Source organism: Globicephala melas, chromosome 9, assembly GCF_963455315.2.
Source record: "Globicephala melas chromosome 9, mGloMel1.2, whole genome shotgun sequence".
Taxonomy (NCBI): domain Eukaryota; kingdom Metazoa; phylum Chordata; class Mammalia; order Artiodactyla; family Delphinidae; genus Globicephala; species Globicephala melas.
The window spans coordinates 75,455,194-75,590,435 of record NC_083322.1 but is presented as its reverse complement, the minus strand read 5'-3'; the positions used below and the strand labels follow the sequence as shown (position 1 = coordinate 75,590,435).

The 135,242-nt window shown below is 41.3% G+C and overlaps 1 protein-coding gene and 1 pseudogene across 3 annotated transcripts; one reads left to right on the top strand and one right to left on the bottom strand.

The window, feature by feature from the left end:
- Positions 1-18,126: 18,126 nt before the first annotated feature.
- ABCB1 (ATP binding cassette subfamily B member 1) lies at positions 18,127-128,909 on the bottom strand. Of its 3 annotated transcripts, XM_030857023.2 has the most exons (28): positions 128,786-128,909; positions 128,151-128,224; positions 122,794-122,854; positions 116,411-116,582; positions 102,705-102,756; positions 99,664-99,855; positions 99,071-99,242; positions 88,203-88,327; positions 66,659-66,830; positions 65,262-65,375; positions 65,021-65,131; positions 64,488-64,613; positions 64,180-64,383; positions 63,318-63,488; positions 60,640-60,801; positions 59,421-59,597; positions 58,761-58,907; positions 56,154-56,261; positions 52,439-52,516; positions 48,804-48,887; positions 41,911-42,114; positions 35,880-35,980; positions 34,484-34,624; positions 31,665-31,821; positions 30,976-31,173; positions 23,109-23,315; positions 19,526-19,672; positions 18,127-18,736 (listed from the first exon to the last, which is right to left on the bottom strand). In XM_030857023.2, exons 2-28 carry the CDS (start codon positions 128,216-128,218, stop codon positions 18,533-18,535), a joined length of 3,855 nt encoding a protein of 1,284 aa, XP_030712883.1. In that variant the 5' UTR covers positions 128,219-128,224; positions 128,786-128,909; the 3' UTR covers positions 18,127-18,532. The 3 variants fall into 3 exon arrangements, with proteins under 3 accessions (XP_030712883.1, XP_060160706.1, XP_060160707.1); XM_060304723.1 differs by lacking the exon at positions 99,664-99,855; XM_060304724.1 differs by lacking the exons at positions 88,203-88,327; positions 99,071-99,242; positions 99,664-99,855; ... (3 more) ...; positions 128,151-128,224; positions 128,786-128,909 and adding an exon at positions 68,737-68,755.
- Positions 128,869-135,020, top strand: LOC115853919 (small ribosomal subunit protein uS5 pseudogene; annotated as a pseudogene).
- The last annotated feature ends 222 nt before the right edge of the window (positions 135,021-135,242 follow it).

Sequence of the window (135,242 nt, the reverse complement as noted above, 5' to 3'; positions counted from 1 at the left end):
GCGGAGCACAGGCTCCGGCCATGCTGGCTCAGCGGTCATGGCTCACGGGCCCAGCCGCTCCGCAGCATGTGGGACCTTCCCGGACCGGGGCACGAACCCGTGTCCGCTGCCATCGGCAGGCGGACTCCCAACCACTGCGCCACCAGGGAAGCCCTACTTGGATGTTTCATGTTCCCAACCTTGACTCCTGACCTTTCCCCCAAGCTGGCCCCTCCAGCAGGTTTTTCCCCTTCTCAGCTGGCACCTCCAACCGTCCAGTTGATCAGCAAAAATATTAGAGTCATGCTGCATTCTTCTCTTTCTTCTACAGCCCATAACTCTGTCAGGAAATCTTATTGGTTCTACCTTCAAAATAGATCCAGAATCAGGGACTTCCCCAGCGGACCAGTGGTTAGGACTTTGTCTTCCAACGCAGGGGGTGCAGGTTCGATCCCTGGTCGGGGGCACTAAGATCCCACATGCCTTGCAGCCAAAATACCAAAACATAAAACAGAAGCGATATCATAACAAATTCAATAAAGACTTTAAAAAAGATGGTCCACATTAAAAAAAAAGTTAAAAAAATATATATATATCCAGAATCTGACCACTTGTTTCTCTCCAGTTCTACCAGCATGGTGCAAGCCGTTCTCATCTGTCACCTGACTACAAGAGCTTCGTAACGGTCTCTCTGCTCCTGTCTTTACCTCCTCTCCTGCCTCTGTCCATTCTCAAAGCAGCAGCCAGAGTGATTCTTTTGAAAAGTGAGTCAGATCACGTGACGCCTCTGCTCAAAATTCCCCAGTGGCCCCCAGTTCATTTGGAGCCATGGCCTGCAGTGGCTCACCCTCTCCGTAACTTCTCTAACCTCGTTTTCTACTTCTCTCTCTGCCTCTCTCCCTGCCAGCCACGCTAGTTTCTTGAGGCGGGGTTCCACCTCAAGGTGTTTGTGCTGGTTGTTTCCCAAATTCTCTTCCTCCAAATATTCACACGGCTGAAACCTTCACATCCTACAAGTCTCTTCTTGATTACCATCTTGTCAATGAGACCAATCCTGACCTCTTTAAAAACACTTATCCCCAGGACTCCCAATTCCCCTTACTCTACTCCAATTTTTCTTCCCATACCATTTTACACCTCCTAGTATACTCTACAATTTATGAAATGATCATGCGTGCTGTTTACTGTCACCTCAGTAGTAATGTAAGACCCACAAGAATAAAGATATTTTCCTCTGTTTTGTTCAATGAGATATCCAACATTTGTTGCCCACACTTACCATGTACCAGACCCTGTGCAAGGGTTTGAGGATATAAAGAAAAACGGGGCTTAGCTCCTGCCTCAAAATGAACTGAGAATAAGCCAGTACAAAAATCAGATCTGTATAGCGTTTTATAAAGTTATAGAGCCCGTCACACATATATATCACCTCATTCAAATCTCAAAAGAAGAAGTATGTTTAAGAAAAACAAGTGAGGCGGTATCATTCTCGGTTTAAAGGTGTGGAAACTGGAATTCCTAAAAAGTAAGTGAATGGAATTAGGACACCCTGGGGAGGACTGCTGCCAGGACGAGGCCATGCCTATCTCTGGATCTAGTACCCACAGCACTAGAGGCTCATCAAATGTGTATTGAATAGATCAATAGTTTTAAGCTAGAGCATAAAAGATTTATATGTAAAAAAGAGTGTACTGTAAGTAAGGGCCAACTCTACCTACCAAAGTATTTTAAAATATTGAATATTTTCTATAGTGTAATAATATTACAATTGAATATGCTATATTATATATTTTATATTATATTTAAATATAAATTACTTTGCAACAGTTTTCTCTGAAGAGAGAATGATGGACTCAGTTCTCTGTCCAGTTGGTCTTTAGCTTGATGGTAATATGCTCTCTGGTCTTTCTCCCACTATATTTTATTTGTGGCTAACAATTCCCTGACTTTTCATCTCTGAAGAGAGACAGTTAGATGCTATCTTTGACTATTACATTTGCATGTTGCCACACTTTACTACATTCTGTTTCCAAATTTTCTGCCACCAATACCTCTGCTTAAATCTTCCATCTTCCTTTCAGAGTTGATAGATCTTGATTTCTCCTGTCTTCACTGCCTTCAAACCATGTTACATCTTGTAATTTTCTCCCCCAATTCTTTTCAAAACCCTCTTAACCTGCGTGAAAAACAAAACAAAAATCCCTCTCCACCTCTGACCTCTTATCTCCTAAAAAATCATTTCCTTTTGGTCTCACTTTTCTTTTCCTCATTATAAAACTCATCTAATTTGGCCCCAGCACATTGGAAGGCATTCATAAGATGTTGAAGATGAGGGTAATGCTGATTTCCAATGAAACTGGTTTTCACTGATAGTTCCAACGAACTTTTCCAACGAACTCTTCCTTATACCCTCTTAAACCAGGATAGGCTTGCAAAGGTACCACGACAAAATTTAAAGCAGCTGGGAAGAGCTTGTTATCAATCAGTGTCATATCATTTCTACCAGGATAAAGTAACGGCACATTGAGAGTTCCAAGGTCACATTGCCTAATGGAATTCTTGTGCTCTGTGAAAGTTATGGTAACTGTTGGGTGGACAGGAAGGGCTGCAGGGTGCCAAGGTCAGAGATTAAATGAATGAGCACCAGCTAGGGTCACTGTGCTTTAGGTCATTAATGTTGACTCTTAGGGTTATTCTAAAACCGTACCTTTTCAAACTATTGTACGTACTTTGCTACAGATTAAAATATTTGTTCATATCATACTAAAATATCTACAGATAATATAACAAAAAAGAACAGGAACGTTATGTTGGCATTTGATGTTAGTTCTCAGTTACTCACAGAACTATATCCTAGCCCTGAAACTGTGGCATCTTAAGGGCTCTTCAATCACTTTAAAGAGTGTTGTGAAATGTTCAGAAATCTACTGAAGCAAAATTAACTTGGGTGTGCAATCACCTGTGCATTATTTATGGAACCCTACTAATATTAGGTAGAATCTATAATTCTCTTTATCCTGCTCCCTTGCTGTCTTCTTTTTAATTAAATTTTTAATTTTGAGATGTTTATAGATTCACATACAGTTGTAAGAATAATACAGAGAGATCAGATGTACACTCTTCTTAGTTTCCCCAATGGTAATATATTGTATTTTTGTGTCCGAATTGATAAGGGATATTGGTCTGTTGAGTAATATTACCTTGAAACCTGGACATTTAAGGTATTATGTTGTGAGATTCTAGATCTTAGTTAAACCTTTTATTTTCCTTGATTTGGGAACACTGCTCCACCAGGGAAAGGGGTGTCATTACTGTAAGTGAGGGTAGAAGTCCAGATTCCTCACTTGGTCTCCACTGACCCCTGAGGTGGGAGGGGCTCCCTGATACTGCCGAGCAGAGGCGGGGGTTCTGACTCCCTAATAGCCTCCATTGATACCTTCCTAGCTGGGCAGAGTGCGAGTGCTTGTTACAGCTCTCCACATGGTCTCACTGACACCACAGGGGTGCGGAGGTGGCCTTGTTACTGCTGAATAGGGAAAGTCCTGAGCCTCTACTATGCCCCCTCTAATACCATCCCAGAGGAGAGGGGAGGTGGTACCTCATTCCTGTAGTGGGGATGAATAGTCAGCTCCCTGCCTGGCTTTCTCTGACACCACCGTGGTGGGGCTCAGATGGTGAGGTTAGGGTGCCTCGTTACAGCCTCGCAAGGGTAGAAGTCAAGGCCTGCCACTCAGCCTTTTCAGGCGTGGGCCTGGATGGTGCTATAGTTATTTTCCTATGATGTTTGGCTAGAGTAGAGAGGCTAGAAAATGTCTAAACATTTTCTATCTTGCTGGGCTGCTCCTTTCCTGGTCCTTTGGTTAGAGACAGCAGGCTTTTGTTGGGGCTCCTTTTTGTCTGTGCACATTGGCATTTCTGCGTTTTCACCTTCTTCAGCTCCAAGTATGGGATATACAAGGCAAGAATAAAGCAAACCAAGACAAAACATCAGACAAGAAAAAGAAATAAAAGGTATCGAAATTGGAAGGAAGAGGTAAAACTGTCATTATATGCAGATGATATGATACTCTATACAGAAAACCATAAAGACTCCACACAAAAACTATTTGAACTGATAAATGAACTCAGCAAGGTAGCAGAATACAAGATTAATATATAGAAATCAGTTGCATTTCTTTACACTAATAATGAAATATCAGAAATCAGAAAACAAAAAACAGGGCTTCCCTGGTGGTGCAGTGGTTGAGAGTCCGCCTGCTGATGCAGGGGACACGGGTTCATGACCCGGTCCAGGAAGATCCCACATGCCACGGAGCTGCTGGGCCCGTGAGCCATGGCCGCTGAGCCTGTGCGTCCGGAGCCTGTGCTCCACAACAGGAGAGGCCACAACAGTGAGAGGCCCGCGTAACGCAAAACAAAACAAAACAAAACAAAACAAAACAAAACAAAAAAAATCCCGTTTAAAAATCACATTAAAAAAATACCTAGGAATAAACCTAACCAAAGAGGTGAAAGACTTATACACTGAGAACTATAGAACACTGATAAAGGAAGTTGAGTATGATTCAAGGAAATGGAAAGATATCCCATGTTCTTGGATTGGAAGAATTAACATAGTTAAAATGGTCATACTACCCAAAGCAGTCTACAGATTTAATGTGATCCCTATCAAATTACCCATAATATTTTTCACAAAACTAGAACAATTTAATAATTCTAAAATTTATATGGAATCACAGAAGACCCAGAATTGCCAAAGCAATCCTGAGGAAAAATAACAAAGCTGGAGGCATAACCCTCCCAGACTTCAGACAACACTACAAAGCTACAGTAATCAAAACAGCATGGTACTGGCACAAAAATAGATACATAGATCAATGGAACAGAATAGAGAGCCCAGAAGTAAACCCACACACCTTCAACAAAGGAGGCAAAAATATACAATGGAGAAAAGACAGTCTCTTCAGCAGGTGGTGATGGGAAAGCTGGACTGCCATAATTAATTCAATGAAGTTAGAACACACCCTCATACCATACACAAAAATAAACTCAAAATAGCTTAAAGACTTTATATTTAAGACATGACACCATAAAACTCCTAGAAGAGAACATAGGCAAAACATTCTCTGACATAAATCGTAGCAATGCTTTCTTAGGTCAGTCTCCCAAGGCAAGAGTAATAAAAGCAAAAATAAACAAATGAGACCTCATCAAGCTTATAAGCTTTTGTACAGCAAAGGAAACCATAAACAAAACAAAAAGACAACCTACAGACTGGGAGAAAATCTTTGCAAACCATGCAACCAACAAGGGCTCAATTTCCAAAACATACAAACAGCTCATACAAATCAATAACAAAAAAACAAACAATCCAATCAGAAAATGGGCAGAAGACCTAAATAGACATTTCTCCAAAGAGGACATACAGATGGCCAATAGGCACTTGAAAAGATGCTCAATATCACTAATTATTAGAGAAATGCAATCAAAACTACAATGAGGTATCACCTCACACTGGTCAGAATGGCCATCATCAAAAAGTCTGCAAATAAGACAACACTGTAAATCAACTATACTCCAATAAAAATTTTTTTTAGAAAGTCCACAAACAATAAATGCTGGAGAGCGTAATGAGAAAAGGGAACCCTCCTACACTGTTGGTGGGAATGTAAATGGGTGCAGCCACTATGGAAAACAGTGTGGAGGTTCCTTAATAAAACTAAAAATAGAGTTACCATATGATCCAGAAATCCCACTCTTGGACATATATATGAAGAAAACCATGGTTCAAAAGTATACATGCAGGGACTTCCCCGGTGGCGCAGTGGTTAGGAATCTGCCTGCCAATGCAGGGGACACGGGTTCCAGCCCTGGTCCAGGAAGATCCCACATGCTGCAGAGCAACTAAGCCCGTGCACCACAACTACTGAGCCTGCACTCTAGAGCCCCACGAGCCACAACTACTGAGACTGCATGTCACAACTACTGAAGCCTGTGCGCCTAGAGCCCATGCTCCGCAACAAGAGAAGCCACTGCAACGAGAAGCGGCCCCCGCTTGCCACAGCTGGAGAAAGCCCACGTGCAGCAACGAAGACCCAATGCAGCCAAAAATAAATAAATAAATTAATTAATTAATTTTAAGAAAAGTATACATGCACCCCAATGTTCATTGCAGCACTATTTACAATAGCTAAGACAGGGAAGCAACCCAAATGTTCGCTGACAGATGAATGTATAAAGAATAAGTGGTATACATATACAATGCAATATTACTTAACCATAAAAAAGAAGGAAATAACATCATTTGCAGCAACATGGATGGATCTAGAAATTATCATACTAAGTGAAGTAAGTTAGACAGGGAAAGACAAATACTATATGATATCACTTATAGGTGGAATCTAAAAAACAGTACAAGTGAACTTATTTATAAAACAGAAACCAACTCACAGACATAGAAAACAAACCTATGGTTACCAAAGGGGAAAGGGTAGAGGGATAAATTTGGAATATGGGATTAACAGATGCACACTACTTTATATAAAATAGATAAAAAACAAGGATTCACTGTATAGCACAGGGAACTATACTCAATATCTTGTAATAAACTATAATAGAAAAAAGAATATAGATATATACATATATATGTATGACCAAATCACTTTGCTGTATACATCTGAAACTAACACAATATTATAAATCAACTATACTTCAATTAAAGGAAAAAAAACACAAAAAAACCACAGGCCAAAAACAAAAATGAAGAACTCACCACCATGTCATTCTTTGGATTCCAAGGTCCTTAGCTACTTTGTCTTCTCTTCACTTTTCGAAGTACTCTTATGATTGTTTTATAAATAACATTCTGTATTTCTGGTTGTACTTAGCAGGAGGAATAGGGAAAAATATGTCTACTCCATCTTCTTGGAAGTTGCTACCAGATTTTAAAAATCCATTTTCTCTAATAGGGTGCCGAGGCAAAGGAAGAAGATTCTAAAATCAAATTAGCCAATCTTTGTATTTGTTCATCAATAGAAAAAGGGATATGAAGTATTAGATAAAAAGATTTCTCTAACTTATCTACTCATTCCCCTCCTCCACACTCTCTCACAACCTTAGTAACCTCCAGTAGATCATGTCTACTTATAAAAATTTGTGTTGGGCTTCCCTGGTGGCGCAGTGGTTGAGAATCTGGCAGCCAATGCAGGGGACACGGGTTCGAGCCCTGGTCTGGGAAGATCCCACATGCCGCGGAGCAACTAGGCCCGTGAGCCACAACTACTGAGCCTGCGCGTCTGGAGCCTGTGCTCCTCAACAAGAGAGGCCACGATAGTGAGAGGCCCGTGCACCGCGATGAAGAGTGGCCCCCGCTCGCCGCAACTAGAGAAAGCCCGTGTGCAGCAATGAAGACCCAACACAGCCAAAAATAAATAAATTAAATAAATAAAATTTAAAAAGAAAATGTACTTGAAATTTAATTTCATCTATTAATAGCCAATAAAAAATTTAGCTTCTCCAAAAAGTCGCTTTCAGAATTGAAATATATGCAAAAGACTTATTCATGAATGCAAACTTTTATGAAACATCCAGTATTTTGTATTTAGCCTCTGACACTCCTTTAAGTATTTGTTCTCACAGAGGGAATCCATAAAATTGTTTTTTTCACTTTAACCCAACCACTTCCCTTTAGCATATTGCTCTCCAGGTTTTATCTATATGTACATGTTCCAGACCTGGGCTCCCTGATCCCGAAGAATTTTATACCATTTTTTTTTTTAGTCTAAGAAGGCAGATTACTATGGCCATAGTGTTTTCCAAATAATTCAGGTAGTCTCAGCCATAGCTTGGCTGGAACTGCCACTTTTCCAAGCAACATAAACAATCCATGGAAAAATGACTCATTGCCCGAGTCATCTAGTTAAACTCTAAAGAGTGGGAGTAATGGGGTCATTGCCCACACTGACAGACATGTTTTGCATAAGAGGGAGTTGAACAGGGACAATGAACTCTTTGGGAAATGCAAAAACTGTCATACTCAAATTCTGATAGAACAGGAAAGCCTCAAATGCCCACTGCTTAATGACAGAAATAAATATTAGAAGTATGACCTGATAACATCGTTTAGCTTTCTCTATCGCTTCACTAAAAAAACAAAAAAACCCAAAAAAAACCCTCTTTCCCTCACCTTGCCTTTTCCCCTCCTTCCCATAAAGAACAGTGTAATTTCTGGCCTGAGATGCTAGGATGTTGGGGCCCCTGATGCTTGTGGTTGAAATACTCCAGTCGCAGAAACTCTCTTGCAGGTTTCCCACATGTGAAAGGGTTACAAGGTAGGTTTCTAAAGTGGGTTCTTTTCTTCCTTTACTTAAGGAGTTTGTAAAAGGGTGGTATGTCCATCTGCATAACAGAAATCAAAGAAGTTAAATGTGATTTATTTTATAATATCTTACTGCACAGGTACCTTTGTAGGAACGTGGACACTCAGAAGTAGGGCAGGGCTTCCCTGGTGGCGCAGTGGTTGAGAGTCTGCCTGCCGATGCAGGGCACACGGGTTCGTGCTCCGGTCTGGGAGGATCCCACATGCCGCAGATCGGCTGGGCCCGTGAGCCATGGCCGCTGAGCCTGCGCGTCCGCAGCCTGTGCTCCGCAATGGGAGAGGCCACAACAGTGAGAGGCCCACGTACCGCAAAAAAAAAACAACAAAAAAAGTAGGGCATATCTCAACTCTCTCTCTATTTCAAATAAACCACAGCAAGAATAAAAATACACTTATTCTGGCACACCAGACCCTTCAGGCTTGGTTCCTACCTGACTTCCCAGACTCATCTCTGTGGTGGGCACCACCCACTCCTCCCAACACGCAACACCTGAAACTGAGCACTGTGAGTCACTTCTGATCCAGCCTTCCAGGCTGTTTACACTGCTCTCCACATGCACAGATTTTCTCTACTGTCCATCTGACAAGTAGATTCTCAGTTCTCTAGGACGTTTTTTTTAAACCCTCAAAGCACTCCCAGGAGAAGTGATGGCTCTCTTCTTAGTTTCCCAAGAAGTCTTGTGTTATGACACCTACACACATTACTAACCTTATTTCCTCTCTCCTTAAACCATGGCTCCTTGTCTTATCAGTGTGCTCCTAATATCTAGCCCATAGGCACTTAATTCTTAGGTGAATAAATATAAAACAGAACTTCCTTTTCATGAGGAACTTCCTTTTCATGAGAATTGGTGGCCTTGAAGAGCAAGAAACACACGGAGTGAAGGCAAATTTTCCTTTTGCTATATTCTATCTGTTGAGTATTGTCCTAAATACTTTATTATAATATTTAGTGCTCAAGTAATCCAATGAGGTAGCTATTGAAATTCCTTAAGTCCCAAAGAGGAAATAAAGGTTTAGAGAAAATAAGTAACTGGCCCAAAGAATCACATGCGTAACAAACAGGCAGCCAGAAGAGAAACCCAGGTTTTCTCGCTGGAGCGCCTTGGTGCCTCTCCACATAACAAGCCACAATCAATAAGAAGGGAAAACATTTCAATTTTGCTGCCCAGTGCCGAAAGCAAAAACGTTCAGTTTCCAATTCAAAGGTCACTTTTCCTTATGACCAAAACTGGCTCTTTTGAAAGAGTCCTGGTAAAAATATTTCATCATGTATCTTTGCCTCTTGCACGTATCTGTAAGCACTGCTGCTCTTCTCTTTGCTATTCTGATTTCTCCTGACGCCAAGGGCAGAGGTCTTTCATCTTAGTGTTAGAAGTTCCAAGTGGGACAAAGGACTACAGTTACAGACGGTGCTCCAGAAAATCTTTTGTCTAATCTTTTTTTAAGACTGACAAATCTTTTTTCGTTTTCATTTAACAAAGATTTTTATGGAGGACTTTCTACATCGATGGAGGCGTTGGATTACAATGATGAACCAGATGCCCACCAAGATATTACAGCCTACAGCATACTTTTGAGGACCAAGAGAGTTAAGGCAAGCGAAAATTCTTTATAGGCTCTGCAACTAGAAGGGTTATTACTCATTCTAGTTATCAATTGGTTTAAAATAATGTTTTTTTTTTTATCTCTTATGGTTCTTCAGATTGACTGGGATCAGCTGGGTGGTTCTCATCTCATGAGCATACAGTCAGAAACTGGCTGGGGCTGCAGTCATCTGAAGCCTTGACTGGGCTGGATGTCTGAGATACCCACTCACGTGCCTGGGACTTGATACTGGCTGTGGGCTGGGGGCTCTGCTGAGTCAAGTCATGTGGCCTTCCCATGTAACTCAGGCTGCTTCTTATGGCACAGTGGCTGGGTTCTGAGAGGGAGGGGTAAAACACTCCCAAACTCCACTTTGTCAGGCAGGGCTCCCAGAGGTAGCAGGCCAGTGTCTCATGCCACTCTCCGCCTTGATCAGCCAGCTCCAACCACAACATCCTTCCTTCTGTAGTTCAAATCCTTTGGGAACAGGCTGTTTCCTCCACCTGAAATGCTGTCCCTTCATCCCTATGTCCTGTCTTCCACACTCACACCATTTCCTGGGTAACTCCTTCTCATTTTTCAGATTTTAGCCCGAATTACTATCACTTCAAGAGCAGCAATTTTTTTTTTTCTTGGCCACGTCATGCGGCTTGCAGGATCTTAGTTCCCTGATCAGGGATCGAACCCGTACCCCCTGCAGTGGAAGTGCAGAGTCCTAACCACTGGACTGCCAGATAATTCCAAGAGCAGCAAGTCTCTAAGTAAAGTTTCACCATATGATTCTCCTATTTCTCTTTTAACTTTTTCTTGTCAAATAATCATAGACTCATAGGAAGTTGCAAAAATTGTAGAGTCCTGTGTACCCTTCATCGAGCTTCCCTGAATGACAGCAGGTAGTAACTATAATACAAAATCAAACGCAGGACGTTGGCATTGGTATAATACTGTTATCAGACTACTCTAATTTCTTAAAAACATTTTTTTCTTTTAAAAAATTATGGACACAATTCCCATACAGTTTTCCCTTTTATTTGGTAGAGTAGGTAAAGGTGGGTCACAGGTCTTATGGTAAAGATGAACTCCCCTCCCTATTTTTTATGCAAAACTGTATGGCCTTAGATAAGAATACTGTTAATATATCTTATATTAACAAATGACTTTTCAGATGTTAATTTTTGATAAAGCAAAACTGACCCAGAGGAAAGTACATACTAGATAAAAAAAAACAAAATTGGCAAAAGAGCAGACACTGAACCTCGAGACAAAAGAGCAAAGTGATGCAAAGACATAATCCTTTCCTCAAAAGGTTCACAAATTAGAAGCAGGCATCTGAAATGAAGATATGAGTAAGAAAAATGAATCAAAAAGACTTCTTATTATTGAGACCTGGTAACAAGTGGCTGCTTTTTATGTCATGAAACAGAAACACACTTCGGCCTGAATTCAGAAGTTCGTTCTGGTGAACAAAATCACCATCATTGTTTAGGGTTGGACAGAGCTGGAGAATCGTAGGATGGAACTAAGAAAATAAAAGTTGAATTCAAGCAAACAGCACACAGGGGACCCATCTGTGTTTAGTTACTACCCAAGGGCCACACTTTTCAAAATCTTCTACTATGATGTCACCTTCAAGCCATATGAACACATCATCTTCCTCCTAAGAGTTCCTCACCTCCATCAATGTCATAGCATTTTCCTAGCCAATTATTTTCCTCCCTCTACCTTTCACATCTATGGATATTTCTCACAGCCACCCGTCCTTCTCTCTTTTCGTTAGCCCAACTCACAGCCTCATTAGACTCCTTTTTAAAAAAATAACATAAAATAAAATATTATATTTAGCTTCCCTGATTTGAAGCCTGTATCAGTTTCCCAAGGCTACTGTAACCAATTACCACAAATTTGACGGCTTAACATGGAAAACAGTACGGAAGTTACCCAAAAAATTAAAAACAGAACTACCACATGATCCAGCAATTCTACTTCTGGGTATACATCTGAAGGAAATGAAATCAGCACTCCACGCTCATTGCCACATTATTCACAGTAGCCAAAATTTGGAAACAATCTAAGTATCCATCAAAGTATGACTGGATAAAGAAAATGTGGTATATACATACAACGGAATACTGTTCAGCCATAAAAAGAAGGAAATCCTGCATTGTGGCAACACGAATGAACCTGGAGGGCATTATGCTACGTGAAATAAGCCAGGCAGAGAAAGACACATTTTTTGGTAGAAACTTTAGGACATTCTGTATGTGTATATGATCTTATCATCTGCAAAGACAATTTTACTTCTTCCTTTCTGATTTGAATGCCATTTTTTTTTTCTTGCCTGATTACTCTGGCTAGAATGCCCAATACTAGGAGTCAGGAGTGGGGACTCTTATTTCATTCCTGATCTTAGAGGAAAAGCTTTCAACCTTTCACCAATGAGTATGCTGTTAGCTGTAGGCTTACAATATATGGCCTTTATTGTGTTAAGGTCTATTCCCTATATAATCAATTTGTTGAAAGTTTTTATCAAGAAAGGATGTTGTATTTTGTCAAATTCTTTTCTGCATCTATTGAGATGATCTCATTTTTATTTTTCATTTTATTTAATAAAATTAATTTATTAATTATTGATTTGCATGTGTTGAACCATCCTTGCATCCCAGGAATAAAGCCCCCTTGATCATGCTATACGATCCTTCTAATGTGCAGTTAAATCCAGTTTGCTAGCATTTTATCAAGAATTTTTGCATCAATATTCATCACAGATATTTGTCTGTTATTTCCATGTAATGTTCTTACTTGGCTTTTTAATCAGGACAATGCTGGCCTTGTAAAATGACTTTGGAAGTGGTCCCTCCTATTCAATTGTTTGGAAGAGTTTGAGAAAGATTGGTGTTATTCTTCTTTAAATGTTTGGTAGAATTCACCAGTGAAACCATCTGCCCTGGGTTTTTCTTTGTTGCGAGGTTTGGTTTACTGACTTAATCTCCTTACTCATTATTGGTCTATTCAGATTTTTGACTTCTTCATGATTCAGTCTTGGTATGGTATATGTTTCTAAGAATTTATCAGTTTGTTTTTATCCAATTTTTTGGTGTATAAGTGTTTATAGTAGTCTCTTATGAACCTTTCTATTTCTGTGCCATCAGTTGTAATTTCTCCTCTTTCATTTCCAATTTTATTTGATTTCTCTGTTTTTCTTTCTAGCTAGTTTTGTCAATATTGCTTATCTTTTCAAAAAAAGTTATTATTTTCATTGTTCTTTTCTTTTGTTTTTCTAGTCTTTATTTATTTCTGTTCTGATCTTATTTCCTTTCTGCTGATAACTTTGGTCTCAGTTTATTTTTCTTTTCCTAGTTTCTTGAAGTGTAAAGGTAGCTTTTCTGAGATCTTTCTCGTTTCTTAACGTAGGCATTTATCTCCATAAACTCCCCTCTTAAAACATCTTTTGCTGCATCCCATAGGTTTTGGTATGTTGTGTTTCTATCTTCATTTGCTTCAAGATATTTTTAAAAATTTCCCCTTTTTTTTTTCCTTAACCCATTGGTTGTTCAGGAGTGTTTAATTTCCATATTATTGTTAGTTTTCCAACTTTCCTCCTGTCATTGATTTTAGGTTTCTATCACTGTGGCTGAAAAAGATACTTGGTATCATTTTAATCTTCTTAAATTTACTAACACTTGCTTTGTGACTTATCATGTGACCTCTCCTGGAGAATTTTACATGTGTACTTGAGAAGCATGTGTATTCTGCTGCTGTTGGATGGAATGTTCCCTACATGTCTGCTAATCCATTTGGTCTAAAGTGTAGTCCAGATCCAACATTTCTTTGTTGATGATCCCTTTATTGTTGAAAGTAGGATACTGAAGTCCCCTACTATTATAGTATTGTTGTCTACTTCTCACTTCAGATCTCTTAGTATTTGCTGAATATATTTAGGTGCTTCAATGTTGGGCACATATATATTCACAACTGTGATATCTTCTTGATGAATTGACTCCTTTATCATTATATAATGACCTTCTTGGTCTCTTGTTATTGTTTTTGGCTTTAAGTCTATTTTCTCTGATATAAGTATAGCTAGCTCTGTTCTCTTTTGGTTTCTACTTGCATGGAGTATCTTTTTCATGCCTTCACTTTGAGCCTATGTGTGTCCTTAAAGTCGAAGCAAGTCTCTTGTAGTCAGCATATAGTTGGGTCTTATCCAGCCACTCTATGCCTTTTAATTGGAGAATTCAATCAACATACGTTTACAGTAATTATTGATAGGCAATGACTTCTTAGTGCTATCTTGTTAATTGCTTTCTGGCTATTTTGTAGTTCCCTTGTTCCTTTCTTCCTCTCTTGCTGCCTTCCTTTGTGAATTGATGACTTTCCATAGTGGTATGCTCTGATTCTCTTCTCTTTTGTGAATCTGCTACAGGGTTTTGCTTTGTGGTTACCATGAAGCTTACATAAAACATCTTACAGATATAATAGTTTATTTTACACTGCTAACAACTTTGCATACAAAAACTCTAAACTTTTACTCCCCCCTTTTATGTTTTTGATGTCACAATTTACCTCTTTTTTTAAAAGATTATTTTTGGCTGCGTTGGGTCTTTGTTGCTGCACGTGGGCTTTCTCTAGTTGCAGCAAGCGGGGGCTACTCTTCTTTGTGGTGCGCAGGCTTCTCATTGTGGTGTCTTCTCTTGTTGCGGAGCATGGGCTCTAGGCACGCAGGGCTTCAGTAGCTGTGGTACGCAGGCTTCAGTAGTTGTGGTGCACGGGCTCACTAGTTGTGGCACACGAGCTTTGTTGCTCCACAGCATGTGGGATCTTCCCAGACCCGGACTTGAACCCATGTCCCCTCCATTGGCAGGCAGGCAGATTCTTAACCACTGTGCCACCAGGGAAGTCCACAATTTACCTCTTTATATTGGGTATTTATTAATAAATTGTAGCTATAGCTATTATTAATACCCTTGTCCTTTAACCTTTATACTGTCCTATAACTTTTAATACAGCACCATATGACAGTATCAGAGTATTCTGAAGTTGGCTACGTGTTACTAATTAGCATCCTTTCATTACAGCTTGAAGAACTCCAGTCAGCATTTCTTGTAAGGCAGGTCTTGTGGTGGTGAATTCTGTCAGCTTCTGTTTGCCTGAGAAAGTCTCTCTCCTTCGTTTATGAAGGACAACTTTGCTGGACAGAGAATTCTTGACTGGCAGGGCTTTTTTTTTTTTTTTTCCTTTCAGCACTTTGAATGTATCATCCCACTCTCTCCTGGCCTGTCAAGTTTCTGCTGAGAAATCCACTGATAGCCTTATGCAGGTTCTTTTGAAAGTTATAAGCTTTTTTCCTCTCTTGATGCTTTTAAGATTCCTTGTTTTAGATTTTTAACAGTTTTATTATAATGTGTATTGGAGAGGATCTCTCTAGGTTGATTTTGTTGGGTGGCCTACCAGCTTCGTGAATTTGGAGATCTAAATCTCTGCCCAGGTCTGGAAAAAATTCTTAGCCACTATTTCTTTAAATAAGCTTTCCGTCCTCTCTTCTCCTTCCAGAACACCAATAATTCACAAATTGGTTCTTTGGATAGTACTGTATATATCATGTAGGCTTTCTCATTCTCTTCCATTCTTTTTTCTTTATTCTCTCCTCTGACTAGGTAACTTCAAAGTTCTTCTCTTCTGTCTTCTGACTGACCTATTCTGCTACTTTTTACATGTGTACTTGAGAAGCACGTGTATTCTGCTGCTGTTTGGATGGAGTGTTCCCTACATGTCTGCTAATCCATTTGGTCTAAAGTGTAGTCCAGATCCAACATTTCTTTGTTGATGATCCCTTTATTGTTGAAAGTAGGATATTGAAGTCCCCTCCTATTACAGTATTGTTGTCTATTTCTCACTTCAGATCTCTTAGTATTTGCTGAATATATTTAGGTGCTACTGATGCTCTTTATTATATTTTTCATTTCATTCACTGTATTCTTCAGCTTCAGAATTTGTTTGGTTCCTTTTAATATTTTCTATCCTTTGTCAAATTTCTCATTTTGTTTGTGTACTGTTTTTCTAATTTTGTTGACTTGTCTTTGTGTTTTCTTTGAACTCACAGAGTTTCCTTAGAACAGCATATTTGAATTCACTATGAGAAAAATCACAGATCTCCATGTCTTGGGTTGGTTACTGGAAGATTATTGTGACCCTTTGGTGGTGTCATGTTTCCTTGATTTTTCATATTCCTTGAAGCTCTGCATTGCTGTCTTCCCATTTGAAGTTAAAGTCACCTCCTCCTGTCTTTATTAACTGGCTTCAGGAGAGAAGTATCTTCCATCAGCCCTGCTAGTGATTGAGGCTTTCTCAGGCCTTCTCTGGTTACACCTGATCCACACTTCTTGCTCCCTCTTGTGGCAGAATCCTTAAGCTTATATGCCTCCCCTCGATCTGCAATGCACCAAACCATGTATTGGCTGCCTCCCTTTTTTCAAAGGTGGCCCTAAAGCTCATTTGTGGCTTCTCCCTGGCCTGCAGATTCAAGCCTGCATTCTTTGTGTGCTTGAATATCACCCACCATCTGCCAGACCCTGCTCTCACCACTGCTGCTGGGAGCACACACAGGGAGCCAGCCACAGGGTCAGGGGGTTTGTGTGCGTGAGGCATACTGAGCACTGGGGACACCCGTGCGCCTGTTGGAGGATCTGCAGGTGAGGCATTCCCAGCGGCTTCAGGGCAGGCTTCTTGAATGTGGTGAGCAGGCTCTGTGCCCCTTTAACACCCTCTGAGGGAGCTACGTGCCATTCTCCGTCTCTTCCTGCCTCTCAGTCATGCAGTTCATGTTTCAGTACTCTGGATGTGGGGAGAGAGAAAGGAGCTCCCTTGGCAGCCTCCCGTGAGCCACGTGTCACTCACAAGCTCTCACTTTCCCTGAGAGAAATCACAGGCTGAGATCTCTCTTGGCCCTAAGCTGTGTCCCCTTGGGGGGAGGGATGGTGCAAGTCAGGTCAAGCTGTTCCTCTCATCCTCTCAATGTTTCCAAACTCCGAGTTTTTCTGCTCCAAAGGTGCGCTGGAACTTCTCATCTGGAAACCAGGACTTGTACAAAGGCTCTATGGTCTGTGGGTGATTGTCTTAGACAGTGTCTTCCAGGGGCTCCTGGACCAAGGCCAAGGGGGGCTGGAGCCAGTTCACAGGCTACTGCAGGGTCCACAGCCAGGACCCAGGTCTTTATCCCTATTAGTTGACTCACGGGGAAGCAAGACTCCTCTTAGGTCCCTTGGCATATGATGCTGGATCCCACAACTCCCAAAAAGGTACTTTTGTCTGTGCTTGGATGCCAAATTATGTCCTTGAGGGAGAAACAAAGGATGTCTTATTCCGCCATGGGGCTCATGTTACCCCTCAAGGGTTTGTTGATCTAATCTACATTTCTTTGAGAGTGTGCACTTTCCTTCTCCTCAATTTCTTCTTTGGGATTTACTGGACCATGTCCTCTGCCAATTCTTCCTTGGAGGTGATGGCATTTTCTTCCTTTCAAAATTCTTTAGATAGTAACAATACCAATTATTTAAAATAAATATGGCAAATACTGCTCCCAGCTTGTGACTCTCAATCATGTTTATAGTGCTTTTTGGCTTCTCTTTTTATAGTCAGAGTATCATTTTCTGGTGATATTCTCCTTTTTCATCATGTTTTCATGATGATGTATTTAAACTTATGGCACATTTTAATCACCTGCCGCCAGAAGGATCAACTTTGGAAGAGACCAATTACTGGGAAAAGTGATGCATTATCAAAACAGAAAAAGAACTGTATTTTTAAAAATGCAAAAGTATTAAAATCCTATAAGAGCAATGCAAGATATTCAACGTACATCAGAGTTTACACTTCACAATTGTCCATCCTCTGCCCCATCTCAGCCCCTAAAATCCTGTATTGATCTATGTGGTTGGTTTGACAGCCAGCATAAAGTGGAAATGCAAGAATCAGCAGGATCAAGTCCAAGAAGAATGAAGCCAGATGGCTTTGTAGAACCCAACGTGAAAAGACATGTACAATAGGAATTATTACACTGTTTAACCATTCTTACAAAAATTAATGAGAGTTTTAAAGAAGTCCTTTTTTTAAAGTGCAGAAATGATCTTCAGTAGTCCAACTGGGAGACGACAGATTTACAGGCACTTTAGACAAGATGACTCCAGTCATATAAAAGTTTAGTTTTATTATAGGCACTTTACACAAACATTCAGTACTTTTTGCTACTTCTATAATCTTTTAGCAAGGTAGTCAGTTACAGTCTGAATAAGAAAATATAAACAAAAATTATACACTTTATTAACAAAATCTACTTTGAATGATTCTATAAATTTTATAATGCAATTAAAACCATTACTTTTCTCCAACTGATGCTGTTTCTTTCTGTTCCTTCAATTATAGTCTCTGAAAACTCTGAACTGGGTGGAATGATCTTCCACTGCAGCAGGAAATGTTAAATAAGTAACTCTACATCGTTTTCCCAGGAGGTGCTCACTTTTTCAATTTTGATTAAATGCCATATTTTAACACAAATATTAGGCAATATTTAATAGCTCATATGGTCATAGTTCGCTAGCGCTTTGCTCCAGCCTGGACACTGACCATGGAGAAATAGATGCCTTTCTGTGCCAGCAGCTGCTGGTGTGTGCCGTGCTCCTTGACTTTGCCGTTCTGAAACACCACTATCAAGTCTGCATTCTGAATGGTGGACAGGCGGTGAGCGATGACGATGCAGGTGCGCCCTTCTTGGGCTTTGTCCAGGGCTTCTTGGACAACCTGTTCAATAATCACACAAATTAACTCTGATCATAATAATCCACTCCCTTGAATTTCTCCTCCATAACAAGCCTCACAATTAATTTCTCCAACGATACGTGCCTCTTTAACAGTGGTGTCAATGGAATATAACATAGATTTTACAAAGCAAGGGATCTGTCGTATCAGAAGAATACTGAATCCTAATTTGGTTTATCTCAGAGTTATGACTATAAATACAGCCTATGCAATCATTTAGAAGCACTTAGTAGTGTGCCCAGCCTTGTGACATCCTTCTGGTCTAGCACTACAGTAAATACAGGAAGCCTGAGCACAGGCCAAACACAGCCTCCTTGAATTTTGGTATTTTTAAGATAAAAAAAAACTCAGAATGAGTTTATCTTTCAGACACCTGAACACTCCATTTCTTCTCAAACTGAAAACAATTGCTACTATTTACCTTCAAGTACAGTCAGCTTTTAACACTGTTCTGTGCTTCCACTTTTTTATATAGTTGTTGAGGAGATGCTGCCAGTAGAAATGGGACTATGGCTCCTGAATGCAGCTTTTTAGATCAATACAAAGTGATCCGGGGCTGACTTTTGGAGCACAAGCATAAGACTAATCTGCCTTGTTTCATCTTAGTTCTCTTGAATGACAGCTACCGAAAGTGTTTAAATTCCACTGAAAGTAACAAAACTCAGTATCTGGCTGAATTGTGTTCTCTACTGTAGAAGACAGAAGCATAAACTTAAAACCTTTTAAGGGACAACTGCTTCAAGTGTGAATGAGTCCACGTTAAATTCTTACCTTTTCACTTTCTGTATCCAGAGCTGATGTAGCTTCATCCAGAAGCAAAATACGAGGCTGTCTAACAAGGGCACGAGCTATCGCAATGCGCTGCTTCTGGCCACCAGAGAGCTGAGTTCCTTTGTCTCCTACTCTGGTGTTATATTTCTGTAAATAGGGTTTTGTTATGATGAAGAGTAGAACTGATAAAGTTCTGAAATAGAGTGTGCTTGCAGAAAATAGGATAACCACTTCCACATACACAAAAAAGTTTAGGTTCAGAAGCTAAGAATGGGTTGAAGGAGAGTTAAACAACAAAAACATAGCTCTCAATGGCAGGATTAACCTCTCTTCTTGAAGACAGACGTTTGGGTCTTAAAAGTTATGCTTTAGTGTAGACAAGTCAACATATTTACGAGGAAGATGACTGTTGCAATGTGAGGCTCTTCCAGCCTTCTGGTTTCATTGCATTTGGGACAAAGATTGGTAGGAGGAAGGAAATTTGATTTTAACAGGCTATGCATAATAAAATAATTGAAACTCATTTTATTTATAACCAGCAGGTGATGCTCTCTGCATTATTTTAAAGTGAGGAAGGACGCAAGAGGGAGGGGATATGGGATGTATGTATATGTATAGCTGATTCACTTTGTTATACAGCAGAAACTAACACACCTTTGTAAAGCAATTATATGCCAATAAAGATGTTAAAAAAATAAAATGTCGATTATGATAATATCCTTTTAAAAAAATAAAGTTAGGAAGGGAAGAAATTCTTGGGATGTTAGCCTTTTGTTGTCTGTTTTTATAAGACTATCTCCAAAGCTTCAACAATTTTAATGGATGCTAAGAAACTCTATTCGATATCTAACTTGAAAAGCTGAAATCTCCTGATTGACTTTTGTTTTCAGAGTTCTCCTGAAAATTTTCACATATTGTTTCCCAGAGCAGATAATGCTCACTAAGTATCCAATGTGACAATAGGACAGGAGTTAATAGGGTATGTAGGGGAGAGCAGAAATGTAATGTGTAACCTAAAAAAACCATATTATCTTTTTATTTTCAGGTCCTTGCCAGGCTGAAATGTTAGTCAAACTGTGGGCTCTGATTCTGACATCCAGAGTTTGACTTTAAAATTCATGTTCCACTTCCTACACTGTTGGTGGGAATGTTAAGCTGGCGCAGCCACTATGCAAAACAGTATGGCGGTTCTTCAGAAAACTAAAAATAGAATTATCGTATGATCCAGCAATCCCACTCCTGGGCATATATCCAGACAAAACTATAACTCAAAAAGATACATGCACCCCTATGTTCACAGCAGCACTATTCACAATAGCAAGACATGGAAGCAACCTAAACGTCCATCGACAGATGAATAGATAAAGAAGATGTGGTACATGTATACAATGGAATATTACTCAGCCATAAAAAAGAACAAAATAATGCCATTTGCAGCAACATGGATGCAACTAGAGATTATCATACTAAGTGAAGTTAAGTCAGAAAGAGAAAGACAAATACCATTATGATATCACTTATACATTTCTGGAATCTAAAATATGACACAAATGAACCTGTCTACGAAACAGAAACAGATTCATAGACATAGAGAATAGACTTGTGGTTGCCAAGGGGGAAGGGGGGAGGGGAGGGATGGAGTGGGAGGCTGGGGTTAGCAGATGTAAGCTATTATATATGGAATGGATACACAACAAGGTCCTACTGTATGGCACAGAGAACTATATTCAGTATCCTATGATAAAACATAATGAAAAAGAATATTAAAAAAAGAATGTGTGTGTGTGTGTGTATATATATATATATATATATATATATATATAGCTGAATCACTTTGCTGTACAGCACAAATTAACACAACATTATAAATCAACTATCCTTCAATTTTAAAAAAATTCATTCTATGTAGGGTTGCCCATTTTTACTTGCTATTTCTGGCAGCTATTTCTGGCACTCAACATAGAGCTCGCCACCTGCAGGTGGAGTAAGCGAGCCCAGGGGAGGTTCCGGCAGATGCTAGCGACTGGCCCAGCCCAGAGCTGCAGCCACCAGGGAGGCCAGAGCACTGGAGCAAGTCCCATGAGGGTGCAGAGGTTGCCAGGCTGCACTGCCACAGTATCGACCCTGTTGAGGCAGATAAAGGCAGGGCTGTACCCCTGAGAGGAGGAAACTAGACCAGCCCCCTGCAGGGTGAGGTAAATCCTAGTGCGAACCACTCAGGTGAAGAAGTAGATCCTTGGACAGAAAATAGGACTTAAGTGGTTTTGCCTTCTCTTTCCAGGTCTAGACATTGAGGAAGAGACTTATGATGTCTACAAGTGTGCTCCGTAGACAGAGCCCAGAGCCCAGAAAGGTAGGTCCCGGTGGTAGACAAAAGTGAGAGGGGCAAGGTATATTTCATAAGCTAGATAATAATTACTCTCTGTATTTGCCTTTGTTAACCCCTAGCCCAGTGGTTCTCACACTTTACCTGCATCAGCATCACCTGGGATATTAAAACACAGATTGCTAGACCCTACCTCCAAGTTTCTGATTCAGTAGGTCTGGGGTCAGGCCTGGAAATCTGCATTTCTTACAAGATCCCAGGTGACGCTGATGTTCTGGCCCACGCCCAGACTTTGAGAACACTGACCTCGCCGTGAGTAAAGGGAATTAAAGTTACATGCTTTGAATGTTCTAGCCTTGGGAAGGGCCAATTATCCACAGATGGGCTAGAAGGTTAAAGGAGGGGAGTGGACAACGCCTCTTCCCTGGGGCCTATGATGTGTGGTGACAGCAGTTATCCAAAGAAGAGCTTCCAGAAAAGGAAATCTTGGGAAAGGGTTGGGGCCGTAAGGCATTGCCATCTTTCCCCATGAGGAGAGGACCTTCTCCGCCAGTTTCAGGCTACTGAGCTTTATATTTTAGTTCTTCCTTAAAATAAAGAACATAACTTATGATAATGGGGGCGGGTGGGTTAGAGAAGATAGGTCTAGATTGCAATGCAAAATACAGGAGCTAAGAGGCTTAAGAGAGGGCAAGAGGTTCCATTTACCTAACTTCCTAGGAGGAATTCAGAAGGCATCTGTGGGACAACAGCCCAGGGAAGTTTTCAATAATCAGCCCTACAAGCAGAGGTTGGGGCGCATGGAATGTGCAATGGTGAGAGATGACACTCCAATGGCTCAGCCTTCCTCAGAGCCTTCTTTCTGGCACGGGGCCAGTTCCCTGGCCTGGCCTGACTCCACAGAGGGAGGTTTGAGGCTTGGGGGAGAGCGGCAAGGAGGCGGAAGGAAGGAAGGTTGAGAGAGAAATGGTGGGGGAGGGTCACTCTTGCTTCTGTGGGCCCTACACCCAGACTTGGAGGGAAAGGCCTCCCAGGCATATGTATTTTTCGGTAAGGTTGCTCACAGGGAGTGAGTCGGGTGATCAGGTAAACATCGCATCCACTGGGGATGGGAAGTGCAGGCAGATGCTTGTATACAGGTGGACGTGTGTTTTAGTTGCTCATTTCACCTTTGGGATCCAGCCCTTTTGAAGTCACAAGCATAGGCCAGGGGGGCTGCCACAGGCTCCCAGGTACCTTATTTGGAGAGAGACTTACATCAGGCAGCGTCTCGACGAAGGGGTGTATGTTGGCCTCCTTGGCTGCCTGCACGATCTCCTCCTGTGACACGACCCGGCTGTTGTCCCCGTAGGCGATGTTCTCGCCGATGCTGCAGTCAAACAGGACAGGCTCCTGGGACACGATGCCCATGTGTGCTCGGAGCCACTGGACATTCAGGTGCTTTATTTCCTTGCCGTCAATTAGCTGAAAACAAGAGATCACAGATCATCTTCAGAACCAGCACATTTTTTGAATTTAGCAAAATTAATATCGTTATTTCATACACTAAGACTGCCAAGTTATTATGAGACTTTTGTTGTTGTTTTCCGTTTGGATTGTCAAGGTTAACTGAATAAGGTCATAATTGTATGCTTTGAGGAACCATCATATTTCTTCTGTTTCAACCCTATGCATGTGGTAGGCAGAATAATGCACCTCTCCCCCATCCAAGACATCCATGTTCTCGTTCATGAAACCTGCGAATGTTATTCACAAGTGTAGATGGAATTACGATGTAAGGTTGCTCGTCAGCTGATCTCAAAATGTCGAGGTTACCTTAGATTATCCAGGTGGACCCAACATAATCATAAGGGTCCTCAACTGTGCAAGAGGGGGGCAGGAGAGTGTGTATCACAGTGGAGCAATATGAGAAAGACTCAACCGGTCACTGCCGGCTTTGAAGATGCAGGAAGAGGCCACGGGCTAGAAAAGGTAAGAAAGCAGACTCCCCTAGAGCCTTCAGAAGGCACAGAGCCCTGCTGACACCGTGACTTTAGCCCAGTGAGATCCACTTCAGACACATGACCTCCAGAATTTTTAAGATAAATTTGTGTTGTTTCATCCCACTAAATTTGCTGTCATTTGTTATAGCTGCCACAGGAAACTAATAAAATGCATTCTAATTCTGGGATGTATTCTGACATCCTTATTCTTATGCACTGATTTTTCACAGGAAAAGTAGCCACCATTAGATTGGAAATAACTAACTGCTATACCGTAGAATAGGTTTGTAGGTCACGTTTCTGATCTGACCTGTTAGTTAGGATCACATTTTTGAGGACTTAAATGAAACAGAAGTGAGCGTCGGAAGGTCGCTGTTATATCTCTAAATCGTTGTTGATCTTAGGAATGTGAATTAATGTCTCTTAGTTTCTTTGTAAACTGGGAATGATAATTCCTAAAGTCAAAGAATTGAGGATTAAATGAAGTCATGTATGAACCCTACTGAGCACAGTGCTGGGCACAGGGTATATGAAGGACTGTCTGCGATTTGGATCTGACCCAAAGGAGCTGGAGGGAGAGGCTGCCCTTTCTCTAGTGACCTGTCTCCCCTTGGATTATCCTGCAGAAGCCTGGGGCGTACCCATAAAGCCTGGTCGACAATAATCCTTGCTCTCTGATGCAGATGTGTCTGCCCCGAAGACCTACTTTGCAAGAGAACGCTGGCATTCAAGTGAGAGCTGTTCATCCTCCCTGAAGAAGACATCAGTGACTCAGCTTTGAGCGTTTATAATAGTGGTGATGAGTATGTCCTGAGCTATATATACACTTTGAATCCCGTGTACCTGGCTGGGTGCCTCTGGGAGACAGCTGGCCAGGGGTAGGGTACAGTCTTTGCTGCAGGAAGACAGCTTCTGTTTGTGAAGCTGGCAGGTGCAAGGATGGATGGAAAACACACGCATGACCTCATTAGTACCAAGCCCGGTTGCCATGGAGACTATTCCAAGCATCTATGCTCCAGGCTTCCTCACAGTGTTAAGTGAAGGTGGAAAGTAGAGAGTGAAGAGAGGCAGGAAAAACCATACAAGTATGTGGCAAAACAGCAGATCTTGTTAGATGGAACAGTGTGAAAAACGGAAATCTGAGGAAAGAAAGAGTAGTTTTTTTAAAAAACTTTTTCCCCAGGCTTATACCCCTGGGAGAAAAAATAGACACCATCAAACGAATACAGTCAGACAAATATGACTGATCCCAGCAAGTTTTAATGAGCTTCTCCATCACACTGCATACAAGAAGACGTTTGGGCCTCCTCAGCCCCATGCTACACACAGCAACTACAAACTATTTAAAACCTGTGTTTGCTAGGAATCCTTTCCTTAGGGGAAACACGTTTAGAAGACCAAATATAAAAAGATCAACGCAGAGCTTCTTTGGCTGCGGCAGATGGCCCTCTGAGGGAAGACCAAGGAAGTCCAGGGCGTCAGTGAACACTGCTCGGAAGATACTGGTCCTGGGACTTCCCTGGCGGTCCAGTGGTTAAGACTCTGCACTTCCAATGCAGGGGCTGTAGGTTTGATCCCTGGTTGGGGAACTAAGATCCCACATGCTGTGTGGCATGGCGGGATTAAAAAAAAAAAAAAGATACTGGCCTAAATAAAAACTTAAAGTAACACACTGACAATAACACACTGACAATAACAATGGAAGGCCAAAAAACAAATAAATGAACAAAAACAATGAAAGCCTAAATTCAAATGACGAGCTATCTCTATTCCAAACTTAAATCTACTACATGATTTCAGTAGCACAATCAAATGTTAAATATGTATTATCCTGCTGTATGTATTGACTCTGAAATGGTAATCATAGATAAAATATTGAGCATCGACTATATTATAGGTCCTGTTGTAAGCACACCTCATGCCTTCTCTCGTTTAATATTCACGACAACGCTCGCGAGGTAAATGCGAGTTTAATCCCCATTTTACCGATGAGGACATGAGCAGAGCTAAGTCACTTGTGCAAGGTCACACTCTTAGTGACTGAGGGAGCTCGGATCGGACCTACACACTACAGGTTGGATTTTAGCAACACAGTGTCTCAGAATTGAAAAATACTTTCTGTCTTCCCTCAAAAGAGCAATGTCTCCATCTTAGCCCCAGCACCCACTGGGTAATACCCAGACAACAGGCTGCTAACTGTGTCCTAAGGGGGAGAGAGGACTCTGGTGGCAGCGCATAGCATGGGCCAGCAAGGGAAGAAAGGATAGGTCGGGGGAAGACTCAAACCAGAGTGAGTCTCAGTGAAGCTAATGAACTTAAGATTCAAGGACGCCCATTTGCAGGCAAATGCTGGGAGCTGAACGGTGTTCTGGATGGAAGGGAGCCCAGTTCTTCTGGGTAAGCATTTAGGATAACCTGCCTAAAAAGGAGAGGGACCAGAATCTTTAAGGTTTCAATATTTTGTTGTGAATTTTTCTCATTTGAAGGAAATACTCACTTTCATATCTAATTGTGTGTTCATAACTTTGTATTCTTTCAAGTAGAGTCCCTGAAATTGTATAACTTTCAGGCCCCACCAAACTTGGAAACTCCACTCTCTGAACAATTCCATAGCTTGGTTTTGCAAGACTCACCACAATTTGATCTAAACCTTTTAAAGTTATCAGTTCAGAGGTTCTCCACCTCTGGTTTGCATCAGAATCACCTGGGAAAAATCATAAAAATGAAAAGGCTAGGTCCTGACCTTCATAAATGAGCCGGGGTGGCTGTGTTCTCTAGTAGCTCTCTAGGCCATTATGATCCACACCAACTTGAGAACCTCTGCTCAGGTCAATGTTTCTCAGAGTGTGATTCGAGGCTCGCTGATGGTCATGAGGATTTCCCGACCTCCTCAGGGTCAAGTCCTTGCTTCAAATGATCATTATGATCAAATGATGCTCAAATGCATAGACTCATTTTTTATGGCAACAAGAACAAATCATAGGACTTCCCTGGCGGTCCAGCAGTTAAGACTCCATGTGCTTTGGGACTTCCCTGGTGGCACAGTGGATGAGACCTCCAAGCTCCCAATGCAGGGGGCCTGGGTTCGATCCCTGGTCAGGGAACTAAATCCCACATGCATGCCACAACTAAGGAGCTGGCCTGCCACAACTCAGGACCCCACATGCCACAACTAAGAAGACTGCATGCTGCAACTAAGGAGCTGGCAAGCTGCAGTTAAGGAGCCCACCTGCCACAACTAAGACCCGGTGCAACCCACCAAATAAATAAATAAATAAATATTTTTAAAAAAAGACTCCAAGCTTCTACTGCAAGAGGTGTGGGTTCAATCCCTGGTGGGAGAACTAAGATCCTGCATGCCACGAGGTGTGGCAAAAAAAAAAAAAAGAAAAAAGAAAAAAAAAGAAAGAACTAATAACCTATTAACTGAGTTATTCAGGGTCACTAATTGACATTCATAAACAAAACCTGGCACATTTACTAATGTGTATCGAGGGCACTTCCACTAAGAGGTCTGCCTGCTGTGGAGCACTTGGCAGTATTTCGAAGCTCTAGTGCAAATGCACAGGAGCAGATCACCGTACTCCCTGCAATGGAGGAGGACACTTTGTTTTCAGGGCATGATCAGTGTTGTCTTGAGATGGTTACTGTCCTATACACTCAGCATTCACTTCCATATTCTTCTGCGTCTGTCCTTCCACATATCAAGGGAGTGGAGGACTAATAACTGTTTCCCAGGCTCGCTCCTGGTTCTAGAAGTAACTGCGGTTCTACCGGTGAGATGCAGTGTGCAAAATCTGGGAGACAGAGGCCGTGGTAAACTAACACCTGTGTTTTGGCAGACGGGAGTTTTTACAACACCCAGACACTGGTCTTGTGTCTTCAGGTTTGGAGCAGCTGTGACACTGGCATCATTTCCTACAACCTCCTGGCCACAGGACTCCAGCTGAGATGCTGTGATTTGAATGTTGGGAGTGCTGACTTTGACTTTTACTTCCACTCTTCCAGCCCTTCCGGTGATTCTGTAAGCACCGAATGCCCCTTACTGAATATGTATCTGCGTGAAATACCTAGAGCAGCTTCTGTTTCCTACACTGAACCATAACCGATACGGTCCATGTTTTAAATTTCGCTCCCCTTGTGCTTATGAACACGGAGAATAATCATTCATTTCTTGACTTTCTTCTTGTCTAATTACTGCACGTATGTTTACCATTGTTGTTTTCAACTCCAACACTATTAACGCCAAGTGTTTTTTCCCACTACAGTGACTGTGAGTGTAGTAAGGGTGGTGGTGGGGAATTCTTTTGGTCTTTCCTAGGTGGGTTATCATCAAAAAAGTTTGAGAACCATGACTCTAATTAAATCTGCTATTTCAGCCAAACTGGCCTATATGCTGCATTGGGAACAAATCAGTCATCAGCCACAGCTCACGTCATCTCTTTCATCGAACGATGCCTTGATTGCTCACCCTTACAGCTTTAAGCAACCAGCTCTAATTATCCCTTAAGAACTAGCTCTAGGCCTATCTTCTTTAATGAACTCATGGAAGGATATGTCCCATCTCTTCAGTTGAAATCTTTGAGGACAGACACCATCCCCTGTAACTCATTAGAGCTCAACATTTAACACACTGCTTAAGAAATGTCTCTTAAGGACCACGATCAGTGTCTGAGAGCTAAAATTTCCTCCTCTGATTGCTTCCTGTGTCAGCAAGGTTTTCATTGAGAGTTCTCTGCCCAAACTTTAACCACGAAATTGAAGCATGAAGTCAGAATTCACAGAAGATATAAAACAAGGTAGTACAAATAAGGAACAAAGCTTGAGGAACAAAGTTTCCACAACTGTCAAAGAATGGACTGAGTAAAGGCATAACTGTCTGTGAATACAATAAGAAATATTTATGATAACTGTGACTACCGTGGGGAAGTGAAAAGGGCCCTGGCCTACAGGATGAAAATTCTCTTTTCACATCAATCATTAATGCAAGTAGGGCCCATATAGAGCTGGCAAGCATCGGTCTGACTATCCAAAGTAGGTGTCCATCCTGGATGGACAGTGCCCAGGCCCATTCCAGTTGTTGAATATTTTGAATATCACCTCTGAGTTTGACCAGTAACTCAGTGCCTACATAATGAAAATGTTTTCCTCTGAATTCCATTCCTACCTAGTTTGATTCTTTTCCTAGTCCCCATTATAGTCATTTAAAAATCCACTACTCGGGCTTCCCTGGTGGCGCAGTGGTTGAGAGTCCGCCTGCCGATGCAGGGGACACGGGGTCCTGCCGCGGTCCGGGAAGATCCCACGTGCCGCGGAGCGGCTGGGCCCGTGAGCCATGGCCGCTGAGCCTGCGCGTCCGGAGCCCGTGCTCCGCAAGGGGAGAGGCCGCAACAGTAAGAGGCCCGCGTACCGCAAAAAAAAAAAAAAAAAAAAAAAAAAAAAAATCCACTACTCCCAGGAGTTCCCTGGCGGTCCAGTGGTTAGGACTTCACGCTTTCACTGCCATGGCCCGGGTTCAATCCCTGGTTGGGGAACTAAGATCCCACAAGCTGTGCAGCACGGCCAAAAAATCGTAACAGTAATAAAATGTCACTACTCCCTTCAAGACTCCTATGTCATTCCCAGTACCTAAGACAGTCCCTGACACGAACTTACTGACAGTTTATTGAATGTTGCATGAATAAATCTGACCCTTCACTTACTCTTTTAGTTCAGGAAACAAAGGAGAATCCCTCTATGTTCTTTATCTGTTTCCCAAATTTGTTGATCTCGCTTTTTTTCTTTTTCCTTAGAAGATGTTTGAATTCCCTCTCTCCATCAATGGTTTTATCTCATCCTCAGCCATAAAAATGTTCAAGATTCCCCATGCTAAACATCTTCCCTGGGCTCTGCCTCTCCACTCTTATTTTCCTTTCCTTCTCCTTTGATCTTCTAGCTAGTCTACACTTCGCTCAGTCTCCATTTCCCCTCCTGACCACACCTCAGCCATGCTCAACTGTTTCCTACCACCATCACTTCACTGAGAAGACTGTGAAATGTCAGAGGCAGCCCATTCATTGCCAAATCCTCCCATGTGTTTTCAGTCTCCGTCTTACCCCATCTCTCCACGACATTTGTCAGTGCCGACTACCTCCTCCTTGTTGAAACCCTTCCCATCCCTGGCTTCCATCTTACTAGTCTCTCTCAGCACCCCTCCTCTGTCTTTCTGGCTTTTTTTCCTGCATCTGCTCATGTAAACTGAGACCTAACCAAGGGAAGGGGGATGGCTGGTAAAAAGGCTGCTTGCAGAGGAAGGCAGAGTAGCAGGGTTGAGGGAAAGGCTGGAGAAGTTGGCTGGGGCAGTGGACACAGCTTGGAGACTATATCTAGGATGTCAGACTTTAAGTGGGACTACTGTTTAAAAGTTTGTAAAGCCACGGCTTATAGTTGAGAATTAAATACATCTAGGCAGGGGTTTCCCTGGCAGTCCAGTGGTTGACACCTTGCCTTCCAGTGCGGGTTCGGTCCCTAGTCGGGGAGCTGGGATCCCACATGCCACACGGCCAAAAGGCCAAAGCATGGAACAGAGGTAATATCGCAACAAATTCAATAAAGACTTTGAAAAGTGTCCACATCAAAAAAAAAAAAATCTGAAAAAAAAATACATCTAGGCATTTAGAAGATGAAAAAACTGAAATGAGCTGAATAAGAAAGTGTGCTCAGACCTAGAGATTATGACACTAAGTGAAGTCAGACAGAGAAAGACAAATATCATATAATATCACTTATATGAGCAATCTCAAAAAATAATACAAATGAACTTATTTACAAAACAGAAATAGACTCACAGACATAGAAAGCAAACTTAGGGTTACCAAAGGGGAAACATGGCAGGGAGGAATAAATTATGAGCCCGGGATTAACATACACACACTACTACATATAAAATAGATAACCAACAAGGACCTACTGTATATGCTCCCTATAGTATAGGGAACTCTACTCAGTATTCTGTAATAACCTATACAGGTAAAGAATCTGAAAATGAATGAATATATGTATATATATATAACTCAATCACTTTGCTGAGTGATTTACAATACTGTAAATCAACTCTACTCCAATAAATTTTTTTTAAAAAGAAGAAAAAAAAGTGTGCTCACCACTGTTCCAGCCAAGGGGTCGTAGAACCGCTCCAGGAGCTGGACCACCGTGCTTTTCCCACAGCCGCTGCTGCCCACCAGGGCCAGCGTCTGGCCCTTCTTCACCTCAAGGCTCAGCCCCTGAAGCACTGGGATGTCTGGTCGAGTGGGATAGTTGAACACGACTTCATTAAATGTCACATTTCCTTCCACTGTATTCTAAAATCAGAACAATGACAGTAAATTTGATTGCTGCAATCCTGAAAATTCACAATAGCCAACCCTCTCTACCGCTAGGTATCAGAAGGTAGTGAACTTGTACTACAGTCGGGCTTCATTTGTAACTGCTAAAATGTAATACATAAGATCTAAAAGGGTCAGTGTTTTCATAGCATGTCTCATTAACACAATACAAATGTGAAAACTCAAATCTGTTCCCCAAGAATAGGGTCACCTACATATAATAAAACCTGATTAGCAGGAGTTGTGTATAAAATGGGCAGTATTTCTACATCCGTGTGGCTTTGTTCTACAAAAGTACTAGACGTTAACTTGTATTATCAGCATTTACTAAAAGGAACTAAAAGGACAGAGGAACTTTCATTTTATTACCACCAAATAAAAAAAGCACAGATTTTATTAAACTTCCACTTAGAATACTAAAATTCATCAGTTAGGAGCAGATCACATAATCAAAACATCAAACTGACCGGCTTCAGGCCTTCCGTGCTGTAGCTGTCGATCACAGGGGCTTTTTCAATGATCATGATGACGTGGGCTGCTGACACTTTGGCCTTGGCATAGTCAGGAGCAAATGAACTGACCTGACCCACAGCCATCGCGCCAAAGACAATGGCTGAGAACACTCTGCCAACGACAAAGGCAAAATGTGCAGAGTTAGGACTGCAATGCTAGAAAGGTGACACTCCTACACCCAGAGAGCACTGTCTCAAACAGTCACAACACGTTAGTCAAAAAGTTTCAAAAAAAAACCCAAACACTTTTCCTTATAAGTTCATATCGGTATAACTGATTGTAAATTGACCCCATGTTTCATCTCTCTCTGTGTCCTCACCTTCTTGTAAGTGACTTTGCAGCTCCTCCACTGAGGAAGGAGAATTTGTTTTCCTACCCTTTGAATCTGGGTTGGCCTTGGAATTTGCTTTAGCCAACAGGATGTGGAGGAAGTGACTGTTGCCAGGTCCAAGCCTATGACTCAGGGGGCCGTGCATGTTTCTCTCTCTCCCTGCCACTACCACAAGCCCACCTAGCTGCTGGAGGACAAGGCACAGACAGAAGAGTGCCGTGGGCCCCAGCCAACCAGCCTGTTACCCATTGCACACAAGAGCGAGCCCAGCTGAGATCCACTATGCCCAGATCAGCAGAACTGTCCAGCTAACCCCCAAACTTAAGGGCAAAAATAAATGTTTATTATCGTGTGTCACTGGGGGATAGTGGGTGGTTGTCATGCAGCGTTATTTGTGGCAATCAATAACGGATATAGGCGTTCTGCTGGATTACATCAGATTCTTAGAAAACCTGTGAACTGTACCGCAGAGAGTTCCTTAAAGAGTCAGCTATCACGCTGCTTGCAAGACGCATCGACATTCTTTTTTTTTTGGCCACGCCCCACGCCTTGCAGGTTCTTAGTTCCCCCACCAGGGATCGAACCCAGGCCACCACACTGAAAGCGCCAGCTCCTAACCACTGGGCCGCCAGGGAATTCCCTGCATCGGCGTTCTTAATCTATGACATGGGAGTCATAGCAGCTTAAAGTTGGGAAGGACTTCACAGAATGTCAAGTCCAGCTCTCAATGCTTGTGCCAGGGCACATCCCCTAAGCTAGCTTCCATCCTTGGTTTTAGGACGGAGGAAGTTTGATTGAGGAAGTCTATTGTTAAAAAGTTCCTTTTCAAACCAAGAAAAACGTACATCCTTTTGCATAATACATCCCTTCAAAGTACTGGAATATTATTTTCAAAACCCTTAGCATCTTTGGTAAGTCCCTTCATTTTCAACATTTCAGCCGCCCTTCTCTGGACACGTTTATCAAAATGCCTTTTTAGGGCTTCCCTGGTGGCGCAGTGGATGAGAGTCCGCTTGCTGATGCAGGGGACATGGGTTCGTGCCCTGGTCCGGGAAGATCCCACATGCCGCAGATAGGCTGGGCCCGTGAGCCATGGCCGCTGAGCCTGTGCGTCCGGAGCCTGTGCTCCGCAACGGGAGAGGCCACAGCAGTGAGAGGCCCGCGTACCGCAAAAAAAAAAAAAAACCAAAAAAAAAAGCCTTTTTAAACAGTGAGTGTAACATTAGGAATCTCCCAGAATAATGCCATGAGTCCATCAGGTCCATTCCTTTGCACTCTATTCCTGAGTTAATGTAGCACACAGTGTTTTTTCTTTTTAATAGCTCTACATAAATCACACAGATGGTTCATCTTGGTCTTGTTATCATTTAGACCTGTGGAATCTGTTTAAAATGGACTGCTCTTCAGCCAGGTCTCCCCTATTCCTTACTTGGAAGATGGATTTTCCGAATCTGCAAGTCCAAGAGTCAGCAATTTCCATCAATTGAATACCTTAACCTCAGAGTAAAGCGATATATCAGATAATTATCTCATCAAAGCACCGATGCCAATGGTGCCTGGTTTTGATCTTTTGGTTATAGTTATAAATAGCACCTGCATATCAATTATCAGAAAGATGTTGAGTGGAAATTTTAAATCTTCTGTTGGAGTCATCCTGAGAAAACTGTCATGCACGCACAAGTCAATGTCTAAATAGGATGGAAATACTACACTAACACATATTCCCAGGCTTCGATGATGCCGCTTTAAATGTAAAACTGTATCACCACTAATTATGGTATGGTATCAAAGGGCAGCTCAGCCATCACCAAGCCTAGACACTCGGAAAAATTACACGTGTTTTTCACTACCAAACTGCATATTTTAGTATTTTAGAAATATTAGTTAAGTCCAGGTCTCTCTCCTCCTGACTGAGGTACAATTGTCTGCATTCACAGTGATGGGGCAGATACTCCAATCGAGCTTCCTTTGTCATTTCTGCATTTCTCCAGCTCTTACCTTCTAACTGCTTTTCTCTTATGAAAGAAAGCAAATTTATCCTAGAATCTTCCGGGGCTCTCAGAACTCAGTGCTCCACACTCATTCTCTGGCCGCCCTGTTTAGAATCCTTTAAAAGGAACCAGGTACTTGGCCCCGGGTTAGGCTTCTTCCCAAAACACCCAGGCCTTCTGGAAACTCCTCATTGAATCACCACCCCAGCTAGCCATGGATTCAAGAAGGTCAAATGTGTGAGTCAGCATCGGGGAGAAGGGCAGACACAGATTCCCCAAATGAAATGAGATGCTTCCAGGATAATACACGGAGACTCAGAGGCAAAATGCCATCTTCTGAATCACCAAAATCTCTTCATGAAGCTTCACAGTAAGCTTTTCTATCCAGGCATGAAATGTGCGCCTCGGTTCGATTCCTAGAGTTAACTGTAAAGACGACCCCCATACTTACAAGAGAACATCCTGAAAGTCTATGATGCCATGTGCCACCAGGTAGGCGCCAAAACGGAAACAGCCAGCGTAAGAAAAATACATCATTGCCTGGGTGATGGAAAACGTGATTCCAAAGATGTGTGCTTTCCTCAAAGAGTTTCTGAAAAGAAGACATTCTGAAACTTACTTGACTTTCAATTCTCAGTCCTTACAACGTAACCTTTCATGGGTTAGCAGTGGGGTATGAAGGTGTAGCAGACAAAAATGGGTTTCGTCTCCAAAACACTAAGTTCGGTCCTCACATCACCACTTGTGAGAATTTAGGAAAATACCTTGTCTCTGAACCTCAGTGTCTTCATCTTTAATGGAGAAGTAACCACACCTCAAAGCATTAAGGTCAAGTTAAAATAAGCCAAAGACAACAAGAAGAGTTTGTTAGGGATTAATAAATTCCTTCCCTTTCCCCCACCCATGGACATATAATACGTACGTACTCTACAGTAAACATTCGTTCAACACACGTTGACCCAAAACCACAAGCTCGAGGGACCATGAAGGGCCAACACAAAGGAACCAGGCATGTTCTTGCCCTTGGGGACCCAGGAGTCAAGTTGGATTGTTATTTATGCAATGGAAGTACCTTATGAATCATGTGTTAAAGGAAGAAAGGAGAAGCACTAAGCCTCTAGGGGAGTTAGAGAAGGCTCTGCAAAGGAGTTAACACGTGGATTCTCTGATCCACATGGAACTGGGCGATGTGGAGGTGCGAGAGGCTGGTGAGTGGGTTGCCTACTCCTGCTTTAATCAGATCAACTTCTGCTTTTATCTGTTTCATATATTGGGATTTCAAGTGAATTTTTTTCATAAAAAAAGACTCTACTCTCATTTTGAAAACTTTGAAAACCCACTGATAAAAGAAGAAAGGAGACTCAGAGACTCAGTGCTTATGTTCACATCACTTTTTAGAGCCCTCACTGTGAGTTCATTAAAGGAAGAACAGAAGGTCTGCACGAGAGAAGGGTAAAGAGAAGAAGGAAGGGTGTACCCAGGAAGACCACCCCTCAGGCTCCACAGATACCTCAAATTTCATGTTCCACAAAAAACTCGTTCCCAGTGGGAACATATAATAGCATCGTCATGCAAATGTAGCTAGTATCAGAGTCATTCTCAACATCCTCTCTCCCTCCCCTCCCCTCAGTTATCTGCTCTTACAGGCTCTGCCTCAGAGATGTCCCTGCCTTAGGTCAGGTCTTGTGATTCCTCTCTTGGATTAATTATAATTGCTTCCCAATTGGTTCCCTTCTAGAAGTCTCTCCACTTGTTCCCTACCTTCTGGCCAAAGCAATCTTCCTGAAAACAAATCTGGTGATTGAAAAACTTCCCATACTCCCCTCCCACTCTTCAGTGCTTATTACCTGTATGGTACCTGCAAACTCAGGGCATACATATATTCAAACTTCTCCTCCCGAGTCAAAGAAACAACAGTTCGGAAGTTTTCTATTGCTTCCGTGGCAATCTGTAACAGAGAATGTCCCGTTACTAAAGGCACCAAGGCCAACAGTGGCAATTAGTTTGAATTCCATATAAGAGATTCATAAAATTAACTTTATTAATAAGTATTATTTACATATTACATATTAAATAATATTTATTATGACTCCTGAGTGTCTTTGCTATAGAAAAGGATACCAAGTGACTTATCAAATCGAGATTTAGGTCTGGAAGGAAGATGGGCTAATTCAAACTCCCCTCTACAGAAAGAGAAACTGAAGCTTCAACAGATGAAGGCCCTTACCTAAAGCCACATGGCTTTACAGTAGCAAAATTAACCTAAGAACTCCGTATTTTATCTCCATTGCAGTGCCCTTTCTTCTATGATGGTCACATTTTAAGTTTATAATTATTATATATATAAAAGTTATTATAATGTCATTAAATTATAATATTATTAAAATACCTATAAAACATAATGTTTATATCTTTCTCTGTATAATTGTCATTTGAGACAACTAAAGAATATTTGGAAAATATTGAAAAGACAGGGAAGGTAATGAAAAGTGACATACTGGTGTATTTTACATAATAGCTTACATGTTGTTATTTTCTAAACTATACCTGTTTAACAAAATTGGGCTCAAGTTCTATGTTTGGCTCCATAGCCTTCTTTTCTACCTTAACAAATAAAGAGACGTTTCAAAGGTCATTAAACATACATTAACAACGGGATGTTTAAAGGGCCACTTACTATCCCAGCCAGCTAAGCAGTCCTTTACTGCTGAACAGAGCTTTCAATTCTTATGAAAAATAATGCTGTGATAAACATCTTCATACATAAACGTTTGTCCATATTGAATTCTTTTCTCTTTTTTTTTTTGAATTTTTTTTTGAATTATTTTCTTAGGAGAAGTTCTGAAAAGTTAAATTACTAGGTCAAAGGGAATAAACTACTTTTTAAGGAACACAGCACATATTATCAATTGGTTTTCCAGAAAGTTTCTATCTATATTTTAATTGAATTTAACTTCCAACAAGGCTATTTGACTAGGACAAATACATCCTTTACCACCTTTTGGAGTCTGGGTAAAAGAGCTATGGAAAATACAAGAAACATCAGCGTACAAAAGGAGATTTCAGCCTGCATCAGCATGAGACCCTGAAATGCCCTTCTATCTTGTTCTCCTCATCTGTAAAATGAGTAGGATGGACAAGAGGGTCTCTGAAGTCCCTCTTAACTCTAATTCCAAGAGAAATAATTTTTAGAATTATAAGTCTAAATTATAAATCAGTAAGAGAAATTATCCTTATTGTTTAACACGTTCTTCTTAACTCTAATTCCAAGAGAAATAATTTTTAGAATTGTAAGTCTAAATTATAAATCAGTAAGAGAAATTATCCTTATTGTTTAACACGTTCTTCCTTTCTCTGGCCTCTACACTGGTCGGAACTGATTCTAATACAGACACATTCAATTACATGAGAGTGATTTACAGCACACACACAAAAAATCACAAACCCAAAATCTTACTTATTCTTTACTGAATCCTACACAAATACCTAACTTCAAAGATAATAGTGGATATTTGATACGACATTGTTGGTTTTAAAGACTAATGCAAAAAATATTAGAAGAAAAAAATTAATACCATAATCTTCAAAACAAAAAGATATTTAAAAAATAAAGTTAAAAATATTATACTCTGACCCAGCAGGCCAAGAAGATTGTACTATGTTTACCATAAGCTACTAACAATACAGGAAAATGTCCAGATTCAATTTATGTCAAAATATTTTATAAAATTCTTTACATATTATAAAAATAGTATATACTCTTTTTAGAAAATGCTAAAAGTATAGAAAGCAAAAAGTTAGAGGAAAAAATTGACCTCCAGTCAAACCCCCAAAGACAATCCTTGTTCAGACCCATGGTAGAAATATTTTCAATTATGAGGCTTCAAACAAAGAGGTTTTTTGCATCAGTAAGAAAATTCAACAAACTATAACAATGTCTGCTGAAAAACAGACTTTACTGTAAATTTCAGTGTAATGATTTTAAGAAATATTTTCTGCGCACATTCTTCTAAGGCAGGTCTGTTTTGTTTGTGATTGGTTTGTAAATGTCATTGCTTTTTAGAGTGAACAGCCCAATAAAAGAGTTTATGAGTTACAGACCTTGAAAAGTCAGTAAAACAATATAATCACTAAACAACTGTCTTTATCTTGCCACACGATGAAGCAATTAGGAAAAGGATTAATTAGTACTCTGCATTCTTGCAGCTTCATTTGCTCCAAGACTTTTATTTTTTATTTATTTTTATATATTTTTTTTTGGGGGGGTGGCTCCAAGACTTTTAAATAGAGATTCAGTAATCACTATCGAGAGAGAGAACTTGTAATTCAAGAACAGGAAATAGCACTGAGTTTTCCTCAGAAACCATCATGTACTAAACAATTTTTTAAGAAAGGAAAAAATACATATATATTTCTAGAAAAAACTCACACTTCTCTTCTTACCCTCAAATAAACTGATTACAGCTTTTATTTCTAAAAAGAAAAAGCATCTATTCTATAAAAATGTTCATTCGTCAATAATAATGTGACAAATCGATGGAACACAGATCACAGGCAAGGTAGAGGTTATCAGCTGGCTCTGACATAACACAATCCTGCTCTGGAATCCTGGGCCTGCTCTGTCCCTCTAAGGGCAAACCAACAGATATTATGGTCCTGGTTCCCATTTTAGTAGGGAAGACAGACCATTAATCAATAAAGAAATAGGAAAGAAATAAAGTGCTGAGAAGTATCAGGGATTAATTCAAGTGCCAGGAAAGACATCTCTGAAGAGTAATAATTCTGAGATATGAAGATCAGAGGGAACCAGTTTGGAGTGTTCTAGGAACTGAAAGAAGGCCCATGAGGCCAGAGCTGGGTGGGTGAGGGAAACATTAGTGCAAGACAGGATCAGAGAAGTCATGGGGCTGAGTCATGCCCAGGATTAAAGGGCTGATTTTATTGCAAGTGTGATCAGAAGCCACTGGAGGATAAGACTGATGACTAATAAGAACGTGCAGTATAAAAAAACAAACAAAACAAAAAAAACAACGCATACTAAACTTTCTTTGGGTTATTTGTATGGAAATATGTTAATATAAATGTTCCAGACATTACATGAAATTTCTAAAAATCTTATATGTTCTGGTATAATGTTATAAGGCATAATTCTAGTTATTACTTGAAAATGTATATCTCAGAAATAACTAAATTTCCTTCTCAACAGCATTATTATGAACTTACATCAAATCTTTAACCGTGGTCATTTTTAAGTCTTTTGTCATTTACAGACAGTTCTGGGTGTACTCTGATGCTTTCGCAAAAATGTTCCTATAAAAGGGTTTCATCTTCAAGGAATTCAAGGAAAAGACTCTGACAAGTACAGGTTTCTGGTAACTGACTACACTGCTGAACTGAATGAATAAGCATTTTCAGAACTCTACTGGAAAACTGATGAATTCATAAAAGTGCTAACAAAAGATCAACATGAAAAAAATTAATTACACGGGACTGAGTGAACTGATGAGGATGATTATAGTTTTTGTGACTTTCTGTTTGAATAATAATAAAAAAAATCCCACAAGGACTCAGAGGCAAAAAATATACAAATCAATTTTCACTGCAAAGTAAAGGAGCTGTTACCGTGGAGGATGACTGCACTGAATGTCAATATTATGACACAGTATGAGAGTGTTTCGTGTTTGGTAATTGCAATCATTGTTGCTTTTGTTGTAGTCATCCATTTACAATGCTTGGTGTCAGTTTATTTATCTCTTGTAAAAATAAAATACAGTGTGTGTGTGTGAAAAAAAAAGCCACTGCAGGAGTTAAAGGTTAGCGTGATTTTGTGTTTGTAAGAGAGGAGTGTGCCTTCTGTAAGAGGAATATAGAAAGCTGACAGATCAGTTAGGCTGCTGTGTGTGACTTCTCTGACCCTTGGGTTTTATTACCTAACAGGGATAATTCAAAAGGGTTATGGAGAGTGTCAAATGAGGTAATGCATGTAGAGCTCTTAGCAGGATGGCTGGTATACAATAAACAGGCAATAAACGGTAACCTGAGAATGGTGATCGGGTGGGAGTTGATTTTTACTATTTCATGGACCGGCTGGTACAGCAGCCACCACGTTCCCTACCTGCAGTTTCCTCTCTCATGAACCACCAATGGAGCAGGACATTCACCTCACCCCCAACCTTTACCCAGAAAACCTGCCATACTCACATGTATCTATTTCCGTCTGCACCCCTTCCCCTGTCCCCTCTGACAGAACTCCCAGATTCTTAAACCTGATGCACCACTTCGAAGGTGCCAACCTGTGGTTTGCAGTGAATTAACTTCCGATCGGTCATCTTCTTCCTACGAACAACCTAAGACCCTTCTGGGACATTCTGAACATCTCAGTGAACAATGACACTATAAAAGAGTAATGCACTTTCTTTATATACACATTTTTTCCATCTTCTCATCAGAGGAAGAGTCAACACCATAGGGGAGAAACCAACAAAGTACAGGATTAAATGAAGTGACTAGTCACAGGATGGACTCCAGACACCTGGGGGCCAGCACCATCCTGCTGAACCTAAGAACCGGGACTCTGATGGCCTGAAGGGAAACCTCACGTGAGGTCTTTCCCTCACTGGCAATCACTGAGAAGCACTAAAGCTGGTCCAGAGGAGTTTCCTGAAGGAATCCCAAAGACACAGGGTAAAATGTCTGAGGAGATGGCAGGGAGGTGGAGGACAAAGTGTGAGTGGTAATAACCAACCTCCAGGACCCCCTCCATCCTCCTATTCGTGAGCTGCCTGGTTCAGAGGCAAAGTACCTCAGACACCTGGGTCACTGGATCTGCCTGGGTCCCTGCCCTGACTCTTGGGAACCTTGAAGAGTCCACTGATAGATGTATCCCTATCCTAGATGGTAGCCCCAGTTTTGGGGGTGTTCTGACCACTCATTTCTACAATGATACAGATCACATGATATCAGATTATGTCCCGCCATCTGCAGATCTCTTCGTTTCTTAACAGAGGCACAACTTGGGAGCACGACTGTCTGGGTTTGAATCCTGGCTCTGAAACTTAAACTCACGAGCTCTAAGGCATTGGTGGCATTACCTGCCTGTGACAGCCTCACCTGAAAAAGGAGCTATTATAGAACCTATCTCACAGGGTCACCCTGAGAAGTAAAGCCATTGCCATATAAGCATTTGTTCAAAACAACTCTGCTCAATACTCTGTAATAACCTAAATGGGAAAAGAACCTGAGAAAGAAAAGATACACGTATATGTATAACTGAATCGCTTTGCGGTACACCTGAAACTGACACAACGTTGTTAATCAACGATACGCCACTGTAAAGTAAAAATTCTTTAAAAAATAAAGGGAGATGCAAAATGCAAATCAACAACAACAACAGACAGACAAGTATACAACACCGCCCCTCAAAAAAAAAGTATTAGGGTAAGGGTAAACAGAAATAACATGAAGGGAGGAGGTGTATGAAAGGGAAAGAATGATAATACTTTAAGCCAGATAGAATAAATACCTTTAAGACTTTCCCATTTTTTTTAATCTCCCCCCCTCATATGTAATTAAATGGGTCTCCTTTCCTCAATAAAGCAATGGATTTCTGCTTGCTCCAGAGAAAGAGGGAGGGAGGAGTGTGAAGATAATCGCCTGAAACTAGAAAAGCCTGACAAAATTAGTTGTCAGTCTGTGGGTCTAAGAATTTGTTTTGCTACTTTTCTTCAGTTTTCAACCGCTGAGCAAGCGTCAAATAAGACCGCTCTGAGGAATGGTTATAAAAACATTCCTGGAGCTCAGGAAGTACTTGTAACAGAACGACACTGATTAGAATATTTTACTCTACTTAGGTCAGCAATTATACTCCGTCTGACTCACCTTCCCAGCATCTTCTAGTTCTTTCTTATCTTTCAGTGCTTGTCCAGACAGCATTTTCATTTCAATAACTCCTGCTACTGCAATGATGGGTACAATTGCTAACAGTAAAAGTGTTAACTGCCAGCCATAGATTAAGGATATAACAATGCCTGTCCCAAGATTTGCTATATTCTGGGTAATTACAGCAAGCCTGGAACCTATAGCCTGCAAAACAAACAAAAAAAACACTGTCAGAGAGACACTTTCATATTATCTTTAAAATCCATGCTTATATATTTTTTTAAGGATTATGATAATTCTGCTTCGTGAAAATCTCATCTCCTCGGTTATGAAATAAAAAGTAAAGGTTTACTTGTAAGTCTATTTGGTTTCTAAAATGCGGATCTCCACAACTCCAGAATAAGTACTAAAAGTAGATCAATCATTCAGAGTTCAATTACATATTTCTCTCTCATCTGATTTTTTAATATCAAGAAAATTTTCATTAAACGATGACACCGTGATCCCTAATGCAAACTCTGCAAATTAGCAGGATAAAACAGTCTGACAGTTATATTCAACTGGGACTGTTGGAAATTTCCAGTGTTAGATAGATACATAACTACCCATAACTTAAGCCTAGTATTTGTCATTGAGGGTATACAAACACTGGGTTGGCTAAAAAGTCCGTTCAGCTTTAAGTAAAAATAAAAAACATTTTTCATTTTCACGAAGAACTTTATTGAACAATGTATTCACTAACTGAATGAACTTTTTGGCCAACCCAAGATCTCTTGGCCTATTTCAGATGCTTATACTGTTTAGAAAAAATACACAGAGCTGGGCTTCCCTGGTGGCGCAGTGGTTGAGAGTCCGCCTGCCGATGCAGGGGACGTGGGTTCGTGCCCCGGTCCGGGAAGACCCCACGTGCCGCGGAGCGGCTGGGCCCGTGAGCCATGGCCGCTGACCCTGCGCGTCTGGAGCCTATGCTCCGCAACGGGAGACACCACAACAGTAAGAGGCCCGCGTACCGCAAAAAAAAAAAAAAAAAAAGAAAAGAAAAAAAACCACAGAGCTGAAAGTTATGGAATTTAAATTTAGAATATTAAGCAGGCATCAGAACCTTCAGCTTATATGCCAAAGGGAGCCTGATTTTCAGGAGCATGCAGTTATTTCCAACTCAAAAGCCAGAAGTCAAAACAGAAAGTCAATTCACTCCACTACTCTATACTTCTCTCCTTTACCCTGGAAACACCCCATGCCCTCAAGCCTTTCCGAATTGCCGCCCTGGCCCCTGGATCTGCTTTTTTGGAAACGGCCCATGTTTTTTCCACTCCCCAAAGGTCCTCTGCCTGAGGGGGGCCAGTCTCAGGGAAAGATTATGATGCAGTACAGTCTAGAATGGTCACTGCCACCTCTGTGACTTTGGACAAATTCTTTCCAACCCCCAAATGAGCAGGTACATTGATTAATAACTAAAGCTTCTGTCAGCTCTGAATGTTTAGGACAGAATTCTCTACAAGCCCCGTGTCTCAATATCGATCCTCTGAAATCATTCAACACCTATGTTGATGTAAACACCAAACCAGTAATTATGGGAAAATGCTGTTAAAATAAACTACCAGTAACTCTACACATTAAATTCTATACCAGGGAACTGCACCAGGGCTGAAAGAAACAGCATAAATAACAGAGCGTTTATTTTTATTTGATGCAGTCACTGAGCTTATGATAAAGGGATGTTTAGACAAACTTGGTGTCAAAGAGTAGAGTGGTCTTCAAAGCTAGCTCTCTGTATCTGCACATCTCAGAGTCAAAGATTCCAACCTGGAGTAAGTCTGTGGCACAGGGATCATCGAGACTGTTCCTGTGCTCAGTATGTACAAGTCCTACTCAGAATTCATTTCCCACAGCACCTGACTGAGAGAAGCATTCAGAACATCCCCCAAGCTCACGGCAGACGAATTACCCCAATACCTAAGGTTTCACAGATATAAATGTTCACCTGTGGATGGTAGCCAAGGCCACAGAAATAAGTAAAATGTATCATAGATGACAAATTCTTCTTTAGCGTACATGAAAGATGATCTAAAAGACCTAGAACCTTAAGCTGGAGGGAAAGTAAGCCCCTTGGCTCAATGTGATTTAATGCTTCCAGGGACATTGCACTGGTTACCAATCTTTAAAGACTGACACTCACTGTCCCATCATCTATTCCGCACACAGAGAAGGTGTCTCTAGGACGCTCCACGGGAGAGCATGGATTATTAGTAGGAGCCAAGTCATTTTCATTTTGAAAGTAAGAATGAGAGTAGGTAATACTCCAAAACCAGAGTCCAAGAGTGAAGCAAGGTAAGACAAAACGCTTTAATACCCGAAACCCACTAAGACTCTCCTCACAGTGGCTTTATCCCACTGTGCTATCACATACTTGTAACACTTGCTCTCCCACTCATTTTTCTCCCCATCTTTCCCTGTTTTCCCCTCTCTGGCTATTTATTTCCTCCTCAAAGCACCATCGTATGGCTTGAAGTCCAATTTTAATATATGTGTGCTTACTGGAGGAAAAAAAAGCCTATTTCCTGAAACTCCTTTTGAAATTAAGAACATTTAACTTCATCTTTCCCTCAAATACCTTCTCCCAGGGGGGGAAAAAATTTTTTTTTTAATACATAGCTGCTTTTGACTTCTATATGGCTCTCATTTGCTTTTTTCTCAGAATTCTAATCCTTACAGGAAAATTAAATTTAAAAGCCCACAATTTCATAAGCAAAATATTTAAATATATTTTCTTCTGATTTACGGTTAGCAGAATTAAGCTATTTGCTCAAAAATACATCAGAGAAAATGTTTCATTGATGGTGAAATATGAAAAAAATTTAACTTAGATAAGCATCATCACTAACTATATACACACAGACTTGAGCTCACCCTGTTTTATGTGGCAATGATCTTTGACAGGACTGCTTGGCTTAGATATTTATATACATAAAAATTACACTACTTCCTACTACGAAATAGATACACACACACGTGTGTATGTATATATGTGTGGATATATATGTATAAATGTATATACATAAACACATGTATCCACCATCATAAACAGGTCAGCTGGTCCCATAAAGGGGATTCACCTGTCCTCTCTCAGCCAATTTGTGGTAACAGCTATACTGGGCTTTCCTGGTTCCAATGATGCTCCCCAATCTGATTGCCTCCTCTTCCCTGGTCTCTTTTTTAGCCACTTTTACATTCTGGAGAACAGTTCTGACTCAGAGTGGCTGGCTCATACAAGGTGTGCAGGTGTCATCCGTGCTACTGGGGCCATGAAAGTGGGACTTGGAGGAAACAAGCGAGAAGCAGACACCTGATGCAGATAGGCAATTAAGCAGAATGGAGTTCCTGGATGTGGCCGAGGGCCTTACAAACAACACCGCAGAGGAGAAGGACTGAGCACTAATTCTACAAACACAGGAAAGACATGACTTAGAGGAATTAGGAAGGCCTGACTGCCAGTGCACAGTGTCCAGACAGCATCTGCTCAGGGTTTGGCTGCAAGGGGCTGAATTAGTGTGTTTCCTCCAGGACGTGTCCCCCTGTGCTAAATGGGATGTGGGACGTGTGTGTCGGTGAAAGCACGTGAGTGCACACGACAAGGTCTATGTGAAAGGGATACTAAAGTTATGGCAGCAAAGTTTAGCTAGGGAATTCATGACTGAGGAAATTTCAGGACACAATTTTTCCCCGGTGATCACCATCCCCAGGAAAGGCTCTCCCAGGGAGCTAGCCGAATGGATTAACCCCAAGCTTGTTGATTCTTATGCTAATTTAAATAAAAAATAAAATAGAGTAATACGTTACGTCCTCCTCCACCTACCAACCCATTTCTCTGCCCCATTTACCAGAAAATCCTGTAATGATTTGTCCAACTGTGTCCTAATCCTCTTTCCATCTTTCTCGTAAACCCAATCCCATCAGGCTTTTGCTCCCATCGCACCCCTGAAACAGTCCTTGTTCGAACCATAAGCACCTCTGGGTGGCTACAGCATTGTACAATGTTTGCTCGTCTTACAAGCTTATCAGCAGTATTTGAGATCCTAGACTGCTCCCTCCTTAAAATGCTCTCTTCATGTTGTTCTTGGACACTGCCCTTCTCCCTCACTGGCCACTTATGCTTGCTCTTCTTTGCTGGGTCATCTCATAGCCCTGAGCTCAGGGCCCAGACCTTGCCATCTTCTCTATCCTCCCACGCTTCCTTGTCTATCTCCTCCTGCCTCATGGCTTTAAAAGCCACCCATGTGCTGAAAAATCTCCAAATGTGTTTTTCCAGACCAGACTTCCCTGCTAACCTCCAGACTTGCAAATCCATCTGCTGTCTGGACATCTCCGCTTGGATGTCTACTGTCGGCATCTCAAACTCAACACGTCCCAGACACAACTCTTTCAACAGGCTTCCCGGTTTCATTAAAAAGCAACTCCATTTCTTCAGTTGTGCAGGTCCAAAATTTTGGAGTCATCTTTAAATCCCTTTTCTCTAATCTCATACCACATTCAGCCGGCCAACAAATTCCGTTGGCTGTACCTTCAAACTATACCCAGAATCTGATTTCTTGTTATCACTTTCACTATGACTTTCCTATTCTAAAACACTATCTTCCCTTCCCCTGGATGACTGCAATAGACTCCCTGCCTCTCCCTGACCCCTTCAGCCTATTCACACAGCAGCCTTTAAAAATTTCAGATCATGGGGCTTCCCTGGTGGCGCAGTGGTTGAGAGTCCACCTGCCGATGCAGGGGACACAGCTTCGTGCCCGGGTCTGGGAAGATCCCACATGCCGCGGAGCGGCTGGGCCCGTGAGCCATGGCCGCTGAGCCTACGCGTCTGGAGCCTGTGCTCCGCAACGAGAGAGGCCGCAACAGTGAGAGGCCCGCGTACCGCAAAAAAAAAAAACAAAAACAAAAACAAAAAAAAAAACTTTCAGATCATGTCCCTCCTATATTCAAAACCCTACAATGGTTTCTCATATAATTTCAGATATGATGCTGATCTCAACTCTTATATGACTTTCTCTTTCACTCATTTTATTCCAGCCACACTATCCTCCTTGCTGTTTGGGGAACAGTTGTAGAAATAAATGCTCCAACCTCAGGGCCTTTGCACTTGTTGATCCTTCTGTTCAGAATGTGCCACCCTAGACATCTACAGGGCCGGCATCTTTCCCTCCTTCATGCTTCTTGAATATGTTGCCACATCATCGAGATTGCGGCCTTCCTTCCCCGACAACCAGCAAGCCCCTACCACCATATCCTGCTGCCATTTTCTTCCACAGCTCTTATGACAATCTGACATCCCATAAGGGCTCAGGAAGGCCATGGCTGTTGTCTCTTTTAGGAAGTTCCAAGTTATTTCAGGCAGTGTACGTTCTGTTCTGTTAGATTCTGCACAGCTTGAGCTAAACCTCAATTTCTGTTGATTTGTTTGCTTTAAGTATTAAAGCAACAATGCTCAAGGTTTATATTGAGATTTTATAACTGTATCTGCTTCCACATTCATAACCTAATTTATTTTTACAGAAGCCCCATATATTAGTTATAAGAAATGTAATCACAGTACTCTTACAGAAAGATTAAAAGCTAAAGATTGCTAAGGTTCAAGGGAGGGAAAGACATGGCAGAGATCACATGCTTTTTTCCCCCCAAATTCCACATCATCCTGTAGATTTTTGTCATAAACAGTTGTAGTTAAAGGAGAAGTTGTCACTTTATCCACAAATCAAAATCTGCTGGTTCAATAGTTTCTAGTTATATCCCTTAAAGAGATTCACATAGTAGCAGACTTTAAGTTTTATAGTCTGAGCAAGTTGTTCCTTCTACCCTTGTTTCAATTTTTTCATGCTCTTTGCATTTCTTTCAATCTTTTTTTTTTTCACATCTTTACTGGAGTATAAATGCTTTACAATGTTGTGTTAGTTCCTGCTGTACAACAAAGTGAATCAGCTATACGTATACATATATCCCCATATCCCCTCCCTCTTGCGTCTTCCTCCCACCCTCCCTATCTCACCCCTCTAGGTGGTCACAAAGCACCGAGCTGATCTCCCTGTGCTATGCGGCTGCTTCCCACTGGCTATCTATTTGACATTTGGTAGTGTATATATGTCCATGCCACTCTCTCACTTCGTTCCGGCTTACCGTTCCCCCTCCCCAACCCCCAGGCCCTCAAGTCCGTTCTCTACGTCTGCGTCTTTATGCCTACCCTGCCACTAGGTTCATCAGTACCGCTTTTTAAAATTTCACATATATGCATTAGCATATGGTATTTGATTTTCTCTTTCTGACTTATTTCAAATCTGTATGGCAGACTCTAGGTCCATCCATCTCACTACAAATAACTCAATTTTGTTCCTTTTAATGGCTGAGTAATATTCCATTGTATATATGTGCCACATCTGCTTTATCCATTCATCTGTTCTTTCAGCGTTTTTAAGATTTTCTTTGCTCCCCTCTGAACTTTAGTGCCCCTTAACTTTCTTACAGCAACTACACACATTCTTTTTTTCAGTAGCTATTATAATTTTCTGGGGGTTAGCAAAGCATTAACACAGACTGAACCTTCATGATATGATGATAAATACTTCCCTTTCTAAATAATTATCCTTCCACATGTATTTTGTTAATAGCACGAATAAGATGGCAAATACCAAAACAAAGCTTATAAGCTATCTATATACTATATAGTACATGATATTTAAATAGTTAACATTTTTTGCCATAAGGCACTTGATATATTGCATAGGTTAAAGTTTGAACATTTTCTTAATGATGAGAATTAACTGTACGGAGAAAATTAGTTTCACGCTGAAATTCAAAATGGCCCATTAGGATAATCACAGCAGAAAGGAGGCAGTCAGTACCCCTTGAACTTGAGCAGCATCATTGGCCAGCCTGGTCGTCAAGGCTCCCGTGGTGTTTTTAGGGTCGTCAAACCAGCTCACATCCTGTGATACAGAAAATGATTTCATTATCTTAAAGCCCGATGTTTGAGACCCTCAGCTCAGAAGGCAGTGACAGGGTCAGGTTTATTTATCACTTATCCTCCTACATTAAGCAGTCAGGATTTGATACTGAATAGACAAGAAAGGGACTTAAGAGACAAAGTCATAAATAGACCATTTCATTTGTCAAAGCAACTTTTTGAGTGCCTACTTTGTTCCAAACATAATTTTTAAGTGTTGGATCTATTCAACAGTGAACAAAAAAGACAAAGTCGCTGATTTCATGAAGCCCAGATTCTAGTGATGGAAACCACAGATAAAAAGATACCATGCCAGGTGATAATAAATGATAGGAAGAAAAATAGACTGGGGTAGGAAGGAAAAAAAAGTGAGGAAAGGCACTATTTTATAGATTGGGAAGGGGAGAGAGAAGTCCTCTCTCAGGTGACGTTTGAGCAGAGACTTGAATGAAGAGAAGGATGAGAATATCTGAGACAAGGAAGAAAGAGCATGTGCAAAGGCCCCGAGGAAAAGGCATATTTGATCTGTTCACATACAAGCAAGAAAGCTGTAAGGGCTGCCACCAGTCTTTTTTTTTTTTTTTTTTTTTTTGCGGTACGCGGGCCTCTCACTGTTGTGGCCTCTCCCGTTGCGGAGCACAGGCTCCGGATGCGCAGGCTCAGCGGCCATGGCTCACGGGCCCAGCTGCTCCACGGCATGTGGGATCTTCCCGGACCGGGGCACAAACCCATGTCCCCTGCATCGGCAGGCGGACTCTCAACCACTGCGCCACCAGGGAAGCCCTGCCACCAGTCTTAAAAGCACCTCTGTGGGAATGTGTAAAGCCAGCTCTTCCTCTGGACAGACTTCTGTCCTCACTGGGCTCTCCCACTCCTCTCATACCTGCATGCAATGAACCAATGGGTATAGAGTAGACTGTGTATGGGAGAGGGGGTGAAACTACAGGAGATGAGGTCTGAGAGGCAGTGGGGACCACACTGTGTGTGACCTTATAGGTAACTGTAAAGATTCCAGATTTGGGGACTTCCCTAGCAGTCCAGTGGTTAGGACTCCACACTTTCACTGCTAAGGGCCCGGATTCAATCCCTGGTCAGGGAACTAAGATCCCATAAGCTGCACGGCACGGACAGTAAAAAAGAAAATAAAGAGTCCAGGGACTTCCCTGTTGGTCCAGTGGTTAAGCATCGGTCTTGCAATGCAGGGGAGGCCAGTTCGATCCCTGGTCAGGGAACTGAGATCCCACATGCTGCAGGACAACTAAGCCCGTGCCTCAACTAATGGGCCTGGGTACTCTAGAGCCCGTGCACCGCAACTAATACCTGATACAGCAAATAAATAAATAAACATTAAAAAGAAAAAGAGTCCAGATTTTACCCTGACCAATATGGGTAGCTTTCAGCAGGTATGGGGCAGAGGGATGTGATTTGACTTTTTATCTTAGAAGAATGATTCTGGCTCTCGGGCGATGAACCCACTGGATTGGGATAAGGATGGAGGCAGCGGGACCAGTTAGGAGGCTGTTGTAATATTAAACAAACTAGAGTCGAGGACGACTCCAAAGTCATTAGCCTGCACAACGGGTAGAATGGAGGTGCCGTTTACTGATATGCGGGAGGACCAGGAAAGGAGCAAGCCTTGTGGGGAGGGGAGAGTCAGAAGTTCAATTCTGGAAATATTAGGTATGGAATGCTTAATAGACATTCACACAGAGAAGTCGAATCAACAGATAACTGTGGTTCAGGGCAGAATAAACCTATTGGGTTAAAAAAAAAAATCGACAAAAGAAATCTAGATTAAAATTTAGCATTCAGGGCTTCCCTGGTGGCGCAGTGGTTGAGAGTCTGCCTGCCGATGCAGGGGACATGGGTTCGTGCCCCGGTCCGGGAAGATCCCACATGCCATGGAGCGGCTGGGCCTGTGAGCCATGGCCGCTGGGCCTGCGCGTCGGAGCCTGTGCTCCGCACCAGGAGAGGCCACAACAGTGAGAGGCCCACGTACCGCAAAAAATAAATAAATTAATTAATTAATTTAAAAAATTTAGCATTCAACATAAAATAGGATTTTCTTTGGAAAACCACTTACACTTTTCAATACAAAAATACTAGAAAGACTGAGTTTGAAGTACCAGTTTATGTCTGTTACAAGAATAACTATGGTCCTAAGAAGTTACCTCGACGGGTGATTTGCAGTTAAAGCAGTACCTATCATTTTCCCCAAAAATACTGAAGGAAATAACCACGGATATAGTATGTATCCGTTTGCTTTTAAAAATTGTTCAGTGCTTAAGTGCCTCCCCCACTGAAATGTAACTTCCGTGTACTAGGGACCATTCTGATGTGAAGGCCTTACAATACCTAGTATTATGCCTTGTCAGCAGAAGGCCCTTAATGCATGATGGCTGGACTTAATAATGTATGGAGAGAGCATTACACAAATCATCAGCTCAGCTTCCAAAGAATAATGGACCTAGGAGTTGGCCTGGGGGCTGTAGGGGCAATGGGGCATTTAGCCCTGGACCAAAGCCTTGAGTCTAAATCGAGTGTCACTTATACATATGGTTTGACCGAAAATCCTAACACAGGGTCCTCGACCAAACAGTGCTCTTTCACTCACTGGATTCAGTCCTGGCTCTGTCAGTCACAAGCTAGCAATCCCCATAAGTATGTCTTCTTTTTAAGTGGCGGGGTAGGAGTAGGAAAGGACTGAAGAACGAAAGACAGCTGGGAAAATGTGAATGTCATCTAGACATCAACACAGCCAAGTGGTGTTCCTCAGCCACGGTTCAAGTACGCCCAGCATATCCGGGGCATCCAGATGGAGCATCATAGTATTAGTGAGTTTAAAATGGAAAGTTACAAAGTCACAGACAAAATCTGCATGATTGTTAAAGAAACTTTCCCCTTTGAACTGGGCTGCTCTGGGTTACATGTCCAGAATCCCCTTCCCCCTTTCCCCAGAAAAACATTCACATCTGTCTGTCCTTAGGGTTCTGAAGGTGTTAAGTGTGAGAGACATTCCATTAAATCATTATCAGCTAGCAACACTGCAGCTGGAATTAATCTACCAGTCTAGCCCCAGCGAAGAAACTGAGCAGCAGGGAATGGGCCATGGGGATGACTTCTGATCTGTGGAAAGAAAGGGTACAGGAGGCATTTCCTGGTGGGAAGAAACACAAGTATCCTGGGTTTCCCCGGGGAAAGACGGAAAGAAAGAGAGGAAAGGGATGAGAAGCATGGAAGATCGCTTCCACCTACTCTGCCTACAGCTGCTGAGACAGAGGCTGGAGGTGAATCTGCCCTGGAGACTCCCATTTGTCTCGCGGGCACCCCCGTCCTTGCGCCCACCCAGAGGAGACCTCCCAGGGCAGGGCTCTGAGCCTGACCCGGTGGGCGGTTCAGCAGCATCTCTGATATGCGATTGAGGGAAGATCAATACAGGAGCTCTGAGTAACCGGACGGCGCCCCACTGCTTCCCCGCAACACGGCACAGCGGGGCGTTTTGCATATCCCAGGCACAGCCCTCAACAGACATACCTGTCTCAGCATGGATCTGAAAACCATGTATCGGAGCCGCTTGGTGAGGATCTCTCCGGCCTTGCCAAACGTGTAGCCCTGTGAAGAGTAACATGCCCCGAGGGAAAAGACTTGTCAGAGACCCAGCCGCTGATGACACAGCAGGAGGGGGACTAGGTGTCACTGCTAAAGCAGGACACCAGACAAAGTCAGAAAGCCCGATTTCAAGGCGTGGCTCTCTTTCGGTGACAGTGTACTATGGCGGGTAGCCGCACTGCTGGCAGAGCCGGGATCGACACTGCCGCTCCCCAGGTGGGCCCGTCGGGGATTTATTAGGACGTGGTTTCTCTGTCCCTCGTTCCCCCTCCCGCTTATTTCTCCCCGTGAAACAGGGTCTGTCACTCAGGAAGCTGGGGAGTTGTTCCCAAGGCAGAAGGCACTCTAAACCGGGGGTTTATATTACGTATCATCCAAACCAGAACATTTTTGAGCGTGAGAAGGGGGGATGTATCATAAGTACACCAGGACCCGAGGTGCAACCTGGGAAAACAAGAATACACAGCCACCCCGGCCATAAAAGATACAGACAACAAAGATATCAAATTCTTAGTTTCCAAGTTAAAAAAAAAAAAGCCAAAGTCTAGCAGCAAAATAGTTGGAAAGACTTACGGAGAGAGAATTTTCTGCACTGCCCTTCCCCTTTCCCCAAGGATATAATCTGTGTCTGGGAGGAAAGAAGAGAGTTTGGGGAAAGAAGAAAGTAAGATGTGATTGTATGGCCATGCTGGGCCCTGTCTGGGGAGGAACGAGGACAGACCCTCATCCCAGTGAGTTTGGCGATACAGGACCAGAAGGAAGCATTGCTCCCCTTTCTACCTGGAGCGCTGGGGAGTGGCAGTTTACGGATGAGGCTTGCCACACAATGGCCTGCAGAAAGCTGAGCGGAAATGGCTGGATGATGTATCAGAAGAGGAGAAGCCCTAATAACAGCCTAGTGTGTTGGACGTTACGGAGAGCAAGGGAAGAAACACATGCAAAGAACACTCTTCCACGTGCTCCTGACCAAGGAAGACAGGTTGGACCATGTAACGGAGGGCCACCAGCCCCTCGGGTCACCAACGTGAGGCAGGGGGGCAGGGGAGGTGCACAGATCACCACCCTCTGCCCAGTGCTGTAATGCTGCCTAACCCTTCTGCGAAAATAGACACCAATCCAGGGAGAAGGGGGAGAGGGAGAAACCCTGGATTAACTGAGTTGACGCCTGAAGTTATCAAAATGATTAACTTTACTTGGAAATGACCAGATGAAGGTTTCTGCTATCAGACTGAATGAAATCTGAACTATCTTGCCCACTACAGGAATGTTACTGTTGCTATCTTGTTGAGAACTTTCATTAAGTACTTCACAAACATTGTAAGTCCTCAGGACAAACCTATAACCACCACTTTACAGAAGAAATGGAGGTTTAGAGAGGCTGGTAAATTGCCGGAGGCTACAGTTCTAAGGTGGCAGAGTTGGAATCTGAATCTTCGTCTAAAAGAATCTTAACCAGAATGAGAACCCAGAGCCTGGGATTTAACCCCACAGTCAGCTCCTTCCTTGTATTTCTAAATGAGGAGTTGGCATTCTAACATCACCATTAGGCACTGTGCCACCTCTGCACTTCTGAGGTCCTGGGATTCAGAGCCTTTGTTTTCACCTTGGTTTGCCAAGCAAACCAGGCTCCAGTTTCTCTGAGCATCATTATGTTACAAAGGTACCACTTTAACTGCCTTTGCTTCACCAATTCATATCTCCAGCTCAAAGCCTACCTCCCTCCAAATTTCTTAACCAACTGCACCCTCAGCAATCTCTACCTTCTCCCAACGCCTATGGCATTAATAGTTGGTAAGGCAATCTCACACACAATTAGAGTATCACATTTATTCTAGTAGGATCAAATTCCCCAAAGAGACTTCAAGTACTCAGTAACAAGAGTCCAGAGCTTTGGACCTCCTATCATGTCCAGAAAAGTGTTCTGTCTGTTCAAAATATGAATACATGCTTACACCATGTAAAATAAAGAGACCTATTGAGAGTTCTATCTTAAAAAATTACATGTGACTAATCATTCATTCATTTAATAAGGGATTGTGTTTACAACGGCCTCACACAGACCTAGGAACTTAGTCTTATCATCTCTTTTAATCATCAAGCATCAGCTACCATTATCCCCATTTTACAGATGAGGAAACTGAGGCTTACACAGTTTAAGTTACTTCCTTGCCCAAGGAGACAAAATTAGCAACTGGAGTAACTCATACTCGACCCTAGCCTAACACCAAAGCCCACACTGTCTTACCATGCTGAGCTTTTTAGAGCACTTAATTCCTTGCAATTTCATCTCAGTCAAATGATTTGCAACTTGTAAAATCTGAGTCTTTACAAATGTTTCCTACAGTTTTTGTCTGAAGACTGACATTTTTCCATCATTAAAAGTGTTCCTTCTCCTTTAGCAAAAGATAAATGATAAACTCTTCAAACATTTTTAAAATCAGTGTAACTGGCTTATGGGGTTCTGGGTTTTGTTGTTGCTTTTAGAACACTGGAAGACATTTCTCTAAGTATTTAAACTGACTGGCAGTACTTATATCCAAACATATGTCCAAGGCTCCCCTAAATCCCATTTTTTAGAGCCTAGTGTCAGCAACAAATTGGTACTTGCCATCTTCCTCTACAAGGATTAAATCATGTGCTGCTGCAGCTGCTGACTTTCAACACCCCCTGAAAGGAGTTCAGGGTGGAGAGCAGAAAGGAGGCACTCTGTGTTCTGGTAAAAACTGGCAGAACAGGTCTTCAAATAGATATTTTCAGGAGCCAATTTTATGAGCCCAATTCCTGTATCTCCTCATATCTAGAAAAGCACTAAAATCCTTCATGGTGACAACTGCTCCTCGTGACTAACAGAAACCTGCAAAAATTATGTGCTTGACTGCAATGTACTCCCCCTTCACCAAAATCATATATATACTGACCTTCCCCTCTCCCTCCTAGGAGCAGTTTCTCCAAGCTATCTGAGATGCTGTCTCCCTGGCTGCAGTCCTCATCTTGCCCCAAATAAAACTTAACACATGGGACTTCCGTGGTGGTGCAGTGGTTAAGAATCTGCCTGCCAATGCAGGGGACACGGGTTCGAGTCCTGGTCCGGGAAGATACCACGGAGCAACTAAGCCTGTGTGCCACAACTACTGAGCCTGCACTCTAGAGCCCGAGAGCCACAACTACTGAAGCCCGCACACCTAGAGCCCGTGCTCCACAACAAGAGAAGCCACCACAATGAGAAGCCCTCGCACCGCAACGACGAGTAGCCCCCGCTCGACGCAACTAGAGAAAGCCCGCGCGCAGCAACAATGACCCAACGCAGCCAAAAAAACTTAACTCGCGACTCTCACACTGTGCATTTTTTTAAGTCAACATTAGCTTTCATTTCCAGTCACCAGCTTAGATCAAATACTCTCTGCTCCCTCTGACTTCATTAACATTTCCAGTTGGGGGAGGAGAAGGTGGGAAGGAAGTAAGCAAGGGAGCCAGAGGAAGCAAAACATCTTTGTTTTAAAAATGTCAAAGCAAGTGGCTGCTAACAGCCCAGCAACTAGAGGAGCAATTCTGCTAAAAGGCAAGTTATTACACAGATGTTTAATAAATTCCCCCAGTTGAACAATGGTACATTTCTCAAAGTGAAAATGTAGACACTTACCTGAAGGAAAAACGTAATAAAAGAAATAATTCCAAGGATTAGAAACAAGAGTGAAAACAAGTTACTATTCTGTCGTTTGGTTTCAGGATCGTCATCTCTGGTAAAAACCTGTCAAGAAAATATTTAAAGGGTTTTCAGTACCACTGAAGAAATCATTCAAAGTCTGACCCATTTTGCATCTAGCAGAGTATTCGGGGTCAAGGGAGCCTTAGTATGTGGAGGTCAGGCTGGCTTCCCTAAAGGGGGACATATTCTGCCTTCCCTGGGGACCAAGAGTGGGCCTGTCATTCATCAGTCTATCCAGCTCTTTTTCTGCTCATACTACTTCTTGGAGTAAGAGTGCCACAAGGGGGCGCCACACCCACCACAGCAGAATTGGGAACAAATACTCTCTGCTTCCTTTGACGGGAAACTACACTGTGTGTCGATCTATTGTTTTACAAGTTGGACATTTCGAACTGTCCCAAGGTGTCTGGAGACACATCTGCTGATGTGGTTTCGGTGAACCCAGGAAAGGTGCTCATTCATTCAGCCCAGGCCTCTCCAAAGAAAGGCGGTTCCTTGAGCCAGCCTCTGTAGGATGGCCAGTTAGATAGCCAGTGGGCAACTGCAGCCAGCTGACCTAGAACCACATGTGGGTTAGAAGAGCTTACAGGATGCCCTGGGCTTCAAGTACAGAAAATAACCATGCCACAGGGAAAGAAAATCACCTCCCTTCACAGTGGGCCAAAATCAGTCTTGTGAGAGCCATATTCCTAAGCCAACCCAGACAGCTTTATCCCTTATAAAGGAAAAAAAAAAAAAGCTTTTTGGAAGAAGTTAAATTAATTTTTCTTGATTAGTCATTCCAACAAAAATAAAACCTGGGCTCCCCTGGTGGCGCAGTAGTTGAGAGTCCGCCTGCCGATGCAGGGGACGCGAGTTCGTGCCCCGGTCCGGGAAGATCCCACAGGCCGCGGAGCGGCTGGGCCCGTGAGCCATGGACGCTGAGCCTGCGCGTCCGGAGCCTGTGCTCCGCAACGGGAGAGGCCACAACAGTGAGAGGCCCGCAGAGCACAAAAGAAAAAAAAAAAAAAAAGACCTAACAATCAGTGAGCTCTTACTCTGTGCCAGGCGTTATTCTAAACAAACTCATGTATACTATCCTTTACCCTCACAACCACCTCCTGAGGTTTGTTATCATCACCATTTTACATAGAGGGAAACTGAAGCACAGAGAAGTTAATTAACTTGTTCAAGGTGACACAGCCACCAAGTGATGACCCAAGGGTATACCCCCAAGCAATCTAACTCAGAGCCCACAATCCTAAATTCTGTGTTACAAACCTTCAATGAGGCAGAGAGCTTGTTCCCTACCCAATATCTAGGAGTTAATATGTCTGCCTTGGACCACCTGTTTCCAGGTCTGTTGTTACACGAGGAATGAGGAAAACCTAAAATTTGTAAGTTTTTGTTATACACAGCCAAACCTATTCCTAACTAATCCAATTCCTTTTCTTTCCCTGATGATGCCACTGTCTACCTCTGTGCCTGCAAGACAAATGTTAGAACAGGGACTGGCCCCAGCCAATCTATGGTGGCTATGGAACACAACCATGTTTCTTTGCTTCTGAATGGTTACTTGTGCACTACAATGACAAGGTGGAGCATTTGCAACGCAGACCATCTGGCCTGCACAGCCTAAAATATCTACTCTCTTAGCGTTTCCAGACAAAGTTTGCTAACCCCTGGCCTAGAACATATGCTCCATGGAATCAGACACTTCCTCCCTTTCCTGGTACTTTTTCAGCACGCAGAACAGTACGTGGCACAAGGCAGACAATGAAGATATTCCTTGAAGGACTACATCAAACATGTGAACGCCAACCGGAAATAAGTTAGCCAGGCATAGGTGGACCGGCATATTTATGTATCTTTTAATATAATCAAAAGTTAGCGTTTGGTCTATATTTTGTGTAGTGATCCATCTCTTTCTCTACAATGTTTCTAGCAGTTATGGCAAAGGTGTCCTCAGCTTGTCTGAACATCTGTCATTAACAGAGGGCACTCCTGCCTGGATTGTAACTTCTTTGTTGAAAATGCCGAAATGAAAAGCAGGTGCAACCGGCATCTGTCAGCCTGCATCTTTTGGAAGCCGTCCCATTTGTTTCCTCTTAACACGTGGGATGGACATCTCACAGAGGCCCAGCGCTCAGCCTGCTTACGTCCTGACAAGCACATGAGTCAGAGAGCAGCTCTGTCTTGAGCCAGTGTGATGAACATACGAGGAAGTCTCTTCGCACCCTGGCGATAGGACAGTTCCATTGGACTCAGAGTCCAATGACGGCAGGTAGGGGACAGTCACCTAGTCAGTTTCGTGGACTATTTTTCAGGGATCTCATTCCCAGGGCCCTAGGATAGAAAGCAAATGCCACGACCAAGGAAGCTTTGAAAAATTAGTTTTCCTATCACAAACAAGACTTCTATTCCTACATCTACAAGCTGGTTAGTGTCATATGAAGGTGAGCTGCATGTTTTTGTGGTTTCTGTATAAAGTTACAAACACAAACAGTTCATTCTTTAGTCAGGACTCACAAGTAAATCTCCAAAATGGACATAAACACTTACCCCTATAATCCTTGAAAATATTACTGAAAATGCTGGTTGCAGACCTCCATTTACAATGGCACAAAATATACCAACCACAAAATAAGGCCATTCAGTTATATTCAGCTTCAGAATCCTCCAAAAAGAAACTGGAGGTACATTTTCATCCTGGAGAACACAAAATAATACAACAAACTCGTCAGGAAAAGAACTGATACTTAACTGATTTAATTGATGTACAGTTCTTCTGTATGCAGAAAAATTTTTAAATGAATATATCTTTTTCTTACTTCCTTATCAACTGATGGCTATTTACCTTAAAAAAAAAGTGCTGACAGATTCTGTTATATCGTTCCTTTATTTCTTAAAAATAAATGATTCCATAAACATTTAAGTCTGATCTGACAGTTGGAACGTGACAAGTATATTTATAAGTAAGGATGAAAGAACAAAAATGTTTGTGTTTGAAGACCCACTGTAATCTATCTCTTTACATTATAAATTCTAATTCTAAAATTCTTGTCCTATAAATTCCAACTTGAGTCTAAAATGTTGAGATTTGGATTTGTGGAACAGGCTAGGGGATAGGACAGGAGGATTCTGGATAACCATTTCTTGTTCCCACTCGTATCCCAGCCTTAGCCCACTGGTGAAGACATAAGTCCACAGCCTCCTCCGTACCGAAGTCTCTTCTGTACTAAGCTTTCTGTTTTGGCTTTGTGGTCCATGGATACTCTTGCGAGTTGATTTTCTTCTTATTAGACTGGATCCTAAATCTTTGGGGGACATGTCCAAGGCATCAATTTCACTTTTGGATCCACCAGCTGCATTTTCTAATTCAATTTCATTTCCTTTTGTCTAAAATAAATAAGAAATATGCATAAGCTGGTTAGGCTCAGTTAACCAACAAAAACTAATCCCTTAACAGCAAATATCAAGGAAATGGCAATTTAAGTCTGTATAGGAAAAGGATAAAATTAAACTGCTATTTTCTGGTGTGATTATATCTGAAAATTAAAACCACTAAATGAGTATTCTCAGAAAATATGCTGAAACAACATGGCATCCGTTCCATGTACCTAGTCATATACTTTTTGTGGGTGTTTTTGGCTCAATCATATTTGCTTTGGACCCGTGTTATCAACAGAAATACGGTGCAAACCATATTGTGAGCCACAATTTTTTTCAGTAGCCATGCTAAAAAATGTAAGAGAGGTAAAATCAATTTTTTTTTTTTTTGCAGTACGTGGGCCTCTCACTGCTGTGGCCTCTCCTGTTGCAGAGCATAGGCTCCGGATGCGCAGGCTCAGCAGCCATGGCTCACGGGCCCAGCCGCTCCGCGGCATGTGGGATCTTCCCGGACCGGGGCACGAACCCGTGTCCCCTGCATCGGCAGGCGGACTCTCAACCACTGTGCCACCAGGGAAACCCTAAAATCAATTTTAATTGTATATTTTATCTAAGCTAATGTATCCAAGGTATTAGATCAACATGTAATCAGTGTAAAGACTTTTTGAGATATCCTGCTTTTTTTTTGGTAGACTAAGTCTAAGTCTTTGGACTCTGGTATGCATTTTCAGCCTACAAACACTTCAATTCAGATTAACCACCGCTGAAGTGCTCAATAACCACATGTGGCTAGTGGCTACTTGAGTGGATAGCTCACCTTTAAGCCTTTTTTAACTTTACTTTTCTCTAATTATCCTTCTTTATTTTCCCTCCTTTCTAGACAAAGAAAAAACCTCTAAAAAACATTGGTCGGATCCTGAATCCCACCCAAGTATTTTCTCCCTCTTCTCAAGATAATCAACGGTAACATTTATTTATAGCACTGAACATAGCAAAATCAGCTTATGCCTAACATATCGTGCTTTAGGAAAATGCTAGAGTTAGACTATACCTGCATTGTGACAAGTTTGAAGTAAATGCCTTTCTCCTTCATGAGTTCATCATGACTGCCTTTCTCCACAGTGACTCCATCATCAAGACCAGCAATGACATCAGCATTACGAACTGTGGACAAACGATGCGCGATCACAATGGTGGTCCGGCCTTCTCTGGCCTAAAGAGAGAAAAATTTGGTTTTGGAATACATGAACAACTATCTGGAAAAATTCATTAATTCAAGTTATATTTACTGACCGCCAATGCCTTGGATATTGCAAAACTGTGTAAGCTATATAAGATAGTCTCTGCCTTCAGTAAATGTACAGTTAGTGGTTTAAAATGATATTCTAAAAAAAATTAAAAAATAATAAAAATAAATAAAATGATGTTCTATTATAACTATAAACACAAATATGATAGTCTCATATTAATATTATGTAAGCCTCTAAGTATTTTAACTCAACCTCTCGTAGCCTGTTTATAGTAATCATCAGGGGCTTATATAAAGTAAAACACCCTACAGCCCAAGAATTGGTCAATCAGAGCAGGTACAGGCCAGTTGCTATACTGGTGCATACGAGCTAGCATCAGTCCTGGGAATCACCATGTCCTATCTCACAGGACATTTGGATGATCAAGACAAATAATAAATGTGAAGCAACAAAGTACAGACTTCAGCGTTGTACTGATCTGAACTCAAATATTAGTTCTGCCATTTATGAATTCCAGGAGTTTATACAAATCTTTTAACCTGTGTGAGGCTCAACTTATTCATATATAAAATGGGGATAATAATATAGTGCTAATTTTTAGAGTAGTTGTGATAACTAAATACAACAATGCACAGGAAGCACTGTGATGTATACAGTAAATGCTTAATAAATGATTCTTATTCCTAGGGAGAAGCATTATGGAAAACTGAAGAGCTATGTAAATGTTTAAACGCCCAATCTCATTTTTATTTTCATATGGAACAGAGCCAGAGAACTAGAACTCGCCTGAGATTTCTTTAACCTTTGTAACTCCCAGTGCTTATAATGTTTGTTACTCTATATTTCTCTCCAGGAACTAGCAATAAAATTCTCAAAACAAGCTAACAAAAAAAAAGGTATCAGGATCAGTATGAAAAAGAGAAGTGAAAAACTCTGAGAAGAAAAAAAAAATACATGTTAGAAAAATACTCTCTAGGTGGTAGCAACTAGAAAGTAGAGAAGACAACGGATCAGCTCCATGGATGTTTTCAAAAGTCGGGGATGTGGTATTCCCCCCCAAAATGTGCATGCTAAAGAAAAGGTATTTTTAAATGCAACCTTTCTAAATTCATTTTATTTATAATTTAATACATAGTGCCATGGTAGAATTATAAAATACAGATGTGACATTATAGATAAGCAAAGTGAAGGGGGAAAACGCAGCCACAATCCCATCTCTTTCTATTTTGGTTCACAGAAGTTTTAGTGACCTGCTTTTTCTTCTCTCAACAATCTATTACGCACTCTGACAGGATGTTTAGAGAAACAGCGTTGTTCTGTTATTACACAGAAGAGGAACTGAAGCAAATATGAGTTCATCTTTTTTTTTTTTTTTTTTTTTTTTGCGGTACGCGGGCCTCTCACTGCTGTGGCCTCTCCCGTTGCGGAGCGCAGGCTCAGCGGCCATGGCTCACAGGCCCAGCCGCTCCGCGGCATGTGGGATCTTCCCGGACCGGGGCACGAACCTGCGTCCCCTTCATCGGCAGGCGGATTCTCAACCACTGCACCACCAGGGAAGCCTGTGAGTTCATCTTTGAATTCTACTGGGACACTTCAACTTGGAGCACTTATGGGTTAAAAGGTTTCCCCGTTTCTTGTCCTCACAGAGTTGGCCTGGTTACCATCATACACCAGAGACCAAGCACAGTGCCTGGCACAGCACGAGCACTCAAGTCCAAACTGGTGAATGAGTCACACAGACTCGAGAACTGCTGGAAGGTCAAACTCTGTTGATGGTCAAGGACATTTCATGGCTCAGGTATGTTTCCAACATCGGCAGCTCTCCGGCACTTTCCTGAAGATAAGAGGTTTCTCATTTCCCACAGAGTCTTCAAGAGGCATCTAACATCTTGGAAACTGTAAACCTTCCTCTTGTTGACAACAACGAAAACTCACAAAACCTAAATAACAGGGTCATCGCTAAGGCTAATAAGTTTTCAAGATCACAATAAGAATCCACCTGCCAACACAGGGGACAAGGGTTCGCGCCCTGGTCCGGGAAGATCCCACATGCCGCAGAGTAACTAAGCCTGTGTGCCACAACTACTGAGCCCGCATGCCACAACTACTGAAACCCACGCACCTAGAGCCCGTGCTCTGCATCAGAAGCCACCGCAATGAGAAGCCCACGCACCACAACAAAGAGTAGCCCCCACTCGCTGCAACTAGAGAAAGCCCATGCACAGCAATAAAGACCCAATGTAGCCAAAAATAAAGGAAAAAAAATTTGCAAGTATCTTTCAATGAAAGCTTATTCATCGCTACCTAAAAAATACCAGAGAAATAGAGAGAAGTTAAACAAACAGATGCAAAGAGGCTTGATGGTTTTAATAGCTTTAAGAATCACTTTAGAAGAGATTTTTTTTTTAAACATTAAGAATTAACAATGGAATGTTCTTGTGCTTATAAATCAGCTAGGTTTGAAATGAGGTTCACCCACCTTATCCAGGGCCACCTGAACCACTGCTTCGCTCTCAGTGTCCAGCGCTGAGGTGGCCTCATCCAGCAGCAGGATCTTGGGGTTGCGAACCAGAGCCCGAGCGATGGCGATTCTCTGCTTCTGTCCACCACTCAGCTGGGCCCCTCTCTCTCCAACCAGGGTGTCAAATTTCTACAACACAGAAACCACAGGAGGATTAAGCAACAGAATAAGCTATCTCAGCTCAGATTATAAGATGGCAAGCAGGGACTTCCCTGATGGCGCAATGGTTAAGAATCCACCTGCCAATGCAGGAGACCCGGGGTCGAGCCCTGGTCCGGGAAGATCCCACATGCCACAGAGCAACTAGCTCTGTGCGCCACAACTACTGAGTCTGCGCTCTAGAGCCCGCAAGCCACAACTACTGAGGCCGCATGCCACAACTACTGCAGCCCACGTGCCAAGAGCCTGTGCTCCACAACAAAGAGAAACCACCGTGATAAGAAGCCGCACACTGCAACAAAGAGTAGCCCCCGCTCGCCGCAGCTAGAGAAAGCCCGCGCACAGCAACGAAGACCCAACGCAGCCAAAAAATAAATAAATTTATTAAAAAAAAAAAAAAAAAGATGGCAAGCAATCCCATAAACAACCCAAGCCTCACAGGAAGTATGGTCCAGTTCCTTAAACTTAGTAATAACCAACCCTAATTAAAAAAAATATGTATGTCTACTACTAGTTGATGCTGCTAGAGTTTTAAAATCTGAAGTCATCTTGATTTCCCTTCTTAGGAGGTTCCTCCAGTTTACAGTCATTTCCTAACTTCCTATGCATCAGGCCAGCATTTTACAACCCTCTAGCATGACAAAGATCGAGAAGGACTTACATTAGGCAGTTTCATGATGAAGTCATAGGCGCTGGCTTCCTTCACAGCTTTCTCAATCTCATCCATGGTTACATTTTCACGGCCGTAGCGAATGTTCTCGGCTATGGTGGTAGCAAACAACACAGGTTCCTGACTCACCACACCGATAATTTCCCGCAGATACCTGACATTGATGGTCCTGATGTCCTGTCCATCAATACTGATCTGAAATAAAAAGTAGGTGTGATATTCACACACTGCAGACTTGTGACGTATAATCTGCAAAGGTAACTCAGTGCCGCAGCACCTAGTTCAGCAAGTCATCTCACCACGCCCTCCGTGGGGTCATAGAGCCTCTGTATCAGCTGGACTGTCGTGCTTTTCCCACAGCCGCTGTTTCCAACCAGTGCCACCGTCTGCCCGCTCTCTACCTTCAAGTTGAGGCCCTTCAAGATCTATCATGATGAATAAGAAATAAACTTAAAGGCAAAACACAGATTCTGAGACTATGAACTCAATTCAAAACTAGGTTTAAGGGCTTCCCTGGTGGCGCAGTGGTTGAGAGTCCGCCTGCCGATGCAGGGGACACGGGTTCGTGCCCCGGTCCGGGAAGATCCCACATGCCACGGAGCGGCTAGGCCCATGAGCCACGGCTGCTGGGCCTGCGTGTCCGGAGCCTTGCTCCGCAACGGGAGAGGCCACAACAGTGAGAGGCCCACGTACCACAAAAAAAAAAAAAAAAAACGAAAAAAAAAAACTAGGTTTAAACATACATTTTTTTTAAACAATCTCTAAAGGGAAGTATCAGACACGCTTCATCCAATACATTGTTGAATCACTGATTAATCATTTATCACTGTACCTTAACTTCGTTTCGAGATGGGTAATTGAAGTGAACATTTCTGAATTCCAGATTTCCCTTAATATTATCGGGTTTGCACCCGTTCTTCGAATAGCTGTCGATGCTTGGTTTCTAAACAGAATAAAATTTCAGAAGATGACTAGGTTACAATAACTACTTTTAGTGACATCTGTGGAGAGTTGAATAAAGTGATAAAGAAAATCAACTTTTTTAGACAGATAAAGGGCCAGCCCAGACTTACGTTATCAATGATCTTAAAGATTTCATAAGCTGCTCCTCTTGCATTTGCAAATGCCTCAATGCTTGGAGATGCCTGTCCAACACTAAAAGCCCCAATTAATACGGAAAAGAAGACCTGAGGAATGTGAAGGAAAAACATCAAGTTACTTAGTGTTTAGTACATTTTTTCATACTTCTTCTAACATCGCTAATTAAATTTTTAAATGGCAAAGGCAACATATCAATACTGGCTGTTAAAAATATTTTTAAAGTTGAAGTACTATACAGTTTAGAATGCTGAATTAGTCTTACTGGCTCAGTGAAACAATAAATTCTATATGACTAGAATATTTTTATATGTCTTCAATGGCCAAGAATTTTGGTTCAGGTCATCAGTAGGGTACAGTGGAAACAAACCCTATTATGAGAGTCAGAAGCCCAAAGTCTGAATCCTGGATTGAGCACTGACTGGCTTTATGTCTTCAGGTGATTCTCCTAGATCTCTGGGCTTCAATTTCTTTATTTGCAAAAACAGGCAAGATTCTATCTATTTTCCCTACCGGGCAACCTTAATGTTCTTGTATCAAGTGAAACGGTACATATGAAAGTATTTTGTGAAGTATAAAGCACACATTCTTTCTCAGATGGAGTCTCTCTGCCCTCCACCAGATTGTATACTCTTTGAGGTCTGATGAACCGTTTATTTTTGTTTGTTTTTCTTCATTTTGCCCAAATCCGTTTCTTATTGGTAGACTTGATACCGTTTTTCTTCAGGGGTTAAAGGGAACTAATGTCACTATTCACTTCTTTCTAAATCACACAGTAGTTATATTACCCAACAACTTACATAGAAGGAATTTTTTTTTTTTTTTTTTTTTTTTTTTTTGCTGTACGCGGGCCTCTCACTGCTGTGGCCTCTCCCGTTGCGGAGCACAGGCTCCGGACGCGCAGGCTCAGTGGCCATGGCTCACGGGCCTAGCCGCTCCGCGGCATGTGGGATCTTCCCGGACCGGGGCACGAACCTGTGTCCCCTGCATCGGCAGGCGGGCTCTCAACCACTGCGCCACCAGGGAAGCCCACATAGAAGGAATTTTGCTAAGTGATTCTCTACTCATGTTCTCGGTTAGTCCTTTACAACAACGCTAAAAATTATGGCATCTTATTCCTGCCATTTCCATTTTGCAGAAGAGGTAAGAGAGTCTTGAAAAGTCTAGGTGGCTGAAGCGAATCATACAGCTACTAAGTGGCAGAGCCGGAATTTGAACCAAGACGGCCTGATATCAAATCCCAGTCTCTTGCTCGCTATTCTTTGCATTATTTAATAATTCTGCGAAAATATATGCTCCAACACTCAAACCAACACTACGAAATTTCACTGCATGTTAATAGTGAGTCATCTCTTAATATAACATCACTTACAGTGAGTACTTGTCCAATAGAATAATCTTCTGACAGGACTAAGGAGGTCCCATACCAGAATGCCAGAGCGTATGATGCATAGATCAACAGGAAAGCAGCACCCATAGAAATGTTGGCTGTAATAGCTTTCTTTATTCCAATTCTTTTAGCTTCTTCCAAATTTTTGTTGTACCTGGGAGAAGTAACAAAAATTAGCACACATACCTATCAATCTTATGAAACGGGTCAATACAGCATGATGGTCATTGCGTACACAGGATGTGCCACGGCCTGGGGGGGGTGTTTCACATGTATTTTCTCCTTTTGTCCACACACTGATCCCATGATGCTAGTATTATGTTAATCCCTTCTTGTAGAAGACAAAACTGAGGCCTTATGGAAATTAAGTAATTTGTCGAGGGATGTTCTAAAAAGCACCTTCTCTGACTTCGGCAATAGTGAAATAAATGAAGTAATACTTAGTGAACTTCCAGAACTTGCATCGTTTCATACATAAGACAAAACAGAAGCTATGAAAACACCCGCGTTTTCCCTTGAAAATCTGCATGTGTTTAAAATGTACTAATAAAATGAAGATAAAATGCTAGAAAGTGCTCAATATAGGTGAGTCCTTTAAACCTCTGAATATCAAGTCTGCTCCCCGCCCTGCTTCCCCCTGGGCCTGCTGGAAGAACCAAATGAGAAAATACATGTGTGAGAGCATTTTAAGAGCTCTGAATTGCCATCCAAGACTTTTTACATGTAAATAAACTGTCTAGTTTATCTTACTTCCACAGATGTTTATTTTAAAAATCACTGACCTGAAAAAATTATTTGGCTTAAAGTATATAATAGTCCATCACTATGTATCAGTGTCCCCTTCCTCGGCCTTTCTATACATTGCCTACTACCCATCCCCTCTGTCAATGCCTCCGACGTTGGTCCTGTCATGGCTACTCACTGCTGGAGGAAGGGGCTCTCCCTGGTGGCATGGGCCACCCAAGGCCTTCTGGCTGCCTCAAGGACGGAGCAAATCAAGATCTCAGTACTATAACCCTGTAATCTGTTCACAGCACAAAAATCTGCACTACATTAGCCAAACTTGGAGAACACCTGTTAATAATTCTTACAGCATATACAGGGAAATACACAAAAGAGGGCAAAAGCAAGGAAGCAAACAAAAACCAAAGCAATGTTAGAGTCCACTGACAGATATTTCTCTCTCTTTCTAATCACTTAACACTTACTCCCAAACGGCAATTCAAGTACTTTTTACACCCTGGGAAACTGGTTAATTTCTGATATTCAAGGTAAGTAAAGGAGATGGCCTCTGTAACTTTACCTTCATTTGAAAGGAACATGGCAGACTGCTTTCCTTAAGAAGAGAGATGTGGAGATAAGCAAATGGGGCCCTAATTTAAAGAAAAAGAAGGATCTTTGCAAATATAGAATCATGGTAAAATTATTAGAGAAATAGGACAGATTATAATTGAGCCTTAAATCTGTCCTTATCCTCTCTCAATCACAACTCCTTGCAGGAAGAGGAGCTCACAATTGTTGACATGGAAGAATTTATTTCCATACAGAGTATATATTCTGAGGTCTTTGATCCATAAACACATGACTATGTAAATATTATGCGGTATTATATTTATTTTTTGGAGCATCTGTCCCATTCGTTAGAATGTAGAAGCAGAAGTCAAGCCTTGCTCAGATATCAGCATGCATTCTTTCTTGCCTTCATGCCTTTTAAAAACTACTTCACCAATAACCAGTTAACCAAAGGCATGGCCAAATGAAAATTACATGACTACTGCCTAAAGAGCAAATTTAAACAGAACTTCATGGTGATAAAATGGTAATATATTATTAGAGTTTCTCCCTCCAAAAATGTAAATCCCAAACTTGCCAGTTATAATCTTTGACCAACAAATTATTTTTGAGAAATGTATTTCAATGGTTGATATATATCCCTCCCACTTTATGAGGTGATTTGATGTGAAAGTATTACTAGGCATAAATTATACATGATGACATTTAAGTAACTTTAATGCTATGAGTCAAACCCTGTTATTTCCTTTATTTCAGTTCTTGCTTACCAAGACTAATGTAGAAATCATTTCACTGATATGCTGTGTCCCAAGTAGCCAGAGGAAACTTTTGCACAGGCAGAAGAAACAAGGAAGAAAATCATTTAGATGCCAGAAAAGATAAAGGAAGAAAAGAAGAGGGTAAGGAAGCAGGAAAAACAAACAATACTACTTTTACATAGGCTTTGATACACATATAACACCAGATATTAAAATCATTAATTCATTATAAGCTTTAGTATGAAAATGATAATGTAGGATTTCCTAAAAGGGGCAAAGTTACATAATAAAACAATGACATTTAGAAAAAACTATTCTTAAATAATATGAAAATATATATCAGTGACACAAATAGCCCCTTACGAGAGCAAGGAACAATTTTTGCTAAGCAAAGAGAAATCAATACTAACAGGTCAACATATGCAAGACACACACGAGAGAAAAATATAATTAAATGAAGGAGAATAAAACTATTGTATACTACTGAATTAAATTCACTCTAAATTCTGAGAGACTTTGAGAGATCCTACTATACCTGCTAATTTCAAGAGAAAAATCAGACTAAAACCTTAATTACTTGTCTATGTGGAAGCAGAGAAGGGAAGAGCAAGAACTAGAAAGAAAACTGAAGAATTATATTTGGTCTAAGGATAATTTTAACAATTCTACTTCCAAATTAAATCCTCAATCTAGGAACTTATCACCCTTCTCCTGGACTACTTCAACAGTCTTCCAAGTAAATCTCTGACAGCTCTCATACATTCACCAGACCAATTACAGGCAGAGAAATGGTTTTAAAACGTAATGTAGATTGTCACTCCCTTGTTTAAAACCCTCAACCGCTTCCCTGTGCCCTTAGAGTTAGACCCTAACTCCTCACCAGGGTCTGCAAGTCCCCTTGTTCCGGCCCCCACCCACCCTCAACAGCCTTTCTTCATCTCAATCTCCTCTCACTCAACTGAACTCCAGGCACACAAGCCTTAGGATATTTTCTAGAATATACCAAAGTCTTTGCCACCTCAGGAAATCTGGAGGACTCCTCTATCCCTACCCCTACTAGAGCAGGATTTTCCTCATCCCTCAAGTCCCAGCCTCCATGAAACCACCTCAAACATCCATCATACCTTCCTTATCATCGTTCAAGTAAATTTGTCCTCCCTACCCTCATGGGCACACTCTTTGATTGCTTCATAGCACATTTTAAAAATTCATGATTTAATTCATGTCTTTGATGATCTCTTTCTTATCTTCCTTACTACTTTCCTGCCTCCCTTCCTTCCCTTTTCTTCACCTTACTGTTTTGACTGGGGATAACACGAAGGCAAATATCCCCAGAGCCTAGCATAGTGCATGGGGTGTGTTAGATGCTGGATAAATTTGCTGAATGAATTGAACTTTCAAGAAATGGCCAAGACGGAAAGAACCTTAGGCCATCAGGTGGCAGTCCTGAGCCTACTCTTGATCTTCAGGCAAAACTAACTTCCAGGGCTTCCCTGGTGGCGCAGTGGTTGAGAGTCCGCCTGCCGATGCAGGGGACATGGGTTCGTGCCCCAGTCCGGGACGATCCCACATGCCACGGAGCAGCTGGGCCCGTGAGCCATGGCCGCTGAGCCTGCGCGTCCGGAGCCTGTGCTCCGCAACGGGAGAGGCCACAACAATGAGAGGCCCGCGTACTGCAAAAAAAAAAAAAACACAAAAAAACTAACTAACTTCCAGTTCTCTAGAGGAGAATGATCTTTCAAAGATACATTCCAGTAACTAATATCTTCTGAAGAAATGATTCTACACCTGAAATGAATCTTTGAATATACCTGTGTAAGCCCATTTGCTTATTCTTATAATAAAAAGTTAATCAAAATCTTCTCTAAAACAACAAAAAAATTTGTACCTAATTTCTTAAAGCACTCCATTTAAAAAACCTCAATTCTTTTAAAATTTCAGTGAACTAAAATGATCAGATTTATCTAAGTTCTGAATATTGGACTTGACTCCTATTATGTCCTTTCCCTCCTTACCCAGGTTACATCACATACATTATTGTTTTTCATCGCTAATAATAATATCTTCTCAACTTATGTTCTTCAAATTTTGGATGCCATTAATTTAAAAAGTATTATAGGGACTTCCCTGCTGGCACAGTAGTTAAGAATCCACCTGCCAATGCAGGGGACGTGGGTTTGATCCCTGGTCTGGGAAGATCCCATATGCTGTGGAGCAACTAGGCCGAAGAGACACAACTACTGAATCCTGGGAGCCACAACTACTGAAGCCTGCATGCCCTAGAGCCCACATGCTACAACTATTGAGTCCACGTTCTGCAACTACTGAAGCCTGCGTGGCTAGAGCCCATGCTCCCCAATGAGAAGCTATCATAATGAGAAGCCCGCGCACTGCAACAAAGAGTAACCCCCGCTCGCCACAACTAGAGAAAGCCAGTGCAAAGCAATGAAGACCCAATGCAGCCAAAAAAATAAAAATAAAAAGTATTATAATTTTGTTATTTTATGTAGCATTAAAAAGGAGTATAGGGCTTCCCTGGTGGCGCAGTGGTTGAGAGTCCGCCTGCAGACGCAGGGGACGCAGGTTCGTGCCCCAGTCCGGGAGGATCCCACATGCCGCGGAGCGGCTTGTGAGCCATGGCCGCTGGGCCTGCACGTACTGGGCCTGCACGTACGGAGCCTGTGCTCCGCAACGGGAGAGTCCACGGCAGTGCGAGGCCCGCATACCAAAAAAAGAAAAAAAAGGAGTATAGGAGGTGGAGTCAAGATAGCGTACTAAAAGGACGCAGAATTCGCGTCTCCTCACAAAAAGGGCACCTAACAGGCACCCCTGGGGGACCATGGACACCTAAGGGGATGGGAGGAACCCCCTGCGACCGGGTAGGATGTGGGGAGGGGGGAGGAGAACTGGAGGCAGGACAGGACCAGCACCCCTGAGGGGCAGCTGGGGGAGGGGAACGGATCCAACGCCCGAAGGGGGAAATTGGGGGACCACTGGGAGGGCAGAGGATCAAAAGGGAGCGTGGCCAGGTTTCCCCTGCCACTTGGACCCCCAGGAACCTGCTGAGATCCGAGGCCTGATCCTCTGCCCACCGAGGCCCCCTCCAGCTGCGCAGGTCCTGAGGGAGTGGGAAGGAGGAAAGGGGGAGCAAAAATAAAGGCCAGATCTCTGGGACCAGCACCCCTGAGGGGCGGCTAGGGGAAGGGAGGAATTCCTACACCCAGCGGGACCCACCCACCATTAGGGGTCCAGCAGCAATGGGGGAGATCCGGGGCGAGACAGTGGGGGAGGGCCACGAAGTAACGTAAACGGGGCCAGCTCTTTCCCTGACCACTTAGGAACGGGGAAGCCTGTTGAGCTCCTGGGCCTAATACTCTGCCCTCGGAGCCTCCCTCCTGCCACGCAGAGCCCAAGCCCCGCCCCTACAACGCCACCGAGGGCCCTACCTCTACACTCGGAGACGCCCTCCCACAAGCTCGGCCTAAACCCCACCCACACACCCTCACCAGGGCCTTACCGCCAAACTCCGGAACGCCACACTCCAGAAGTCCTCCTTGGGTGATGCCTCTCCCATTCCACAGGTCCTAGGCAGACGCCCCGCCCCAAGCTTGAACACAGCCCCACCTAGGCCCTATCAAATGCTCAAACGTCATCCCCCAACCCGTCTAGGTCCCGCCCCACCCTAAACCCCACCCCTGCCTAAGTTCTACCCTGCCTAAACTCCGCCCCCATAGCCAAGGCTTTTTTTTTTTTTTTTTCCTTACTGTGCCGTGAGCTTGCAGAATCTTGGTTCTCGGGCAGGAGATCGGGCCCGAGCTCCTGCGATGGGAGCTCCGACTCTAAAGCGCTGGACAACAGGGAACCTCAGAACCCAAGGAATATCAATTAGAGTGAGGCCTCCCAGAGGTCCTCAACTCAGCACCAAGACCCAGCTCTATCCAACTACTGCAAACTCCAGTGCTGGATGACGCAGGCCAAACACCCAGTAAGACAGAATTACAGCACCACCCATCAAAAAATAATAATAATAATTAAACGACAAAAAAATGTTACAGACGAAGGAGCAAGGGAAAAACCTACAAGACCAATTAAATGAAGACAAAATAGGCACTCTACCTGAAAAAGAATTCAGAGTTATGATAGTAAAGATGATCCAAACTCTTGAAAACAGAATGGAGAAAATACAAGAAACATTTAACAAGGATCTAGAAGAACTAAAGAGCAAACAAACAGTGATAAACAACACAATTACTGAAATTAAAAATACTCTACAGGTAATCAATAACAGAATAACTGAGGCAGAAGAATATATAAGTCAGCTGGAAGATAAAATGGTGGGAATAACTGGCAGGGAGCAGAATAAAGAAAAAAAGAATTAAAGGATGAGGACAGTCTCAGAGACCTCTGGGACAACATAAAATGCTCCAACATTCGAGTTATCAGGGTCCCAGAAGAAGAAGAGAAACAGAAAAGGTCTGAGAAACTATTTGAAGAAATTATAGTCAAAAACTTCCCTAACATGGGAAAGGAAATAGTCAGTCAAGTCCAGGGAGTGCAGAGTCCCATACAGGATAAACCCAAATTGAAACATGCCGAGACCCGTATAAATCAAACTATCAAAAATTAACTACAAAGAAAAAATATTAAAAGCAGCAAGAGAAAAGCAACAAATAACATACAAGGGAATCCCCATAAGGTTAACAGCTGATCTTTCAGCAGAAACTCTGCAAGCCAGAAGGGACTGGCAGGACATATTTAAAGTGATGAAAGGGAAAAACCTACAACGAAGATTACTACACCAGCAAGGATATCATTCAGATTCGATGAAGGAATTAAAACCTTTACAGACAAGCAAAAGCTGAGAGAGTTCAGCACCACCAAACCAGCCTTACAGCAAATGCTATAGGAACTTCTCTAGGCAGGAAACACAAGACAAGGAAAAGACCTACAATAACAAACCCAAAACAATTAAGAAAATGGTAATAGAAACATACATATTGACAACTACCTTAAATGTAAATAGATTAATGCTCCAACCAAAAAACACATAGACTGGCTTAATGGATACAAAAACAAGACCCACATATAAGCTGTCTACAAGAGACCCACTTCAAACCTAGGGACACATACAGACTGAATGTGAGGGGATGGAAAAAGATATTCCATGCGAATGGAAATCAAAAGAAAACTGTAGTAGCAATTCTCATATCAGACAAAGTAGACTTTAAAATAAAGACTACCACAAGAGACAAAGAAGGACACTACATAATGATCAAGGGATCAATCCAAGAAGAAGTTATAACAATTGTAAATATTTATACACCCAACATAGGAGCACCTCAATACATAGGCAAATGCTAACAGCCATAAAAGGGGAAATCGACAGTAACACAATCATAGTAGGGGACTTTAACACCCCACTTTCACCAATGGACAGATCAACCAAAATGAAAATATATAAGGAAACACAAACTTTAACTGATACATTAAACAAGATGGACTTAATTGATATTTACAGGACATTCCATCCAAAAACAACAGAATACACTTTCTTTCAGTGCTCATGGAGCATTCTCCAGGATAGACCATATCTTGGATCACAAATCAAGCCTAGGTAAATTAAGAAAATTGAAATCGTATCAAGTATCTTTTCCGACCACAACGCTATGAGACTAGATATCAATTACAGGAAAAAAACTGTAAAACAAAAAAATACAAACACATGAGGCTAAACAATACACTACTAAATAACCAAGAGATCACTGAAGAAATGAAAGAGGAAATTAAAAAATACCTAGAAACAAATGACAATGAAAACACAACGACCCAAAATCTATGAGATGCAGCAAAAGCAGTTATAAGAGGGAAGTTTATAGCAACACAATCCTACCTCAAGGAACAAGAAAAATCTCAAATAAACAACCTAACCTTACACCTAAATCAATTAGAGAAAGAAGAACAAAAAAACCCAAAGTTAGCAGAAGGAAAGAAATCATAAAGATCACAGCAGAAATAAATGTAATAGAAATGAATGAAACAATAGCAAAGATCAATAAAACTAAAAACTGGTTCTTTGAGAAGATAAACAAAATTGATAAACCATTAGCCAGACTCATCAAGAAAAAAGGAAAAAGACTCAAGTCTATAGAATTAGAAATGAAAAAGGAGAAGTAACAACTGACACTGCTGAAATCAAAGGATCCTGAGAGATTACTACAAGCAATTATATGCCAATAAAATGGGCAACCTGGAAGAAATGGACAAATTCTTAGCAAAGCACAACCTTCCAAGACTGAACCAGGAAGAAATAGAAAATATAAGCAGACCAATCACAAGCACTGAAATTAAAACAGTGATTAAAAATCTTCCAACAAACAAAAGCCCAAGACCAAATGGCTTCACAGGTGAACTCTATCAAACATTTAGAGAAGTGCTAACACCTATCTTTCTCAAACTCTTCCAAAATATAGCAGACGGAGAAACACTCCCAAACTCATTCTACGAGACCACCATCACCCTGATACCAAAACCAGACAAAGATGTCACAAAAAAAGAAAACTACAGGCCAATATCACTGCTGAACACAGATGCAAAAATCCTCAGCAAAATACTAGCAAACAGAATCCAACAGCACACTAAAAGGATCATACACCATGATCAAGTGGGGTTTATCCCAGGAATGCAAGGATTCTTCAATATATGCAAATCAATCAATGTGATACACCATATTAACAAATTGAAGGATAAAAACCATATGATCATCTCAATAGATGCAGAGAAAGCTTCTGACAAAATTCAACACCCATTTATGATAAAAACCCTCCAGAAAGTAGGCATAGAGGGAACTTACCTCACCATAATAAAGGCCATATATGAAAAATGCACAGCCAACATCATTCTCAATGGTGAAAAACTGAAACCATTTCCTCTAAGATCAGGAACAAGACAAGGTTGCCCACTCTCACCACTATTACTCAACATTGTTTTGGAAGTCCTAGCCACGGCAATCAGAGAAGAAAAAGAAATAAAAGGAATACAAATTGGAAAAGAAGAAGTAAAACTGTCACTGTTTGCAGAAGACATGATACTATACATAGAGAATCCTAAAGATGCTACCAGAAAACTACTAGAGCTAATCAATGAATTTGGTAAAGTAGCAGGATACAAAATTAATGCACAGAAATGTCTTGCATTCCTATACACTAATGATGAAAAATCTGAAAGAGAAATTAAGGAAACACTCCCATTTGCCATTGCAACAAAAAGAAAAAAAATACCTAGGAATAAACCTACCTAAGGAGACAAAAGACCTGTATGCAGAAAACTGTAAGACACTGATGAAAGAAATTAAAGATGATACAGATAGATGGAGAGATATACTATGTTCTTGGATTGGAATAATCAACATTGTGAAAATGACTATACTACCCAAAGCAATCTACAGATTCAATGCAATCCCTATCAAACTACCAATGGCATTTTTCACAGAACTAGAACAAAAAATTGCACAACATGTATGGAAACACAAAAGACCAAATAGCCAAAACAATTTGAGAAAGAAAAACAGAGGTGGAGGAATCAGGCTCCCTGATTTCAGACTATACTACAAAGCTACAGTAATCAAGACAGTCTGGTACTGGCACAAAAACAGAAATATAGATCAATGGAACAGGATAGAAATCCCAGACATAAACCCATGCACATATGGTCAACTTATCTTTGATAAAGGAGGCAAGAATATAAAATGGAGCAAAGACAGCTTCTTCAATGAGTGGTGCTGGGAAAACTGGACAGCTACATGTAAAAGTATGAGATTAGATCACTCCCTAACACCATACACAAAAATAAACTCAAAATGGATTAAAGACCTAAATGTAAGGCCAGACACTATCAAACTCTTAGAGGAAAACATAGGCAGGACCCTCTATGACATAAATCACAGCAAGATCCTTTTTGACCCACCTCCTAGAGAAATGGAAATAAAAACAAAAATAAACAAATGGGACCTAATGAAACTTCAAAGCTGTTGTACAGCAAAGGAAACTATAAACAAGACGAAAAGACAACCCTCAGAATGGGAAAAAATATTTGCAAATGAAGCAACAGACAAAGGATTAATCTCCAAAATATACAAGCAGCTCATGCAGCTCAATATCAAAAAAACAAACCCAATCCAAAAATGGGCAGAAGAACTAAACAGATATCTCTCCACAGAAGATATACAGATAGCAAACAAACACATGAAAGGATGCTCAACATCATTAATCATTAGAGAAATGCAAATGAAAACTACAATGAGGTATCACCTCACACCGGTCAGAATGGCCATCGTCAAAAAAATCTACAAACAATAAATGCTGGAGACGGTGTGGAGAAAAGGGAACCCTCTTGCACTGTTGGTGGGCATGTAAATTGATACAGTAACTATGGAGAACAGTATGGAGGTTCCTTAAAAAACTAAAAAGAGAACTACCATAGGACCCAGCAATCCTACTACTGGGCATATACCATGAGAAAACCGTAATTCAAAAAGAGTCATGTACCACAATGTTCATTGCAGCACTATTTACAATAGCCAGGACATGGAAGCAACCTAAGTGTCCATCGACAGATGAATGGATAAAGAAGATGTGGCATATATATACAATGGAATATTACTCAGCCATAAAAAGAATCGAAATTGAGTCATTTGTAGTGAGGTGGATGGACCTAGAGTGTGTCATACAGAGTGAAGTAAGTCAGAAAGAGAAAAACAAATACTGCAGGCTAACACATATATATGGAATCTAAAGAAAAAAAATTGGTTCTGATGAACCTAGGGGCAGGACCGGAATAAAGACGTAGACATAGAGAATGGACTTGAGGACATGGGGGAGGGGGAAGGGTAAGCTGGGACAACGTAAAGAGTAGCACTGACAGATATGCACTACCAAATGTAAAATAGCTAGCTAGTGGGAAGCAGCTACAAAACACAGGGAGATCAGCTCAGTGCTTTGCGATCACCTGGAGGGGTGGGATAAGGAGGGTGGGAGGGAGATGCAAGAGAGAGGTGATATGGAGATATACATATGCATATAGCAGATTCACTTTGTTATACAGCAGAAACTAACACAACATTGTAAAGCAATTATACTCCTATAAAGATGTTTAAAAAGAAAAAAGAAATCTCACACATTGAGAAGTAAATGAAAAAAAAAAGGAGTTTAATAGGGCACTCCATATACAGCTGGGACCCAAAAGTGGTTTCAGGTTAATAGTGCCCCCAGTGAACGGCAGAAGCAAACACAAATCCTTCCCGCAGAACTTGAGTTCTCAATCCAGTCCCATAGCAACTGTAAGATGGCTCTGACTGTAGGATTTATCTGAATTTCAGAGATGATGAATTGTGAGAGAAAAATGTGCATCTCAGAATTGATGAAATACTACATATTCTCTAATTGTTCACAGGAATGCCATTTTTTTTTTCTGAATTGTCATCAGGTACCCGGAGACCTTAACATACATTGTTGGTCTGCAGACCTTACTATACTGTTACTGGAATACCTATGTAGACAATCATATCATCTGTACATAATGACAGTTTTGCTTTTTGTTTTCCAGCCCTTAGAGCTTTTCACTTTATTTTTATTTATTATTCTTACTCTTATTTTTTGCTTCATTTTATTATGTAATACCAGTACAACACTGAATAGAAATGATTCTAGCGGACATACTTGTTTCATTCATTATTTTAAAGAAATGCTTTTAACATTTTACCATTTAATACAAAGTTCCCTGTGGGTATCTGGTTTATCAGATTAAGAAAATTTTTGTCAACAATCATATGCAATTAATGCTTTTTCCTCATCCATCAAAACAAAATGTTTCTTTTTTTTTCTTAACATCTTTATTGGAGTATAATTGCTTTACAATGGTATGTTAGTTTCAGCTTCACAACAAAATGAATCAGTTATATATATATACATATATTCCCATATCTCTTCCCGCTTGCGTCTCCCTCCCTCCCACCCTCCCTATCCCACCCCTCCAGGAGGTCACAAAGCACCGAGCTGATCTCCCTGTGCTATGCAGCTGCTTCCCACTAGCTATCTACCTTACGTTTGGTAGTGTATATATGTCCATGCCTCTTTATCGCTTTGTCACCGTTTACCCTTCCCCCTCCCCATAGCCTCAAGTCCATTCTCTAGTAAGTCTGTGTCTTTATTCCTGTTTCACCCCTAGGTTTTTCATGACATTTTTTTTCCTTAAATTCCATATATATGTGTTAGCATACGGTATTTGTCTCTCTCTTTCTGACTTACTTCACTCTGTATGACACACTCTAGGTCTATCCACCTCATTACAAATAGCTCAATTTCGTCTCTTTTTATGGCTGAGTAATATTCCATTGTATATATGTGCCACATCTTCTTTATCCATTCATCCGATGATGGACACTTAGGTTGTTTCCATCTCTGGGCTATTGTAAATAGAGCTGCAATGAACATTTTGGTACATGACTCTTTTTGAATTATGGTTTTCTCAGGGTATATGCCCAGTAGTGGGATTGCTGGGTCATATGGTAGTTCTATTTGTAGCTTTTTAAGGAACCTCCATACTGTTCTCCACAGTGGCTGTATCAATTTACATTCCCACCAACAGTGTAAGAGGGTTCCCTTTTCTCCACACCCTCTCCAGCATTTATTGCTTCTAGATTTTTTGATGATGGCCATTCTGACTGGTGTGAGATGATATCTCATTGTAGTTTTGATTTGCATTTCTCTAATGATTAGTGATGTTGAGCATTCTTTCATGTGTTTGTTGGCAGTCTGTATATCTTCTTTGGAGAAATGTCTATTTAGGTCTTCTGCCCATTTTTGGATTGGGTTGTTTGTTTTTTTGTTATTAAGCTGCATGAGCTGCTTATAAATTTTGGAGATTAATCCTTTGTCAGCTGCTTCATTTGCAAATATTTTCTCCCATTCTGAGGGTTGTCTTTTGGTCTTCTTTATGGTTTCCTTTGCTGCGCAAAAGCTTTGAAGTTTCATTAGGTCCCATTTGTTTACTTTTGTTTTTATTTCCATTTCTCTAGGAGGTGGGTCAAAAAGGACCTTGCTGTGATTTATGTCATAGAGTGTTCTGCCTATGTTTTCCTCTAAGAGTTCGATAGTGTCTGGCCTTACATTTAGGTCTTTAATCCATTTTGAGCTTATTTTTGTGTATGGTGTTAGGGAGTGATCTAATCTCATACTTTTACATGTAGCTGTCCAGTTTTCCCAGCACCACTTATTGAACAGGCTGTCCTTTCTCCACTGTACATTTCCGCCTCCTTTGTCAAAGATAAGGTGACCATATGTGCGTGGGTTTATCTCTGGGCTTTCTATCCTGTTCCATTGATCTATATTTCTGTTTTTGTGCCAGTACCATACTGTCTTGATTACTGTACCTTTGTAGTATAGTCTGAAGTTAGGAAGCCTGATTCCTCCAGCTCCATTTTTCGTTCTCAAGATTGCTTTGGCTATTCGGGGTCTTTTGTGTTTCCATACAAATTGTGAAATTTTTTGTTCTAGTTCTGTGAAAAATGCCAGTGGTAGTTTCATAGGGATTGCATTGAATCTGTAGATTGCTTTGGGTAGTAGAGTCATTTTCACAATGTTGATTCTTCCAATCCAAGAACATGGTATATCTCTCCATCTATTTGTATCATCTTTAATTTCTTTCATCAGTGTCTTATAATTTTCTGCATATAGGTCTTTTGTCTCCTTAGGTAGGTTTATTCCTAGGTATTTTATTCTTTTTGTTGCAATGGTAAATGGGAGTGTTTTCTTGATTTCACTTTCAGATTTTTCATCCTTAGTGTATAGGAATGCCAGAGATTTCTGTGCATTAATTTTGTATCCTGCTACTTTACCAAATTCATTGATTAGCTCTAGTAGTTTTCTGGTAGCATCTTTAGGATTCTCTATGTATAGTATCATGTCATCTGCAAACAGTGACAGCTTTACTTCTTCTTTTCCGATTTGGATTCCTTTTATTTCCTTTTCTTCTCTGATTGCTGTGGCTAAAACTTCCAAAACTATGTTGAATAACAGTGGTGAGAGTGGGCAACCTTGTCTTGTTCCTGATCTTAGTGGAAATGCTTTCAGTTTTTCACCATTGAGGACGATGTTGGCTGTGGGTTTGTCATATATGGCCTTTATTATGTTGAGGAAAGTTCCCTCTATGCCTACTTTCTGCAGGGTTTTTATCATAAATTGGTGTTGAATTTTGTCAAAAGCTTTCTCTGCATCTATTGAGATGATCATATGGTTTTTATCCTTCAATTTGTTAATATGGTGTATCACGTTGATTGATTTGCGTATATTGAAGAATCCTTGCATTCCTGGAATAAACCCCACTTGATCATGGTGTATGATCCGTTTAATGTGCTGTTGGATTCTGTTTGCTAGTATTTTGTTGAGGATCTTTGCATCTATGTTCATCAGTGATATTGGCCTGTAGTTTTCTTTCTTTGTGACATCCTTGTCTGGTTTTGGTATCAGGGTGATGGTGGCCTCGTAGAATGAGTTGGGGAGTGTTCCTCCCTCTGCTATATTTTGGAAGAGTCTGAGAAGGATAGGTGATAGCTCTTCTCTAAATGTTTGATAGAATTCGCCTGTGAAGCCATCTGGTACTGGGCTTTTGTTTGTTGGAAGATTTTTAATCACAGTTTCAATTTCAGTGCTTGTGATTGGTCTGTTCATATTTTCTATTTCTTCCTGATTCAGTCTCGGCAGGTTGTGTCTTTCTAAGAATTTGTCCATTTCTTCCAGGTTGTCCATTTTATTGGCATAGAGTTGCTTGTAGTAATCTCTCATGATCTTTTGTATTTCTACAGTGTCAGTTGTTACTTCTCCTTTTTCATTTCTAATTCTATTGATTTGAGTCTTCTCCCTTTTTTTCTTGGTGAGTCTGGCTAATGGTTTATCAATTTTGTTTATCCTTTCAAAGAACCAGCTTTTAGTTTTATTGATCTTTGCTATCGTTTCCTTCATTTCTTTTTCATTTATTTCTGATCTGATTTTTATGATTTCTTTCCTCCTGCTAACTTTGGGGTTTTTTTGTTCTTCTTTCTCTAATTGCTTTAGGTGCAAGGTTAGGTTGTTTATTCGAGATGTTTCCTGTTTCTTAAGGTAAGATTGTATTGCTATAAACTTCCCTCTTAGAACTGCTTTTGCTGCATCCCATAGATTTTGAGTCGTCGTGTCTCCATTGTCATTTGTTTCTAGGTATTTTTTGATTTCCTCTTTGATTTCTTCAGTGATCACTTCGTTATTAAGTAGTGTATTGTTTAGCCTCCATGTGTTTGTATTTTTTACAGATCTTCTCCTGTAATTGATATCGAGTCTCATAGCATTGTGGTCGGAAAAGATACTTGATACAATTTCAATTTTCTTAAATTTACCAAGGCTTGATTTGTGACCAAAGATATGATCTATCCTGGAGAATGTTGCATGAGCACTTGAGAAAAATGTGTATTCTGTTGTTTTTGGATGGAATGTCCTATAAATATCAATTAACTCCATCTCGTTTAATGTATCATTTAAAGCTTGTGTTTCCTTATTTATTTTCATTTTGGATGATCTGTCCATTGGTGAAAGTGGGGTGTTAAAGTCCCCTACTATGAACGTGTTACTGTCAATTTCCCCTTTTATGGTTGTCAGTATTTGCCTTATGTATTGAGGTGCACCTATGTTGGGTGCATAAATATTTACAATTGTTATATCTTCCTCTTGGATCGATCCCTTGATCATTATGTAGTGTCCTTCTTTGTCTCTTCTAATAGTCTTTGTTTTAAAGTCTATTTTGTCTGATATGAGAATTGCTACTCCAGCTTTCTTTTGGTTTCCATTTGCATGAAATACCTTTTTCCATCCCCTTACTTTCAGTCTGTATGTGTCTCTAGGTCTGAAGTGGGTCTCTTGTAGACAGCAAATATATGCGTCTTGTTTTTGTATCCATTCAGCCAATCTGTGTCTTTTGGTGGGAGCATTTAGTCCATTTACATTTAAGGTAATTATCGATATGTGTGTTCCCATTCCCATTTTCTTAATTGTTTTGAGTTCGTTATTGTAGGTCTTTTCCTTCTTTTGTGTTTCTTGCCTAGAGAAGTTCCTTTAGCAGTTGTTGTAGAGCTGGTTTGGTGGTGCTGAACTCTCTCAGCTTTTGCTTGTCTGTAAAGGTTTTAATTTCTCCATCAAATCTGAATGAGATCCTTGCTGGGTAGAGTAATCTTGGTTGCAGGTTTTTCTCCTTCAACACTTTCAATATGTCCTGCCATTCCCTTCTGGCTTGCAGAGTTTCTGCTGAAAGATCAGCTGTTAACCTTATGGGGATTCCCTTGTGTGTTATTTGTTGTTTTTCCCTTGCTGCTTTTAATATGTTTTCTTTGTATTTAATTTTTGACAGTTTGATTAATAAGTGTCTTGGCGTATTTCTCCTTGGATTTATCCTGTATGGGACTCTCTGTGCTTCCTGGACTTGATTAACTATTTCCTTTCCCATATTAGGGAAGTTTTCAACTATAATCTCTTCAAATATTTTCTCAGTCCCTTTCTTTTTCTCTTCTTCTTCTGGAACCCCTATAATTCGAATGTTGGTGCGTTTAATGTTGTCCCAGAGGTCTCTGAGACTGTCCTCAGTTCTTTTCATTCTTTTTTCTTTATTCTGCTCTGCAGTAGTTATTTCCACTATTTTATCTTCCAGGTCACTTATCCGTTCTTCTGCCTCAGTTATTCTGCTATTGATCCCATCTAGAGTACTTTTAATTTCATTTATTGTGTTGTTCATCGTTGCTTGTTTCATCTTTAGTTCTTCTATGTCCTTGTTAACTGATTCTTGCATTTTGTCCATTCTATTGTCCATTCTATCTCCAAGATTTCGGATCAACCTTACTATCATTATTCTGAATTCTTTTTCAGGTAGACTGCCTATTTCCTCTTCATTTGTTAGGTCTGGTGGGTTTTTATCTTGCTCCTTCATCTGCTGTGTGTTTTTCTGTCTTTTCATTTTGCTTATCTTACTGTGTTTGGGGTCTCCTTTTTTGCAGGCTGAAGGTTCGTAGTTCCTGTTGTTTTTTGTGTCTGTCCCCAGTGGCTAAGGTTGGTTCAGTGGGTTGTGTAGGCTTCCTGGTGGAGGGGACTAGTGCCTGTGTTCTGGTGGATGAGGCTGGATCTTGTCTTTCTGGTGGGCAGGTCCACGTCTGGTGGTGTGTTTTGGGGTGTCTGTAGACTTATTATGATTTTGGGCAGCCTCTCTGCTAATGGGTGGGGTTGTGTTCCTGTCTTGCTAGTTGTTTGGCATAGGATGTCCAGCACTGTAGCTTGCTGGTCGTTGAGTGAAGCTGGGTGCTGGCGTTGAGATGGAGATCTCTCGGAGATTTTTGCTGTTTGATATTATGTGCAGCTGGGAGGCCTCTTGTGGACCAGTGTCCTGAAGTTGGCTCTCCCACCTCAGAGGCACAGCACTGACTCCTGGCTGCAGCACCAAGAGCCTTTCATCCACAGGGCTCCTTAATTTGGGATGATTCGTTGTCTCTTCAGGTATTCCACAGATGCAGGGTATATCAAGTTGATTGTGGAGCTTTAATCCGCTGCTTCTGAGGCTGCTGGGAGAGGTTTCCCTTTCTCTTCTTTGTTCTCACAGTTCCCAGGGGCTCAGCTTTGGATTTGGCCCCGCCTGTGCGTGTAGGTCGCCGGAGGGCGTCTGTTCTTTGCTCAGACAGAACGGGGCTAAAGGAGCCGCTGATTCGGAGGCTCTGGCTCACTCAGGCCGGGGGGTAGGGAGGGTCACGGAGTGTGGGGCGGGCCCGCGGCGGAAGAGGCCGGCGTGACGTTGCAGCCTGAGGCGCGCCGTGCGTTCTCCCGGGGGAGCCGTCCCTGGATCCCGGGACCCTGGCAGTGGTGGGCTGCACAGGCTCCCCGGAAGGGCGTGTGGCCAGTGACCCGTGTTCGCACGCAGGCCTCTTGGTGGCGGCAGCAGCGGCCCTAGCGTCTCATGTCCGTCTCCGGGCTCCGCACTTTTAGCCGCGGCTCGCGCCCGTCCCTGGAGCTCTCTCAAGCAGCGCTCTTAATCCCCTCTCCTCGTGCACCAGGAAACAAAGAGGGACGTAAAAGTCTCTTGCCTCTTCGGCATGTCCAGACTTCTCCCCGGACTCTCTCCCGGCCAGCCGCGGCGCACTAACGCCCCGCTGGCTGTGTTCACGCCGCCAACCTCAGTCCTCTCCTGGCGCTCCGACAAAAGCCGGAGCCTCAGCTCCCAGTCCCGCCCGCCCTGGCGGGCGAGCAGACAAGCCTCTCGGCTGGTGAGTGCCGGTCGGTCCGATCCTCTGCGCTGGAATCTGTCCGCTTTGCCCTCCGCACCCCTGTTGCTGTGCTCTCCTCCGCGGCTCCCAAGCTCCCCCACTCCGCCTCCCGAAGTCTCCACCCGCGAAGGGGCTTCCTAGTGTGTGGACACTTTTCATCCTTCACAGCTCTCTCCCGCTGGTGCAGGACCCGTCCCTATCCTTTTGTCTCTGTTTAGCTTTTTCTTTTGCCCTAACCAGGTACATGGGGGGTTCCTTGCCTTTTGGGAGGTCTGAGGTCTTCTGCCAGCGTTCAGTAGGTGCTCCGTAGGAGTTGTTCCACGCGTAGATGTATTTCTGGTGTATCTGTGGGGAGGAAGGTGATCTCCGCGTCCTACTCTTCCGCCATCTTCCCGGAAGTCCCAAAATGTTTCTTTCAATCTGCTAGTGTAGTTAATGAATAGATTTCCTAAGGTTAAATCATCTTTGCATTTATAGGATCAAGCCACCAGGTTCAGGATTTTTTTTAAATCTGATATTTTTCACATTGATTCATTTAGCTAATAATTTATCTAGATTTTCTGTATCTATGTTTTAGGTGAAACTATATTACAATTTTCCTTTCTCATATACCTGCTGTCTAGTATGGTGTCAAAGTTATACTAGCCTCCTAAAATGAACTAACAACTTTCTATATATATTTTTCATTCTCAGAAACAATCTGTGTAAGATGGGGTTATCTCTTGCTTGAAGTTTTGTTAAAATCTTGCCTGTAAAATTATCTGGACCTGGTGGTTTCTACTTGGTGTGTATGTATACGTAAAGGCAAGGGATGGAGATTTTAAACTGGATTCGATTCCTTTAATGATTATAGTTCTACTCAAGTTTTCTTCTTAAGAGAATTTTAACCTATATTTTTCTGGGATATTGTCTATTTCATCAGGATTTTACAATTTATTGGTATAAAACTAATTTTTAAAATACATTTTTAAAAATCTGTAGCTATTCTTTCCTTATTCATTTTTATTTTGTTCCTCATTAAACTCGCAAAGGGCTTCCCTGGTGGCACAGTGGTTAAGAATCTGCCTGCCAATGCAGGGGGCACGGTTGAAGCCCTGGTCCGGGAAGATCCCACATGCTGCAGAGCAACTAAGCCCGTGTGCCACAACTACTGAGCCTGCATTCTAAAGCCCACGAGCCACAACTGCTGAGCCTGCGTGCCACAACTACTGAAGCCCTTGTGCTTAGAGCCTGTGTTCCACAACAAGAGAAGCCACTGCAATGAGAAGCCCTTGCACCACAATGAAGAAGGGTAGCCTCCACTCACTGCAACTAGAGAAAGCCCGCGTGCAGCAATGAAGACCCAACACAGCCAAAAATAAAATTAATTAATTTTTTAAAACTTGCAAAATACTACTTCATTGTTTAACTGTGTTTTCAAAGAATTAGCTTATGGATTTTTGTCAACTCTGCTTTTTTATCTTTTTTTCTATTAAATTATTTTTATGCTCTTATCTTTATTATTTCCTTCTTGTACTTCCTTTTCTCTGTTGTTCTTTTTCTAAGTCCTTAATCTGGCTGTTTGGTTCATTAATTTTCAGCAATTTAAAAATTCCTTCTACCAAACACCCTAGTGATAGCACTGGACTTGGATTCATTTTTAACACGAAATCCTCAGTTTTAGGAAGAGATAGCTCCCTAGTCCACAGAGTATTATGAATTCAGACTCTAGCAGCGCCTGAAGGTGAGGCCTGAGACTTTGATTTCTATGGAGAGATGCTTTGCTCCAGCTCAAAAACTAGGCAGAAGCAGATAGGCCTTGTTTGTCTCCCTGTGCTGGTGGATGCATTCTTTTTCTGGTCCACCTTTCCACTAAGGAAAACTGGAAACAAATCCCAAGTTTAAAACCTCATTTTGGGGCTTCCCTGGTGGTGCAGTGGTTAAGAATCCACCTGCCAATGCAGGGCACATGGGTTTGAGACCTGGTCCAGGAAGATCCCACATGCCGCGGAACAACTAAGCCCGTGCGACACAACTACTGAGCCTGCGCTCTAGAGCTCGCGAGCCACAACTACTGAAGCCCATGAGCCTACAGCCCATGCTCCACAACAAGAGAAGCCACCGCAGTGAAAAGCCCGCAGACTGCAAGGAAGAGTAGCCCCTGCTCGTTGCAACTAGAGAAAGCCTGTGCGAAGCAACAAACACCCAAAGCAGCCAAAACTAAATAAAAATCAAATAAATAAATTTATTAAAAACAAAACAAAAAAAAAAAACTTCATTCCGTGGCTATTCAAACATTAACTATTCAGAAAGGACTTTGCTGAATAATCTCACTAAATAGTAAACACCCCCCTATGACTCTCATAGAGTATTTTATTTCCCCAAATAGTTATCTACCCCAACTGGTATGTTTGATATTTTGTTCATTTGTGGTTGTTTGTACCTGTCTCCTCCACCACCAAGAGAAGAGGGGCTTCATTTGATTGGATGTTTGCCAGGTAATTAAGCAAGACTTCACATTTTATTAGTCAGACATATTTTAAGGCAAAAGCAAAAACCTTAGCAAAATTTGAGATAGAGCACAGATATTACTTTCCTTTGAACTATGGTAGGTACATAGCCATCACAAATTATTCTCAGAGGATATCTTTGTGGGTATGAAATATATCATATGAACAAAGTGTACTCCAAACACATATGTACAGTTTAAAGAATACACAGTGAACACCCACGTAAGCACAATTGAGGTCACTGTGCACAACTGAGCAAACCATCAGACCCACAGATGCCCCCGGCCCTCTGTCCCTCTCTTATCACCAACTCATCTCCCCCAGAGGTAACCATTATTCTGACTTAATGATCCCATAGATCTAACATAAAGTACTCATTCATTCTTAGAGAATCAAGAATTACTATGTTTCAGCCTTAAGGAATTACTTTATGTCACTAATGACCTAGAAGACTCTAGAAAATGCTTTGAATAAGCAGATATAAGAAGAGTACAATTAGAATTACAATTTTTCCAGAATATTAACTATGCTGTAACACATCCATGAAGCTACTTAAGGAAACATATATATCAGAGAGTACTCTTACAGTCATCACCGTCAACCGGAAGGGCATATAAGATGACAGAATTTAACATCTCTACCAACTTAAAAAAAGAGACTCACACCTTTCAAGTTCTTTCTTTTGTCCTCCAAATGCAATCACAGTTCTAATCGCTGCTAACACCTCTTCAGCTACTGCTCCAGCTTTTGCATATGCCAAGAGTTCTTTATCAGTAAATGAAGATAGTATCTGTTTAAAAACACAATTGCAGATAATTTAAAATTTAACAAGTTAATTGTATCTTTTGTAAAGAAAAAATAAATATATACACAAATGTTCCTTGTATGTTACTGTATATAAATCTTTTACTCATCTTTGGTCATCATGTCCTACTTTTTAGTGTACATATTATAAGCCACTTCAAATTCTTTTTGGACTGAGGTGGTATAAAACAAATGAAATTAAAATTTTTATTTTCTCACTATACCCCATGGATCCTCATATAAATAAATACATCTGGGACTTTAAATCTCAGAAGGAGGTGTATACTATTAACATAAACCAATATAGCAAAAGGGGCATTACATCAAGGAAATAGGGTGTGTACTCAACACAGCAATTGCTAATTGTACTCTAGCTCAGAAGTATCAAGGTAGGAGGCCAGAAGAACGCAGGGGACCAAGTACGGAGTAGCGACAGGACTTTAAGAAGGTTTCACATGCCGGGGAAGCAGAGCTCTCTTTGCTGACGTTTCTGAGCAATACATTAATCCACCAGGGAGGTCTCTGTTTTATGGATGTGCTTCGATCCTTGTGTTTGGTCCCTGAGCATCTGTTCTGTGGAAGGAACAGTACTGGGTCCTTTGTATACACAGGATCTCATTGATTCTTCTCATTTGCGCAGTGAAGTAGGTATTATTTTCCCCACTCTATACATGAGGAAATGGAGGGATGAAGAGGTCAAGGATTCAAGGCTTCAAAGCATGAATTAACAGCCACTGGAGTGAATCTCTCTAATACCAGCCACTGACATGTGGACCCCTCTGGGATCCCAGAGGGCCCTGTGATAAAAACTGGATCAACTGGCATGGGCAAAGGACTAAGGTTAATATTTTAATCTGAAATACCTGACTAGTCAACCACCTAACTAAATATTACACACAAGCAATTCAAATAAAATTCTGAGTAAACAGTATTACACTCTTTCAATTAATAATTTACAGCATTTGTGGACTCGTATGTGTACGTAGTAACAGTCTATTTCTTCATGTCATAAAAAGCTCAAAATTATTTTGATTTTAATAGTGTATCTCTTCCTTTGCTGTGTGTGAAAGTAAAAGGAGCTATGATAGATGCAGGAATGGGTGGGTGAAGGCAAACGAACATTTATTAACTAGATTCCATGTGCAGATGTTGTGCTGTATGTACCTTCTTCTTTGGTACCCAAAACAACAACCCACTGATGCACTAGACCTTCCTGACCTCTCAAAGTGACCTGCCTAGGGCTGTCCCAGCACACTTGCCAGAATCACTCACAGCGCTGGGGCTGAGTCAGGGAGGTCATTGTCATTCCTGAACAAACAGGGCTGCATAATGCAAGAGGTGCATACAATATGCTTTGGCTATTTTTCTCTGCTCCTTTTGAAACCTCACCCCACAACTATCAACCACACCAGAAGCAGCTGACAACAGGAAGATTACTAGAAATATTTTTGAATTAGGAGCTGCAAAACATGCTATTTTAATTTATTATTAAAGTATCAAGTACCATTCCAATTGATTCAATATACCTGGCTTCTCTACAACCTTCCATAACTATAAGCATATGATTAGGCAAGACTATGGTAGAATCTTCATTTTGTTTTGTTCTTTGTTTTTTAAGATATCATGCCTGCTGAAAGAAAATAACCTCCAAAATATTCTGAGGGATATGGAAAGCCAACTTGCTGTTCCTCTAATATAAAATAATAGAATGGTGATACTTCACAATGACCCACATAAACTATATAAAATATCACTAACTCATCCCTTATTCCAAAGGCTGTTAATTTCTTAACAAGGTCTAATTGTATTAGTGCGAGACACATGAAATTGTTATTCCTGTAAGTTAAAATCTAGTATCGGCCACTTTATATTGTTCAAACTAATATAGTCAGAAGCAATAGTTCTGACCACCACAGATGTTTGGACCTTCATCTTTGTCCCTTTTTTCCAATTCTCAGTGCAGGTTTTTGTTTTATTTTGTTTGAGATAATTTATACATGCTTTATTTTTTTTAAACTTGTTATTTTGAGATAATTGTAGACATAAAAGCAGTCATAAGAAACAATACAGTCACAGCCCATATCCCCTTCATCTAGTGTTCCCAAAATAACACCTTCCAAACTTCAGAACAATATCACAGCCAGAAATTTAACATTTAACATCAATCCATCAACGTTATTCAGATTTACTAGTTTTACATGCACTCGTGTGTGTGTGTGTGTGTGTGTGTGTGTGTGTTTAGTTCCAAGCAATGTTATCACCTATGTAGATTCGTATGACTACAGTCATGATACACAACAATTCCATCACAAGGATCCCTCAGTGCTACTTTTCGTAGTCACAGCCACTTCCTTCCCTACTCCTCATTTCTCCCCTCCCCACCATCCCTAAGCCCTGAAAACCGCTAATTTGCTCTATCTACAATTTCATCATTTCAAGAATATTATATAAATGGAGTCATAAGTATTTGACCTTTTGGGATTGGCTTTTTTCACCAAGTACAAATCTCTGGAGACTCATCCAGGTGGGTGTGTGTATATCAATACTTCTTTCCTTTTTATCACTGGACAGTACCCACAGTATGGAGGCACCACAGTTGTTTAACCATTAACCTATTGAAGAATATCTGGGGTTGTTTCAGTTTGGGGCTATTACTAATAAAGCTGCTATGAACATTTGACAATAGATTTTTACATGAACATGATTTTCTTTTCTCTTAGATAAATGCCCAGTACAATTTGCTGGATTGTATGGTAACTGCATGTTTAGTTTTATAAGAAACTGCAAACTATTTTTCAGGTTGCTGTACCATTTTTCATTCCCACCAACAATCTATGAGTGATCCTGTTTCGCTGCATCTCAGCAGCATTTGGTGTTTCACTATTTTTTTAGTTTAGCCATTTTGGTAGATGTATAATGATATCTCACTGCAGTTTAATTTGCTTTTCACTGATGGCTAATGATGCTAAACAATCTTTCATGTGCTTAACTGCCACGTGTATATCCTCTCTGATGAATGTCTGTTCATGTCCTTTGCCCATTCTCTAATTGGTTTATTTGGTTTTTTTTTTAACTATCGAATTTTGAGCATTCTTTATATTTACATTATAGTCGACACTAGTCCTTTGTCAGATATATGATTTTCATATTATTTTTTTCCCAGTGTGTAGCTTGTCTTTTCATCCCCTTTACATGGCTTTCAGAGAGCAAAAGTTATGAATTTTGACAAAGTCTAATTTATAATTTCTTTTTCTTTTTTTTTTTGCAGTACACAGGCCTCTCACTGTTGTGGCCTCTCCCGTTGCGGAGCACAGGCTCCGGACGCACAGGCTCAGCGGCCATGGCTCACGGGAGCAGCCGCTCCGCGGCACGTGGGATGTTCCCAGACCGGGGCACGAACTTGCGTCCCCTGCATCGGCAGGCAGACTCTCAACCACTGCGCCACCAGGGAAGCCCTATAATTTCTTTTTTTTTTTTTTTTTTGCGTTATGTGGGCCTCTCACTGTCGTGGCATCTCTCGTTGCGGAGCACAGGCTCCGGACATGCTGGCTCAGCGGCCATGGCTTATGGGCCTAGCCGCTCTGCGGCATGTGGGATTTTCCTGGACCAGGGCACGAACCCGTGTCCCCTGCATCGGCAGGTGGACTCTCAACCACTGCGCCACCAGGGAAGCCCCCTATAATTTCTTTTTAAGGATCAAGCTTTTAGCAATCAAATCTAAGAACTCTTTGCCTAGGCCTAGATCCCAAAGATTTTCTCCTATTTTCTTTCTAAAAGTTTTATAGCTTTACATTTTACATATAAATCCACAATCCATTTTTAGTTAATTTTTGTGTAGAGTGTGAAGTTTTGGATGAAGTTTTGGTCTTTTTTCTTTAACCTCTGGATGTCCAATTGTTCCAGCACTATTTGCTGAAAAGACCATTCTTCTGCCATTGAATTGCTCTCACACCTTCATCAAACATCAGCTGGGCATATTTGTGTAAGTATATTTCTGGGTCCTCTATTGTTTCACTGATCTGTGTGTCTATCCCTCCACCAATATACTATAGCTATATAGTAAGTTTTAGTATCAGGTAGACATATTCCTCTCACTTTATTCTTCTTTGCCAAAATTGTTTTAGCTATTCTAGAGCCTGTATCTTTCCATATAAATTTTAAAATAAACTTCCTTACCTATGTCCACAGAAAAACCTTTCTGAAATTTTTTATAGGAAATGTCTTAAACCTACAGATCAGTTTGAAAAAAGAAATCAACATTTTACTGTGTTCAGTCTTCTAATCCATGAACACACTATGTCTCTCCATTTATTTAGCCTTGATTTCTTTCATCACATTTAATAATTTTCAGCATACAGATCCTATATATGTTTTGTGAAATGTACACGTAAGCATTTCATTTTACTTGGAGTGACTAAATGGTATTAATTTTAATTTAACATTTAAATATTGGTTTATGCATGTTCATTGTTAGTATGCAGAAATGCAATTGATCTGGTATCCTTTGACCTTTCCAAACTCAGTTGTTAGTCCTAGGAAATTGTAGATTCCTTGAGATTTTCAACTTAGAAGATTACATTATCTATAGTTTTATTTCTTCCTTTCTCATCTATATGCCTTTTATTTCTTTTTCTTGTCTTGTTCTAGTACTTGTTCTAGTTCTTGTCTTGCTCTAGTACTTTGTTGAAACAGTGGTGAGCATGGTCTTCCTTATCTTCCTTATTTCCAGTCTTAAGGGGAAAACATTCAATCTTTCACCATTAAGCATGATATTAACTGTAGAGTTTTCACAGATGATCTTCATCAAGCTGAGGTAATATCTTTCTTTTCTTCACTTCCTGAGGTTTTTTTTTCATCATCAATGTGTGTTAGATACTGTCAAATGTTTTTTCTCTGTCAACTGATATGATCACACAGGTTTTCTTCTTTAGCTTATTGATATAGTAGATAACATGGATTGATTTTCAAATGTTGAAGCAGCCTTGCATAGCTGAAACAAATTCCACCTGCTCATAGTAAATTATTCTTTCTGTACATTGCCAAATCTAGTTTGCTAATATGTTATTGAAGAATTTTTATTCTTAGTCCATGAAAGATACTGATCTGCCATTTTCTTTCTTTCTTTTTTTTTTTTTTTTTGTATTGACTTTGTCTGGTTTTGGTATCAGCTTAATACTGGTTTCATAAATGAGCTGGGAAGCATTCCTGCTTTGGGGGGAAAGAAGTAAAAGTCTTCTTTCTTCTGGGGGAGACTGTATAAAATTGGTGTTAGTTCTTCTTTAAATGTCTGGTAAATTTTTCCAGTAAAATCATCCGTGCCTGGAGAATTCTTTCTCAGGAGCTCTGAAGTTACAAAATAAATTTCTTTGATGATTATAGGGCTATGAAGATTGTCTATTTCATCTTAGTTGAATTTTGGTAGTTTGCAGTTATCAAGGAGTTGATCTCTAAGTTTTCAAATTTGTGAGGATAAAGTTTTTCGTAATATTTCCTTTATCTTTTTAATGTCTGTGGGATTTGTAGTAATATTCCATATTTCAATCTCGATATTGTGATTTGTGTCTTCTTTTTGTCAGTCTTGCTAATTTTATTGATTTTGTTTTGAAGAACGAACTGTTTCCTTGATTTTCTCTATTACTTTCCTATTTTCAAGTTCACTGATTTTTGCTCTTACCTTTATTGTTTCCTTATTCTGCTTGCTTTGGTTTTATTTTGCTCTTCTTTTTTCTAGTTTCTTGAGGTAGGAACTTACATTATTGATTTTAGATCCTTGCTCATTTCTAATGTAGATATTTAATGCTATAAATTTCTCTCAACACTTCTTTAGCTGCACCCAAATATTTTGGTATTTTATGGCTTTGTTTTCATTCGGTTGTATTTTTTTTCTTTGAAACTTCTTTTACAACCCATGGATTATTTTAACATGTATTGTTTAATTACCAAATATTTAGAGACTTTCTCAGTGTTGTTATTTGTTTCTAGTGGGATACCACTGTAGTCATAGAAAACACTTTGATGGTTTCAATTCTTTTAAATTTGTTGAGGTTTGTTTTATGGCCCAGGATATGAACTATATTGGTGAATGTTTAATGTGTATCCTGTTGTTGGGTACAATGTTTTATGAACACCAATTAGATCCTATTGGTTGACTGTGTTGGTCAGATCTTCTACAGTCTGATTTTTTGTCTAGTAATTCTATCAATGCTGAGCAAGGATAATAAAATAATTGTGGTTTTTCTATTTCTCCCTTCAATGTTCTCACTTTTTACTTCATTTAATTTGAGGCTTTGTTATTTGGTGCATACATATTTCAGATCATTATGTCTTCCTGGTGGAATGATCCCTATTATCATTATGTAATGCTCCTCTTTTTTGTAGTAATTTTCTTTGTTCTGAAGTTTATATTATCAGATATTAATATAGCCATTCCCTAAAAAAAGTAATGTTTTCATGTATATCTTTTTCCATCCTGTTACTTCCCTCTACCTATGTTGTTGAATTTGAAGTTTCTTGTAAGCAGCAGATACTCGGTAGGTCATGTTTTTTAAATCAACTCTGCCAATTTCTTTTTTGATTTGTATATTTTAACTATTTACAGTTAAGGTAATTAATATGTGAGCAGTTAAGTCTACCATTTTACTATCTGTTTTCTATATATTTCCTCTGTTTCTCATTCCTCTGCTTCTCTTGCCTACCTGAGAGTTACTTGATCAAGTTTTAGGATTCCATCTTGATTTATTTATAGTGGTTTTGAATATATCTTTTTGCTTAGGTTTTGTAATAGCTGTTCTGGATGTTATAATGTTCATATGTGACTTATAAAAATCAACATTTTACCACTTATAATTTTTGGTTCAATCATCAAATAAGATTTAGAAATCTCCTGGAGAAAGAAAAGCCCAAATTTCTGCTCTTTCCATTGTTCCTTTTCCCTTCCTGATGCGCCAATATTTCTTATATCACTTCCCTTCTGTTTGAAGAACTTCACTTAGCCAGTCTTTAATAGTAGGTATGCTAATGGAAGGTTCTTCTATATTTCCATGATCTGAGAATGTTTTTATTTCCCCACCATTCCTGAAAAATACTTTTACCAAGTATTCAGTTGACAGTTCTTTTCTTTAAGAACTTGAGAAATATTTTGCTACTTCCTTCTGGTCTTTTGTAGTTTCAGATGAGAAATATAATGTCATTCAAATTGGTGTTCCCTAGTAGGTAATGTGTTGTTGCTCTTTAGCTGTTTTTAACTTTTTTCTTTGTCTTTAGTTTTCAGTAATTTAATTACAATTTGTTTAATCATGGATTTCTTTGAGTTCATCCTGTTTGAGGTTAGCTTAGCTTCTTGGATCTCAAGGGTTTTTTGGTTTTTTTTTTTTTTTTTTTGGCTGCATTGGGTCTTCATTGCTGCATGCGGGCTTTCTCTAGTTGTGTCGAGCAGGGGCTACTCTTCGTTTCGGTGCGCAGGCTACTCATTGCAGTGGCTTCTCTTGCTGTGGAGCACAGGCTCTAGGTGCACGGGCTTCAGTAGTGGTGGCTCGCGGGCTCTAGAGCACAGGCTCAGTAGTTGTGGCACATGAGCTTAGTTGCTCCGCAGCACATGGGATCTTCCCTGACCAGGAATCGAACCCGTGTCCCTTGCATTGGCAGGCAGATTCTTAATCACTGCGCTACCAGGGAAGTCCCGGACCTAAACGTTTGTCTTTCACAAATCTTGGAAATTTTCAGGAATTATTTCTTCCAATACTCCATCAGCCTTACTTTTCTTTCTTTTGGGACTCTGACGGTAACAAATATTCTATCTTTTGTTATTGTCCAACAGGTGCCTGAGGCTCTTTTCATTTTCCCTGTTTGGGGGTGGGGGTGTGTGTAAATTCTATTGTTCTACCTCCAGGTATACTGATTCTCTCCTGTCATCTCCACTTAACAAGATTAAGCCCATCCATCATGACTTTTATTTCTGCTGCTGTATCTTTCTGATCTCTAATTTCATTCTGTCCTTTTTTCATAACTTCTTTTTCACTGCTGCTATTTTCTATTTTCTTTTGTTTCAGGAGAATTTGTAATTGATTAGTGAAGCACTTTTATAATGACTGCTCCAAAATCCATGCCAAACAATTCTAACACATGAATTATCTCAAGAGTGGTCAGTCAACTGTTTTTTTCTCATTCAAACTGTGATTTTCTTTCTTGGTATGACAAAAGTGATTTTTTATTATATCCTGGACATTCTGTCTATTATGTTAGGAGACTCTGAGTCCTATATAAATCTTTTATTTTAGCAAGCAGTTACCCTGTTTGGGTTTAGCATGCAATTCTTGACCTACTTTTGTGAGCTGTGGTTCCAATAGCAGTTTTACATTCAGAGTCTTTCTGGTATTATTTTTTGCCAGCATGGTTTATCTAGAGTTGCTGGGGCCCCTGCTTCTGCTACCTGAGGGAGTGGAAGTGATTTCTTAAGGTCAGACCACCAGGTATCTCTTGTAGGGGCAGGATACGGTAGCTTCCCCTCCCTGTGCCCTCTAGCTGACCCAGTGTCTCTGGGTGGGGTTAGAGAGTTGCATGCAGAGATCAAAAGAGGCTTCCTGGAGTAGGAAGCTTGCTGGGACGAAGTCCCTTCCTGTTCTACATTCTTGCACTGGTGCCTCTGGGTTAGAGAAGAGAGCCTCAGGCTCACAGGAGCTTCCTAAACTGGGCCACATTTCTTTTTTAATATGGTTGACAACCAGATAATTTAAGAAATTTGTTTGAAACCATACCAAAAGCTTATGGCAGAGTGAACTTAGGTCTCCAGCAATAAGTCTAGGGCTCCATTTATTAAAGAAATAGTATCTGAAGCAATGCACAATTACTTATTAAGAGATTAACTTACTGCTTTCTCCCGTAACTTAACTAGAGCGTGAATATATTTTAAAACAGTTTTTCAACAAATACTGATACGAAGCATCTGCCATCTGACTTGCTTAATATCCTAGTAAACAAGAAAATCAATTAACACAAAAGCTTCTGCCAAATATTTCAACAGATTAATGCAGAGATACAATTTAGCCACCAAGAACACCACTTAAACACTGTGTTAGTCTCAGCAACAAATAACAGAGTTCTCAGAACTTCAATTTCTTCCTCCATAAAATGAGATAATATCTATACTTCAGAAAAATATGTATTTCATGCCTTTGAGGAAGAAGAAAAGATAATATGATAGAGTGAGGGGAAAAATATTCTGTAATATTCTACAACCTCCTTCTTCATATATAGAAAATATTATAGTTAAATACTGCAAAAGGCATAACATCTGCTAATTCTGGGGGAAATTAAAATATGTTGTTATTTTACTCTCTGAAATTCCCTGGGATTTTTTAACCTAAAAAGTGGGATCTGGGCTTCCCTGGTGGCGCAGTGGTTGAGAGTCCGCCTGCCGATGCAGGGGACACGGGTTCGTGCCCCGGTCCAGGAAGATCCCACATGCTGTGGAGCAGCTGGGCCCGTGAGCCATGGCCGCTGAGCCTGTGCGTCCGGAGCCTGTGCTCCACAACGGGAGAGGCCACAGCAGTGAGAGGCCCGCGTACCGCAAAAAAAAAAAAAAAAGTGGGATCTGGATAACAAGGTCCTATTGTGTGACACAGGAAACTATATTCAATATCCTGTGATAAACCATAATGAAAAATATGAAAAAGAACGTATATAGATGTATAACTGAATCACTTTGCTGTACAGCAGAAATTAACACATTGTAAGTTAACTGTACTTCAATAAAATAAGTTTTTTAAAAAAGAAAAATATGTATTTGCCTGACACAGTAGATACTAAAAACACAGCAGTTATTGTTTACAATAGCAAAACAATATCCACCCTACAGGGTTAAGTTTTTTTAAATTTCTTAATACTTACAGCCTGATTTATTTTGTGTTAGGCTTGGCTGGTTGGGCCTCTGTTATTTTATGACCTTTTGCCACATAAATGTGTAATGCTTTCTCTAATTTTTCTTCTTCTCTAAGAAATTACGTACTGGGCCAATCTCTCCACTGCCACCCACTCTTACATGAAATCAGTTTAAAATGAACAGCACACGCAGTCTTGAAAGAGAAAGGCCTGTGTATGGAGGTGGGGAGGGCCGTTTGTACTGCTCTGCCTTTGTGACTGGGAGAAAGAACTGTAGACTTTGGATTGACATGCATATGGGACTAGAAGATACCTCTTTTTAAAAACTTGTTTTCACACCAAGGGATTTAAGTATCTATAAACACAGTCATTTATAACGCTGACAAAACTGTTCAATCAATTACCAAATTAAATAAAATCTACAAAAACATTCAAATCAATAATGGTTATTGAATGGGACCTATGTGTTGTTCACTGAACTTGAAGCTCTTCCTGAATCTCTACTTATGAATATGGAACTGCCTACCAGGGAACACAGCTCGCCAAAAGCTGAGCATGCCTTTCACATGAAGGCAGAGGATGAGATGGGACAGCTACTTCTTTCTTTGTCATCCCTTCCCCAAATAACTGCAGGGCAAGGACAGCACAGAGTCCTTGGTAGGTATAAGACTCACTGAGATTGCACCTGCTTATTCCCACTGATCATGAAGAGAAGGTTCGAAACCAAGTATCAACTATAGAGTCAGGGTCATCAAGTGAGAAAAACAGCCTTCCGAGGCATGGAGTTATGGGGTGTTTCGGGAGTGGAGACAGTTAAGATAAGATAAGATCTGGATTCACAGGATTCACCTACCTTTGCCCAGATAGCAGCTGACAGACCAAGAACAGGACTGACGGCTAAAATCACAAGGGTTAACTTCCAACCTTGTGTAAATCCTACTGTAAAACCGGTGAAGAATGTTGCCATTGACTGAAAGAATATTCCAATTTTGTCACCAATTCCTTCATTAATTTTGGAGACGTCACTAAAAGAAGAGACAGTGTTAGAAATAAACATCAGAATTGCGAACACAGAACTTTTCTCCTGAATCTAGCTGGCTTTTTTGTTTGTTTCAGCGTGGGGTAAATTAGTTTACATCTAGGATCTTGCACAGTCACGTCCCCAGCAAGCATCATGTTGCTGCTCTAATGCACACTCCCAGAGGATTTTCTCGAGTTTGGCAAGCCCAACACCTCATTCATTGCTAGCCATGCAAGTCCCCTCATACCCTGCCAGGGTTCTGGGAATGAAAAGATGCGTGAGACACGACTGCGGCTCAGAAGGAATTTCGTGTCATAATTACTTCTGAGTGATGCACTAATGTCTCCTAACAGATCTGATGACTTCTCTTTCATTTTGTAAGAGTCAGAAGCACATCGGAGTTCGACATAAACCCAGGTACTTACTCTGAGAGCCGGGTGTTAAGCTCCCCAGTGTCATGCACGTCAAACCAGCCTACCTCCTGCCGCATGACAGCATGAAAAAACTGTTTTCTAATTTTGTATACTTGTCTTCCTGCTGCCAGGCACCAGAATGAAACCTGGAGGTAAGCGGCGACAAGCACGCCAGCCCCGATTCCACTGTAATAATAGGCGTACCTGGAAAACGACAAGAAAACTGCACATGCTCTGCTTTCTCATCAATGCACCTTCCCACAACAGACCACTCACCCTGCCTTTTCTGGTTGTCTGTCTATCTTGACCTCCTTCACAAGCAGAGTTGGTCGGCATCCAACTACAGCTGCCCTGTTACAGTGTCATGCTTAAGAGTGTGGTTTCTAGGGCTTCCCTGGTGGCACAGTGGTTGGGAGTCCGCCTGCCGATGCAGGGGACATGGGTTCGTGCCCCGGTCCGGGAGGATCCCACATGCCGCGGAGCGGCTGGGCCCGTGAGCCATGGCCGCTGAGCCTGCGTGTCCGGAGCCTGTGCTCCGCAACGGGAGAGGCCACAACAGTGAGAGGCCCGCGTACCGCAAAAAAAAAAAAAAGACTGTGGTTTCTGTTTTGGCTCAAAGCACCGCTCTTCACTTAACTGCTGTGTAGCCTTGCTTAACCTTTCTAAGCCTCAGTTTTCTGATTGGTAAAATGGAGAGAAGAACTATAACACAGTGGGACCTCCCTGGAGGTCCAGCAGTTAAGACGCCACGCTTCCACTGCAGGGGGCGCGGGTTCGATCCCTGTCTGGGGAAATAAGATCCCGCATGCCGCGAGGCACGGCCATTAAAAAAAAAAAACTTTTACACAGTAACGTATGAATACACTTGGGCCCATGCCCAGCACAGAGTTAGCACCCAGAGAATGCCGGTTATTGTGAAAGACTTGTGTGGTGCCTTGAAGCGTCACAGCATCAGGTAATCTACCACTGTCCTCCTGCGTCGTTGGTTTACCTCCGTATCAGCTGATGAGCACTTGGGGTGGTTTCTGCACATTGGAGAGTGGAAACAAGTGACAGAATTTGCCAGAAAGTGGAACCAAGAGATGGAAATGGTCCTCTGATCTTTTGGGTTATTCATCTGGCAGAGCTTAGATGCCACGAGACAATTGAAAATGAAAAGTATTTTTATATCATCTGCCCAACTGGCCATCATAAGTTATCCTGAAATGCTTAATGAATCAAGTAGCAGTCCTTCCAGTTTAAATTCTAAAAATAAAGAACATGAGCATCTTCTAAATCCAGACCCTTGACCATCTAGAAATGCTAAATTTGTGTTTCCTCATCTGAGTCTTCATGCTGAAAAAAGCAAGCAACTCATGTGCTTCACTAAGCACTTACATTTTAGGTAAAGACAAACATGCTAAAATGAAATACAGGATTTAAAAGTTTTTAAAAGTTCACTACTTGCCACCCTCAAAGAAAAATGCTTCTATAAACCATGCAGAAGCTATAAGAATGGCATTGTGAAAAAGAAACGAAATTGAGTTATTTGTAGTGAGGTGGATGGACCTAGTCTGTCATACAGAGGGAAGTAAGTCAGAAAGAGAAAAACAGATACCGTATGCTAACACATATATATGGAATCTAAGGAAAAAAAAAGAAAAAAAGGTCATGAAGAACCTAGGGGCAAGACGGGAATAAAGACACAGACCTACTAGAGAACGGACTTGAGGACATGGGGAAGGGGAAGGGTAAGCTGGGACGAAGTGAGAGAGTGGCATGGGCATATATACACTACCAACCGTAAAATAGATAGCTAGAGGGAAGCAGCCGCATAGCACAGGGATATCGGCTCGTTGCTTTGTGACCACCTAGAGGCGTGGGATAGGAAGGGTGGGAGGGAGGGAGACGCAAGAGGGAAGAGATATGGGAACATATTTATACGTATAACTGATTCACTTTGTTATAAAGGAGAAACTAACACACCACTGTAAAGCAATTATACTCCAATAAAGATGTTAAAAAATAAATTAATTAAATTAAATTTTAAAAAATGGCAGTGTGATAACCATATAGTTGCTGATGTCAATGTTTGCAACCTGGTGTAAACATATCTTCCCCAAGCTATACCTGGTAATTTACAATGTATTTATCAGGGAAGATGTAATTAGAATACTAAATTTTAGTTAATAGATAACAATATTTAATTATTATCCAAGTGTTAATGATATAGCGAGACAGTTAAAAAGAAACCTCATTTAAGAAGTAGAATGCATGCTTTGACAATAAATTAATGTATTGTAGGCCGTCAGTCTATGTTTACTCAAAACACACCTGTGCTTAAGCATTTATAAAATGATTACAAGACATTGTTTTTCATCAATATTTTAAAAATGCCTCTCTATAGGAATATTTGGAAGTAATTCTCATCTTTCAAAATATGGTCAAATATCTCCATTTTCCTCAAATCTACAGAACCATTTATAGGATAATGTGGAATCATTATCTTCTGAATCACCAAGTAATACCTTTGGACATGTTTTATAAGCTGTTCTAAGAGCAAACTTCAAGATAAGTAAATCATTAATGAAAGCCTCCCCAAGGTGACTTAAGGTTAAAAGGACTATAGTTATTCTGGGACGCCTTGTTTCATATATTAGAATTAGATGCTGTGTTACAAAAAAAAAATCCTGTTGACTGATCTCATCATATCACGACTAAAAATATCCAGGAATCAAACTAATAATTACAAAGCCATTGCAAATAATGTGATTCCTAATTTAACTGCATTTTAAATAAGGCCACTTTGAACTCCTCTAATTTCCCTGTAGATGATATTCTATATTTACCAATGCATACATCAGTCCAATCCAGGCTTAACCTTAACTTTACACATCTTACGCCGCAAATTATTTTCTTTAAAAAAAATATCCTACCTTGTATCCTCCTAGAAACAATGATGTTGCTCTCCTCAAAACTTTGAATCTTTATTATAATAACGCAAAATTTTAAACATTGCTACAACTGGACTGAGACTGAAATGCTTAGCAATAGTAAGGAAAACATCTACTTACGTGGTCATTTCCTCCTCCAGCTTTTCGCCGAAATACGTACTGTCCAGAAAACCTAGATCACCACAAAGCATATACCGTTATATCTCTTTGTTTTCCATTAAAAATGAATCAAACTTGTGTCACTTAACAATTTACACAAAAATAGGTCAAACTGATTTAATTTCAATTATGTGTAAGCACCACAGCATCCATTCAAATCTTTTACTACCAGCTGTGTGCAACCACACACACACTAAATTCATTGAAGCTTATTTGCAAGAAGAAAGCCACACTGATTGAGGAGTCTGTCAGCAGAAATACTAGTGTCCCTGGATTAAAATATTTTATGCAATAGCACTGCAAGATGACATAGAGAAAAATCTTTTCTAGGCGCTTTGTCCTGATAAATATCAGTGCAGACTTGACACTAAAGCACTTAGTATTTCAAACAGAACACAGCATTTCTCCAGTTTTTATTTTTAGTTTAAAAATATAAAATACAGGGACTTCCCTGGTGGTGCAGCGGTTAAGACTCTGAGCTCCCAACGCAGGGGGCCCGGGTTCAATCCCTGGTCAGGGAACTAGATCCCACATGCATGCCACAACTAAGAGTTCACATGCCACAGCTAAGGAGCCTGTGAGCCACAACTAAGGAGCCAGCGAGCCTCAACTAAGGAGCCCACCTGCCACAACTATGGAGCTTGGTGAGCCACAACTAAGGAGCCCACCTGCTGCAACTAAGGAGCCAGGGAGCCGCAACTAAATAAATAAATATAAATAAAAGAATTGCTAAAATATATATATATATATATATAGAAAATACAAAGAAAAATGTCATAAATACCAGTCAGCTCATCATGCATTATTAGCAAATGTTAACATTTTGGGACAAGGTACATTAAAACTTTAACACCCCCACCTAAATACACACACACACACACACACACACACACACACGCACGCACGCACTAGCCACTGTTCATTATTCTGGGGTGAATTTTTTTCAGATTTTCTTTTCTGTATGCAAGTATACACATACACATATACACATACATGCTTATGTTAAAAGGCAGAATCACAGTCCACACTCTGGCTGATTTTCCATGTCATTATGTGTGTATATATGTATATATTTTTTTTTTCTAAGTTGCATCTATTTCAGTTGCTTCCAATATCTTACTTTTACAAGCAATGCTGCATTAAACCTGTACATATATATTAAATACGGTGAATATTTCTGCAGGGTAAGTTTTCATAATCAAGATGGCTGGATCAATAGGGAGGCACACTATAAATCTTGTAGTTATTTCAAAAGTTACAGTATAACGCGAGACAGCCTGGGTCAGATGAGTGTGATTTTGACAGGTGCGGGAAAGAGGAAGAAAAGTTTTTCTGGCAAAGGGAACAACATAGACAAAAGTTCAGCACATGTTTGAAGAATGAATAAGCCGCTTTGGCAGGGGTGTGGGTGTGTTGTGTGGATGGAAGGAGGTGGATATATGGTTGAAAGATAATCTAGGCCCCACAGGTATGGTGTATAAAAACTAGTAAGCATTCCCTGGTTTTGAGCAGAAAAGGACAAGAGTAGAGGTTTGGTCTAGGATGACTTAGCTACCAGAAATGTGTAAGTTTAACTGGAACAGGGGAGACTGACAGATGGAGCTACTGCAATTAAGTAAGGAAAGAGGGTGGAAATGAGAATAGGAAAGAAGGAAAGTACCCATAAGATCTAGAGAGTGAGAAGTTACAGGCTCTAGCAACCGATGGAACAGAAGTAGCAAGAGTAACAATTAAAAAAAAAGACCAAGACCTTGAGTTTAAGCATCGGGACAAGGGTGATGTCGTGGTGGGACATAAGAAGTCAGCAAAAAGATGAGATCTGGGCAGATGTGAGCAGATTATTAGTTCAGTTCTGAAGATCTTTATTCTGTGGTACCTGGGACATTCTACTGAAGATGTCCAGTAAGTATTCAAACTGTGGCCCTCCAGTTCTAGACAGAGTTAGGTCTTAAGATGTAGGAGTCTCACATCTTAGAGGTCATAGCTAAATTCAAGAAGGAAAAAAGCCATCTCTTCTCACCTGTGAGGACAGGATGGCAGGCAGGGAGGAAATGACAACCAAGCACAGCACCCCACGGAAGGCTACATTTAGGAGTAAGAGAGAAAGTAGGAAGTCATAGAGAGATGCAGAGATGTAGCAAAACATGCAGCAGAGAAACTCGACAGCTTCCACTTTATGTCAACTGGAATAAGTGTACAGATAAATTTCTAATCAGTTATGATATTGCTTCTGCTCCATATTTTCAAAGATAAAACAGGATATTAAATATTGATAGCTGGGTGAGGATTTTTCTCCACATCAGTCTCAGAAGATCTCTCATTGCAGATGATCTAGGCAGGAAATGTCAATAGTGTGTATCACAACCAAATCAAGACAAATTTTCAAGTCTAACTAAATATCTGTTTTCTACTCATTGCTACTACCAGTTTTCTCAATTCTAGAGATACGGGACCCGGAGAATTTGAACAAACATTCTTTGGCAATGGTGGCTTCTAGGTCTACCATCACATTTATTCAGCTCAGAAAGTAAAAATTATGTTCAAGGTCAAAACTGAGTCCTTTATGTTTATGTGTACAATGCTCTCTCTCTCTCTCTCAGTGTGTGTGTGTATATATATATAAATAATTTCAGTCATCAGAAACCAACTCTTCCACCAAGTACCTTTTATTTGTGCTTCGGTGGTGTCAAAGTGCACCAGTAAATTAAAAAATGGAGCATTCAAGTCCTCTGACAGAGATGATCTCTACTCACCAAAGAATGAAATAAAGATATGTTCTTTAAACTCCCTCCAATCAACTTTTCTTTTCCTCCTATCAACTTTTATTAATTAAGAGCTCTCTGGCCCAGAGATTTTTCTTTCCTCTATGAGCTTCTCATAAAATTCTTATCCTGAGGCATTTTTTTCCAGAAAACCAAAACTTTGAGGCTAAAATGACTTTAGAGATCATATAGCCCAATAACTTTTTACCTGTATGGATCTCAAAGGGCTACTGCCCAGATCAACCGTTATAAAGAAGAATACTGGAAAAGTATCCAAAGATTATTATTATTTTTCAGTGAGAAAATCCAGAAGCTCTCTGGGCTGTGTAACAATATCAGCCAAATGATCAGTAGAGAAAAGCCAAAATTTTTTTATCCTAAAACCAAATCTTTTTTTTTTAATTAAAGTATAGTTGATTTACAATGTTGTATTAGTTTCAGGTATACAGCACAGTGATTCATATATATATTTATATATATATATATATATATGTACTTCTTTTAGATTCTTTTCCCATATAGGTTATTACAGAATATTGAGAAGAGTTCCCTGTGCTATACAGTAGGTCCTTGTTGGTTATCTATTTTACATACAGTAGTGCGTGTATGTTAATCCCAACCTCCTAATTTATCCCCACTCCCCCAACAAGAAAAGGCAAACATTTCAGTGTAGCTTTTATTTTAATAAAATACTTGGTTGGGGCTTCCCTGGTGGCGCAGTGGTTGAGAGTCCGCCTGCTGATGCAGGGGACGTGGGTTCGAGCCCCGGTCCGGGAGGATCCCACATGCCGCAGAGCGGCTGGGCCCGTGAGCCATGGCTGCTGAGACTGCGCGTCCGGAGCCTGTGCTCCGCAACGGGAGAGGCCACAACAGTGAGAGGCCCACATACCAGAACCTCATTCTCCTGGTTCTCCCGCCACTCTGATCCCTCTCTCGGTCTCATTCACCGGTTCCTCATGCTCTCCCTCCTCTCTCCATGCTGGTGTTTCCCAGAATTTTATGCTCACTCCCAGGATGACCTCGACCACTTCTGCAGCTTCAGTGACTCCTGCATCTGTCCTTAAGCCACTAAAATGCTCTGCGTCCTCATGGCTAGTGCTCTGGTTCAGGTCTCCGTCATCTCTTACCTCTGCTCTAACAAAAGCCTCCTAACTGGTCTTTCTACTCCAATCAGATCTTTATATTGCCACCAGATTTTATCTTTGGGAACAAGAATATAATTATGTTGCTTCTGTTAATAACCTTCAATGACAGTCCACTGCACGAAGGATAAAGTCCAGGATCCATCACATGTCCTATTGGTCCCTTTGTAATCTTACCACAATAAGTCACACAACGACGTTCCAGATGACTTTTAACCCCACACCTTTCACCTCATCCCAGCAGCCAGGGAATTGCACAGTCACCATCTCGGGGTCGGGGTCGGGGAAGCTGCAGCATAAAAGAAAACAGTGCCCAAGTCTCTGCTTGACTGTTGTGTTCCTGAAGCCTTTGCCCTTGGGGACTAGAGAGGAAACTGGACACGACAAAATATTTTGCTTAAATTTCATGAGACTAAGCTCCGCCCTTTTAGACTAAAAACTACTTTTCACATACTAAGACGAGAGGCAGTAGAGAAGTGATGACAGCTTTCCTCCTCCAAGCCTTTATTCGTTCCCCTCTCTCTACCCTTTCACCACGATCTCGCTCCTGGAAAAGACCTCTCCTCCATGAATGAGCTCAATATGACCTCCTTCCAAGTGGCTTACCCCCAAAGAGGGTGACTGACAAGATTCCAGAGTAACTGACACACGAGTCAATTTACTAAATCAACACTAGAATAGACATACCATAGTTTATAGCCATCTCCTCCTTCCACTCCCATTGGTGTGACCTCCTAGAGAACAGGAGGGTACATTTATCTTTGTACTCTCGGTGCACACCCTGCTCTATCTGCTGTACGCAAGCTTGTCCCAAAGATGTACAAAGGTTTCACAGAGCTACCACACATGCAGACCATTTATGAAAATATTCCAACCAACAATTCTCTTATTTTGTATATGCGTCTCATGTGTTGTAGAATTAAACAGAGATACAACAGACCACTACCCTACTACCTGGGGTAAGGAAAGCCTTTTCTAAAACCAAGTAAGGGACTTCCTTGGTGGCCCAGTGGGTAAGACTCCACGCTCCCAATGCAAGGGGCCCAGGTTCGATCCCTGGTAGGGGAACTAGATCCCTCATGCATGCTGCAACTAAGAGTTCACATGCCGCAACTAAGACGTCTGCATGCTGCAACTAAAAGATCCCGCATGCCGCAAACTTGCTGTTTTACCTGGCAAGCATCCATGACAGATGTAATTTACACCCAGGGACTCCCTGATTAAAGACATTAGTAAACCACTGCTTTCAATGGTCTTCAAGGTCCATTCTAGCTCAAGAATGCTAGGATTCCAGTTTTCCCAGTCTTGTGCAGGAAACTCCATTAAACACAAGCAAGAGGATTAGGACTGACATATATACACTATCATATGTAAAATAGATAGCTAGCAGGAACATGCTATAAAGCACAGGAAACTCAGCTCCGTGCTCTGTGACGACCTAGGTGGGTGGGACGGGAGGGAGATGCAAGAGGGAGGGGCCGTATGTATACATAGAGCTGATTCACGGCACTGTACAGCAGAAACGAACACAACATAGTAAAGCAATTATACCCCAATTAAAAAAAAAAAACACACAAGCAATCGGAATTTGGACCTTCTGCCTAGATCAATCCCTCTGACACGTGCCTGACAGTGTGGTTGAGCTGACTGCACGTGACAGAGGTGACTCTGGGAGCCACAGTCACCTCATGTGTGCTGCTTTCACACTGGCCTGAAGAGCTGTGCCTTGGGGCTGACCTGCCTGATATACCAATACGTAAGTCTACAGGATGGCACCTTAGGCAGAGAAAAGACCAAGTGGAAAGTACTAGCGTTTGCTTCAATTTTAGGCAGAGTTTGAAACCACAAGTAGAGTGGGAAAAATACCAGAATAAAAGGCAGGATTCCTGACCCAGGAACTCAGCTCTGTCCACGAACAAGCAATTCCATTCTGGTCACTTTGTCTCAACTTCCTGAGCATTGGTTTCTACATCTATCAAATTATGGGTTTGGGCCAGATAATTTTCTAGGCTCTTTTTCACCTACAGAATTCTGTGATTCCGTCTTTCATTTATTCATCGCACTTCTTAAGCACCTATAATGGGTCAGGTGTTGTCTATCTTCATTTTTTTTTTTGCTGACTTTTATAATATATTGTAGAGAGTACATTCTAACTAATCTACTTTTTGGCTCGAAGAAACATTTCCCCAATACTAACCAAAAAAAACAAAAAAAATCTGACCATACTACACTACTACTACTATTCCAGAAAAACTAGTCATATTTTAAGTTTTAACTCAGACTTAAAAATAAACTACCACACTGGGACTTCCCTGATGGTTAAGACTCCACACTCCCAATGCAGGGGGCCCAGGGTTCAATCCCTGGCCAGGGAACTAGATTCCACATGCATGCCGCAACTAAGAGCCTGCATGTCACAACTAAAAGATCCTGCACACCACAACTAAAGATCCCACGTGCGGCAACTAAAGATCCCGCACGCAGCAACAAAGATCCCACGTGCCACAACTAAGACCTGGGGCAGCCAAAGAAAGAAATCAATAATTTTAAAAATAATTAAATAAATAAGCTGCCACACAAAACACTATACTTCTAAATATTCTGTCATTATTTGGTACTCAATTTTCCAGAAATTTATCTCTCAGAATTTTTCCCATGAAATGGTTAGCAGCAGAGGAAAGCCTTGAGCAAATGAAAAGAAAACATCCATCACAGAAATTTTTATGAAGTACTTAGAACTGAAGTATTAACTAACATTCTAGTCTGGAGAATACTCATAATGCTAGCCTTGAGGACAGAGACGGCAATGTTTTCTGTTTACAACACCAAAGTCTTGAAACACATATTCAAGATCTGCATATGATTTATATGCTCATAGTTTAAGCAGCAAAATATAGATATTACTTTTTTTATATTTATATTACTTATATAAATATAAGTTATAAATATATTTCCACATTTCCCCTTTTTCTCTGAATTATTAACTTGTACTAGAATTTGAGTATCTCATTTGTTCCATTCCTCAGCCCACAATCTGGTAGGAGGTTAAACAGAACCAACCATGATATAGTTATGGAGAAAGAGAAGCCATTCATATGGATGTACCATCGACTGAACCATTAGAGACAATAAATAATGAAGAGTTTATGTGAAGAGTACTTCTGGGTGTTACCCACAGTGAGACACGGCAGATCTCCCTCACGTACTTTCATTTCTCGATTAACACATAATCCTCACTGTCTTCCTTTCTGGGTGTCCCTCTGTCTTCTTCAGTGCATGGACTTGGGACTGGTCTGCATGCGTTCAAATACTGACTAATTACTAACTCTATGACCTCAGGCAACTTAAATATACTCAACCCTCTGGGCCCTGGTTTCCTCATCTGTAACGTATAGATAATAATAGTATCAACCTCACGTCCATGAAAGAAATAAAGGAGTTAATATATGTAAAGCACTAAGAACAGTGCCCAGCACGTATTAAGTGCTCAATAAAAATTGGCTTTAGTTACTGCTAAAAATTGAGTCTTCCTCAAGGCTTAGAACTCCCCATTCCTTTTACTTTTCCCCATATCCTATCCCAGGAGATTTATCATTCCTTCAACTCAAATGTTGTCAAATCTCTAGTCCAATTCTTTATGCCAAGATTCAGTCTCATTTCTTAAACTGCCTGGATATCATTTACACTTGTACGCAACTTGTCACCTTTAACACAACGTGTCTAAAATCACAAGCACCTTTATCCAGGCTCATGTGCAGGCAGTGAATAGTCTCATGAGGAAGATGAGAATTCACAGAACACTACAGAATTTCAGCAGTGGTTGAGTTCTGTTCACACAGATGACTTCGCAAGGCCCAAGTCATCAGAGATTTTAAGGCAAAGGCAAAACCTAACAAGATAGAGATAAAAGGGAGTAGGATGTCGGGAAATCAGATCCACAACAAAAAGAACAGAATGAAGGCCACTGTCTGATAAACAGAGAAAGGCATTGGGAGAAGAGAAAGCCTTTGAGGGGTCTATTACAGCAGCATAAAAGGATCTGCCTGGGGCTTCCCTGGTGGCGCAGTGGTTGAGAGTCCGCCTGCCGATGCCGGGGACATGGGTTTGTGCCCCGGTCCGGGAAGACCCCACATGCTGCGGAGCGGCTGGGCCCATGAGCCATGGCCGCTGAGCCTGCACGTCCGGAGCCTGTTGCTCTGCAACAGGAGAGGCCACACAGTGAGAGGCCCGCGTACCGCAAAAAAAAAAAAAAAAAAAAAGGATCTGCTTGCTCAAAAAGTTTTTCAAACTGTCTAGTTAAATCCTATGTTTAGTGTAAAACTCTGAGGCTTTCGAGAGCCTTAGCAAATCTAAGTCTCCTGAAGCAAGGAATACTTCCTGTCCAACAAGGAGGCTCTGGTACCTAGCCTACCCCACAGAGAGGTCATGAGGTTCTACCCAGGGAAGGGCAAGAAGAAAGGTCTGAGAGTGTCTGAGGCCCCAGTAGGCTGGCCCTCCCACCAGAAGCATCAGAGAGCTCATTTGCCCTCGGCTCCAGGACCAGCATCAAAACCTTTGCTATCTACTCCCCTCACCCAGGCAGCTTTCAGGACATTTGGAAGTCTGAATCTACAAACACATTTATGACAAGATACTGAGTGTTCTAGGGTAAAAATTACAACAGAGATAGCATGGAGCCTTGAAAAGACACAGAAGGATATACAGGGGAGTGGCAATCAGGAATGGTGGTGAGAGAAGGGTATTAACTGTATTTTTTTAATATTTGTTTTTAAATGGTTTCACTTGTCACATAGAACATGTCTATTTTGTGCATGAGAGAGGTACCATCTGACCAAACTTGGTTATCACCTCCTCTTGGAAGCCTGCCATGATTCCTAGATGGAGCCAGACACCCATCCTCTCCTTCCCAAGTAGTCTGTGTATCTCTGTATCATAGCACTAATCATATCCAACTGCATTTGTTGGCTCCCTTGTCCATTCCGCCCATTATGCTAAATTTCTTGGGGGATGGGAATGAATACTTAGGACACATACCATGGCTGGCTCACAGAATGCTTTAATACATATTCACTGGTGGACTGATCGAAGATAATAACCCCCTACTCAATACCCTGCCTCAGAGATTGGCAACCCTTTCCTGTAAAGGATCAGATGACATTTTAGGCTTTGTGGACCATATGGTCTCTGTCACAACAACTCTACTGCACCACTGTGTTGTGAAAGTAGCCACAGATCATACTCAAATGAATGGGCATGGCTGTGTTCCATTAAAACTTTATGTATAGACACTGAAATTTCAACTTCATATCATTTTTATGTGTCACAAAAATATTCTTCTTTTAATTTTTCCCAGTGATTTAAAAACGTAAAAATCATTCTAAGCTCACAAGTGGCATAAAAAGAGGCAAGAGGCCAGATACTGCCCACGGGCCATAGTTTGAGGACCGTTGCCTTCCGTGATAGGCCTGCCTAGCAGTCCACAGTTCCTAAGGAAATGCTGCTGAAAGGGATAATTCACATCTATAACAGGTACTGAGTGATTTGCAGTATGCCTTTCAACAAATATGAAAACTGAGGTAGTACCACAGAGCTCTATAAAGATGAAATGAGATAAGGAACCATATCATCACTGCAGGTTATGAAGGTTCATTTGTGAGGAACATGGAAGTATGAGTTTCCTGTTGATAATAATAACAATAATTAACACTGAGTACTTTTTTATGACTAAATTCTCTTCCATGAGCCTTCAATGAGGAATCCACTGAATTTTCACAACCATTCTATGAAGTAGGTTCTATTGTTATCCAACCTTTTTTTGCAGTTGAGAAATTAAAGTATGAGAAAATTCCCCAAACCTAACTAAAAAGTGGGGCAAAGGTGGGGTTTCAGTCGCAGGCAGTCCAACTCCAGAGCCTGCACTTTAACCACTGAATACAGTGCCTCTCAAGAAGGTGACACAGACAGAGACAAAACTTCCAAATACTTCTCTAAATTTTCCCAAGATTGGAAGAGGGAGCTGAATGGGAAGGATTGGCAAGGAATGCAACGTCAACTACTCCCCCCGTTGGAAACCCTATGATCCGGACATCTATGAAGATGCAGTCCAAACCACCAGCTTACGAGCTAATGCAGAGGCCTAGGAGGAGCTAGTCTCCACAGCTGGACCGTTCTGAGAACTGACGTATGCTGTTGGGTAACTAAGACAGGTTACTGCCCATCTCACATGTCTAAAGGTGGACCAGGTAGCAAACACCAAGACATAGTAATCGTCAGTACTTCTACTTAAAGAGATCAATTATTTTCTTATGAGAGTAAAGGCCAATTAACATCTGGGTGATGGAGATATAATGTATGTATATGTTAACGCACTTGGTTTTTTTTTTTAAAAAAAAGACTAGTCAAACATGCACCCCAATGTTCACAGCAGCATTATTCGCAACTGCCAAGATATGGAAGCAACCTAAGTGCCCACTGACAGATAAATAAAGAAGATGTGGTACATATATACAATAGAATACTACTCAGCCACAGAAAAGAACAAACTTTTGGCACTGGCAGCAACATGCATGGACTTGGAGGGCATTACGGTAAGTGAAATCTCAGACAAAGAAAGACAAATATTGTATGATATTATCACTTACACGTGGAACCTAAAAAACACAACAGGGCTTTCCTTGGTGGCGCAGTGGTTAAGAATCCGCCTGCCGATGCAGGAGACACGGGTTCGAGCCCTAGTCTGGGAAGATCACACGTGCCACAGAGCGACTAAGCCTGTGCGTCATGACTACTGAGCCCGCGCTCTAGAGCCCGCGAGCCGCAACTACTGAGCCCGCATGCTGCAACCAGTGAAGCCCGAGCACCTAGAGCCCGTGCTCCACAACAAGAGAAGCCACCACAACGAGAAGCCCGCGCACTGCAATGAAGAGTAGCCCCCCCGCTAGCCACAACTAGAGAAAGCCCGCGCACAGCAACGAAGACCCAACACAGTCAAAAATAAATAAAATAAATAAATAAATAAAACCACAACAAACTAGTAAATATAATAAAAGAGAAGCAGACTCACAGATACAGAGAACTAACTAGTGGTTACCAGTGTGTGTGGGAGCAATATAGGGGTGGAGGAGTGGGAGATACAAACTACTGGGTGTAAGACAGGGTCAGGGATGTATTGTACAACACGGGGAATATAGCCAGTATTTTGTAATAACTGGAAATAGAAAGTAATCATGAAACACTGCATAAAAAAAATTTTAGGGGCTTCCCTGGTGGCGCAGTGGTTGAGAGTCTGCCTGCCAATGCAGGGGACACGGGTTCGTGCCCCGGTCCAGGAAGATCCCACATGCCGCGGAGCGGCTGGGCCCATGAGCCATGGGCGCTGAGCCTGCGCGTCCAGAGCCTGTGCTCCGCAACGGGAGAGGCCACAACAGTGAGAGGCCCACGTACCGCAAAAAAAAAAAAAAAAAAAATTTAAATAGAAAATAAATTTTGAAGAAGACCAATCCACATAGCACAAGTGAGTCTACTCTGGCCCATCCAAGTTCAGCTCTGCTAGCTTCAGGCAGCCATGTAATAGTCTACTCTTCCCAGACTGGGCCAATTTTCAACAGCTGTGTTAATAGCCCAATATTTCCTGATAAACACAGCTGAGTTCAGCAGCTGGCCCTCCATGGAATGCATGCAGGTGTACACAGCATAATAAGTAGAACACCTCCCACAGTTAGATCAATGTGTGTGTCTGGATTTCATAAAAAGTGGGTAGGATAAGAATGGGCACAGATGTACATATAAAGTCAGCTGAGCTGCCACAGAGCCCTGAAAAGTAGTGAGAGAACCAACTCCAAAGAGTATTGCTAAATTATAGCATGCCTGGGAACCAATGGACTCAGAGAGCACCAAATGCTTCCTTTTGGCGAACGGTATGAAAGAAAGGTGCCAGTCCAAACATAGAACATCTTTTGCCAGGTCCCTTTGAATGCCATGAAGGGGCATGATAAATGTGTAAGAATTTTACAGAGCTCAAACATACTATAAAATTTTCTGGCCCAATTCATTACCTGTCTTCACAGAACTGAAGCAGTCCCGCCTCAGGGTAAACAATGTGCCCTCCAGAATCACAAAAAAGAGTTCCCCAGATCCACAGACAGGTATCAGAGGATCCATAAATACCCCCAGTTGGAATGCCTATTAACTGGCATGCATATATTCTGGGGGAAAGGATTCAGAGTATTCATCAGAGACTTATGCAAAAGCTACATCACTTTATTCTCCCGTGTGTTCTCAAACAGGGCTTATCAAGGTTTCTACCCCTCGACTGCACAACAGGCTGTAAGTCTTCGGGTATGATTGACCAAAGGTGACTTGGGAGCTCACAGCTATCAACCAGTCCCTCCTCAATCAAGTTTGAGAGTGTGAAAGGACACTAGGGTGTGCAGGACACCCTAGTCCATTCACTTTCTCACTCTCCTAAGAAACTTGTTTTAATTTTTTCTTTTGGCCATGCCACAAGGCTTATGGAATTTTAGTTCCCCAGCCAGGAATCAAACCCAGGCCCTCAGCAGTGACAGCGCAGAGTCCTAACCACTGGACTGCCAGGGAATCCCCATAAACTTGTTTTCGATCTCCTTTCTTTTTCAGCCAAATGTCTTACTTTTTATTTGACTGAAAAAGTTGAAGTTATCAGAAGAAAAGTTCCACAAATTCTCATGTCCTCGTCTACCCACCTTTGGGCATTGACACTCAAATACTCTCTCTTCCCACCCGTTATTGTGGGTGAGCTATTTGTGCTCCTACCTCAAGCAAGTATTCCATCTTGAGCATAAGATTCCATCCTTTCTCAAGGATATCACTCAAACAAATTTCTTTCCTTTCTCGCAGAGCATCACTTTCTCCTCTCTTTTGGATCATTTCCATTAGCATACAAACAAGCTGTTATTTCTCTCATCCTAAAACACACACACACACACACACACACACACACACACACACACACACACACACACACAACTTCTCTGGTCCCCATTTCTCCATTTTCATGTTTCCAAGGAGTCTAACCTGGGACTTCCCCAGTGGCGCAGTGGGTAAGACTCCAAGCTCCCAAGGCAGGGGGCCTGGGTTCGATCCCTGGTCAGGGAACTAGATCCCACATGCATGCCGCAACTAAGAGTTCACATGCCACAACTAAGGAGCTTGTAAGCCACAACTAAGGAGTCCACAAGCTACAACTAAGACCTGGTGCAACCAAATAAATAAATAAATGGTTTTTAAAAAACAAAGAGCCTAACCTGTGGCAATGTCCAAAATTAGATTTCTGGTGTTTACTGCCAAAATACTCTCCCCTCCATCTTCCTCATCTCACCTGATGATAGCTGCATCCAGTTTATCCAGCTAAAAACTACTGAATCATCTTAAACTCCTGTCGCTTATACCCACGTCTAATATGTCAGAGAATCTCGCAACTGATTCCTAGTTATCATTCAAAGTCCAGATGAGGCTCCTATACCTCTTCCTGAAACTACCTGGGATATTTCTGACTTCACAGAGCTCTCTCTTTTTCTACATATCTCTACCAGCACTTCCACTGTATACTCTAATGCTTGTGAATATTGCCTTCTGGGATTCATTACAAATATGAACCATAGCTCAGACCCCTCCACGGCACTGAACACACTAGTGCATATTTAGTAAGGGCTCCACAAACTTCATTCTGAGCGAATGATTTTTCTGCAAAGATTCCAACAAAATCAGTACAGCAAACAATACTTACTTCCATTAGTTAGTTGTGAAATAGTCAGGTTTCCTAAATTTCCTGCATTTGCAAAGCTATCCGTCATGTCTCCAAAAACCAGCATCGTGAGGGGCAGTCCGGCTCCGTGGATGATGGCGGCCACAGTCCCCAACACCATATACAACTTATCAAGCCAATTCGAATAGCGAAACTAAAAAATGAGAAAACACAGAGAAGAGGAACAATTAGCACAATTTCATGGATGATTAGCTCTACTTTCCAAATATATCTGAAATCTAAACAGTTCTCAGACTACTACTGCGACCACGTTGGTCTGATAACCTAATTAGAAATAGGCATTTGGGACTTCCCTGGTGGCACAGTGGTTAAGAATCCGCCTGCCAATGCAGGGGACACGGGTTCAAGCCCTGGTCCGGGAAGATCCCACATGCCACGGAGCGACTAAGCCTGTGCGCCACAACTACTGAGCCTGCGTGCCTCAACTACTGAAGCCCACATGCCTAGAGCCCATGCTCTGCAACAAGAGAAGCCACCGCAATGAGAAGCCTATGCACTGCAACAAAGAGTAGCCCCCGCTCGCCACAACTAGAGAAAAGCCCATGCACAGCAATGAAGACCCAATGCAGCCAAAAATAAATAGATAAATAAATAAAAATAAATGTATTGAGGTAATTTAAAAAAAGAAAAGAAAAGAAATAGGCATTTGTTTCTTTTTTTGAGTTCTGACCTTCTTCTTTATATTGGACTCAGTCTGTCTTCTTTTTTTAAATTGAAGTTTAGTTGATTTACAATATATTAGTTTCAGGTGTGCAACAGTGATTCAACAATTTTATGGATTATACTCTATTTAAACTTATTATAAAATATTGGCTATATTCCCTGTGTTGTACAATACATCCTTGTAGCTTACTTATTTTATACACAGTAGTTTGTACCTCTTTAATCCCCTACCCCTATCTCGTCCCTCCTACCTTCCCTCTCCCCACTGATAACACCAGTTTGATTTCTGTATCTGTGAGTCGGTTTCTGGTTTGTTATCTTTATTTGTTGTATTTTTTAGAGTCCACATGTAAGTGATAACATCCAGTATCTGTCTTTCTCAGGTCTGACTTATTTCACTAAGCATAATACACTCTAGATCCATCCATGTTGTTGCAAATGGCAGAACTTCATTCTTTTTTATGACTGAGTAGTATTCCACTGTGTGTGTGTGTGTACCACATCTTTATCCATCCATCTGTTGACGGACACTTAGTTTGCTTCCGTATCTTGGCAATTGTAAATAATGTTATTAAGAATACTGGGATGCATATATCTTTTCAAATTAGTGTTTTTCTTTTCTTTGGATCTATACCCAATAGTGGAATTACTGAATCATACAGTGGTTCTATTTGTAGTTTTTCGAGGAACCTCCATACTGTTTTCCATAGTGGCTGCACCAATTTACAGCCATACCACCTTGAACACGCCAGATTTCATCTGCCTTCTTCTCTTACATTTGCGGGTTTCATGAGAAGCATAGGACATTCTGGGAAATTACAAAAATCTATAATGACACGATAACAGAAAGGCAGCATTTGTGACTCTGATTTCCAAGAATGGAAGCGACTTTTCAGCTCAAGATTTTTCAACCCAGAAAAATCACCATTGAGGAAACATGTGTTGTGGCTTTAAAAAAGTGGCTTGGGTCAAAGATCTGCTGCCTAACAGCATTAGCACAAATGTGAAATGATGTTAATGTAATTAGGTCTCCATAGTAAGAAGGAAGAGGAAAGGAATGAGTTAGATGCATGCTTCCCAGAGACCAGTACAGATGTGCATAATCTCTTTAACTGCAGGCAAATTGAAAGAAAGAAGAGAGGGAAGGAAGGGGGGGGGCGGGAGGAAAGAAGGAAGGAAAGAAAGAAGGATTTGTAATCAAATGAGCTTAAATTAATGACATATTTTCCATAATCTAAAAACATCCTAGTTACAAATTAAAACCTTTAAGGGAGAACACATTTTGCCTTTTTTTTCGTATTTCATTGAAACACGGGCTAAATTTTGCCACTATTTACTTTGTCTTAACTAAGTATTCATCCACCTAAGGAAAGAAAAGAAAGGAGTTAGAGATGAGCAGAAACCATTTAGTATCTAGTATCTTCTATCAGAGACTATAAAATGGACGAAGTATCAAATTCCTCAGTAGAGGAAGAGAAGATGGTTGATACACAAGGACTTCCCCTCATCACCAACCCCAAGGACATTTTACCTCGAAAACTAACACTGGCTATTATAATAAAAGCAAGCAGGCCATGAATATAAATATTTACTAAATGCCTGCTCAATGACCGAAAAAAGCCAGAAATAAATACCAAAGTTACAACTCCTGCTTCCAGAGTGTTTAAAGGATGGAGGCAAAGCAAAAAAAGTATATTCAATGTATATTCTGCATGCCTTGACAGCATGGTACATACAGTGTAGGGCAGATACAAAACTGAGCGAATGGGTCATTGCCTCCTTTGTGGAAAAGCTTCATAGAGGTGATGCTTCCTCCCAGCTTTAGCAGTTTAGCAAGGGCTTAAAAGCAAGGAGGAAGGCATTCCAACCAGAAAGGACACTAAGTTGAGGCAAGAACGATCACAGTGTGCCCAGAGAAGACTGGGGTCTCCCAAGCTTGGGGTGCGAGGTATAGAAGCAGCAGGAAGAAGCTAACTGACCAAGAAGGACCCTTCACTGAGACAAGGCAAACCAGAATCGGCAAAGATATGGGGGAAGGGGACAGAGAAGGGGCAGAGAAATCTCATTTGGTCCTGTTTCATGCCCATCCAGGCATACGAGGAGAAAATTCAGTTTGAGGAGTACTTTTGTGACACTAGCGTATGTAGCAGAAGTCATGGGCGTGGACAAGATCATCTAGCAAGAAATAATGAGTGGGATTAAGAACAATTTGGAGGGGCTTCCATGGTGGCGCAGTGGTTGAGAGTCCGCCTGCCGATGCAGGGGACACGGGTTCGTGCCCCGGTCCGGGAAGATCCCACATGCCGCGGAGCGGCTGGGCCCGTGAGCCATGGCCGCTGAGCCTGCGCGTCCGGAGCCTGTGCTCCGCAGCGGGAGAGGCCACAACAGTGAGGGGCCCGCGTACCAAAAAAACAAAAAAAAAGAAAGGGAATGGAAACAGGAAGGGGCTGATTGGGAAACTGATGGGTCAGGGGACTCAAGGTCCAAGGAAAACAGTGAGCAGATTGAAGAGAGAGGAGATGGCTGGCTAATTCAGTCTGGCTGCTTCAAAATGGTACTTTGGAGGTAGAACAGTTTCAAGCAACAGCAAAATGCAGGATGTGAGAGGGTGGCTGGAATAAAGGGGAGGGAAAAATTACTGCCGCTGTGAAGGTCAAAAAGTGGTTATCCTTATAACACCATAGAAGTCACCCAAGATAGTAGGAGTATCAGGGGTGGAGAGGGAGACGCTGACCAAGGTGGTAAAGTCTCCAGTGAAGAATGACCAAGTGGCCGGAAAACAACAGCATCAACAAAGAACCCTTCAATTCCAGGGAAATAAAATTTTAACCAACCATATACTATCATAAAGGATTAACGTTGTTAAAAGCTCTGGACGTAGCGTAAGCAGATCTTGGCAAAACTCTGGGCCTTTCCCTCACTAGCTATGTGACTGTGTGACTGAATACATCGCTTAAACCTCTCTTGAGTCTGTTTCATCATCTGGACCATCAGAATAACACAAGTTCCTACATCACAGGGTCACTGTGAGGATGAAGTTAAATAATACACATGGGTGCTTAACAGATGCCTGGCACAGAGGAAGCACTTAACATTGCCACCTATTCTCTATTTAGAAAAAAAATTAATGTTTCAATAAGATACATAAAGTAGAAAGATCAGAGCTGAATCTGCAGCAAGGGTGTTTAACCTTTAAGGAGCACTTTGTGTAAGAAGTGTAGCCCAACTTGTATCGCTCCCGCCCCAATTTCCAGTTGTCCCGTTTCCTCACTTGTTTTAGATTTTATTTTGTATTTCTGTAAACGTTGAAACAAAGCCTGACAGAAATAAAATAAAGGCCAGTAGAAAAATCTGAATCTATTCCTTACCTCTTTTTCATCATTTTCTCAAGACTGCCAAAAAGTCTTCTACTAGAAAAAAGTTAACAGGGATGGTGTACAGAAAACAGTGAACGCTGCAAGCCTGAGACTGCATTCAAGGTTAGCCCTTGGCTGGCATCTAGAATTTGGATTTTGGGGAGAGTAACCATCACCCTAACTGACAAAAGTGGCCAAACTATTTGTGCAAACAATGTGCTTTATGCTGAAGGTCTGCCTTCCTTCTGCGAGTATGGAATTTTGGTACACGCTGCGGCTATGTGATCAGCCCCCAGTCAAAAACCCTTGGGCACTGAGTCTCTAATGAGCTCTCCTGACAGACAGCATTTCACACGTGTTGTCACAGCTCATTGCTGGGGGAATAAAGTTGACTCCATTGGGACAAGACATCGGGGGCTTCTCTTGGACCTCTTCCTCTTTCCTTTGCCCATTGCCGATTTGGCTGTAAATCTTAGCCACGAGTATGGCAATATGCCGAGTCCTGTGAGTCCTCCAAGTGAATCATCAAACCTGGGGTTCTTGGAAACCCCCAACACATATCAGTTTTTGTCTTAGCTGGAAATTTTTATGCATCAGCAATGCCAACAGCATCAGCGTTTTACTGTTAAATGTTCTTAATATGTCCCTGTCTATATGCGTTTTATACACAAGTTCACAGTTAACTATGTCAGCTCTTCAAGAAAAAGGCATGAGAAAGCGCCACTTAAATAGTACAGCTTTTCCTCAAAAGACTTAGAACATATTCCTTCTATGCCATCCTGAGCGCTGTGATTTACAACATGAATTTCCTAGGTCTGAATCTTGGCCCTGCTGAGGATTCCTGGGCAAGTTATTAAGTCTCACCTCACTTTCTCTATCTGTAAAATTAGAATAATAATAGTATCTATCTTCAAGGGAGTTGTAAAGATTAAATGCGTTCATATAGGAAGTACTTAGTGCAACACATGGCATAAAGAGCTGTATTTATGTTATAATTATTAGCCTTCAAACTCCAGATGTTTATTCTTTTGTGGGCACAATTGTATTGATAGTATTACTTCTATATATTAGGTCTGTTAAGTTTTCTAAAACATAAGACTGATTTTTTCAATTTAAGTTACTTGTAAAACAAAATTACAAAAGACAGAAATATTTTGGTCTCCAAAGGATAGAACGGAAATTAAGTCTTGGCAATAAACCCTATTTTAACATCAAAGCTTCTTTTAGTACAAGAATATAAGAATGAACTCTAAAACAAATAAAAACTGTCACTTGATTATTCAAGTAGTCCTTCTGAGAATGACCCAAGTGCATAGCCTCATTTCCCCAAAATTCCAAAGAGAGTGGAAACAGACTCAAAGGTGGAACTTCAGCAAGAGCAACTGCAGTGCAGGAAGATGAAGTTCTTATAAGATAACCAGAGTGCTCGGTGTAAAAGGCAACACTTTTTTCCTGCCTATAAGCGTTTTCTTGTTCAATTTACTAATATTCATTTTACAAGATGGATTACCCCCCCACACACACACATTTTAAAATTGTCTGGTGTGTTACGCCTGAATTATAAAGTGTGCACTACAAGACTTAATTGGTTCAGCAGTCTTCCAGGTTCTACTTGCACAGTTCACCTATATCTGCATTCTCAGGGGGGAAAAAAAAAAAGGATCCAGGTAGAGAGAAATCATCAACCAGCCTGTCTCAATCCAAATCTGATTAAAGAAAAGCTTCTAAGCAGCTACTGTGAAACCAGAAAATAAGATAAAGAATTAATTATATTCCGTGAAACCAGAAAATAAGATAATTAATTATAGTAAGGTTTTCAAATTCCAGATTTTCAGTTATTCAGCACAGAAGAATAATGCCATGTACTAAGTCATAGTAATAAATAATCCATTGCTAACTTCTATTATATGAGTGTCTGGGACTTTGACCGCAAACCTGCCAGGATTACGGCCCTTGTAGACAGGGCACCCCGTTCTTTCTTCGATCCACACTTCACGTGGCTGGTTTCCTCTGTCTAGATGGCTGAGACCATCACTGGGAGAAGTGCTTGCATAGGTAACATATCACTGGCGACATAACTAACTAGGAGAATACTGAAATCCAGGCTAGGAAGGGTGAGTCTGGAGGCTCATGGTACACAGCAAGTTATGACTGGCATTCCCCTGAAAACAAACTAAATTAAACGAATTCATTTTACCTCTCCATTAACAAATACAAACAAATTTCTGTCCAAGAAAGTATTATACCAGATGAAATACCTCATTTCTAGAACAGGAGAAGTCAAATTTCCAAAGCACTTTGAATAGTGAATACATTCAAACTCACCACTGCAAAAGTACTGACAGTTGGTTTCTTTTCTTTCTTCTCATCTTTTTTACTGAAAAACCTAGCAATAGAATTACATAAAACTTTAAAAACTATATAAATCTTTAATTACCCAATTAACATAGAGCTTATATTTAATAACAAATAGGACAAAGAAACATGTCTACAATGTTATTAAAAAACAGGTTATAATACGATCCCATTTATGAAGTTTAAGTATGTTTACATATACCTTAGAAATCTATACATGCGGTTATCACTGGGTGTTGAGATTTCTACCAAAATATTTTCTTCCTTGTGCCTTTGGTATTTCCTAATTTTCTATGGTGAATACACAGAGACACAAGACTTTTGCAATGAGAAAAAATAATACTAAAAAAGGAGAGCTTCCTGTTTTTCTTCTAATTAGAAAATCATTCATGCTCTCCAGAGTTAATCCCCTTAATTATCACCTGAGTAATTCTAGCAGCAGAGAGCTAGTCTATCTACCTGGATATTATCCTTAATCATTCCCTTTACCTAGTGGAGAGGAGCGGCAAACAGATGCAGGGCATAAATTACCCTGAGAAAGGTAATTAAATCACTTGCCTTGAGTAAATCTAATTCTGAAAAGATGTCTGGAGCCCTAAATGGACCATTAAGGCAATAAACGCAACCTAGAAAACCTGCCACCAAAAAAGATGGTTTGTAAACTGCACAAAAGCGGTCCTCAGGCAGAGACAGGAAGGTCAAGTATTTTGAGCGCAGATTCAAAACTCTGTAACTAGTTTTCTATTCTATGTAACTGCCACCTAGCATGTGAAAGCAAACCAACCAAAACTAGCCTCCGCATCTACATTTTCATATTTATAAAAGAAAGACTATTTCAGGGAAGAATTACATTATTTTTACACAGCTTTTCCAGTTCAAAAAGTAAATGCATCTTTGTTCTTTAGCTAAGCAAAGTCAAAGAGTTGAAGCAACTTCTAAAGAAAAAAGAATCCAGCGTCTACCCCATATTTGGCTTTGGAGTGAGGTTCGAGGGACATAAAAACACACAAAATACACAAACATAACTCTTCAGATTTGATTCCACCCTATTCCCAGTAAAGGTGTGGTTTCAGTATCCCTGGAATCAGGATGAGAGGAAAAAAAATAGTCATACATAATTGAGTTTTAGCTCTAAGCTTTTTATTTATTTTTTCATTCTCTAAAACTGCAGCTACTCTGAAGAATTTATAATGTTCCAGACACTGGCTAAGTAAACACTTCCCATACAGGAGCTCATTTAATCTTAATCTCTGTGAGGCAGGCACATTTTTGTCCTTCCTTTAAAGACAAGAGAACTGCAGGTGAGAAGAGTTAACTAATTTGTCCAAGGTCACACAGCTAGAACAAGGCCAAGATTGAAACTGCAAAGTCTAACTCCCAAACACCAGGCTATCTGGTGCAACCTCAGAATTCTGAGACGCTGCATTGCAAGGAAATGCACATATAAACTGACTCTCACCCCTCCTAGAAGACTCATTTATCCCCATCCGCTCAAACACAGTGCTGACAAATGGCAAAAGTCGCTTATCAAGCCTCATTTTAATAAAGAATCTTAACAAATACAAATATGCCAAATGGTACTACTACCCAAGCATTATACCTATTAGCAAAGCCACGTGCTTCTTTATAATTTCAAATATAGTTTAAAAAAAAACTCACAGAAAAAGAAATAAGATTTATGATTATTAGAGGGGGGAGAGGGGATGAGAGGCAGCTGGTCCAAAGGTACAAACTTCCAGTTATAAAATAAAGAAGTACTGGAGATGTAATGTACAAGAAGATGATTACAGTTAACACTGCTATATGATATATATACACACATATATATAAAAGTTGAGTAGATCCTAAACGTTCTCATCACAATAAGAAAAAATTTTTCTTTTATCTATATGAGATGATGGACGTTAGCAAAACTTGTTGTGGTAATATTTCACAATATTTATAAGCCAAACCATACGCTGTACACTTTAAACTTACATGGTGTTGTAGGTCAATTATATCTCAATAAAACTGCTCAAAACTCAATAGACTATATATATATATCTAAATATATAGTTTTATTAAGAACAGATTAAAATCAGTAATGGTGAGCACAATTTACTAAGAGCTACTTAACCAAAAAAAACAATTTCTAGGGCTTCCCTGGTGGCGCAGTGGTTGAGAGTCCGCCTGCCGATGCAGGGGACACGGGTTCGTGCCCTGCTCCGGGAGGATCCCACATGCCGTGGAGCGGCTGGGCCCGTGAGCCATGGCCGCTGAGCCTGCGCGTCCGGAGCCTGTGCTCCACAGCGGGAGAGGCCACAACGGTGAGAGGCCCGCGTACGGCAAAAAAAAAAAAAAAAAAAATTCTAGTTTGAAAAAAAAAGTCTATAGGCCATGATAAGAATCAGCAATAAAATGAAGGTATGTGCAGGCTCAAACGAATCTTTTTTCTGTTTTTCAAAATATGGACTCTATTTTATTTTTTGAAGAATATAAATAAATGTCCCACAAATATTTATTGAACATCTTTTTCAAAAGTGGAGGTATAACTGACATACAACATTGTATTAGTTTCAGGTGTACAAATTGTCTGGTGTGTTATGCCTGAATTATAAAGTGTGCACTGCAAGACTTAACTGGTTCAGCAGTCTTCCAGGTTCTACTTGCACAGTTCACCTAAATCTGTATGATCTGTATCAAATCTGAATGATTTGATATTTGCATATATTGTGAAATGATCGCCACAGTTAAGTCTAGTTAACATCTGTCATCATACAGAGTCATAGAATATTTTTCCTTGTGGTGAGAACTTTTAAGATTTTCTCTCAGCAACTTTCAAATATGCAATATAGTATTATTAACTATAGTTGCCACGCTGTACATTACGTCCCCATGACTTATATTATAACTGGAAACTTGTACCTTTTGACTCCCTTCACCCATTTTGCCCCCCTTTCCTCCACCTCTGGAAACCACCAACCTGTCAAATGTCTATCATTTCCTTCCACATACCCTTAATACTTCTTACTCCAATATCCCTAAGTGTTTGTGTCAAAAATACGTAGTTGTTTAAGATACCAAGTTTAAAAGTCAAAAACAAAACGGGAAATATCTACCTTCCACTCTTTGTAATCTATTTTCTTTTTGTTTATTTGGGAGTTTTTTATTATGCAAGTTTTCAAATAAACAAAAAAAATCTAAAGAACAGTAATAAGACTACCCATAAAAAATTCACCTAGATTCAACAACTGTGAACATTTTGACCATATTTTCTTTATCTGCATAACAAAATATATATTATAACTGTTAAAATTTTGCTGAACTATTTGAAAGTAAGCTGCAAACATCATGGCACGTCATACATTTTCCTACCATGATCACATATAATAAAATTAACAGCAATTTGATACCATCTCATATCCAATCCACATTGAAAATTTCCAAGAATGTTTTCTATAGGTTTTTCCTCTTTTGGAACTGATGTAATAAAGGCTCACACATCACATTTGGTGGTATTGTCTCTTTAGTCTCTCTTTTAAATCTAGAAGTCCTCCTCCCCACCTACCCCCGCCAAACATTGACTTTTTATAGGAACAAAAACAGATGTCTTATAAAATGTCCCACATCTTGGATATGGCTGTTTCAGACTTAGTCCAAACTGAGACGTGCAGTAAGTATGAAATACCCAGATTTGAGGACTTAGTATGACAAAGAGAATGTAAACCCTCTTGTTAATAATTCTGTTTAATGTATAAATGATAATATTTTGTATATACTTGGATCCCTAAAATACATTTTCAAAGTTAATTTCACCTGTTTCTTTTTACTTTTTAAATGTTGCTATTAGAAACTTAATAATTACAAATGTGGTTCACATTATATTTCTATTGGACAGCATTAGTCTGGAAGCTTGATTGGATTCACTGAATGATTTGCAAACCTACTTCGTGGTGGTGCCGTGTTACTAAAGTCTATTCCACCATGAGCCAGGCCAGGTCTGATCATTTGGTTAAGGTTCCTAACTGCAAAATCTCTCCACTGGAAAACCACACTTTCCTTTTTCCAATTAAGAATTGTGGCTAATTCTTAGATTCAGCCTTTCTCTGAGTGCTTTAGGATCCATAAACAATCCTTGCCCGAATCAATTGTAACAATGCAGGTTTCAATATGATAGCTGGCATTTTTCTGTAAAGAAGTTTCTCTCTCTCTCTCTCTCTACTTGTCTCACCCTTAGTTTTCCTCCTCCTCTCATAATTTTATTAAGAATTCATTTATTCAGTATTTCACAGTCGAGTACAGTCATTATTCTTTTTGACGCTCAAACTGTCCCAGATTCGGCTAGTGGAAGCCTCTTCAAGCCAGCACCTGTGTCCTTTTTGACAACCGCCCTGAACTCCACTAACTGTTTTCAGGTACTACAAAGCTACTCCAGGCTCAGACTCAATTGGTATTAGCCCTTTCTCTATGGGGCGCAGATTCTTTTTGTAATGAACGATATTGAGAAACCAAGATCTGACACTAAGTGTGCAATTTGCCACTATTCCTTTCAGTGGACAGAAACTGAACTATTTAAAAAAATGATGAAATCACACTGAAGTTTCTAATTCAAATTTAACATTGTTTTTAAAAAGCTTATTTAATGACCACATTTGTATTCCTTTTCTTTTACACTGAAAAGCTTGGTTTCTAGTAATATTTTTACTAAATTGTTTTATTTTACAATTTATTACTAACAAAAAGCTTATTGAGCAAAATTTTAAATTTCATGTACAGACACTGCACTGTGATCAAAATTCACTTAAGATAGTTATTTTCCCTATGTGGTTACAGTAACAACTCTATATATAATCAGGATAATTTCACACCATTCTAGTAACTTCTTTGATAGTACACTCCTCTCACAATTTCTTCTACAAGGGTCAGCTATTCATTGCCTTAAAATTAAAAAAATGCTTAAATGCAGTTGTGGCCTTCTGTCCCATCTGCCATGCCACACACATGCAATGTTTATGTGACTGTTTTACCAGAAGGAACGAAGGACCACAAAGCAGAACACAAGAAGCACATGGTTCAGGCTCGTCGGCGACCAACATCACTTGTAAAGCAGGTTATAAAACACCGAAAAGAAAATGAGCACTGGCCTGTATGGGACCAGAAAGCTGAGGTAGAAGCTCACCATGCAAACGCTGTGCTCAACTCAGCCAGCGAACTTCTGCAGCTGCTTGCATTTAAGATAAACAGCAGCAGCAGCAGCAGCAGCTGATCATTTATTTCAGTGCTGAAGGCTAGAAACAAATTTCCCAAATCTCTCAAGCCATGTAAAGTTTGAAAATGAAACAGACTACCTTTTCTTGTCCTTTTTCAAGAAGTTCTCCCCCCCTGCACTTCCACTGCGGCCTTCTTCAAGATCCATCGCGACCTGAGGAGAAACCACAACGGATTAGCCAAACGCAAGATCCGCGGAAGGCAGAGGTGAGGCTGAACTTGAGTCCCGCGCGAGGAACGGAAGGGCGGAGCGCTCGCCCTGATGCTCCAGCCGCTCGCAGGCGCGATGGTCCCCGCAGAAACTTGCCTCCGCGCCCAGCATCCAGCCTCCGCAGGCGAGCAGAGTTGCAGGGGTGCGGCGCGGCCCGGACTTCGCCCGCCTCCACTGCGGCTCTGCCTCCCGGTGGTTCGCCTCGCCGTCCACCAGCCCGCAGGCTCGGAGCCCGGCTTCCTACACCGCGCTGTCTCTGCGGGCTCCGGGCAGCAAACTCCAGGACGCGTGGCTAGCACCGAAAACTAGGGGCTGGGGTGCCCCAGGAGCTCCCCGACTGAGAATAAGTCTCACCTCACTTGGTCCCCTTGGACTTGCCAAGTGGAATCTCCCCCTCCCTCTCCTCCGAAGCCCTCTTCCCACAGGGACCAAGCTCAAGAAATTGGAGAGCGCACCCTTCCCGCGAACCGTCTCCCTCTAGTCCCCAGCCTCGCGCTTCCCTACCTCGGGCTTTCTCTTGGAACGTCCACTAAGACGTGAATCTTGGAAGAAGAGACTCAGACTCCAGCGGAAAGTCGCGACGCCGGATGCGAGCAACAGCCGCCGCCGCCGAGCCTAAAGGAGCCGCTACGCGAATGCGAACGGGCTTCCGGTGGCTAAGGGAGCGAGGAGGGAGCGCGCAGACCACACCCTAGTGCTCCGCTCCCCAGCCAATCAGCCGGACCCGCTCGGGACCGCTAGATTGAACGCAGATTGCTCGGCAAGTTACGAAACTGGTTGGAATTGCTAGAGGAATGTCCTCGCTTCTGTTGCCCCTCAGCAAAAGGACGAGTAGAGGAACGCTTATCAGCTGACTCATCAAGGACTTGCACATTCATAGGGTCCTGTCTGTACAATTCCAAACAAGTCTTCATATCCACCGAAGTATGTGTAGATAGATATAAATGTGAATATACAATTCGCTCCTGGTGGCTCGAGTAGATACTACTGCCCATTCTGTAGTTAAAACGAGTTAAAATTCCCTTCCAAGCAGCACCTTTAAAAAGGCCAGGTGAAATTTTTCTGCAGGTCTTTCTTCAGTATGTTAGACAGTTTCTAAGGTGTATCTGTTCATGTTTTATTTGAAGAGAAATAGAAAGAAGTAGGAAGACATTTTTTAAAAAATCATATAAGTCGAAACGGACATTTCAGGGTGGAAATGTAATTAAAAGAATGTAATCTTCTCGGATTGTAGCCATCAGGGGAATGCCCATGTTTTTCTCAAGGCGTTTTAAAACTCTTATATTTTAATTCGGATTCTTAAAGTTTCGTGTATTTTAGCATATTACGTTAGTGGTAATTTAATTCCATATTTACTGTTACCATTTACAGTTTTTTTCTGGTCCTCTCTTTTCCTCAAGTTGTTGAAAAGTGCAATCTTCACAATTCAAATTCATAAAGCAGCGTTAACTCACATCGGAGCTTTACATACTTATCAACCCAGGGGAAATGGATGTTGTAACTTTTTGTCTGCGGTCTCCAAGTTACAGGAGTTACTCTCAGCTCGCTGCAAAAGTGTAAAAGACGAAAATCCCTTTATTTTTTACTGCATAGTGTATTTTCCGCACTTTAAGTAACTCATACTTCAAAGCCATAATTTTCTTTCCATCCTTTATTCTAGATTTTCCTTGCCTTGATTTTTTTTTCTTAGCCATGCGATAAGGTTTCTTTCTTTACCAACTGTTAATTAGACCCTCTAACAAGCCACTCATTTTCTCTGTGTTCTAATTGTATATGTATGTGTACAGCATTGGCCCAACTATTTAAAGGTGTAACACTAACCCTGTGTTCCACCTGGGGCAAATGTATGAAGAGTTCCTCTTTCTCCCACGTGTTTTTAATCTGATTCATGCCTCTGCTCTTTGTTTCCAGTTCTGTTTTACCTTGTCCCACCTTTAGTTTATGTGATCTTGTTATATATTTTGTACCCTTGAAAATAAATGCCCCCTAAATCCTCCCTAAAACAATGCAGGATTTTTTTTTAATTCAAGTATAGTTGATTTACAATGTTGTGTTAGTTTCAGGTGTACAGTAAAGTGATTCCATTACAGTTATATATATATATTCTTTTTCAGATTCTTTTCCATTATAGGTTATTACAAGATGTAGAATATACCTCCCTGTGCTATACAGTAGGTCTTCATTGTTTAGTTTATATATAACAGTGTGTATGTTAATCCCAAACTCCTAGTTTATCTCTCCCCCCTTCCCCCTTGGTAACTATAAGTTTGTTTTCTATGTCTGTGAGTCTATTTCTGTTTTGTAAAGAAGTTCACTTGTATCATTTTTTTAGACTCTACATAAAAGTGATATGACATTTGTCTTTGTCTGACTTACTTCACTTAGTATGATAATCTCGAGGTCCATCCATGTTGCTGCAAATGGCATTATTTCATTGTTTTTTTTATGGCTAACAGAATTTTTTTTAAGTATTACGTATATTATGCTGATTGCACTATTTCTACAGGCTTGAGCTTCAAGTGAAAATCTCTATCAAGGACATACATAGTTTAAGGATCATAATAGCCCAGAGAACTTTCAGTAAAGCTCTGTCTTTCTACTATATATATATGTTATGTATATATTTTAGTTGCTTTGCTCCACCGACATGAAGATATGGACATAAAATACAATGGACCTGGGCTTCCCTGGTGGCGCAGTGGTTGAGAGTCTGCCTGCCAATGCAGGGGACACGGGTTCGTGCCCCGGTCCGGGAAGATCCCAAGTGCCGCGGAGCGGCTGGGCCCGTGAGCCATGGCCGCTGAGCCTGCGCGTCTGGAGCCTGTGCTCCGCAACGGGAGAGACCACAACAGTGAGAGGCCCACATACCGCCAAAAAAAAAAAAAAAAAAATACAATGGACCTAAAACAGTGGACAGTTCCAGCTACTCCCAAGCCATAGGCCTGGACTTTAAAGACTTTGACTCCTGTCTCACATTACTGCCAGCCACTCCTGGTAATATCAAACAGCTGGACTAGGCACTTCCTCTATGAGCCTCATTAATTTCAGGTGAAACCCCTTAGAAAGCAGCCCCTTTGCAAGTCTTGACTCACACACCTTCACACAAGCAGCTATTTTTCCTTTTTGAAGTGTGCTTCCCCATAATTCTGTACCTTCCTGCCCTCCACTGGCAAGTAGTCCTTTCACCAACTTGTCTGTACTCTCCCAACACTCAAGATTTGCATCCCTGCTGCGGTCTATTCTGTACGTACCTGTGGGAATAATAATAACTAACCTTGAGTAAGCACTGGCCGTGTACTAGGAATTTTCCCAAGCACTTGAAAGAGATTAACTCATTTAATCCCCACAATTATCCTCTGACGTATGTACTATTATTGTTACTAACATTTTACAGTGAAAGAAACTGAGGTTGACATTGTGTGTCCAAAGTCACACAGCTGGTAAGCAGCTGACCCAGGACTTGAAAGCAGTCCAGCTCCCAGCACTCATAAATACACTCTTAACCACTCCTACACCATGGTACATTACTATAGTACAGTCTCATACACTGCCTTTTCGAGCCTCCCACCCCACCCTGTGAAACATTTGTATCTTATGACTCCATCTTAGAAATCCTGCAATGGCTCCTTAATCTGAACTATATCATATCTGAGAGTTTCCTCTTGGCTTTTTTTTGTTTGTTTGTTTGTTTGTTTTTGCGGTACGCGGGGCTCTCACTGCTGTGGCCTCTCCCATCGCGGAGCACAGGATCCGGACGCGCTGGATCCGGACGCGCAGGCTCAGCGGCCATGGCTCACGGGCCCAGCCGCTCCGCGGCATGTGGGATCTTCCCGGAACGGGGCACGAACCCGTGTCCCCTGCATTGGCAGCACACTCTCTCTCTCTCTATCTTCATTCACCTCACTTCCATACACTCTCGCCCTTGCCCCCAACACATCCATGGGTGTTCACTCCATTTCAGCCCAACTCACCTCTCAGATGATTTGCTCTTTCTTTCACTCTGTGCTTTTCCACATGTAAATCTTTAAATTAATTTACAGCAATTTACTTTTTTGGTACCTGACTCCACAAACAACCTGGACTTACATTCGAGTACTACTTCTGCTGTTTTTGCTGTGTAAGTTTGAACAGGTTACTTAACTTTCCAGTCCCTGAGTTGCCTCTTTGGTAAAAAGAAAATAGTAGTGGTACCTCATAGAGTTATTGCAAAATTAAGTGATTTGTGTATTTAAAAGGCTTGTACAGTGCCTCAAATATGTTAAACACCCAACAATTGCTATATATTAGTAATAAAATCCCCTTCTCAGTCTATTTTTGCCCTTCCTTGGCACTCATGTATGTACCTACATTTATTTATTCCCTGTTACTTTCAAAGGAGCAAAAGAGGGGAAAAAACAGTACCTAAATAATAAAGAAAATGAGTGAATACAGTATCATTTCACACCTTTATTGCCACTTTCCCCAGCATCTGTCACCACAAATATTGCAATAACTTCAAAAATGGTCTCTATTTCTACCTTTACCCCGATTTTGTTTTCATCTCCCGTGTGCTGCTGATTCAGAAGAAACAGGAAAATGTGCTCCATAAAAACAAAGATGTAAATCGAGGAAAAGAAACTCAAGAAATCCCAAAAATGCACAATTCAATACCTTTTCCCTCTTTTTTTTTTTTTTTTTTTTTTTGTGGTACACAGGCTTCTCACTGTTGTGGCCTCTCCCGTTGTGGAGCATAGGCTCTGGACGCGCAGGCTCAAGCGGCCATGGCTCACGGGCCCAGCCGCTCCGTGGCATGTGGGATCTTCCCAGACCACGGCATGAACCCATGTCCCCTGCATCGGCAGGCGGTCTCTCAACCACTGCGCCACCAGGGAAGCCCAATACCTTTACCCTCTTTAACAGTCCCTCTCCACCTTCCCCTCCCCAGGGTCTATCGTTAAGAGTAGGTGAAGTCAATGGTTTCCCCTCTCACTGAGAGTAAAATCCAAAGTATTTCCTACAGCCTGTAAGTCCCTCCAAGAACCGGCCCCCTCTCACCTCTGACCTCATCTTTTACTCTTTCCTGGGTTATTCACTTCCAGTCTCATCAGCCTTCTGTTCTTTGATCATCCAAGCATGCTTCTTCCTCCGGGCGTTTGTAGTAGTTCTAGCTACGCCCAAGCCACAGTCTTTGACTTTAAAGACATTGACTCCTATCTCACATTACTGCCAGCCACTCCTGATAATAAAGAGCTGAAGTAGATACTTCTTCTTTGAGCCTCATTAATTTCCGGTGAAACCCCTTAGAAAGCAGCCCCTTTGCGTGTCTTGACTCCCTTAAATTAGCTGTACCATATGACTCATTTCTTCATTTTTTCAGGTCTTTACTCAGATGTCAGAAGCTATTTTGTTTGAAGAACCTAGAAACAGTGGCACATAATAAATGCTCAGTAAACATGTTTTAAGGGAATAGAAAAAAATGAATGAGCAGGTTGACTCAGAAAAATGTGGACTAAGTATAAAATTATATAAAGGCTTTTGGGTCTTATTTTTATGCTGCTTAAATTTTTAAAAATTATGCTTATACTTACTGGGATATTTCTTCATAATTCTGGGCCTCAGTTCAGTCAATATTTGTTCCACAAACATTTACTGAGTGTCTGCCATAAGCCAAAAACTGTGCTAAATCGTAGTGACAGATAGTGTAAACAATATATTCTGCCTTCAGGGAGATTGTAGATTATTTTATTTATACAAGTTCTTCTGGCCCAGATAGACTGGGATTGTGTGTTTTATTGTTTTTTTGTTTGTACTGCAGTTCATGTAGTGCTTTTCCTGTGGCAGAGAGATCATAAATACCATTGTCAGGCTAGTTGCCTTATTTTCTTTGAAACTATCTGCCATCCAAAGTAGTATTGACCTCGTTCTTCTCCTCCTTAAAAACAGCAGACGGCAGATGAAGCCAGTGCTGGGGAAGGGCCCCGAGGCGGGGGGGAGGGGGCCTGGAACGGGAGACCGCGGTGGCTTCCGAGGAGGCCACAGAGCTCGTGGAGGCAGAGCAGAAGACAAGGAGTGGCTCCCTGTCACCAAGCTGGGCCGCCTGGTCAAGGACAGGAAGATAGAGTCCCTGGAGGAGATCTGTCTCCTCTCTCTGCCCATCAAGGAGTCCGAGATCATCGACTTTTTCCTGGAGGGCATGCCTCAAGGATGAGGTTTGAAGATCATTCCTGACAAAAGCAGACCCGTGCTGGCCAGAAGACCAGGTTCAAGGCATTTGACGCCACTGGGGATTACAACGGACATGTCGGTTTGGATGTCAAGTGCTCTAAGGAGGTAGCCACTGCCCTCCGTAGGCTCATCATTTTGGCCAAGCTCCGCATCGTCCCCACGCGGCCAGGCTACTGGGGGAACAAGATTGGCAAGCCCCATACCATCCCTGGCAAGGTGACTGGCCACTGTTGCTGTGTGCTGGTGAGCTTCATCCCTGCCCCCAGGCGCACTGACATCGTCTCAGCCCCTGTGCCCAAGAAGCTACTGATGATGGCCGGAATTGACGACCACTACACCTCTGCCAGGGGCTGCACCACCACCTGGGCAACTTTTTGATGTCATTTCCAAGACCTATAGTTATCTCACTCCTGTTCTCTGGAGAGAGATCGTGTTTACCAAGTCTCCATATCAGGAATTCACTGACCATCTTGTAAAGACCCACACCAGAATTTCCGTGCAGAGGACCCAGGCTCCAGCTATAGCCACCACATAGTTTTCTTTTTTTTTTTTTGCGGTACGCGGGCCTCTCACTGTTGTGGCCTCTCCCGCTGCGGAGCACAGGCTCCGGACGCGCAGGCTCAGCGGCCATGGCTCACGGGCCCAGCCGCTCCGCGGCATGTGAGACCTTCCCGGACCGGGGCACGAACCCGCGTCCCCTGCATCGGCAGGCGGACTCTCAACCACTTTGCCACCAGGGAAGCCCCACCACATAGTT

Bases quoted from the DNA above. Each gene is read 5' to 3' on its own strand.
- ABCB1 (XM_030857023.2), bottom strand. From the start codon at position 128,218: ATGGATCTTGAAGAAGGCCGCAGTGGAAGTGCAGGGGGGGAGAACTTC. The intron at 102,757-116,410 runs GTAAGTATTGTT...GTGGTGATCTAG, and splicing joins TTCACAACTAACTAATGGAA to GTTTTCTGGACAGTACGTAT. The intron at 58,908-59,420 runs GTACGGAGGAGG...TGTGTTCTCCAG, and splicing joins TTAGTACAGAAGAGACTTCG to GATGAAAATGTACCTCCAGT.